Source organism: Meles meles, chromosome 12, assembly GCF_922984935.1.
Source record: "Meles meles chromosome 12, mMelMel3.1 paternal haplotype, whole genome shotgun sequence".
NCBI lineage: Eukaryota > Metazoa > Chordata > Mammalia > Carnivora > Mustelidae > Meles > Meles meles.
This window is the reverse complement of record NC_060077.1, coordinates 45,704,224-45,820,729: the sequence shown is the minus strand read 5'-3', so window position 1 is coordinate 45,820,729 and position 116,506 is coordinate 45,704,224. Positions and strand designations below refer to the sequence as shown.

Genomic DNA, 116,506 nt, shown 5'->3' with positions numbered 1-116,506 from the left:
TCGGAGCACAAAATGCAGTTTTATGCTTTTGATGTTTTTCTTATCTTTTCCAGGAGTGCTTATATTTAGGCTAACACTTAATTTTTTTCTTTGAGACTCAACTCAAAGAGAAGTTACCACTTCCTCCAGGCAGTCTTTCACTCATGAAGCATTCCTTTGTGATCCTCTGACATTTATAATATTTATATTTATATTGTATTGTTAATTATTTTTACCTTTTCTCCCTTTTATTAGATTCTAACTTCATAGAATCTTCCTAGAGCTTGTGCTTGTTCTGGGGCTTACTGAATGAATGTTAAACACATTAATTGAACTAGTGAAGGAGTTGGGATTTGGAGTAAGGATTAGTTTTTCATATTTTGGTTTTATTGGGAAAAAAGACAACTCTTGTGAGATTCTTATTTGAGTAGGTATGAAGTTTTCAGTGGCAAGCTATGTATATTGTTTTCTTACTTTTATGTTATTTCAAAAGTCAGATATTTCAATGAGGCCAATAGACTTTTTTTATTATATTGTAAAATATATGTAACCAAAAATGTACTGCTTAAACCATTTTTAAGTGTACATTTTTGGCGTTAAGTACATTCATATTGTTGTGCGACTGTCATCACCATCCACCTTCAGAGCTTTATGTTCCTACACTGAAATTCTGTACCCATTGAACAGTAACTCTCCATTTCCTCTTCCTTCCAGCCTCCTGGCAACCACCATCCTACTTTCTGTCTATGAATTTGACTACTGTTGATACCTCACATAAGGGAAATCATAATGTTTGACTTTTGGCATCTGGCTTACTTTGTTTAGCATAATGTCTCCAAGGTTCATCCATGTTGTATAATATGTATAAGAATTTCATTACTTTTTAAGGCTAAATAATATCCATTGTAGGTCTGTACCACATTTTGTTCATCTGTTTATCTGTTGATGGACACTTGGGTCACTCACATCTTTGATTCTTTTGGGAATAATGCACTATGAACAGGGATATACAGATAGCAGTTTGAGTCCCTCCTTCATGCTTTTGAGTATATACTTAGAAATGGAATTCCTGGATCATATGGTAAGTTTAATTTTTTGAGGAACCACCATACTTTTTTCTGCAGTGGCTGTACTGTTTTAGATTCCCATCAGGAATGTTCAAGGGTTCTAGTTTTTCTACATTCTCACCAGCACTTGGTATTTTCTTCTTTGTTGACTTCTTTTTTTAACAGCCATCCAAATGACTGAAGAAAGATTTCTGTATTTTTTAATTTTTAATTTTGAAATTTCTGCATCTTTTAATTTTTGGATTTTTTAAAAAGATTTTGTTTATTTATTTGACGCAGAGATCTCTAGTAGGTGGAGAGGCAGGCAGAGAGAGAGGAGGAAGCAGGCTCCCCACTGAGCAGAGAGCCTGATGCGGGGCTCAATCCCAAGACCCTGGGATCATGACTTGAACCGAAGGCAGAGGCTTTAACCCACTGAGCCACCCAGGCGCCCCTAATATTTGGATTCTTAATATTTGACCACCTCTTGCATAGGAACCACATCTTTCAATTCTCCCATGGAACCTTTCTTCTTAAAATTCAGAATCTGCATTCCTACACCTGTTTTAAATATGCTTTATTTTATTTATTTATTTTTTTAAATATGTCTTATTTTTATAAATGAAAAAAATAAATTATGGTTTTGTTTGCAGTTACTGTGAAATGGGGAAAGGAGAAATTTGAAGGTGTAGAATTGAACACTGATGAACCTCCAATGGTGTTCAAGGCTCAGCTTTTTGCACTCACTGGAGTCCAACCGGCCAGACAGAAAGTTATGGTGAAAGGAGGAACATTGAAGGTAAAATTTAGTCCAGATTTTCATTATATACTATTATATAATTAGTGGAAACAAGCACCAGAAAATGTAGCATTTGAGGTATATATATTTTTTAATTTGTTGAGAGTGTATAGTCTGTGAATTTAAAACTTTCTTATTCATGTTAGTGTAGAAAGGAACACTGTAGCCATTTCAAAACACTATATTATAGAAGCATCATTAAAATTTTTATTTTAAAATGCATTGTATCACTGAATACTCATAGGAGTCAGGGGAGTGGGGAATTTTCCATTTATCTCTGTTGTTTGGATTTTTTTTCCTGGTGAGGGTGTGTTAAAAATATTTTATTTTGTTTAGATTAATATAAAAATCTATACATCCTTAGTAGTTTTGTTATGGGGTGGAGAAAATTTTATCTCTTAAAAATATGGAACAATATGGTAGATTAAAAAAAGACTACAGAAGGTATTTTTGTACATGCATTCAAATGTTGAAATTCAGAATATTTCAACATCTTTACCAAAGCCTCACTTCTGGAATACTGGAAAACTGTTAATTTTCTTGGCCTGTTTCATATTCTACTCATTGAAAAAGAGCTCTTATCACTTAGGGAGTAATTGCTATGTAAAACCTGTTTGGAGGCAGGAGAAAATATTTCTTTTTTTTTTAAAGATTTTATTTATTTATTTGACAGAGAGAGATCACAAGTAGGCAGAGAGGCAGGCAGAGAGAGTGAGAGGGAAGCAGGCTCCCTTCAGAGCAGAGAGCCGGACGTGGGACTCGATCCCAGGACCCTGAGATCATGACCTGAGCCGAAGGCAGCGGCTTAAACCACTGAGCCACTCAGGCGCCCTGAGAAAATATTTCTGTTAAAAGAGAGAGCAAACATAATTTTTCCTTTAGTTTCCTTGGGATGGTCATACTGACTACAGTTAGGAGTCTAAGCTTCCTGGTGTCATTGGTGATGGGCCACAAAAACATGCAAATATTACTGTTTGTAAGACTATGGAAATATAGTTTTAAAAAAATAATACCCTCAAGAGTTAGGTGTGAAATGCCAAGAGCTATAGTTAACTTTAGAGATGTGGCTTGGTTGCCCCTGTCAGGTAGGCAGTGAAATTGATGTTGGTGAAGAAAACATTGTTTCCCCTCCAAGTTGCAGTATGAGCTTTTTAGTCATTAGTGGCTTGAGAACTGAATTTGTGATGAGCTGTATACTGGTGGTGTACTATGGAGAATTACAGAGAAATAGTAATTAAATGAAACTGACTACTAATAGTAATCGCTTATTGAATAATTATTCTGTGCCAGGCTCTTATTTTCTTTAATTCTCAACTCTGTATATTGTAAAAATGGGAATAAATGTATTTTATAATTTAATAAATGAGAAAATTTAGCATCAGAGAGATTTAAGTAACATATCGCAGGTTACCAGAAGAGCATGTGATTTACAAGCCAAGCAAATCTTTTTTTTTTATTTTCAGCTTTGTGTGACCTCCCATAAGGGAACTGAGGGAGCATGTATATAGTTATCATTCCTTATGATTAATAGAAATGGACTTTAAACTGAGAAGGATATTTAGAAAGTTACTGTTGCACTTTGAAGCATGATGCCCAAAGAAAAAATTGGTACTACCAAAGGGAAGCATACTGGGTGCCTGGCATTTTGTCTGAAAAAGAAGTTATGTGGAAATGAATTTATTCTGTGAAGGGAAAGAGTTTAGCTGAGGTATGTGGTAGGACAAGATGTCTGAGGGCCAGTCTTGGCATAAAAAAAATTGTTTTATTTGATTATATTGAAGTGAAAATATTACTTCATAGATGTGAAATTTAGGACTTGAAAAACATTTGTGGACACAGCAAATGTCATTAAGGGTAGTTTGCTTCGGTATTCCTGGTATAATTTTTTTTTTTTAAAGATTTTATTTATTTGACAGAGAGAGATCACAAGTAGGCAGAGGTAGGCACAGAGAGAGGAGGAAGCAGGCTCCCTGCTGAGCAGAGAGCCTGAGCGAGGCGGAGGAGCTCGATCTCAGGACCCTGGGATCATGACCTGAGCCGAAAGCAAAGGCTTTAACCCACTGAACCACCCAGGCGCTCCTCCTGGTATAATTTTTTTTTTTTTTCCTGGTATAATTTTTAATAGCACTTTCATTCTTAAGAATCTGCTTTGAAAAAAAAAAGAAAAAGAAAAAAAAGAATCTCCTGCTTTGGACAGTAAATTATATAATCATTGTAATTATATTTAGACCTTATTTCATAAGTTACTCTTAATTCCTGTCACATAAGCTAATTATTAGTTTTGCTGGGTGCATGCATGTAAGAAACATGGAGAAAAATTAATATCTATCATCAAGGTTTAGTACAGTCAGGTTTATTGTTTTTAGATAGTATCTTTTGTAGTTTAAGCAATTGTTTTTTTAAAATTATTAACAGATAATGTATTATTTGTTTCAGGGGTACAGGTCTGTGAGTCATCAGTCTTAACACAATTCACAGCACTCACCATAGCACATACCCTCCCCAGTGTCCATAACCCAGCCACCCTATGCCTCCCACCCTGCCACCCCCCAGCAACCCTCAGTTTGTTTTCTGAGGTGGAGTGTCGTAAGGTTTGTCTCCCTCCCTGGTCCCCTTTTATTTTCATTTTTTCTCTCCCTACCCCCCCACAGGACCCCAATGTAGTCAAAGCAATTGTAAGACTTACTGACTGTAACACTGCATTTAAAACAAAATACTTTTGATTATAGTAATTTTAAGTAAAAATTGCTTTTTTTAATAGGTAATTTTTAAAATAAATTTATTTTTTAAATAAGTAAAAATCTGCAAAAAAATTCTATTTTGGAGTAGCTTAAAATTCATTGATTTTTAGAATATGTTCAAATTATATAGGGGTGGCTAAATGTTTTTCATTTGTTTTTAAAACAGGATGATGACTGGGGAAACCTCAAAATAAAAAATGTAAGTATTATCCTAAGAGCATTTACTGTAATTCAGTTTCTTAATTATTATACACAAATGCATTGCAGATGCCTTTTTTCCATAGATATATCCAGTTGTTCCAGCACTATTTATTGAAAATACTCTCTTTTTCCCATTGACTTGTCATGGGAAAATCCATTGCAGATTAACTTTCGATTCCTCTTTCATTGATATATTTGATTATAACTTATTATTATTTTTTTTAAAGATTTTATTTATTTATTAGAGAGAGAGAGAGCAAGCACAGGTAGACAGAGTTGCAGGCAGAGGCAGAGGGTGAAGCAGGCTCCCTGCTGAGCCAGGAGCCCAATGTGGGACTCGATCCCAGGACGCTGGGATCATGACCTGAGCCGAAGGCAGCCGCTTAACCAACTGAGCCTCTCAGGCGTCCCTTGATTATAACTTATGCTAGTACATATGGTCTTAGTGATTAAAGCTTTTAAGAAGTCTTGAAGTGAGATAGTATAAGTTCTCCAACTACTGCAAGAATATTTTAGCTTTTTGCTTTTCCTTTTAATTTTAGAATAAGTCTGTCAGTTTTTACAAATGAACTCTTGGAATTTTAAGATCGTATTGGTTCTTTGTTCAGTTTGGGGAAAATGGCCATCTTAACAATATTTAGTATTATTTAGTATAAAATCCTTAAAATGATGTACTCTGTTGAGGTCTTTATATTCTCCTAAACTGAGTTTGTAGCTTCTTAGTGTAGGCTCTTCATGGTTTTTGTTAGATTCTTTGGACTTAAGGTTTCGTGGCTGTTAAATGATATTTTAAAAAAAAATTTGTTTTCCAGTATTCATGGGTAGGTTATAAAAACATAGTTTATTTTCATCCTGTGACCTTGCTAAATTCACTTAATAGTTTCATTAGTTATTTTCTAGATTCCAGTAGGGTTTTTTATGTACATGAGCATGTTATCTGCAAATAGAGGTATTTTTACTTCTTCCTTTCCAATCTTTATGACTTTTATTTCTTATTATTGCCTTATTTCCCTAGGCTAGGACTTCTTATTATACAGTGTTGAATAGAAAGTGGTGAGAATGGTCATCTTTGTCTTATCCTAACTTGTTCACTAGGACTTTTAAAATTATGAATGGCTGTCAAATTTTAAGTTTTAAAAAAGATCATACGATTTTCTTACTTTATTCTGATAATCTAGTTAATCTCATTGATTTTTTTATTCTTATTATATTTTTTTAAAGATTGTATTTATTTATTTGACAGACAGAGATCACAAGTAGGCAGAGAGGCAGGCAGAGAGAGAGGAAGGGAAGCAGGCTCCCTGCTGAGCAGAGAGCCCGATGCAGGGCTCCATCCCAGGACTCTGGGATCATGACCTGAGCCGAAGGCAGAGACTTTAACCCAGTGAACCACCCAGGCGCCTCTATTTTTAATTTTTTTAAGTTTGTCTATTTATTTATGTATTTGAGAGAGAGAGCGAGAGAGTGCTTGAACAGCGCGGAGGAGCAGAGCGGGAGGGAGAGGCAGACTCCCTACCTAGCAGGGAGCCAGATGTGGGGCTCTATCCCAGAACTTGAGATCATGGCCTGAGCAGAAGGCAGACGCTTAACTGACTGAGCTACTCAGGCACCCCTCATTGATTTTTAATTGTTAAATATTGCATTCCTGGGATGTGCAACCCTCAAATTTTTTTTTTTGCAGCCCTAATTGCACTCTTAAAAATTATTATTTTTAAACCCCAAAGAGTTTCATATATATTAGTTTATATCTATTGGCATTTACCATATTAGAAATTAAAACAAAAAGTCTATTTATTTAGAAATAACAATGACAAACCCATTACATGTTAATTTTGTATTTTTAAATGTTTCCCTAGAAATATTGTAAAAGGACTGGCAGTGCTCTATATTTTCGCACATCTCTTGAAAATCTGTCTTAATAGAAGATAATCGAATTCTCATAGTTGCTTTTATATTCAGTCTGCTGTGATAAGTTGTTTTAGTTGAGGTATGTATAATAAATCTGGCCTCACATAAATAGTTTCAAAAGGGAGGTATCTTTTCTGATAAAATTGTGAACATTCATCTTTCATAGTACACCCAAACTCAACATGTAATAGCTAATTATTGGTTAGTTTGTGGTAGAAACCACATCAGTAACTTTTTGTGCGTAGAAATCTACTTGGCTATAATTCAGAAGGCGCCAAGTATACAGTGACAGATAGAAAATTTGAATTTTCACTCGACAGCTCTAATTTTGTCATTGGCAACTTTATGTAGTCATTTGTTTTTCCTAAAGCAGCAAGCTCACATCATTTATTTGAGAAATATTGGCTAAATACTTGAGTATTAAAAACCCATAATTTGCAGTTTTAAGTAAAAATGATACTGAAAAAGTAACTAGTCTATTTGCAACTCATACATTTAACATAAGCTATCCTGAAGAAAATGATCATGTTTTGGTAAGATGTGTTATTTCTATTGATTATTTTCATATGTGTGTGTGTATGTAATTTATTTAGAGAAGGAGTGGGTAGGGACAGAAAAAGTGAGAGAGAGAATCTTAAGCAGGCTCTGTGCCTAGCAAGAGCCTGACACAGGTCTCCATCTCACAACCTTGACATCGTGACCTTAGCCAAAATTGAGTTGGACATCAAGCATTGGATGCTTAAGTAACTGAGCTACCCAGGTGCCCCATATATTTATATATATATTTTAAGATTTTATTTATTTGACAGAGAGCATAAGTAGGCAGAGCAGCAGGCAGAGGGAGAGGGAGAAGCAGGCTCTTCACTGAGTAGGGAGCCCGATGCCGGGCTCAATCCCAGGACCCTGGGATCATGATCTGAGCCGAAAAAAGATGCTTAACTGACTAAGCCACCCAGGTGCCCCTCCTCTGATATATTTTTAATAGACTTTATTTTGTAGAACAGTTTTAGGTTCACAGCAAAAACTGAGTGGAAGAAACAGAGCTTTCCCATATATCCTCTTCCCCACACAGGCAGAAGCCTCCTCCATTACCAACATCTCCTACCAGGATGGCACATTGGTTATAATTTTTTTTTTTTAAGATTTTGTCAGAGAGAGAGAGTGCAGGCACGTGTGTGAGCACACAAGCAGGGGGCGCAGCAGGCAGAGGGAGATGCAGGCTCCCTGCTGAGCAAGGAGCCCCATGTGGGACTTGATCCTGGGTCCCTGTTTCATGACCTGACCTATAGGCAGAAACTTAACCAACTGAGCCACCCAGGCATCCCACATTTGTTATAATTGATGAACTTAAATTGACACATCATTGTTGCCCAAAGTCCAGGGTTTACGTAAGGATTCACTGTTGATATTATACATTCTGTGGGTTTGGACAAATGTATAATGACATGTATTCACCATTATAGTGTCATATAGAGTAGTTTTATTGTCCCCAAAATTCTGTGTGCTCTGCCTGTTCATCCCTTCAACCCCCTGACAACGATTGATATTTTTACTGTCTCCGTTGTTTTGCCTTTTTCCAGAGTGTCATGTATTGGGAATCCTACAAGATGTGTCCTTTCTTTCACTTAGTAATATGTATTTAAATTTCCTCCATGTCTCTTCATGGCTTTGATAGAATAGTTCTTTTTAGTGCTGAATATAGTCCATTTTATGGATGTACCAGAGTTTTATTCACCTACTGAAGGAGATCTTGGTTGCCAGGAAAGTAAGTCTTTTTTGAATGGGAACTTCCCATTTCGTAACACAGAATATCACAAAGAAATGTATTCAAAGATCGAGATTTAATAAAATCAATAATCATTGTTACCAATTTATTTTATATCATTACTTTGATATGTGCTAAACTGTTAAAAATTTTTAGCCTCAAGTGATTTACCACCATTAGTGCAGATGTCAGCACAGTGAAAAAGGGACAGTAACATCGTAGTATTATGAAAATAGTTTTGATCTTGCTGGCCTTGTGAAAGAATTTCAGAGACCAGTAGGGGTTCACAAACACTTTGAGAACTGGGACAAACCCATTGAGTCATGGTTTATTTATCTCCCTTATACATTGCTGGATTTAATTTTCTCATTTAAAAAAAAAAGGTATTTGTATATATGTTCATGAGAGGTATTAATATTTTTATTTGGCAATGTATTGCCCTTTCTTTTCTAAATGAGTTTGTGTAAGATTGGCATTTCTGTAAATACTTGAAATAATTTACTAGTGAATTTTATCTGGACCTGGATTTTCTTTAAGAATTTGATTGATATTTAATTTCTTTAATAGATAAAGGGTATTTAGATTTTCTGTTTTTTTATGCCAGTTTTGGTGAATTTTCTCTTTGAGAAAATTTGTTTAAATATATTGAATTTATTGGCATGAAGTTGTTCATAATATCCAGACTGTTCATTAATTATTCTTTTATATCTGTTATCTTTATTTGTTGATGTTCCCCCCTTCCCATACCTGATAAGCCTTTGGTGTTTTGTTTTTGGTCAGTGTTGCTAAGGATTTATCAATTACTCTTTTCAATTGTTTACTTTGTTTACTTCATATATTATCCATTTTCCACTTTACTGATATTTACTCTACATTATTTTCTTTTTTTCTACCTTGGGTTTAAATTGCTTCATTTTCTTGCTTTTTAAGGTGTGTGCTTAAATCATTGATTTTTTTTTTTAATACCTTCTTTCCTTATGTAGACACTTAAAATTATTATTTTCTGTTTAATCACTTGTAGTTGTAGCCACAGCTTTTGATGTGCTATGTTTTTATTATGCAGTTAAATATTTTGTTATGTTGTGGGTGTTTTTTTGGTTTAGTTTTTTGCTCTTTTACCTGTAGATTGTTTGGAATTATGTTGTTTCATCTCCATTTATTTGGGCCTTTTTCTAATACATTTCTGTTACATATTTCTCATTTGGTTCTGTGTAGTCCCAGAACATACCAATGCTATTTTGGTCATCTGAGTTTATTGATCATTTTTAATGGACTGTATATGGCCCAGAAAGCCTAAAATGTTTGTTATGTGGTCCTTAATAGGAAAAATTTGCTGACTCTTGGTATAAGGGTGCTAAGATGATGACTTTGAGCCGCTCCTCTAGGATTTATATTACATATCTTTAATCATCCTCTGCCTTAAATAACAAATGACTTCAGGTATAGTATAAGATTCTTAAAATAGTATGCTTCCATTTCCCTGGTCCTTGGTGCTATTGTTGTCACACAGTTTACTTCCACATGTTAGAAATCTTATACTTCATTCCTATTTTTGCCTTAAATAGTCATTTATCATTTAAAGAGAGTAAAAATGTTTAAAACTCATTTACCATTTTTGGCATTCTTCCTTTGGATCCAAATATAAATTTCTATCAGATACCATTTTCTTCTGCTTCAAGAACTTACACATTTCTTACAGAGCATGTCTATGAATTTTCTCTGCTTTTGTTTTTCTGAAAAGCTCTTTATTTCGCCTTTATTTTTGAAAGACATATTTGATAGGTATAGATTTCAAGATTTACGTTTTTTCTTTGAATACATTAAAAATGTCTTCTGATCTGCATAGTTGTCATTCTTAATTCCTTTACATATAATATGTCTTGTTCCTCCTGATGCCTTTGAGATTGCTTTTCAGCAATTTAATTACATGTCTTGGAGAGGTTTGCTTATATTTATTCTGTTTGAGTTTCTTGGATTTGTGAGTTTATAGTTTTTATTAAATTTGGAAAAGTTTAAGCTATTTAAGTTTGTTTTCTGTGTGCCCTTCTCTCTCCTCTTTTTTGAGGCTACAATTCCATATGTTGGGTAGTTTTGCCCATTGTAAAATTTTGGTCCCTTTTATGTGTGTGCACGTATGTTCATCTGTTGATGGATATTTTTGTTTTTACTTTTAGACTGTTATGAACAGAACTGCTTGGGAACCTTCATTTTTGTAGATGCATATTTTCCTTTTTCTTGAGTAAATAACCTGTGAGTGAAATTGCTGGGTCTTATGGTTAAGTATGTGTTTAACTTTGTAAGAAACTGCCAGATACTTTCCAAAGTGATGGTGGTATCATTCTACATTCTTAGGAACAGTAAATGGTAGATCCAGTTGTTCTACCATCACAGCATTTGACTGTTGTCAGTTATTTTTCTTTAAGTCATTCTGGTGGGTGTGTAGTGATACTTCCTTGTGGTTTTAGTTTACATTTATATGATGACTGATGGTATTGAACGCTTTAAGCTTATTGGCACCTTTTATATCTTTTTGTGAAACGTCTGTTCAGATCTTTATGTATTTTTAAATGGGTTATTTTCTTACTTGCATATAAAGAATGCATACTGGGATCAAGTCTTTTGTGAGATATATCTGCTGTGATATTTTCTCTCAGTTTCTGATTTTTTCGATTTTATAAAAATGTTTTTTTGAGTAGAAATTTTAAATTTTGTTCAAGTACAACCTGTCAATTTCTTTCTTTTATGGTTTTGACTGTTTGTATCCCATCTAAGAAATCTTTGCCTGTGTCAAGGTCACAAGAGACTTCTGTTTTCTAAAACTTTTACAAGTTTTATCTTTTTATACTTAGGTGTATCATCTGTTTTGAGCAGACTCTTGTGTTTGTTGTTAAGTAGTGGTGAAGGTTTATTTTTTTCATATGAGTGTTCAGTTGTATGAGCACATGTTAAGTCTGTTTCTGGAGTCTGTTCTGCTGATTTGTATATGTACCTTTACACCAGTATCCACTCCCCACCGTCTTGGTTATTCAAGACTTGAAATCAAGTAGTAGGAGTCCAGATTGTTCTTCTTTTTCAAAATTTATTGGCTATTCTAAAGTCTTTGCATGTCCTTTGGACATTTTAGATTCAGTTTATTTTCCACAAGAGTCTTCTGGGATTTTGATTGGAATTACATTGATACTATATATCAAACTGGGATGTCTTTTTAAAAATTTTTTAAACATTTTTCTATTTTGAGAGAGAGCTTGTATGTGTGAGTGGCGGGGGAGGGGCAGTGGCATTGGGAGAGGGGGAGAGAGAATCTAAAGCAGGCTTCATGCCCAGCATGGAGCCTCATGTTGGGCTTGATCTCACAACCCTGAGATCGTGACCTGAGCCAAAATCAAGAGTCGGATGCTTAACTGACGGAGCCAGCTAGGACCCCCCAAATTGGGACATCTTGAATCTTCTGAAAAAAATTTCCCACAACAATGTTTTATATATTTTTTTCTTTTGTTTTAAAGATTTTATTTATTCATTTGAGAACAAAAGTATGTGCTTGAGTGGGGGGCAGAGGAAGAGAGAGAAGCAGACTCCCTGCCAAGCAGGGAGCCCAATGCAGGGCTTGATCCCAGGACCCTGGGATCATGACCTGAGCCAAAGGCAGACGTTTAACCTACTGAACCACCAAGGGGCCCTATTTTTTTTCTCTTTTCTTTTTTTAAAGATTTTTTTATTTGAGAGAGAGAATATGTACACACATGCATGCGCATCAGGGGAGGGGTAAAGGGAGAAAATCTTCAACAGACTTCTTGCTGAGCTTGGAGCCCCAAAAGGGGCTTGATCTCACGACCCATGAGATCATGACCTGAGCTGAAACCAAGAGTTGGTTGCTTAATTAGCTGAGCCACTCAGGCACCATTTTATTTTCAATACAGGATCGTACACCTGTTTTTTTAAATGTCATAAAGTATTTCATAGTATTTGATACTATCATAAATGGCATTTTTCAAATGTCATTTTCCAGTTATTTATTGCTAACATATACAAATAGAATTAATTATTGTATATTGATCTTGTATCCTGTGATTTTGCTGATTTTTACATATTAGTGTTTAGGATTATATAGGTAGCATACAATCATGTTGAAATAAGAATGGTTTTATTTTTTCCTTTTCAATCTGCATGCCTTTTATTTCTCTTTTTTTTTTCCCTTGCTTTACTGCACCGGTTAGGATATTCAGCACAATGTTGAGTAGAAGTGGTTGACATTGTACACATCATTGTTTTTTTTTTCCTGAATCTAGGAGAAAAATCTCCAGTTTTTGTTGGAGTTGTTTTATAGATGTTCATCATTAGTTTGAGGAAGTTCTCCTCTATTTGTAATTTGCTGAGAATTTTTATTCATGAATGGGAGTTGAATTTTTCAAATACTTTTTCCATATCTATTGCAAGGGTCATTTTTTTTTCCCATTTTATTTATTTTTTTTCAGCATAACAGTATTCATTGTTTTTGCACAACACCCAGTGCTCCATGCAAAGCGTGCCCTCCCTATTACCCACCTCCTGTTCCCCCAACCTCCCACCCCTGACCCTTCAAAACCCTCAGGTTGTTTTTCAGAGTCCATAGTCTCTTATGGTTCGCGCAAGGGTCATTTTTTTATCCTTTAATCTGTTAATGTGGTGAAATAAATACATCAACTCTTTTAAATAATAAACCAACCTTTCATTCTTGGGCTAAACCCCACTTAGTCATTATGTATTTTCCTTTTTATATATTGCTGGATTCTATTTGGTGGTATTTTGTAAAGGAATTTTGTGTTTCTAGTTGTGAGAATTACTGGTTTATAGTTTTCTTGATTTGTCTTTGTCTGCTTTTGCTGTCAGTGTAATCCTGGCCATATAAAATGGGTTAGGAGGCATTCCCACCTCTTTTGTTTTCTGAAAGAGATTTTCTTTAAATGGTTCATAGAATTCTCCATTGAAGCTTGGAGCTTTCTTTGTGGGAAGACTTTCAGTTAGGAATCTAATGTATTTAATAAATGTAGGACTCTTGATGTTATGTTTTCTTTGACATCTGTTTTGATAATAGTTAACATCTTTTAAGGAATCGGCCCATTTAATTTACAGCTTAAATTGTCAACTTGATTGGCATAATACATTCTTACTGTCCTTTAATTCTAGAGTCTCTAGTGATGTTTTCTCTCTCTTTTTTTCGCCCCCCTGGTATTGGCAAATTGTGGTTTCTCTCTAACTTTCTTCATTATCTACCCAGAGGTTTGTCAATTTCATGGATTTACCCCCCCAAGAGAATCAACTTTTGTTTGTTTATTTATTATTTTATTGATTTCACCTCTTTGCTTTATTTCCTTCTTTTACTTTGTATACTTTTTCTAGCTTCTTACAGTAGAAGCTTAATTTATTTTAAGCCCTTTTGTTTACTGTTTATATCTTTTGTCTAGTTTTCTATTGTTTGCTTTACTGATTTTTTTTTTTATGTGCTTCTATATAATGTAACCTTTTTACCGTTTTTCCTTTTAAATTTTGACTGGTAATGTTTTATAGAAGTTTTCAAGAACTATGTAGTAACATTAGTCCTTTCACCTTTTATGTCACTTTTAGAAAATATTCCAGCAAAGCAAGGTTTTTTTAATTCACTTACATGTTTTTGCAATTATTTGTCTTATGTATTTATTTATTTTAAAAGATTTATTTATTTTAAAGAGAAAGAGTGTGAGCGCGTGGGCGCAGGTTGGGGGAAGGGCTGAGGGAGGGAATCTTCAAGCAGACTCCTGTTTGAGTGTGGAGCCCATCCTTGTGGGGCTCAATACTCTCTACCCATGAGATCATGACCTGAGCTGAAACCAAGTGTCGGACGCTTAACCCACCGACCCACCTAGGCACCCTTTTTTTTATTTCTTAAGTCTTTTAATTGATTTTGGGTATGGCATACTGTGAGGTGGAGAGCTGATGATATTTTTTTTCTAAATTATCCAGTTTTTCTCAACATTCCTCATTGTATAATCTATTTTCTTCTTAAATGGCATTGTTTTAATCTTTATTTTTTAGAAATTTCTTAGCTGTTATTATGGGTATAAACTTGGTATATATGAATGAATCACTTTGTAAAGTTTCAAAAAAATTAAATTCATGTAATAATTTAGAATCACATCTTTACGGTAATTTTTCCTGTCTAGAAACTGTTAATGACGTTCAATTTATTATTTAGGTGTATTTTATATTCCTAAGTAAAGCTTTATAGTTTTCTTATTAAAATTTTATAGGTATATTCTTACGTTTACTGTTATTTACTGATACTCTTTCTTTTCTTTCTTTTTTTTTTTGTAAGATTTTATTTATTTGACAGAGAGAGACATAGCAAGAGTGAGCACATGAGCAGGGGGAGTGGGAGAGGGAGAAGCAGGCTTCCTGCTCTGCAGGGAGCCTGATGCGAGACTCGATCCCAGGACCCTGGGATCATGACCTGGGCTGAAGGCAGATGTGTAATGACTTAGCCTCCCAGGCACCCCATTTTCTTTCTTTTATATCATGTTTATAACAGACTATTTGCTAGTACATCCTTTAAATATTTGGTTTTCCTGAGGGTAATCTTTGGAAAAAGATTTTTTAGTGATGGTTTAGTATTCCTTCTGCTATCACAGAAAGTTTAAGTTAAAATCATGGGTGGTAGAATGAAGGATTTTGGATTTCAACATAGGTGCTCTCAGGACTCTGTTATCCTTATTAATTTTCTTTAAAAAAATTTTTTTTAAGGTTTTATTTTTAAGTAATCTCTGCACCCAACATGGGGTTCAGAGTTAAAACCCTAAGATCAAGAGTCACATGCTCTACTGACTAAGCCAGCCAGGTGCCCCAAACTTTTTAACTTTCTAATTTAATCCTCATGTGGAAATTTCTGTCTTCTCTTACTGTCTTCTTTTCTTCTTAAACCTCCATTTTTTGGCTCTTTTTTTTTTTTTTTTAAACCTCCCTACTCTTTTCTTTGTGTTATGTGTTTATATCTTCCATAGTAAGATTTTGTTAACATTTCAGGATTATATGATTTAGGGGACAGTGTCATCTTCATTGTTTTTCTGTTGTATGGAATGTTACATATGTGTTGAATGTAAATATTCCCTTATATATATCCTATATATAATATATATTCCCTTATATATATTCTATAATGTAGAATTATAAAATTGGATATTTTGAACTAATTTATGTGTTTGGTGTAATGTTTTCCAATAATGGAGGGTTTGGTGCTCTCAAAATAATTCCATTCAATTATAAGTAATTGTTAGTTACACAATAGACATTCACAAAAAGAATGCTAACTGCACTTTGTTATGGGGAGAAATGATTCCACTAAATGTTAATAATCATTTCGAGAATTCCCTCCCCTCCAGTATTTTAAACATTCTCAACTGTTTTTATGACAGTATTTATTTTTCCCTAGCTTCCTTGAAGTATAATTTATATGGATTAAAATTTTTATAAATTTTATAAAAATATTATAAAATTATAAAAAAATTTATAAAATTTTATAAAATTTTATTTTTAGTGTGCAGTTTGAATTTGGGTAGTTCTGTACAGTCATGTAACTACCACCACAATCAAGATACAGAAGTTTTATCATTCTGAAAAGTTTCTTTGTGCCCCTTTGAATATAAGCAGGGGGCCTTTGGCTTAAAGCAGCTACCTCAATACTTTTTTTTTTTAATTGTTGCTGATTTTTAGTATTGACAAGAGTTGTGTAACCTTCACCACAATCTAATTTTAAAACATTTCCATCACCCCAGAAAGAAATAGGTGTCTGTTTAAAGTCACTCCCTCTTCCACCTTTAGCCTTAGCAATCGCTAGTCTGCCTTGTGTCTGTAGATTTACCTTTTCTGGCAAATACAAGCGTACAATATGTTTTATTTTTCTGTGTCTGGCTTCTTTCATTGGACATAAGCATTATCAACTTCTGAGCATTTTTATGAAATGAAATTTTTTTTAAAACAGGGTATGACTCTACTAATGATGGGGTCAGCAGATGCTCTTCCTGAGGAACCCTCAGCTAAAACTGTCTTTGTAGAAGACATGACAGAAGAACAGTTAGCATCTGCGGTAAGATATACCACGTTTTGTATAAAAATGATTGCTACAGGTACTACGATGCGTTTCAGAAAGTAGCATCTAAACATTTTAAAGATTTGGGGCGCCTGGGTAGCTCAGTCGGTTAAGCGTCTGACTCTTGATTTCAGCTCAGGTCATGATATCAGGGTCGTGGAATCAAGCCCTATAATGGGCTCCACTTCTAAGAAGAGTCTGCTTGAGATTCTCTCCCTCTTCCTTTGCCCCTTCCCCTGCTCAAGTGCACACACTGTCTCTCTAAAATAAATAAATCTTTAAAAAAAATAAGTGTTTTGAAGATTTAATTGGTAATATCAAGATATATGTTCTTGTTTATTTTGAAGATTTTATTAGAGCACATGGGTGAGTTGGCGGGGAGAAGGGGAAAAGGAGAGAAAATCTCCAGCAGACTCCACACTGAACGTGGAGCCTGACCAAGATGTATGTTTTTAGAACTAAAAGGTTTTATTTTTGAAATTGGCTTGAGGAGTCCTGATATAATTGGATAATTCAGTGTAAAGTCAATTAATGTCTTTAATAAATAAGTGTTGGGCAGTGCTAACAGTGCTATTATTTTATGGGAAAAGAGGCTTTCAATATTTTTGAGAAGGGAATTAAAACAATGTCAGCATAATGCAAGTGAACATTTCTGTTAGGAGTATAAAACTTACTTTTGGGTAAAGTTGGAATATAAATTGGTATGAGTTGGTAAATTATACTTCAAAGTGTGAACTTTAGTGATTTTATATATGCTAAGTCATTTTATAAAAATATTTTAATCCTTGTCCTTTTCAGATGGAATTACCATGTGGATTGACAAACCTTGGTAACACTTGCTACATGAACGCTACAGTTCAATGTATTCGTTCTGTGCCTGAACTCAAAGATGCCCTTAAAAGGTAAGACAGAAGATAAATGTGAGTCTTTTTGGTGGGTAAGGCACACTCACATTTTGGTGAGTAGTGTTTTGTGTATAAATGTGTGTATAATTTTTTAACAACTTTACTGATACTCCTTTATTATACAGTTCATCCCTTTAAAGTATTCAGTTAAATGGTCTTTATTCAGCAGGTTGTACAACCATCACAACAGTCTAATTTTAGGATCTTTTCTCCCCCCCCACAAAAAAACCTTATATTCACAAGCAATCACTCATTTTACCATTCCCACCTCCAGCTTTAGGCAACCATTTCCCTACTTTCTGTCTTACAGATTTTCCTGTTCTGGACATTTCATATAAATGGAAACATACAATGGGTGACTTTTTGTGACTGGATTCTTTTACTTAGCATAATATTTTCTGGGTTTATTCATGTTGTAGTATGTATCAGTACTTCATTCTTTTTTATGTCTGAATTAATAGCCCATTATTAATGAACATACTGCATTTTGTTGATCAGTTCATCTGTTAACATTTGATTCATTTCTAGAAGTTTGTAGCTCCTTTGAGTAATGCTACCATGAACATTCAAGGACAAGTTTTTGTGCAGACCACTTTTTTTTCATTTCTTTTGGTTATGAGTGGCTTGCTTGGCCACATAGTAATTATGTTAAACAACATTTTGAGGAACTGTCAAACTGCTAGGCACCATTTTACCACCAGTGTAAGGGAGTTCCAATTTCTCCACCTCTATGCCAATATTGTTATTGTATGTCTTTGATTATAGTCATCCTAAGGGTAAAATCGTCTCTCATTTGTAGTTGTCATTTGCATTTACATCATGACTAGTGATGTTGAGCATCCTTTCATGTGCTATCTGGCATGTATATCTTTGGAGAGATGTCTGTTTAAATCCTTTGCCTGTGTTTTAAATGGTTCATCTTTTTATTATTCAGTTCTAAGTGTTCTTTATATATTCTGGATACAAGTCCTTTTTCAGATAGATAATTTATAAATTTTCATTTTGTGAGTTGTCTTCACTTTTTTTTTTTTAAAGATTTTATTTATTATTTATTTGACAGACAGAGATCACAAGTAGGCAGAGAGGCAGGCAGAGAGAGAGGAAGGGAAGCAGGCTCGCTGCTGAGCAGAGAGCCCGATGCGGGGCTCGATTCCAGGACCCTGGGATCGTGACCTGAACCAATGGCAGATGCTTTAACCAGTGAGCCACCCAGACGCCCCTTGTCTTCACTTTCTTGATGTTGTTTTGTAACACAAAAGTTTTTATTTTTGATTAATTTAATTTTTGTGTTTTGTGTGTGTTTATCTTACGTGTGAAACCATTGACTAATCCTAGGTCACAAATATTTACTTCTATTTTGTTAAGAATTTTAAGCTCTTAAATTTAGGTCTCTGATCCATTTTTATTCTGATCCATTTTCAGTTAATTTTTATGTATAGTGGGGAGTTGGTAATTGGTATTCCATCCCATTCTTTTGCAAATTGATACCTAGTTTTTCGAGTACCACTTGTTGAAGACTACTCTTTTTCCTGTGGAATTGCTCTAGCACCTTTAAAAATCATTTGCTCATAAGATGTATGTAATAAGATTTATTTCTGGACTCTCCATTCTAGTTTAGAAATAAATACATTGATTTGTATTGATTTGTCTTAATGCTAGTGAGTAATGATTTTACAAAGAAGTAAAACTTGGGGCACCTGGGTGGCTCAGTGGGTTAAGCCTCTGCCTTCGGCCCAGGTCATGATCTCAGGGCCCTGGGACTGAGCCCTGCATTGGGCTCTCTGCTCAGCAGGGAGCCTGCTTCCCTTCATCTCTCTGCTTGCCTCTCTGCCTACTTGTGATCTCTGTCTGTCAAATAAATAAATAAAATCTTCCAAAAAAAAAAGAAGTAAAACTTTGCTTTACTACCATATACAAAAGAAAAAAAGGGTAAACAATTATCCATGTTTTGAAAGCCTGTGAAATAGTCTATAAATGAGAATCACTTCTCAGTCTAAATATGTAACTTAAAAATATAGAACTGAATTCTGACTAAATTTATTGCAACTGTCTTGATATATACACTGTCACTTCTTAATGTAAGTTAGAGTGTAAACTGCAGTTTGGATTCTTAGCCAGCTTTGTGAATGATGGTTTTGTTTTTTTTTTTCCTTAGTGGCTTGGGAAATGCTTTGATAGAACTGAGCAGTAGAGAGGAGAGAGAAGGATTATGCAGAAACCTGAGAGTAACTGAAGGTTTTCTGAATTTCTCTGAAGTGAATAGTTGTCAAGTACTTATGAAATTGCCTAGATTGTAGCTTAAGTACTTATTAGGGTATAAGACACAGGACCTGTCTTCCAGGCACTTACGGTCTTAATTGAGAAAGGCCATCAGATTTGTTACTGTTTCAGAACTGCTTTGTTGGGAAATGCTGAAGTCAAAGTTATTTTTCCTCAGGGGTTTGTAGTTATTTCTCCACTATTTTCCTATGTGGCTAGTTACTGATAAAAGATAGAGTATCAGTCTTATTTCTTATTCTTTTCTGTTAATAACTTTTAGGGTTTTTCCTTTATTTTTGTTTTTCATAGTTTTCCGATAGGGTAGGTGTGAGATTTTCTTTTTTATCTTATTTAGTGCTGAGTGAACACCTTTTCTTTCTTTCTTTTCCTTTTTTTTTTTTTTTAAGATTTTATTTATTTATTTTAGAGAGGGGGAGAGGGAGAGAGAGAGTACGAATGGATCGGCAGGAAAGAGGGGCTGAGAGAGAAGCAGACTCTTTGCTCTTTGCGGAGCAGAGAGGCCAGTGTGGGACTCTGTCCCAGGACCCTGGGATTGTGACTTGAGCTGAAAGCAGACACTTAACCGGCTGAGCCACCTAGGTGCCCTGAGTGAGCCCTTTCATTCTGAGGACTCTTGTCCTAAACTTTGGACATTCTTGACTCTTACTTCTTGAGAGAAGCTTCTCTATTTTATATAGCTTCCCTGATATTCTGAATAGTAGAATTTCTGGATCTATTTTTCACATTTCTTTTTTTTTCTTCTGCACTTTTAATTTTTTTTATTTTTATGTGCTGTGTTCCAGGAGAGTGTGTCAGTTCTATTGTACATTTCACTGATTTGTGCATTAGCTTTGTTTCACAGCTTCTTATTTATCACAACCTTCTTTTCTTTAATCTCCTGTTCTTAATTTTGGATGATTCCTGCTTTTATTTCTCCGAGGCTCTGAAGTACTCTTCTTATCTCCCTCCCACCCAGCCAGTTTGGTCCTTTTGATTTTAACTGTTCTCTTGAGATGTAAGGATTGATCTCATATTTGTTTGAAGATTGTGTACTTAGGCAACCATGTCCCAATTGCAAATGATCTAATGAGCAGCTTGTTGGGCAGCTCCCTGCCCTAGAAGGTGGCTACTTGGGAGAGACTTGCCTTTTTTTCCAAGATTTCCTCTGTACTTTTTTCACCTGGGATACCTTCTAGCTTCTAATCCAAAGAGAACTCTTCCAAGTTTTGGAGTTATTTCTCTGAGTTTTGTATAATAAGCAGGGGAGATTTCATCCTGTTGATTCAGTGTTCTTGAAACCAGATGAAGTATTTTTTGAAGCTTAGATTTTACAAGAGGTTGGAAATTGTTGTACTTAACTAACTTAATATGAGAGGACATGGATGGGGTTGTATGTCTTTGGAAAAATGGCGCTAACTGATAAAATAGGAATGAAAGAAGAGAGGAAAATTTCCACAGAAGATGTTTTACAACTGGTGATGCTGAAGCTCATGCTTAAATACTTAAGGATTTTTATTTGGCAGGTTCTGGAGAGTGGGATATATGTTATAAAGGCTAGAAAGGAAATAGACTGGGTTAGCTGAAGAGGCAATGAGGGCCAGGAACCAGAGCTGCAGGTAAAATCTGATTTGGTTGATGCTGCCCAATAGTGGAACCTCATGATAATGTAGGAGTTCTGAATTTAGAACTTAAAGTGAAAAGTGTATAATATAAAAATTACCCTTAAATTCTGTGAGTTATGAAAAACTGTATCTCATGGCCATATTTTTATCTTACTAGAGATTGGCAAGGCACCTTTTTGAGAAGTACCACATAGTTTTTTCATTAGCAGTTACTAGGTTGTTATTTTACTTCCATTTTCAAATTTGTATAGGGATGATCTGTTCTTGATAGAACTTAACTATAAAATTGGTTGGACTCGGGGCGCCTGGATTAAGCCGCTGCCTTCGGCTCAGGTCATGATCTCAGGGTCCTGGGATTGAGCCCTGCATCGTGCTCTGCTCCGCAGGGAGCCTACTTCCTCCTCTCTCTCTGCCTGCCTCTCTGCCTACTTGTGATCTCTCTCTCTGTCAAATAAATAAATAAAATCTTTAAAAAAAAAAAAATTTGGTTGGACCCAACTTTTTTTTTTTTTTTTTTTTTTTGCGTCTTAAATGTACATGTCCTGTGTCTTTTAAGGTCAGCTTTTTAAATTTGTTTTCCTATGAATTTGTCCTTATGTCTTCAAGATATTTTAGCATAAGAGTTCTCTATTTTGGACCTGTATTTTCCCCCGTTTTCATTTCTTATTTGCTAGATATATAGAAATTTATACATATAAATTTACCATTGCCAGAGGTTTGTATATTTTATTTTTCACAGAAATCAGCTAGTAGGTTTATTCAGTCAGTTCTTTTCATTGTCTGACTCATCCTTTTTTTGTTTTGATTTATTTGTTTTCCTTAGGCTGTTTTATTGTAAGTTTTATGCTTAGGTCATTTATTTGTTCTTTTGTACTAATGAAGGTATTTAGTTTTGAGTGTTGGCCTCTATTCCCTATTCATTAGATGAGGCTGTTCAGATATGTATTTTTTAAAGACTGTAAAATCTCTTCCTTTTGACCCCCAATTTTTTAATTTAACAGACATTAACATAAAAAAAGAGTACAAACGAAGTATCCCAGAGTGAACACATCTGTGCAACCAATACAAACAGAACCCTATCAGCTTCTAAAAATCCCCTCACAACTCTCCCTTCCTGATTACTATTCCACCTTTCTGTTCAAAATTGTTAATACTAATGTGACTTTTAACCTCATAGATTAATTTTGCCTGTTTGGAACTCTTTGTGAACAGAAACATAGATTGTGTTCATTTGGGTCTAGCTCATTATTTTTGGGTTAGCTGTGTGTTTGTAGTTGTAGTTCATTCATATATATGCTGTATAGTATACTATATGCACATACTACCAAATAATTATCCATTCTTCTGTTGATGAATGTTTGGGTTGAGCTGATGTATGATTAATGTGACTATTTCACAGATGATAGGAGAGTCAAGGCATACTCTTTGTAGATGATGAAGTATTAGTAGACATTAAGTTGATGAATTTTTTCTATATCATCACTTACTTTTTATATATTGTTGACTTCATAAAGACTGGAAAAGGTACTTTTTTACGTATTTCTGTTACATCTCTCAGTACTCATGTCAGTTCTTCCTTTTACTTTCTAACAGTTATTCTTTGTAAAGTTTAATTGTTAATATTATTTGGTTTATTGGATGGTTTTATCTTACTTAGAAATTAAATGTTGGTGTAATGAGAGTTTTTTGTGGGGGAATGCTATTCAATCACTCATGATTTTCCATTCTCAGTTATTAAAAAATAATTATTAGTGTAGCCTTTGCCATAACTGTAGGAATAGTTACTTAGCAGTGTCACCCTGTAACTAGAACTGAAATCAGTAACAGCAGCAGTTGTGTCATTATATACTTCACTGATGTTTTGGGATACACTTGCTTTATTGGTACTTCAACTTCAAAAATGCCTTTTAGGTAGTTGTAAACTGAGTGGGAAACTATTAATGATTTTCCCTTTTTAAAAAGAACATATGTAATTTAGACATTATGAATTGTATATTAAAAATTTAAAAAAAAAACTTGAGTCACAGCAATTTCTGAAATATCTAAATAAACAAAAGAGAAAAACAGAACTTCTTAATTGGATATAATTTATTTTCTGTGACCTCTTTCATTCTACTTATATAGCACAGAGGTTTTTTTGTTTTTAAATGGAAATATTTACATATAGTAAACATGAAATATCTTGTGTTTGGTGTGATCAGTTTTGATAAATGCAAATTCTCTGTAACCCCTTTTATAAACTGTAGAACATTTCCCTCATCTCAGGATGTTTTTGTACTTGTATCTTTTCCCAGTCCTCATCCCCTCCACCACCCAGCTCTGCAAGCAGCTACTGACCTCTTACTAGTTTTGTGCATTCTGGAAGTTAAATGTACAGAGTTCACCATCATAGTCTTTGAAGTTTATCCATGTTATTGATGGTATGGATATTGATGGTATGATGGTATTGGTTGGTCCACATTATTGCCACTCGTGGTTGATTTCAGTCTTTTTCATTTTAGTCCCTCCAGTGGGTGTTTTCTTTTGTTTTGTTTTTTAAGGCTTTATTTATTTATTGGACAGAGGGACAGCAAGAAAAGGAACAAAAGCCAGGGGAGAGGGAGAAGCAGGCTTCCTGCTGCACAGGGAGCCCAATGAGGGGCTTGATCTCAGGACCATGGGATTATGACCTGAGCCAAAGGCAGATGCTTAACTGACTGAGCCACCCAGGTGCCCCTCCACTGGCTGTTTTAATCATAGTGAATAGGCAGTCATTCCCCTACCTCTCAAGTGTTTGATATTATCTGAATGATAATTTCTGATCCTGTGTCATAAGACATTGTATGAGTGAATACTATTGCTTATTTCCTTTGGATGGCCAGTCCTTTGTGCTGTTGTAAATTAAATGAGGATTATAAATTGAAAGTGAATTTAGAAGTCATTTAATAAAAACACTGCAGTATGTAGGTAGCCAATGGACTTGAAAATTAAGTGACTTATTTAAGGTTACATAACAAGTGAATGCTGAACGTAGGTGTATTAACTTTGATTTAATGTTTTTTGTTTTTTGTTTTTTTTAAAGATTTTATTTATTTATTTGACAGAGAGAGAGAGAGAGAGATCACAAGTAGGCAGAGAGGCAGGCAGAGAGAGAGAGAGGGAAGCAGGCTCCCTGCCGAGCAGAGAGCCCGATGCGGGACTCGATCCCAGGACCCTGAGATCATGACCTGAGCCGAAGGCAGCGGCTTAACCCACTGAGCCACCCAGGCGCCCTAATGTTTTTGACCTAAGGTTTTTTTCTTATTTCTGAAAGTGTATTTTATTTTCTTTGTAAGAATGGACATTAAGAGTGTACTTTTTTGTTTCACATTGTTTTCAGGAAATTTTTTTTTTTTTTAATAAGTTAGGAGAAAGAATTTCAAGTAGACTTCATTCATCTAAATTCCCTTTTTTCCTAGTGTTCCTTTTTTGCCCATATAATGGTTGTAGGAGTAAGACCAGAAGGGAAGAAGATAAAAGATGGGAACAACTCAGATTAAGTTGCAGTTGAGGATGTTATCATAAACTCTTAATTAATTTCTTCCCTTTTGAGTTTCAGAATGAATTGAATCCTATTTAATTCTGCCTTAATGTTCCCAGGTATGCAGGTGCCTTGAGAGCTTCAGGGGAAATGGCTTCAGCACAGTATATTACTGCAGGTCAGTATCTTAAATAAATGCCTTTCTGACAGGACAGTGTAGTATTCAAGAAATGTTACTTTTCACTCAGTTTGTTTAGTAGCTTTCAGTTTACAGGAGAGATTTTGTAGAACATCATCTCATTTAAAACGAGTACTTAGTGTTAAGCAACTTAAGGACCTATTTTATTATTTAGATTATAAACCAATGATGTCTGTTTTTTCTGAAAAATAGTCTGGATTTTTTGGATTAAAATTAATTTTGGCTTTAGATTCTACTAGTAAAATATATCTCTGGGGATATACAGAGAGAGATTTTATTATAGTTGATACAGTCATTATAAGAGAGCATCTTAGTGGGTGTTTGTGTAAGGAAATAGTATGAAGTATGAGGAGAAACAAATTCTTAAAGGATAGAAATAATTTATTTCTTCATTACATGAGACCATATATTTTGTCCCCATTTGTTTTGGGCTGGTTTTAAAAATGAATACTCTTAAATCTTTAGGTTAGGTTGGTGTAGGGTATTTTTATAACCATGCCTTTTTTGGGGTAGAGGGTAATAGCTTTATGGAGATAAAATTCACATCCCATTACAATTCACCCACTTAAGTGTGTAATTCAGTGTCTTTTAGTATATGCGGAGCTGTGCAGCCATTACCACAATTTTAGAATGTTTTTGTGGCCTTGAAAAGGAAACTGTAACATTTAGCACTCAATCTGTTTTCTCCTCACCACTCCCAGCTATATGCAACCATTACTCTACTTAGTCTCAGTATATTTACCTATTCTGAACTTTTGACATACATGGAATTAGATAGTATGTGGTCTTTTTTGACTGGCTTCTTTCACTTAGAATGTTTTTAAGGTTCATTGACATTTTAGTATGTAGTAGTACTTTTTTTCCTTTTAATTGCTGAATAAGATTCCATTGTAGGGATCTATCACATTCCATTTGTCCTTTCATCCCTGATAGACATTTGGGTGGTTTCCACTTTTTGACTATTACAAGTATTGCTGAAAATTTTTACAAACTTTTCTATGGACATAATGTTTTTATTTCTCTTGGGTGTGTATCTGGGAGTGGAATTGCTGGGTCATATGGTAACTATATTTAACTTTTTGAGGAACTGCCAGGCTGTTTTCCAAAGCAGTTGGCATCATTTTATATTTCTCCCGTGAATGAGGGTTCCAATTTCTCTTAATAATACTCGGTATTGTCTGTCTTTGATTATAGCCAGCCTAGGGGTGTGAAGTGGTATCTCATTGTGGTCAGCTGTTCATTTGTAATACTATAAACAGTAGGTTTCTTTGTGTCATTTGGAGTTAGAGATTTTCCTTTGACCTTTTTTCCCCTGAAAGTAGATTTATTTGTTGAAATGAGATTTTTAATGAGAAAAATATGATCACTTATATCTAGTTTTCTTGATTGCTTGTGTATCTGAGAGTAACTCAGAATGGCAGCAACTTCTCCAGTATCCTGTGAGTCTTGTAGTGAAGGGATGAAAGATACTGTTCTTCATTTTTAAATTTTATTCTGTGCTAAATTTAAAATTAGCACAAAGAACAGTTCCAGAATTCACCAATTACAAACTTTTTTTCACAGCTGGTTCATGATTCTCTGTAACAGTGTTCTTTTTTTCTGAACCATTTGAGAGTAAGGTACAGACATCCTGTCTTACTCCTGAATACTTTAGTATGTATTTCCCAAGAATAAGGACATTCATAACCATAAGACAATCACCATTTTTCAAAGTCTAGGAGTTTAACATGGATAAAGTACTCTAAAATACAAATGACTTAAATTTTGTCAGTTGACCCAATATTGCCCGTTATAAAATTGTTTTTCTGTTTTGCTTTGGGATCCAATTTAGGATGACATATTGATTGCATTTAGTTGTCATGTCCAACTAGTCTCTTAATGTACAGTGAGTACATTTTTGACTTTTTAATTTCAAACTAATGAAGTACTTTGAGATGCTGTTTATGGTATACATTAAATCTTAAATCATCCCAGGAAACTGGGATCATGACCAGAGCCATTGGAAGATGCTTAACTGAGCCACCAAGGAGTACCCCCAGAATATTTTAAACACCATGTTTAGTTGTCTTAGTTGTCTTATTTGGGAACATTTTATTAAACACTGACTTTGTGCTGAGATACAGTATTTCTGGGTCTTCCGTTTGTATAATAATGGTAGGTAACATTTCACATATTAATAAAACAAGTCAGGAGAGGCTAAACTAGAATTTTGCTGTACTTGAAGTAAAAGCAAGGTGTGATAGCTAGGAAGTCAGCAGAGGAAAAGTATTCTCAACTCCAGAGCAGGGCTGTGACTGACCATGAGATTTATAAGGTGAGAGAGGATGGTGGAGGAAAGATTTTGAAGAAGGCAAATTAATTTTGGTTTTCAGCTATCAATAGAGTCATGAGGTATGTTTAACAGATTTTAAAATTTAGGAGTTGAGTAGGTGGTTAAGTACAGGCTTAAAAGGAGGTAGGTTGAGAGTGGTGACCTGATGGCCTGATAATGGCGTAGTACCAGAACAGTAACATTAGCCTGTTGATCTCTAGACAGAGGTTATGTGTTTGCTCTAGTGAATGAATATGCCCTGCTTTGTTTGGGAAGACAAAGCCTGGCAAGGAGAGAGAGACTGAGGGGTAGGACTCAGAAGTTGTTTATAGTTAGTCATTACATTATAAAGTCTGGTCAGTTCTTCAAGATTTAAAAACAATTTTTTTTTAAAAAAGATTTTATATATTTATTTGACAGAGAGGGAGAAACAGCGAGAGAGGGAACACAAGCAGGGGGAGTAAGAGAGGGAGAAGCAGGCTTCCTGCGGAGCAGGGAGCCCGATGTGGTGCTGGATCCCAGGACCCTGGGATTGTGACCTGAGCCAAAGGCAGATGTTTAACGATTGAGCCACCGAGGTGTGCCCAAACAAATCTTTTTCTTATTGTGAATTTGACAACTACAAAAGTAGTAGATATACTTAAAAATATTACTCAGCAGTTTTTGTTTATATTAATCTAGAATTAATATACATATTACATATGTCATCATTTTATTAAAGCAGTGTTTGCTTTGTTTTTAAGCCCTTAGAGATTTGTTTGATTCCATGGATAAAACTTCTTCTAGTATTCCGCCTATTATTCTACTGCAGTTTTTGCACATGGCTTTTCCACAGTTTGCAGAGAAAGGTGAACAAGGCCAATATCTTCAACAGGTAAACAGGGCAAGGTTCTGTGGTTTCATTTTGTAAATGTAAAACTTAGGTGTTGTACACTTACTGTGTTTATTTGTATTTCCAAACACGCTCCAATTTTCAAGTCCTCTGTGGTTCACATCATCCTCATTTCTTGGCTGAGGTGGTCTGTTAACTATTACCTTGCTTCTGTTTTTGTCCTTCTGCAGTGCTTCTCCACACAGTCTCCAGAGTCTAAAATGTAAATAGGGTTATCTTGGTCCCTTGTTTGTTACCTCCTAATGATTTTCTGTCCTAGTCCTGAATAATCGAGGTCCTGTGTCCCTGTCTGAGCTCTCCTGTGCCACTCTCTCCCTTGCTTACTTCTTTTGACTCTGAAACACTCTGGCTTCCTACTTACTTTTAAAACCCTCCAGTATCATCTTTATGCAGGGTCTTTGCTCTTGTTTCTTTGGCTCTCAGATAGTGCATTGTTTGCTTCCTCACCTCACTCATGGCTCAAATGTCAAGGCATCACAGACGTTTCCTTGACTCGCCTATTGAAATAGTACACTTCTTTCCCTTCATCACTTTCTGTTTCCATATTGCTTTTTTTATTGTTATTTTTATTATTTTTTTCATACTGCTTTTTTAAATTCATACTCTTCTCATTAGGTGAATTTGTTATATTTTGTTTATGTCCCCTTTGAGAACGTTTTCTGTTTTGGTTACTTCTGTTTATTCCTGTGTCTAAAACAGTAGTTAGCATAAGGAAGAGCTCAGTAAACATCTCTTGAATAAATGAATATTTTAGAATTCCTCATTGTTCTGAAGATCGTATAATAATCTAGTTTGACTTAATATTTTTAAATAAAAAAACAGCTTTCTTCCCCTTCCCTAAGGAACCAGTAATTCTTTTGGAAGGATTTTGTAGATAAAACATTATCAACAGCCAGGATTATTTACTTTGTCATTTTTTAAATTACAGGATGCTAATGAATGTTGGATACAAATGATGCGAGTATTGCAACAGAAATTGGAAGCCATAGAGGATGATTCTGTTAAAGAGGTAATTGACATGTTTGTGATTATAGATTTTCATTATACCTTGATAATTATACCCCCCCCACACCAAAAGCTTGAAATAAATTTATCCTAATAGACATGTATTTGAATACTTTGGATGCTCAGCCTGTAGTTAGAATTTGAAAGCTTGCATTTGACACTTGAATGCATTGTATTATTTATTAAACTTAATTGATATTACTGAGCATCTGTAGTCTTTTGGTAGTGTTTTTTGAACAGTAGAAGGATTTTCCAGAAAGTGATTACATTTTTAAAAGCCTAAACATGTATTTACTAAACTGGATTATGTGGGAAAAATATACATTAGTACCTATATAAAGAAAAATTAGAATTTTTATTTCATTTTAATTTTTGCAGACAGATTCTTCATCTGCATCAGCAGTGACACCTTCTAAAAAGAAAAGCTTAATTGATCAGTTCTTCGGAGTTGAATTTGAAACTACGTATCCTTATGAGCCAAGATTTGTAGAGATGTACTCTAACTTACTAGAAGTGAATTGGTATCAGTAGCCTTGTTGACTCATTGGAGTGGTGGGTAGGGTATATAGATAAATTCTTCAGAGGCTTTTATGCCTAAAAGATATAATGAAACTTAGGAATTTGGAAAAATACGCCATCAGAGTAATCCTTAAGTTAGATAAATGTACACTTTAGGGATATTATTTTTTCCTAAGAATATCTTTAGCAGAGTCAGCCTCATTAATTCACTTCATAGGGAATTAATTTTTAATTATATGAAACAGAGTTTATCAGCCAGATTATATATATAAGATTGAACCAATTCATAGAACATGAATTCAGGGAAGGACTATTTTCTAGGTCATGGGTGGAAACTTAGATTTTTTTTTATATATGTTTGTGTTAAAACCATTTTAAGATTGTGTAAGTACCAACTTACATTTGTTTAGTTTATCCTTTTATTACTTTTATTATTCATTACTCATATTGTTAGGTGCATGAAGCACTTTAAAATATGTTGAAACAAATGTGGGAAAACAAAATGTTTAAAATACCAATGGATAATGCTATTTTTTAAATTTCAGTATAATGACTATACAGTGTTACATTAGTTTCAGATGTACGATATAGTGATGCAACAGTTCTATACATTACTCAGTGCTCATTACAATAAGTGTACTCTTAATCCCTATCACCTGTTAAATCCAGACCCTTACCCACCTCCTTTATTTTTGAGAGTGAAATAATAGTATTTCTTACTCTGACTTACTTCACTTTTATTATACACCTTTGATCCATCTATGTTGTTGTAAATAGCAAGATTTCATTCTTTTTTGTGACTGAATAATAGTCCATTGTAGATGCCTCCCACATCATCTTTATCCATTCATCTATTGATGGATAGTTGGGTTGCTTCCATAATTTGGCTATGGTAAATAACACTGCAATAAACATAAAGGTGCATATGTCTTTTCAAAGTAGTGTTTTTGTATTCTTTGTACAAATACCTAGTAGTGGAATTATTGGATCAAATGGCAGTTCTATTTTTAATTTTTTGAGGGGGTTCTATTTTTTTTTCTTTTAAGATTTTATTTATTTATTTGACAGATCACAAGTAGGCAGAGAGGCAGGCAGAGAGAGAGGAGGAAGCAGGCTCCCTGCTGAGCAGTGAGCCTGATGCGGGGCTCGATCCCAGGACCCCGGGATCATGACCTGAGCTGAAGACAGAGGCCTTAACCCATTGAGGCACCCAGGTGCCCCAAGGCTTCTATTTTTAATTACTGAGGAAACTCCATACTGTTTTCCATAGTGGCTGCACCAGTTTGCATTCCCACCCACAGATGTGTATGAGAGTTCCTTTTCCTCGCCAACACTTGATCCCCCCCTAGCCCCCAGAGGGGAGAGAGAGAGGTGGGGTAGGGAGAGGGAGAATCTTAAGTAGGCTCCATGTCCAGTGCAGAGCCTGACGTTGGGGTCAATCTCACAACTCCAAGATATGACCTAAGCTGAAGTCAAGAGTCGGATATTTACAACTAGCCATGCAGGGACCCCAGCACTTGTTTTTCATGTTTTTGATTTTAGCTATTCTGATAAAGTGTGAGGTGACATTGTGGTTTTGATTTTCATTTCCCTGATGATGAGTGACATTGAACATCTCTTCATGTGTTGGCATTCTCTGGGTCTTTGGAGAAATGTCTATTCTCTTTATATCTTCTGCCCATTTTTAAATTGAATTATTATAATTTTCGTGTTGTATAAGTATATATTTTGGGTACTCACCCTTTATCAGATATCATTTGCAAATATTGATGCTATTAATTGTAATAGCAAGAGGATAATTTATTATGTTCAACATATAATTTATTATATTATAGCAGATTGATTACCTGTTGGGATATTCCTTATCTTATTTCTCAAAGCATGAAATGTACAGAATCTGAAGAAGAAGAGGTCACTAAAGGAAAGGAAAATCAGCTTCAGCTTAGCTGTTTTATCAATCAAGAAGTCAAGTATCTTTTTACAGGACTTAAATTGGTAAGATCAGTTACAGTTGATCCTCATTATAAATGGATTCTGTATTTACAGATGCACTTACTTGCTAAAATGTATTTGTAACTCTCAACATCAGTACTTTGGTGCTTTCATGGTCATTTGTAGACCTGCTCTGACTAGCAAAAAATTTGAGTTGCCAGACAGTCTCACCTGAACTCCAAAAAGGTGATGCTTTGCTTTCTTGTTTCAGTTCATACTGTTAACAAGTGTCCTTTTACAGTAATTTTAGTACCTACATTTTTTTTTCAATTTTGTGCTTTTTACTGGTGATGTGCTATTTAAAATAGGCTTTCAACCATATCGCTGAAGTGTTGTCTAGTGTTCTAAGCCCAAGAAGGCTCTGTGTGAATGTTTATTTAGATAAGCCGTAAGGAGAAAATGTTGGATAAGCTTCATTTAGGGATGAGTTATAGTATAGTTGGCTGTGAGGACCATGAATTGTCATTAAATCACACATAACACAAGGTTGTGTATTGTTAGGTCAAACAAAAGCATTGCAGGAGGTCTCTGAGGGTATTTAATGAGGGTTTATTAGTAATGATGAGGTATAAACTGGGATCATACTGTGTAAATCAGGCCACATAGGCCCTCTGTCTTGTACCAGTATTGCAGTTGAGGCCCTGGAATGTAAGTGACTTAATTGCTTTGTGGCAGAGCTGGGTCTAGGACTTGTTTCTCTGATTCTCTAGTTAGCACTCTTTCCCCATTTTCATACTATAGAATGCACTCTAATGAGCAGATTGATAAAATATAAAAGTTTGGCTTGTGAATTTAGTACTTTGATATGGTTTGGGAAATATGTACATGTTTTGAAGGATAGGCAATGAATTGGGGCAGGGATTGCATTGATAAACAAGATAATTTGTCATTAGGGAGTTCCATCTACAGTTCGGGGTAAGATCAGTTAGGGGAGTGGTTGGTAAATGCAGACGCAAGAGACAAACAGAAAGTAATATTCTCTGTCCTGTGATACTGAGGGGGACTGTAGTGAGGCATACTTTTAAGAGAAGTTCATTTTAAAAGCTTAATAATAGCTAATCACTAAGACTATAACTATATATAACTATATAGACTATATAACTAAGACTATAACTATATATAACTATAACTATATATATGTATACATATATATATGTATACATATATATAGTTATATACATATATATAGTTATATATATGTATACATATATATAGTTATATATACATAACTATAGCAGGTTATAATGTGCAAGTTTCAGGACGTCAAAACAAGAAGCATAAGTGTAATTGGAGAGTATAGAATGGAATGTTTTGGCAGGGGCTCTCCAGGATGATACTTTTCTTCATAATTTTATAAAATCCCAGAAAAAAACTAGATATACTTGGAACTTCTAGATGATAGTGGATTGGTGATAATATGTGTAGCTTACTTGATAAATAACATCACACCAGATACATGTTCTTGAGAATCATGTATTTATGAGATGTTGTGTTATCTTTCCCACTGTTTAGATGCATTATCATCATTGTTTCCAATTATTCTAGAGTGATTTGACTCCATATTTCTTCACCTTTTTGTTGCCAGACTTGATTAAATGTTAAAAAGGAACACAGTGATTATTTTTGTAATGAGATTAGTAATTTAAAAAAATTAATTATTTATACAAGTAATGTGCTTACAGTGAACATTAACAGTAAATTTTAAACTCTAATTTCTTGTGTATTAATGTTCTTACAAAGCAGAGCACATTAGTAGTGCTTTTTTTAAAATTAGAAATAGTAGCTTATGTCTTTTGAATATAGAATATATGACAAATGGTTGTCCATGTTTTTTTACGTGTACCTAACTTATGTAGTTCTAACAACAGCACTATGATATAGGTATTATCATCATTTCCATATGATGTCCAGAGGGGATAACTGTCTCGCTGAGTGTTACACAGGCTGTAAAACATGGAAAGGCAGACACGATGGTTAAGATATGTATAGTGGCTAAAGTCTTTTCCACATTTGTTAGATTAACAGGTTTTCTATGTGACTTTTCTCAGTTGAGAATAATTGCTTCTAGAAAGCATAAAACATAAGGAATAAAGAACAGGGGTTTCCTACCTTCTCATAATTGTCCTTCTGTATGAGTATTCTGATAATCTGTATATAGGCAGAAGCCATAAAAGCTTTTTTATGTTATATAAAATACATTGTAAACTCAGAATCTGAGCAACATTAGGGTTACAATTTAAAACTTCAAACATTATTTACATTCTGAGGAGTTCACACCAGTATAAATTGATACCTTTTTTTTTTTTTTTAAGATTTTATTTTATCTGACAGGGAGAGAGAGAGAGATCACAATTAGGTAGAGAGGCAGGCAGAGAGAGAGAGGGGAAGCATGCTCTCCGCCGAGCAGAGAGCCGGATGTGGGGCTGGATCCCAGGACCCTGAGATCATGACCTAAGCTGAAGGCAGAGGCTTAACCCACTGAGCCACCCAGGTGCCCCAAATTGATACCTTTTAAGAACTGACTCATATCTAAAAATTTTCCTACATAGTCTTCATTGAAATTATTTTTCAGTGGTATGAATCCATCAATGTATGTTGTCTATTGAGGAATACTAATTTTTAAAAGAACTGTAAGTGTGCTTCTACGGGTACCTTGCTGGCATGTGACTCTTGATCATTGAGGTCATCAGTTCAAGCCCCACTTTGGGTGTAGAGCTTACTTTAGGGAAAAAAGTGTGATTCTATATTACAGAAAAATATTCTTTAAAACTAAAAATGTTTGGTCTCCCGTTATGTTCTTTTTTTAGCGACTTCAGGAAGAAATCACTAAACAGTCTCCAACATTGCAAAGAAATGCTTTATATATCAAATCTGTAAGTTGTGCATTCCTTTTGAATTAAATCCATCTGGATGAAAAATTTCCAATAAATTTTACCCAGTCTTTGTTTTTGCCAAACCAAGGCATTAAAAACTTGTGTTGTATTTGCATGTGATAGGATTTCTTGCATTTTTTTCCCTCAGTCTAAGATCAGCCGACTACCTGCTTACTTGACTATTCAGATGGTTCGATTTTTTTATAAAGAGAAGGAATCTGTGAATGCTAAAGTTCTTAAGGTTAGTAATGAACTTCAGTATAATAAAACATTGTAATTCTTTGACAGCAATCCCTAATTCACAATAGATTTCTTTCTTCCTTTAGGGAGAAACTTTCTCTGAAATATTCTAAGTATGGAAGTTACTAACATTAGACAAGTGGTTCTTTTTTTTTCTTTTCTTTTCTTTTTTTTTTTTTTTTTTTAAGATTTTATTTATTTGTTAGAGAGTGAGCTCACACAAGCAGGGAGAGCAGGAGGCAGAGAGAGAAACAGACTCCCCACTGAGCGGTGAGCCCGATGCTGGACTTGATCCCAGGACCCTGGGATCATGACTTGAGCTGAAGACAGATGAGTAACTGATTAACCCACCCAGGCGCCCCATCCTTTTTATTTTTAAACACATACATGCCTTTCACCACCAGCGCACCCCTAGCGTTTGATTAGGTAGGGCCTGAGGTCCTAAAAATTGTTCAAAAGATTCCCAATTAATTCTCATGGATGCCCTCCACTCCCCAGAAATACTGCTCTTGACCAGATCCTCAACTCCACAGATTACTGACCCAGCAGGTTTGGAGGATGGGAGTGTGGGGAAGAAGGCATGCTGCATTCTCTAGTGCAATAATTGTAGTTTCTTGAGTAAGAGCCAACCTTATGATGTAATTGTTTTGTAGAACTGTAGCTCTGCTACATATCCACACTCCATGATCCCTGGGAGAGGTAAATGTAATTCTAACCTCCTGAGCTAAAATTCATAATACAATTTCAGATATACTTACTATTATATGATAAGGTTAAGTGTATTTAGAATGTTTAATACTGTTAACTTTATGTATTTTTTATAAAGATTTTATTTATTTGTTTGACAGAGATCACAAGTAGGCAGAGAGGCAGGCAGAGACAGAGAGAGGGTAAGCAGGCTCCCCGCTGAGCAGAGAGCCTGATGTGGGGCTCAATCCCAGAACCCTAGGATCATGACCTGAGCCGAAAGCAGAGGCTTTAACTCACTGGGCCACCCAGGCACACCAACTTTATGTATTAATACCAGTTATTGAACCGTATCACTTATTTCTGTGTATAGGTGTATTTCACATTACAAAAAGTCATTAAGTGACCCCATTTGTAAATTCATTCCATTTTTAGTTGTAGGTATCCATTATTTTCACAGAGGCTGATGTGCTGTATTTCTGAAATGCTTCTTTTGTCATGTATGTTTTGGTAACTCTTCTGTGGTCAGAGTCATGGGTTTAATTGGAAAAAAAGCTAAACAATTTTTTTAATCTTAAAAAGTTAGGACCAGGGGTGCCTGGTTAGCTCAGTCAGTAGAGCACGTGACTCTTGATCTTAGGGTTGTAAATTCAAGCCCCACACTAGGCATGGCGCTTATTTTTTAAAAAAATTGTCACCTGATTTTGAAAATAGGCACTATGATGTTTTCAGCTGCATAGATTTCCAAATGATTTTTTAATAAATTTTATTTTCAACTTCATTTGAATTATGAAAGTACTACTGTAAAAGCATGAAGATATTTTAAATAACTACTTTTTATAAGGGTGTTGACACATATTTTTTCTTTTTGTATATAGGATGTAAAATTTCCTCTTATGTTGGATGTGTATGAACTGTGTACCCCAGAACTTCAGGAGAAAATGGTCTCTTTTCGATCAAAATTCAAGGATCTAGAAGATAAAAAAGTGAATCAGCAGCCAAAGACAGTAGGTTCTTTTTGCTGATTTTCTCATCTTAATAGTTTAGTCCTTAATTAATATTCGGCAGTTACCTTGTTAATGTCAGTAATTTGTTAATCTCTTAGTAAAAATGGATGAACCTGTAGTTTACTTAGCACATACACAAAGTTTTAGGTGTATTTTAGTGTAAGAAAAAGGACTCTAGTTATGGTAAATAGGCCCCTTATGGTAGAGTAAGCCTAATATTTTCTTTTCTCTTGTAATCTGTAACCTGTATTCCTTTTATATGTATCTCCTCAGAGCATTTCACATAAAATCTTGCCTAGAATTTTCAGTGTATTTTACTGTTTTCCTTGTAAGTCATGGAGTTACCTCTATTTTTAGATGGAATTAGTGGCGTAGAATATTGGCTCATCTATGCCTATAGTTAAATAAGTGTATCTTTTAATTTTTATTTAAATTCAGGTTAGTTAACATAGAATGCAGTATTGGTTTCAGGAGTAGAATTCAGTGATTCATCACTTGTATATAACACCCAGTGGTCATCATAACAAGTGCTCTTCTTAATGCCCATCATCATCTAGTCCATCTCCCACCTGCTTCCCTCCATCAACCCTCACTTTGTTCTGTATGGTTAAGAGTCTTTTATGGTTTGTTTCTCTCTTTTTTTCCCCTCCCTCCCCCTCTGTTTATCCATTTTGTTTCTTAAATTCCACATGAGTGAAATCATAATGGTGTTTGTCTTTTTCTGATTGACTCATTTCACTTAGTGTAATACACACTAGCTCCATTCACATCATTGCAAATGGAAGGATGTCCTTTTTTTGATGGTTGAGTAATATTCATGTGTGCGTGCGCACGTGTGTGTGTGTGTGTTTGTGTGTGTGTGTACATATCTTTATCCAGCAGACATTTGGGCTCTTTCCATAGTTTGACTGTTGTTGGTAATGCTGCCATCAACATCAGGATGTATGTACCCCTTCGAATCGAATCTGTCTTTTTGTATTCTTTGGGTAAATACCTAATTGTGCAATTACTGGATTGTAGGGTATTTCTATTTTTAACTTTTTAAGGAACTTCCATACTGTTTTCCAGAGTGGCTTCCCACCAGCAGTGCAAGACGGGTTCCCTTTTCTCTGCATCCTCACCAACAACTGTTCTTTTGTGTTGTTAATTTTAGCCATTCTGACAGGTGTGATAAATTGTATCTTTTAATAAGTGCTGCTTGTATGCCTGCCTGTAACTGCTAAAATCACAACCTTAGGAAACTTTAATAAGTTGTATTACTTTAGGGTACAGCTGAACTGTGTCGGATTCCCCCCCCCCAACGGTGAAAAAGATCTTTCTGGAAACTAGAAATATTTCCAGTGTGATATTATATATATTTATATTCTACTGCAGTTGCTGTGTGTGTGTGTTAAATGCTTTTTTTTTTTAAATTTTTTTTTCCATTTTATTTTTTTCAGCGTAACAGTATTCATTGTTTTTTTTTTTTAAAGTTATGTTTTTTTGTTGTTTTTGTTTTTTGTTTTAAATTTTTATTTATTTGACAGAGAGAGAGAGAGATCACAAGGAGGCAGAACAGCAGGCAGGGAGAGAGGAGGAAGGCTCCCCGCTGAGCAGAGAGCCCGATGTGGGGCTCGATCCCAGGACCCTGAGACCATGACCTGAGCCGAAGGCAGAGGCTTAACCCACTGAGCCACCCAGGCGCCCCTGTATTCATTGTTTTTGCACAACACCCAGTGCTCCATGCAAAACGTGCCCTCCCTTGTTAAATGCTTTTTAAAAAAACATTAAACTTTGAGATAATTGTGGAATCACATGCATTTATAAGAAATAATATGAAGGGGGTGCCTGGGTGGCTCAGTTAGTTAAGTGACCGCCCTCAGCTCAGGTCATGATCCCAGGGTCCTGCCATTGAGCCCTGCATTGGGCTCCCTGCTCAGCTCCCTGCTTCTTCTTCCTCTGCCTGCCACTCCCCCTTCTTGTGCGCATGTTTTCTATCTCTGTCAAATAAATAAATATTTAAAAAGAAGAAAAAAGTAGAGATCCAGATACCTTTTACCAAGTTTACCCTATGGTAGTAATATCTTGCAAAACAATAATACAGTATCATGATTTGGATATTAACTTTGATGCAGTCTAGATACAGTACATTCCCATACCTGCAAAGATTCCACATACCGCCCTTTGTAGCCAAACCCACTTTCCTTTGGCCCCTGCCACCTCCTCAATTCCTAGCAACTGCTAATCTGTTCTCCATTTCTGTAGTTTCGTTATTTTAAGATACGAAATGGGATATCTGTATATCTATATCTCCATTATATATATATAATATATATATCCATATTCTATATATATTATATATATATAACACTATATAAATGAAATCATATAGTATGTAACCTTTTGGGGTTTTTTCCTCAGCATACATAATTCTCAGGAAATTAGCCCAGGTCATTTTGTATAGCAGCAGGTCCTTTTTTGTTGCTGAAGAGTATTCCATGGTATGCATATACCATATCTTGCTTAATCGTTCAGCTGTTGAAGGAGAGCTGGATTCTTTTCTAGTTTCATTTATTTTGCATAAAGCTACTATAATTATTCATGTACCATTTTTTAAAAAGATTATTTATTTATTTGAGAGCATGAGCAGGGGTAGGGGCAGAGAGGGAGAAGCAAACTCGGAGCTGAGCAGGAAGCCCGATGCGGGGCTCAATCCCAGGACCCTGGGATCATGACCTGAGCCAAAGGCAGACACTTAATCGACATAGCCACTCAGGCACCCCTCATGTACCAGGTTTAGTGTAAACATAACCTTTCATTTCTCTGGGAATAGATACCCAGTAGTATAATTGCTAGATAGCATGGTAGTTGTACATTTAATTTTTAAAGAAAGTGTCAAAGATTTTCCATAGGGACTATACCATTTTAGATGCTCATTAGCAATATATGACTGATCCACTTTGTGCATTCTTGCTAGAATTTGGTGGTGACAGTATTCTTTATTTTAGCCATTTGGTTAGGTTTGCAGTGATATATCATTGTGGTTTTTAATTTGCTTTTTCCTAATGGCTGATGATGTTCAATGGTCTTCATGTGTTTATTTGCCATCTGTGTATCCTCTTTGGTGAAATATTTCTTCATATTCTATTTTTTTCTATTTTTCACTCTTGAATTTTGAGAGTTCTTTATATTATAAATACTAATCCTTTGTCAGATACATGGCTTTCATATATTTTCTCCTTGCCTTTGTCTTCATCTTTTCATCTTCTTAAGGGTCTTTTGCAGAGGAAAAGTTTTTCATTTTTAGGTAATCCAGTGTATTGCTTTCTTTGGTTTTTCTTGCTTTTGGTGTCATATCTAAGAAACCATTGCCTAGTAAAAGGCAAAGGTGTATATGTGTTTTTCTTTTAAGTGTTTTATAGTTTTAGTTCTTCCCATTTGGGTTTTTGTTTCATTCTGGGTTAATTTTTGTATGTGGGGTGAGGTGCGTATCCACATTCATTTCATTGCATGTGAGTAGCCTGTTCTTTCCCCACTGAATGGTCTTGGGGCCCTTGTAAAAAGAATCAGTTGACTATAGATACATATATTGCTGGAATCTCAGTTTTATTCCACAGGTCTTTGTGTCTTTCCTTATGCCAGTGCCATAGTCTTGATGACTGTAATTTTGTAGTAAGGATGCAGCAAAGTCTGAGACTTTTAGCTTTTCTTCTTTTCAAGATTGTTTTGGCTTTATGAATCTCTTGTATTTCTATAATTTTAGGATCAGCATGTCTGTTACTTCAAAAAAAAAGCAGTTGGAATTTTGATGGGCTTGCATTGAATCTGTAGATCAATTTGGGAAGGATTCCTATTTTAACAGCATTAAGTCTAGGCAGTCCATGAATTTGATATGTCTTTGTATTTATTTGCATGTTCATTAATTTTTTTCAACATGTCTTATAGTTTATAGTCTATAAATCTTGTACTTTGGCTAACTTTATTAAGTATTTTATTCTTTTTTGATGTTTGAGTAAGTGGCATTGCTTTCTTAATTTCATTTTGGGATTATTTGTAATTGATTATTGTATATTGATCTTGTATCCTCTCCTTTGCTGACTTGGTTTATTGTTTCTTTTTTACCTCTTTTATTTTTTGAAAGAGAGGGTGTAGAATTAGTGTTAATTCTTTTTTTAAAAGATTTGGTAGAACATTCGTGAAAAAGTCAGCCTGGAGATTCTTTTCCCCAGACTTTTTTTTTTTTTTTAAGATTTTATTTATTTATTTATTTGACAGAGATCACAAGTAGGTAGAGAGGCAGGCGGTGGGGGGCGGGGTGTCACTGAGCAGAGATCCCGATGTGGGGCTCCATCCCAGGACCCTGGGATCATGACCCGAGCGGAAGGCAGAGGCTTTATCCCCCTGAGCAGGTGCCCCTCCCAGACATTTTTAAATTAAATAGTTGCCTTCCTTTGTAGTTATGGGCTATTCAAATGATCTGTTTTGTATTAGGTTTGTTTTGGTACTTTGTTTTCTTGGAATTGATCCATTTTATCTAGCTTGTCAATTTTGTGTTGTAGAGTTGTTCCATTTATTTATTTATTTATTTATTAAAAGATTTTATTTATTCATTAGAGATCACAAGTAGGCAGAGAAGCAGGCAGAGAGAAGAGGAAGCAGGCTCCCTGCTGAGCAGAGAGCACGATGTGAGGCTCCATCCCAGGACCCTGGGATCATGACCTGAGCCGAAGGCAGAGGCTTTAACCCACTGAGCCACCCAGGCACCCTATTTATTTATTTTTGATGTCTACAGGGTCTGTAATGATATCTGTCCTCTGTTTCATTCCTGATACCAGTAATTTTTCTTTTTTCTTTTTCCTTTGTCAGTCTTGTTAGAGGATTGTCAGTTTTATGATCTTTTCAAAGAACTGGCTAAATGGATTTGTCTCTGTTTTTCTGTAATATTAATGATTTCTACTCTTCTTCTGCTTGTTTGGGTTTTATTTTGTTTTCCTTTTTCTAGGCTCTTAGATTGTGAGAGCTTAGGTTTTTTACTTCAGACTTTCCCCAGTGTATTCATTTAGTGCTATAAAGTTTGTCTCAGCAGTGCTTTCACTCTGTCCTACAAATTATTACATTGTATTTGCATTTTCATTCTGTTCCTTGTATTTTTTTTTTTTTTTTTTTAGGATTTTACTGATTTATTACAGAGAGCACAAGAACAAGAGAGAGCATGAGCAGGGGCTGGGATGGGGCTGATGTAGAGGAAGAAGCAGACTTCCTGGGTCAGGGAGCCCTATGTGGGGCATGGGTGGGGACCTGAGCTGAAGGCAGATGCTTACCCAGCTGAGCCACCCAGGCACCTCTCTGCTCCTTGTATTTTCAAAAAATCTCCCTTGAGACTTCTCTTCAACCTTGGATTATTCATAAGTGTCTGGTTTAGTTTCCAAATATTTGGAAATTTATCTGTTATCTTGCTGTGACTGCTTCTAGTTTGATTTCATTGTGAGAGAAAGCACTTGTGTGATTTAAATTCCTTTAAATTTGTTCAAGTTTGCTTTATGGCTTAGGGTGTGTTCTATCTTGGTATATGTTTCATGGGTACTTGGGGGGAAAAATTGTATTCTACTGTTGTTGAATGGAATGAATTTTCTATAGATGTTGATTAGATCTTGCATGTTCTATAATGATGCTGTTTTTCTGCCTAGTTGTTCTATTAGTTTTTGTGAGATGAGTGAGGAAGCTAAAATTGTGACTTTTATGTGTTTCTCCATTCAGTTCTGTCAGCTTTTGCTTTGCATGTTTTGTAGTTCTGTTATTTGGTGCGTACCTCTTTAAGATTGCTAAGTATTCTTGGTGGAGTGACCTTTTTAAATTATGCAATGTCCCTCTCTGTCCTTGGTAATTTTCTTTATTCTGAAGTTCACTTTTCTGATATTACTATTGTCAGTGCTACTTTGTTTCTGTTAATGTTTGCATGATGTCTTTCTGTATTCTTTTACTTTAAATTTGCCTATATTACTGTATTTGAAGGGTTTCTCATAGCATAGAGTTGGTCATGCTTTTTAATATACTGTTATATCTTTTATTGGTATATTTAGACCATTTACATTTAATATAACTTGATTTGTTAGTTAAATCTCTTATATTTTGCTTTCTCTTCTGTTTTTCACTTCTCCCTATTGCCTTGTAGGTTTACTTGAACATAAAATAGAAATCTAATTTGACTTACCTTCGATTTTTTTTTTTAAATATTTTTCTCTGTATACCTTTTTCTATGGTTGCCCTAGGTGTGAAATTTTAAGAGAAAAAGGAATGGTTTTATTCGTTGACTTAATTGGCATTTTGTTGTTGTAGGAGCCTTTAACTTGTCACTCCAGCTCTCTTTAATCTACTTGTATTGTGTTCATCACCAATATAGTTTTTAATAACATTGTGCCCATATGCCTAGATAAGCTTAATATTTTTATATTATACTGAACTGGGTTGAGGCAGGGAATTCCCACCAAAAATCGTTGTCTAAAATAGTAAATCCTGTCTCTTTCAATACTCAGTTCATTTGAGCAGGTGGCCATGTCTTAGTAGGTTTAACATTTTTTGCAGTAATTTGACTTTTGTTTCATTGCAGTACCTTTTTTTTTTTTTTTTAAATCCTGTGTGTTTTGTGATAGTATTTTGGTAAAAATGTAGAGTTGGGTTTTCCTTTCTTACCCTAGAGAGCTATTTATCTGTACCGCTATATTCACTGGTAAGCTATAGGTTTAGCAGCTCATAGTTTGTCCTAGAATCAGAGGGTCTGTTCCTGTGCATACAAGATTGTATATTGTTGGGCGCCTGGGTGGCTCAGTGGGTTAAGCCGCTGCCTTCAGCTTAGGTCATGATCCCAGGGTCCTGGGATCGAGCCCCGCATCGGGCTCTCTACTCCGTGGGGAGCCTGCTTCCTCTTCTCTCTCTGCCTGCCTCTCTGCCTACTTGTGATCTCTGTCTGTCAAATAAATTAATTAAAAAAAAAAGATTGTACGATTTCATTTCTTTTGATGGCTGCATAGTATTCCATTGTGTATATATACCACATCTTCTTTATCCATTCATCTGTTGATGGACATCTAGGTTCTTTCCATAGTCTGGCTATTGTAGACATTGCTGCTATAAACATTCGGGTACACGTGCCCCTTCGGATCACTATGTTTGTATCTTTAGGGTAAATACCCAGTAGTGCAATTGCTGGGTCATAGGGTAGTTCTATTTTCAACACTTTGAGGAACCTCCATGCTGTTTTCCAGAGTGGTTGGACCAGCTTGCATTCCCACCAACAGTGGAGGAGGGTTCCCCTTTCTCCACATCCTCTCTTATGCTTAGTGAAATAAGTCAGTCGGAGAAAGACAACTATCATATGATCTCCCTGATATGAGGACATGGAGAAGCAACATGGGGGGGTAGGGGGATAGGAGAAGAATAAATGAAACAAGATGGGATTGGGAGGGAGACAAACCATAAATGACTCTTAATCTCACAAAACAAACTGGGGGTTGCTGGGGGGAGGTGGGATTGGGAGAGGGGGAGCGGGCTATGGACATTGGGGAGGGGAGGCGAACCATAAGAGACTATGGACTCTGAAAAAGAACCTGAGGGTTTTGAAGGGTCAGGGGTGGGAGGTTGGGGGAACAGGTGGTGGGTAATGGGGAGGGCACGTTTTGCATGGAGCACTGGGTGTTGTGCAAAAAGAATGAATACTGTTACGCTGAAAAAATAAATAAAATGGAAAAAAAAAAAAAACACCAAAAAAAAAAAAAAAAAAGATTGTATATTGTTTAAGTGTAGCTCCTTTGGGTTTATAGTTTTAACTATAGTTATATCGTTTTAGTAATTTTGTAAGATAGTGTTTTGCATTGTAGCCAGTTAATATTTGTGGAAATGAATATTTATTGAGAATTCAAATTTTATTTCCAGTGTCATGATTTAAAATTAAATTTTTTTCCCCTCAGAGTGACAAAAAGAGTAGTCCCCAGAAAGAAGTTAAATATGAGCCTTTTTCTTTTGCTGATGGTAAGTGGAAAAAAAATCATTTCAGTTGAGTTGCTCTATGTGTGTGTATTTGTGTGTTTAAGATTACTGTCTTGACAAACTTACCTACTTTTTTTGATATCATGCTTTTTTTAAAAAGAAAGATTTCTTAAAATATAATACCTTAAATTAGACATGCAGTAAAAATCAGTCTTTATAGTTCTGTGAATACCATACTTCTTAAAATATCTTCCATAAATCCTTAACTTTGAACTGTAGTATCTTACTGAATTCTAATAATGGGCTAACCTTCAGACTTCTTGCTTGCTACCTAGCTGGAGAAAGCACTTCTCTTCATTGTCTAATATTGTGGGATTTACATCTTTCTTTAGACATTGGCTCCAATAATTGTGGATACTATGACTTACAAGCAGTGTTAACACATCAGGGAAGGTCTAGCTCTTCTGGCCATTATGTATCATGGGTGAAAAGGAAGCAAGGTAAGGATTCTGCTTTTTGTTTCTGGTTTGGTTTTTTTTCCCCAACTGTTAATTATTTTAGCAGTTTAGTACAAATTTTATAGCACAGTGGTTTTCAAACTTTTTAGTATCAAAACCTCTTTACATTCTTAATTGTTGAGGTCCACAAAGAGCTTTTGTTTGAGGATTCTCTTTAATATTTACTATAATAGAAATTAAAATTCAGAAATTAACTCATTGGAAACTGGCAGTAAGAAACCCATTACATACCACATAAGTAACAAAGATAACAGTATTTTCCAAAAACAAAAAAAAACAGCAAGAAATAGTATTGATTTGTTTTTGTAGGCCTGCTTTGTCTGGCATATTAGGAGACAGCTGGATCCTCCTGTTTCTGCATTTAGTCTCTTGCTTTATCACACATCCTGTTTCTTCTGGAAAATTCCAAAGCACACTTGAAAGAATGAGGGGATAAAGGCAAATAATGCTTTAGTGGTGATAAAATTGTGACCTTCATGGTACCCCTGAAATGGTTTTGAAAACCTGAGTGGCATCTGGATCACACTTTGAAAACTATTAGTATGGCAGATGGAATACTGCTGTGCATAATAAAATTAGTACCTTTTTTGGAATGGAACTGAGAAAACCATGTAATAAAATATTAATTTCATTTTTTTCTCTTGCTCTTTAGATGAATGGATTAAGTTTGATGATGATAAGGTCAGCATCGTGACACCAGAGGATATCTTACGGCTTTCTGGTGGTGGAGACTGGCACATAGCATATGTTTTACTCTATGGGCCTCGCAGAGTTGAAATAATGGAAGAGGAAAGTGAACAGTAATCTTCATTTTAGCTGTTTATGTTTAGGTGTGAAATAAATGTTATTTGTTGATCATTTCTATAATCCAGAGCTGTAGAGGAAGATATTTAGGTGGTGGTAGGTGTTTCCTCTCTCATGTGGAACAAAAGAGGGTGAAGCAGACCACTCTGGATCAACCTAAAAAAAATTACAGAAAAAAGAAAATTGTCTTTGGGACTGTGTTGCCCTGTACAAAGGTTGCAGGAAGACATTTAAAAAAAGCTTATTTCTTGCATTAATCTTTAAAAATTCTGATTTGAAATGCCTTTCAGCCATTACCTTCTGTGACAAACTTTTTCCCCTGCCTTTTCAGCCCAGGATTCAGCAATCAGATGTTTATTGCACACCTATTATTCTTTTTTGTTGTTGTTGTTCTTGCATGGTTCAAACCACCAGTGATTCATAGCTGCCCATCCTTTGCCTTATCTAACAAAAATTTTGCCAGGAAGGTGGAAAGGAAGTAAGTGTTGCTCTCATTGTGTTACTCAGTGCTGCTGCCCACATCCCATGGAAACATGGGTACAATCAAGTATTTGTCCAGCCTGACTGTTGCTGGCTTTTCATGACTTTAAAATAAATTGTGATCAGTAATAGTACATTTGATTATACATTCATTATTGTGTCTCTCTGATGTACTATGGTTTGTATATTTAACTTTGCAATGGTTTTGTAGTAATCAACCTTAAAAAACATTGACAAGCTCTGGTTGTTTATTTTTAGAAAATGAGGATATTTAATAAAAAAAAAAAAAAGAGGGACTAACAGCTTCTGACCTCAAGTCTTTTGTCTGAGTGTTGGAGCTTGGCTTGTTTAGGTATATTTAATAGCAAGCAGTTGCTGCACGTGGTTAGTTTTACTCTGCTGTTAAGCATCCATTTAAAAATGTTCTCTTCTGCCTTCTCACCTTATGTTGTTTAAAAGAAATATAAAGTTGTAAAATTAATGGAGTTCTTTGGATGCTGATTGCAACGATGTTTATTGGTCTCTTTTCTTTGGCTCAGTTGATGTCTTTACTCTCGTCTGGTCCCCAAATCTTAATGTCTTATCTCAGAATTGAATAACAGCAATGATTTTTAAAGTGATGGGTGAACATGCCAATAGTAAGTGATGTTTCAGTGTGGTAGGTTTCTTACATTTTAATACATTCTAATTAATTAGTTCCTCACCTTTGTTTCAAGGGCCTTGATTGCTAGACAGAGGATAGGAAATTAGCTATTTGTCTCTGATTTTGAGTGAGGTATATAAAATGAAGTTTGGGGATTATCATGAAATCTTATGCTTATACTTATGCTGTCTTCATGCTCTGCAGAGCATAGCACTGGTAACTATTAGATTCCTAGAGAATAGAGGCCATTTTCCTCTCAACTTTGAACAATGTGATAATATCTAAGAATGCTAGGGGATAAAATAAGGATTTCGGGGAAACTTACGTGTATGTTGCTTCTTCAGCTAAATGGTAGTTTTGGTAATCATTACTCCCTTTGCATTGTGGAGAGTGCAGATTAGAATGGGGAGGAGGAGACCCTAAGAAGTGTAATGATTCCTAGATATTGTTATGATGCTTGTGACTCTGCATTTCTTATTCAGTCTTACTTGGTCTGAACAATTCTGAGGACATAAATTTAGCAATTAGAGTTCTAGTTTCTGATTTGCAGGATGCTGTAGTTGGTAGATAGATGAGTAGGTTTAGAATAAAGTATATGCCTTGAATGGAATTAAAATTTTAAAATTGTAATTCCTTATAAAAATTGATTTCATTTTATTTGATCCAAATAAGCATTATTCCAAAGACTTTTTTTTTTAAGAAATTGGACCTATACTGTGTTTTAAATTTTATACCTTTAAATAAGGCTGTTTTAGAGTTCCGCCTTGCATAGAAGTTCTTGAGAAGGGAAAGTGGTTGAGAAAATGTCTTGATTCCTGAGTGTGCCTTCTGTGCTGTGCCATGAGCACTGAGGCCCTTCTGCTATTAGAGCTGTGGTGTATCACTGTTGGACTAGCCAGTGAGGTTACGCCCAAACGAGAACATTTATGGTATAATATCCACTTAGTAGGCTTTCAGGATACAAAACAATAATGCCCTCATGTTAGAGCCCTACAAGGTAATTACACTTAAGTGGGAACAAGAAAAGTAGATGGTACTGTTTCCAGCCATTATTACATAGTGCTTTGCTGTTTATAGATTGCTTTCACCTACATCTCAAACTTCACATCAGTCCCGGGAGTATGCATCCCTATTTTAAGGACTTAGGATTTTTTAGACTTCACCCTATTTCTTCTAAAGTTGGGGGCTGGCAAACATTTTCTGTAGTGGGTGGGGTGGATGGTAAATATTTCCAGTTTTGCAGACCATATCTTTGACATAACTAACTTCCGCTGTTGTAGCGTAAAAGGAGCTGTACTTAAGTCAGCAGAGTTGTGTGCTGATAAAATTTTACTTGTAAAAGTAAGTGGGAAATGGGCTATTGTTTGCTGATCCTCTGCTTTAAAGCATAAATAAGACTAGAGCAGTCATATGGTTTCAGAAAGTCATTCTGGGATTTCCAGAAGAACAAGTTAAATTTTGTAACTGGGCATGTAGGAAACACAGTTGGCATGGTGTATCTTAGGAAACACCATGCTCCCTAAAGATTGCTTAGTGACTTCATTATATTTTAACAAGAATATGTGACTTTGAAGTCACTTTATTTAGTCCACTTTTCCAGCCTATTCCCTTCTCCTGAAACCCTGAGATCAGTTATCAAGAGCCAATACACATTCTGTTATTCTTGGAGCGCCAGGCAACTGTACAACAACTGTTATAAAAATGTTTATTGTTTACCAAAACCATTGGACCTCTTATCAAATGCTGCTTGGTAACAAAATCTTATCACAGTTTTAATAAAAAAAAAAAGAAAGAAAGAAGCTAACTATTTGTCTCATTGTCATTAGTTAGACTTTCTGCAAGGTCACTTAATCCAGACTTATTCAGTGCATTCATCAGATTCTCAGGTGTTGCATGTACTCCCTCCTGATCTTGCCAGGCAACCAGTAGCTGCTTAGCTCTCATCTTCATGTCTTCGCTATCACACTCAATTTGTCTAATTTCTGAGTCTTTCATTTCCAAGTAGGGAGCCAGGATCTTCCATTGCTCGCCCAGTTTACTGGCAAACGCCTCTATTTGTTCCCCTGTTACAGGTTTGTCTCGTCGAACATCAGGGCCTAGGAAACACAGGAGATGTGAATTATGTACAAAGTGTGAGGACATGTACAGTTCAAAATATACAACAGACCTGGGAAGATACAAGGCTACTGAAATATTAATCACCTTTCATAAGCTTTCCTTTCTATATTTTCCATGGGGTAAATATTGTTCTTACAGACATGATCACTAGGTAGCAATACTTTAAAAATGGAAGCTGTTGCCTTTTAATTTGAAGGCCTCCCCTGAAAAGCAGCTAATTGCCCCCCTCCATTAACAGGTGAGTTGCCTTCAAATGTAAATACTTCCCTTCCCATCACTTCTAAATTTTATTGCATAAAGTGTAATATTTTAGAGGTTGTCAAGCAATGTTTAAAATTCCTCACTATAAGAAACAGCTGAGATAAATCGTAGAAGTTGAGAAGTAGATCAAATAACGTACCTCTCAACAAAGAACCCCAATCTTTTCCAATTTTGTAAAATAGCCAAGAAAATTCAATTCTTACTTTCATTTTCCTTCAGTAAAGCATCATTATCTTCCTCATCTTCATCCTCACCTGTTTTTATTTCTTCAGAAGGAGGCTAAAATGAGGAAGAAGACAGTTTAAAAGAAAGCCAACTTGTAAAATAACTGGGGATACTACTGGTTTAGACATGAGTCGCTGAGATTACACATACAGGGCCCAGAACTTTAACCTTGAGCATGTTACATGTGAACATCTGGTAAGGATCACGAATGTGGGATGGTGTTAACCTGGAGAAGGAGTGGATGGGAAAGACTCCTCTTCCCCCACACCTGGGAAAAAGGGAGCCACTAAGGATATGGTAAGATGAAAGATGATTTGCAAACATCTGGTGTACAGTAACAATGGACTAGAGAAAACTAGGGAAGCAACCAGATCCTTAAAAATTATTGAGAAATTCTGCAGGATAGTTTTACCATATTGTAGTAATACAATGAGAAAATTGTATTGGAAAAGAGAACAGAGTAGAAAGGTCAAGGTGCCTATTGCTACCTGTAATAGATCCTGTTTGATAAAGATAACACATTGGCAGACAGGAGAAATTCATGTCTGAGTTTACAGGTGAGATAACTGTTTAACCAAAATACTGTGAGCTTTAAAATTAAACTACATGCTTTATAAAAAATGTATCAATTTATGTACTTCCTATAAATGTACACCAAAACGCATTTTTCCTTATTCTTAAATATGAAGGTTTGTAGGTGATTTTTTTTCCATATGATGAACTGTAAATTCAGCTTCTTAGCGATAGTACTTTTAAGTAAGATAACAACTAAAGACTATGAAAATGCTGATGGGTATTACTTACTGGTAATTCCTTTGCTAGCTTTATTACCATGTTTTCGAGATACTCTGGCAAACTTTTAAATTGCTGGTTGGTTGGCTGGAAGAAGTGAGGGCTTCTCCGTGCTAATAGTCTCAGGGCTCTCCAACCATAATTTGAATTGTTCACAGCCCTAGGAAAAGAAATGTCAGTCTTGTAATTTATGTTTTTTTTTAATTTCTATATGCCTTCCAGTTAGAATATAGAATGTCACACAGTAAATTAGGTTAAGTAGCTGAAGGCACCATTCTCTTTATTCTGATCTTACTCCTAAAGAACCTCTAAGGGTGCAGTACACTTACAAATGAGCACTAGAAATCAGAATCTGATGAGGCAGGTTCTTATGCAGCAAACACATCTGGAAAGTTTATATACATTTTACTTAATTTAAAGAGCTGGTTTGTGTATAGTAATGAGGTTCTGTGTGCAGGACAGTAATCATCTACCTCTTGGAAAAAAATTAATAGGTTTACTATATTCAGTGAGTTGATATACTGGCAATGCCACCTGCAGGTGTGAATTTCAGAGTATTTTATAAGTTCAACATTGACTTTTGACCATATTCAATATGTCATTTTTCGTTTATATAAACATCTCATTTTAATTTGCTTAATACCAAACTCAATGAATAAAAATGGTTCCAAAACAAAAAGGGGGAAACATTAGGAATAGCCACCTCAGTGAGCAGTGATGGCAGAGTCCACGAACTGTTCCCTAATGAAGCACAGCAGCAGGTGCTGCACAGGGAGAATGGAAACCTCACAAATGCTAAAAATAATGTTCTAGAACCAGCCACGCTGCAGAAGAATCCAGAGCACAAACTGTGAAGATCCCCCTAAGTTCTTAAGGGTAGCAACCTGGTTTATTTAGTCCTCTCTTACAAATGAGCCTCTAATTTTAACAAGTGCTAAACTTGCAAAACTACTCTTACACTGTGGTCTGGCCAACTTAATGTCATGGTATAAGGTTTTGCCTGATCAGTTAACCAGCCTATCTCTCTGACAACTTTCCATTTAAGCAGTTTCAGTCTTTTAAGCATTTTCAAAATTCCCCACCAGTTGTACATACAAACTTTCTTACTCTCCAGGAATCCATAACACTCAGGTTCTGAAACCAAGGTTCGTGGAGAACTATCTAACCTTCATTCACTCAACAACACTCAGACCTTATGGGTACCCTGAACACTTGAGACACTATAATCTTGCAGTTAGTTAGAAGCAGGGCCTAGAGGCCAGAGTGATTTCCTGGCTCTGACATTTATTAGATGAGAACTTCAATACATGATTCACTCTCTGCCTCACTTTGTTTAACTGTAAAATGGAAACGAGCAGTTTATACCATAGAGGTAAATATGGTAAGTGCTCAGGGAGTCCCTGACATTGAATGTGTAAATGTACTGGCAAGTACCACTGCTATTGATAAACACAAGGTTTAAGAATTTCACACAGTGGTAAGGAGGAGCTTCTGGGCCAGGAAAAACTGCCCTTAGGCAGTATCTCAGAGGAGAGATGAAGTGAGCCCATACCACAGGAATAGCCTGGGGAGAAGTTTCAAGTAAACATAATAGCAAATGCCAAGGTCCTGAAGTGGAACGACCTTTTTGAGTTGAGGAACAGAAACCTGGCTGGTGTAGCGAGAGCAGAGAGAAAATGAACAAAGGAAATGTGGTTGAAAGTTGGCAGCAGCCAGACTGAGGTCTTTTAGGCTCCAGTAAGGAGTTTGGGTTTCATCCAGGCAGTCACTGAAACAGTTTAAGCAGGAGATCAGACTTTTTGAGTTTAAAGATCAAATTCTCATGCTGGAGAACTGACCAGACCATCCTTCATTAAGAGATCATAGTAACTAACTCGTAACTAGTCACAAGGTCGTACTACTCACAACACTCTACTTACTGTGTGCTAACTACATGTCCTGTGTGGTTCAAAGTGAATCATCTTATTTAATCCTCAGAATAACCCCATGAAATGGGTATTACTACGTAGCAATGAGAAAACAAGCAGAAAGGGGTTACAGTCGCCCTAGCAGTCTAGCCAGTGAGTGACAAAAGTGTCTTGGATTGGACCCCAGGCAATCTGACAAAGCCCTTGCCGTTAAAATATGACACCACAATGCCTATTTAAAACCACGGGGCTGGGGAACCTGGGTGGTTCAGTCAGTTAAGCATCTGCCTTTGGCTAAGGTCATGATTCCAGCTCAGCAGGGAGTCTGCTTCTCTCTCTCTGCTTGTGCTCATTCTCTCAAATAAATAAAATCTTTAAAAAAAAAAAAAAAAAAAAAAGAAATAGCCATGGGGCTGGGGTACATGGGTAGCTCAGTTAGTTGAGTACCCAGCTGCTGGTGTCTGTTCAGGTGTCATGATCTCAGGGTTGTGAGATCAAGCCCCACGTAGGGCTCCACCCTCACCATGGAGTCTGCTTGAGAGTCTCTCCCTTTGCCCCTCACCTTGCTTATAAATAAAATCTTAAAAAATCTTAAAAATCTTAAAAAAAAATCTTTAAAAACAGGGCTGTGTGGTGTTGCCTAGATCAGATGAAAAACCTGAGACTGAGCCCTAAGGTAAGTTACTCCAAAATCTGGGAGTTAGGCAGAGTGGATGAGGAGCCAGCTGAGACACAGGCAGGAGTGTAGTTTAATGGGTGTCAAGAGAATACATTATGGAAGGAGAGAAAAGTGGGAAACGCTGGGAGGTTAGAAAAAAGATGCTATGACCTTGACACCGCTACTTCAGTGGAGGGACAGGGAGACTACCCAGTGGCAGAGAGCTGACAAGGGAATGGGAGGTGAGGAAATGAAGGCAATAGTTATCAACATGTCTCAGGAGGCACTGATTTGAAGGGGAAAAGAGGATCATTAGAGTGAAGGTGGAAGCCCAAGGGGATTGTTATTAATTTTCAAAACAAGTGTGATTCTGTCATGCTGGTCAGTTGGCATGGCCACTGAAATCAGGAATGTGTACCTACATGAACCTGGTACATAAATTCACCCAAGAGGAAAAGTACTAACCTATCAATGGTCTCCCTTGATTAGTGTTCTAATGTACATACAATTCCTAAAAAAATATTGTAGAATGTTAGCTCATAATAAATACTACTTACTTGTATTCATTTTCAACCATGTTCTCAGGGTCTGCCTGTTCAATGGCTTCTTCAAAAAATTCCTCCAAAGTTGGCATGTATTCCCTGAGTGTTAAAAAAAAATAACTAGTGAGGATCATATGTGTTTGTTCTTAATAATAAATACTCCTAAAATAGTGGCAATGAAAGATTCTAATATTACCCACACTTGAGTTAGTTACATTACTTAGGAACTCCGATTTTTAAGAAGGTAAATGACTCAAAATGGAACTTCTCAAAGAGGACAATAGTCAGTGCAGTCCTGCATCATGTCATATACTACACTCCATGTAATGTCTCACTAACAGTCACTGGGCTCTATCCTGTAATATTACTTGGTCACAGGGGCAGCTGGGGCTTTCACAGCATTTGAATTTCCCCAGCAAGGAGGAAAATGTCACATCCAGTGTCCGTATTCAAGGACTTTTTTTCTTTAAGCCAGAATTAATAAAACCTACACTAACACCCAGAACACACTGAGATTTATTTAACTGTGAGCTTATTTTAAGTCATTCCCATGATAGTGTGGTTGGTTTTTAATTGCATCTTTTCGGAATTTGGTTTTAGAAAAAAGATTTTGATAGTCAAGCAAATAAATAAGATCCAAGGGTCTGATTATAAGACATCTTTGACTAAAAACTAGAAAAATGGGCTCTGTAAGGAAAACTCAAGCACCCAGTCTTAGAAGTTTCATTACAATAACACACTCTCTAACTGGTAAACATTAAGAGGGCTGGAAGGTTTCCCTGGAGTTTACCGCCACTCTTTTATGTATCACACTAGACAAAGCAAGGTGACACTAAAATCCCAACCAGACTATCATTGATCAGTGTTTGGAACCATTTATTAGTTAAATTACTTATACAATTGATCCTTGAACATCACTGAGTTTGAAATGTTGGGTCCACTTATTTGTGGATTTTAAAAAAACACAGTACTCTAAATGTATTTTTTCTTCCTTATTGTTTTAGTGTTTTTTTCTCTCTGGCTTCCCTTACCGTAAGAATACAGTATATAATACATATAACATACAAAATGTATTCATATTTTGTGTATCACTATATCACCTGTATATGTTATGAGTAAGGCTTCCAATCAGCAGTAGGCTACTGAAGTTTTGGGGGAATCAAAAGTTACTTATGCATTTTTTACTGTGTGGGGGTTGGCACTCTAGCCCCTGTTCGAGGGTCAACTATACCACGAGCAATCAAGACTAAGAACTAACCTCCCAGGCACTGCCATATATATGTATGTGTTTTACAAATACAAATATATAAAAATAACTACAAATATATATATACAATTAACATATAAACAAATAAAAATATATACAAATCAAAAAATCTACCAGTATTTATGTAGTGTTTTATAAACACTACAAATACAACTCCCCTCTCTGTTCTCGTTATCTTTCCCCAGAGGTGGCCACACTTCAGAATCTGATATTTATCACTTAGTTTTGTTTTTTTTTTAACTTGAGTGTATACTGTTTTGAAGCTTTTCAAACTTTTTTTTTTAAAGATTTTATTTATTTATTTGACAGAGAGAGATCACAAGTAGAGAGGCAGGCAGAGAGAGAGAGAGGGAAGCAGGCTCGCTGCTGAGCAGAGAGCCCGATGCGGGACTTGATTCCAGGACCCTGAGATCATGACCCGAGCCGAAGGCAGCAGCTCAACCCACTGAGCCACCCAGGCGCCCCGCTTTTCAAACTTCTAACCCTGATTTTTCTGAAGTATGTCTATCTGATGCAATAGTCCTCAACCTCATTCTGATGCCCGATGTAAAGCAGTCCCCTACACAAGCATGTCACACATTATCCATTCTCCCTTTGATATTTAGGTGGTTCCCCCATTTTTGCTATGACATTGCTAAATGAACATTCTGGTACCAGTTTCATTTGTGCAGGTGAACTAGTTTCTTTTGACACTATGGTCTTCAAACTTCCCCTACAACCCACAGTAAGGAATTAACTTGATATTACAACCCAAAACACACACAGAAATGCGAGTATGTGTATCATAATATGTAAGTAAAACTAATGTTTCACAAAAATGTAATTTCTGTTTCACTAAAAAAAATGCCAGTAGCAACTAATAAACTGACTTCACAAATCAGCAATTCTCAACCTGTAGTTTTAAAAGAACTACTTTAAGATCAACCAGCCCAGGAGTGGAATTGTCAGGATGTAGGGTATGCACATAACTTTAATTTCTAGTTACTGCCAAACTGTTTTCCAAAATGGCAGTACCAATTTAGGCTCCCGCCAGCATCAATGGCAAATGATTTTTTTTTTTTTTTTTTTTTAGAATTTATTTATTTTTTTGGCAGAGAGAGATCCCAAGTATGCAGAGAGGCAGGCAGAGAGAGGGGGAAGCAGGCTCCCCGCCGAGCAGAGAGCCCGATGTGGGGTTCAATCCCAGGATCCCAGGATTATGACCTGAGCCAAAGGCAGACACTTTACCGACTGAGCCATCTAGGCGCCCCATATGATTTCTTTGATTCTGGTGTTACTTACAAGTATCTGAAAGCTTTTAAAATACGTTTTGTTACTCACGTATAATTTAAATGCATTTCTGGGAGTGCCTAGGTGGCTCAGTTAAGCGTCTGCCTTCGGCTCACGTCATGATCCCAGGGTCCTGGATTGAGCCCTGCATCGGGCTCCCTGCTCAGTGGGAAGCCTGCTTCTCCCTCTCCCACTCCCCCTGCTTGTGTTCTCTCTCTTGCTGTCTGTCAAATAAATAAAATCATAAAAAAAAAAATGCATTTCTGTTTTCTGTAAGACTGAAGTCTGTTAATCATCTTGTTAAATCCTAAGTTTTTTTGAGCAAACTTACTAAATACTGAAAGTACTGAGTGTCAAAATTCTAGTAAAACATTTTGCAGAAGTGTCAAAATGAAGTGTCAGGATGATGGATTGGTTAATTTCTCATTCTATCAGTTTCTTGAAACTATTTTTTAGAAACAAGGCTTAGAATATCTATTTCTGATGCATTTTTTTCTTATATCTTTCTGCATTGATTGTATTTTTAATAATGCTTTCTGCCTTTAAGACTCTTCTGTCTGATATCAATATAATTATTCTTCCTGTATCACTTTTTTGTTTCAGCCTTTCCATATCCTTAAGGTGTTTCTTATAAATAACATATAGATGGGCTTTTAAAATAGAATACCAACTTCTATCTTTGAACTAGAAAGTCCCATTTCCCTTTATTGTTGTACCTGAATTTCTTTGAACTATACTGTTTTATGCCTAAGTTCCATCACTTGTTTCTTATGTGCATTTTTTTCCTTGCCTATTTTTATTTGATTGCTTGAGTTTTCTTACTTCCTTTGGTCTCATCTGAAAGCTATATATTCTATTTCTTTTACATACTTAGCAAGCATGCTTAATAGAAGTTGAGTTATTATCTCTATCTTCATATGTAACATTAATTCTGATCATTCCTTGTATCATGTTACTTTTATCAAATATTTAGTTCCACCTTTTAAAATAATCCTCAACTAGGAATTATTACTTCCTTTATACAGCAAGTTCTTGATGAGATTTATTCATATTCATGTTTACCAATGTCTTTGAACAGCAATGCTTCTTGCAATTTACTCAGTGTTTTCCTGGGTCAATTTCTTTGACAGCTTTTTTATTAAGAACTATTGATAACAAATTCTTATGGTTTTAATTTGAAAGTAACTTTATGTCTCAATCACTCCTGATTGATCCACTGTTTAACTTGTTATAGAAATCTGGGTTGATACTTTAACACTGTGAAGCTGTCATTCCAATTTTCTGGTTTCTTTTATTCTTAAAGTCAGCTGTCAGTCTAATTTTGCTTTTTTACAGGTAGTCTGGTTTTTCTCTCTGGTGACTTTACAACAAAGTGTAGAGATAATGGATTTATTCTGTTTATCCTGCTTAAAACCTGTATTTCTTGAACCCAAGAATTTATGCACATTTTCAGTTCTGAAGAATTCTCAGTCATTATCTTGTTACTGTCTCTCACTTTATTTCCTCATTCTGTGGTTCTTGATCGCACTCTTTCATATTTCTTAACTCTTGATCCCTTTTACTGTCTTCCTGGTGATTTCTTATTCATTAATTCCTATTTCCACCTGTGTCTAGTCTAATATCCTATTAAATCTTAAAATTTCAAAGACTATTATTTTTTTTATTGCTAGAATTTTTTTTTTTCAAATTTATTTGCTCCTGAGAGTGTCCTGTTCCTTTTTAAATTTCAATTCCTTCTTTTATATCTTTAACTATCTTAAACATACTTATTTTAAGCTGTATTTACTGGATGGTTTCATTATCTGAAGTGATTGTCTAACTTCTGTTGTTTGTTTTGTTTGTTCTACTTGCTGATTCTTTCTCATGGTACACTGTTTTCTTGAATGTTTTAAGTTCAGATGCTTCAGTATCTTCAGACTTTTATCTGTAGGATCCTTGTGTGGCTTAGGTTGAAGGTATGACCTCCAGAAAGCTTTGTAACATTAGACTGAGACATCTGAATTCACCCCCTCAGCTAGGGCGTTCCTTTACAGGGCCAGCAGTATCAATTCAAACTGGAGGACTGCATGACAGCAGACCTGTGGTTATTGTTTCTCCAGGTGGACTGTTTTTCTTTTCACCCACACCCCAGTTAGAAATGGACACGCTTTTTTCCTGGCCCAGTGAGCAGTCCCTCCTCCCCAGTCTGCTCTTCTTTTACGTTTAGTGCAGTGCTGCAAGGGCCTCAGCTTTATTCAAAGGAAACTCAGTAACAACTGTGTGCAGGCCGAAGGCCCTACCTTCTGTCCTTCATGGCTCTTAAAACCCAAGCTCCCTGGCTCCCCAAAGTGGGATGCATCTGCAAACTTTCCAGCTAGAAACACCCATATTGGCTCATACTTTGGTTCCCTAACCCTCTTCTTTTGTGAATTTGTATTTTCCTGTGATTTCTAAAAGTATTTTATCCACACTTCTAGGTGTTTCATCGTGGGAAGCCATACTCTGCTATGCCAAAATCAACCATAACAAATTAATTTCATTCACTTAACATTTGAGAAAAGCAGTACCTCATGTGAAACATTTTAAACTTGCCTTGTCTCTGATTTGCAAGCTTCCATATTATCAGGACAGAGATTCCAAAGCCTTGTTAACTCCTCACTACAAAACAGACACACAAATACACATAAATACATTTTTGATGGACATCATCCTCATATGCCTTAAGGTTGCAAAAATACTTAAACAGTGAATTTTTAGGGGGTGACAGAATGAGTTTTAATTTTCTTCATTAATTTTTGGTATTTGGCAAGTTTTCTACATATGCTTGTATTTAATGATAACAATCATTTGTTTTTTCTAAAAATATTCAAGCAGAATATAAAGCAATGAATAATCAACTGGAAGGTAACAGACATTGAAGGGTCATGGTACCTTGCAGCAACTGGAAGTGAGCTGGATCAGTCTAATAGCAATTATACTGTCTGTGACATGGAAAAAATAGAACAGTCTAGAGCCATGGATTTGGGAAGCAGGAGGCAAAATGGAAGCTTATCTACGTCAATCCATGTAAAGGGCCCTTGAGATTGAGAGTGTGTGGTCTGTTTTAGTCATCTATGTATGTACCAAACACACAAAAAATATGAAAAACACGAAAACTGGGGAGGTCTTACACTAACATCTTAAAAAAAAAAAAAGAATACCCATCCTACATATGGAGACAGGTAAACCTACTTTCCCATCAGAATCTTTTTGTTGGGTCCTTTCCCTAGGAAGTCCTCTGGTGCTGTTCTCTTGCGAGCTACTCTTGTTGGCTTGGTGTCTGATGTTCTGTGGTGAATAAAACACACTGGAATTACAATTGTGCTATATGGATAGCACACATAAAAAGTGTTTAATGTAAAAGAAAATTCAATTATTGTTTTCTTCCTATAAAAACATAAACATTTTCTATTATTATAGAACACTCATCAAAAGACAAAAATGCCACATCCAGGGACAAATTACAAGAAGTGGATATATACCATTTTTTCCCAATAATAATAGATTAATCTGTTCTGGAAACTTAATGAGAAGAAATCTGAGGTGAAAGATTCAACTAGAAGTTAAAACAATTGTATTCTTACAGAGTTAAACCTATACTTTTTAATATGAAATACATATATACATCTGTACACGATGTAAAATAATCACGTCAAACTGTATTTTGAAATGTCTGTCTTCTCATAGTGCTTGAGATGAGTATATATTTACCTTTCTTTCACAAAACTTGGGCAGCCTTCATTTTTCCATGAGTTCCAGTTTTCTTCAGTATTTAATATATGCTGGGAAAAACACAAATTAATTTGTGTAATGAAGGCCTTTGAAATTCTATTTGGTGCTAAGAAGACTATGTAAATATAAACACATACCTCTACCATCTTTGAAAATCTTTCTCCATCGGGGGGGTTTTCAGATAGTAGCTGTGATTAGAAAGAATATACTAAGCTTTCAACAACTTTCTGCATCATAGGAGTGGTTTGTAGGCAGAGGACCAAGAAGTGTTTGTGGTCTTGTACCTGAGCTTAACTTTATCCTTATTTTCCTATTTGGGGCTGAAACAAAGAAAATTCTAAATTTCCATTTTGTTCAATCATGGGTTTGTTGCATGTTGAACTTACTTGATACACTGATTTTGTAGTATCTTCAATCCAGAGTGATTGCTCATCAGTTAAAACATAGTTTGAACTAGGGAACAAAGCAACAAAAGCAGGCTTGAGTTACAGCAATGTATATTCAATGTTAAGGCTTATATACGGTCTTATAAAAACCCAAGGCATATAATAGGTAAGTTAACCAAAGTGTCAAATAGTGTCAAAAATTACCAAGATAAGAACAATCACAAATGAAAGGATTGTAAGAGAAAATTCTTGCATTTCATTTAAGATGGTGAGAATTTAAGACACAAAGGTATATGAAGGAGGATGACAATCAGTCTGATTAACTATGAACAGAGCAATGAGTGTTTCCTAAAATAAGAAATTTAATGTGGAACGAAAACCTCAGAGAGAATAACAAACATATTCTTCTCCATGTTGTACATTCAGATACATTGTTCCAAAAGGCAATCAAAATACAAGAATAGAAAACCTTAGAGAAAGCTGAAGGCAGACCCAAAGTGTAATGGGTGCCATTACTCCAGCTTTCACTAGCACCGAATGCTTTATAGCCAGGCAGTAAACAGTGACGGACTACTGTGCCAGGATGAGCACTTTAGACGCGTTACTCATTTAATTCTCGGAATGAGGATGTATGCTTATTAAACAGAGACTATACAGATGAAGCTTGAATTCAAACCTAGGTCTGGCTACAAAGTCCCTCATCCTCCTGCCCTGCTATATTGAAACTCAACAACAGAAGGATAAGAAATAACATTTTGAGTACTTGCTATGTGTCATCTTAAAATCACAAGTCTGAAAGCTGAACTGCACCCAGTGTGTCATGAAAGTGGGACTCAAAGCTAGCAGGTCGTAGAGGCAGGTTTTTCACGCAACTAAAAATGCAACATTGCTTTGCAAACTTAAAAATGCCATCAAGTAATGATGAACTCGACTTCAGTTACAGGTAGGTTAAGAGGCAGTGGTCTGGGGGCGCCTGGGTGGCTCAGTGGGTTAAAGCCTCTGCCTTCGGCTCAGGTCATGGTCCCAGGGTTCTGGGATTGAGCCCCACATCGGGCTCTCTGCTCTGCGGACAGCCTGCTTCCTCCTCTCTCTCTCTGCCTGCCTCTCTGCCTACTTGTGATCTGTCTGTCGAATTAAAAAAAAAAAAAAAAAAAAATCTTAAAAAAAAAGAGGCAGTGGTCTGCGCTGCAGGTGGAGGTACTCAGGAAACCGAGGAGGTGATTACGGTTTCTAAAACCCCAAAGAAACTGGAACTCCTCTGTTCTTCAAAGATTTACTTCACTTTTTTGAGTTCTAATGTCCTAGACCATTTCACACCTCGTGAAAGAAATATTACAGGCTTAGTCTTCCAGTCAGGTTTGGAGATGCCTGAGTGAGGTGAGAGGTAAATGGTGGATGTCTGGAACAGAGATGCTCCCACACAGCTGAGGACCCCAGCAACCTCGGTGCTCAGTAGGACTGCCACTGACAGCAGATCTAGTCAACATCTTTCTCTGAAACAACTATCCTAACATCCAGAATCTCCAAGAAAAGCCTCTGACTATCCAGAGTTGCTGCAAAAGGAAGGTTTCACGCATTAAATGTGTCTGATACATAAGAAAAATATATCAGTATGTGAGTCCTCTTTTAGAGAGGGCTGTTTAGAAATCATTTACTACCCACCCATATGAACTTACCTTTTGAATTTGACCTGCCCCTTGAGATACTGGAATAAAATGAGATATTGCAACAGGATGTGTCGACGAAAGTTACTGTCACTCAGTTGTAAATCCATCAACTAGTTGAAAAACAGGCACACAAACACAAAACATTAAATTCAAGTTTTGCGTAAATGTATAGGTTATGCTATTGTAGAAATGAAAGATTTTAATTTAAAAAAAAATTTGCTGAGGCCTCATTGACTATGAGGCATTACTGCACAAGCCCTAAGACAGAGGAACAAAGGCTTCAGAGTTTTTAGGCATTTTATGCCATGAGATATTTATGTTGGTAGATAGCACGATTACATCTGTGGTCCCGAAGTCATGATAAAGCAGAGCAGAAACAGACATAGGTCAAAGCATGGCTGCCACTTGCTCATATATAAAGAAACAATGGCTAGAGAGCGGTCCATATACAGATAACACCAAGGGATGCTCATTTTTGTAGCCCTACGAAGTGCGTGCAACAGAGCTGGTGCTTGGTAGTAAACAAGGAAATTTTCACTTGTAAGTGAAAAATCATCTGTGAATTAAGTGGGCTATTTCCTTATATTTTAGAGAAAACCGTATCATATTTGTATTATCACAGACTCGGCATCAGAAAGGACTTGAAGGTCCCTTATGAGAAAGTTGTTCAACAAGCCTGCCCCAGGTAATCAATAAGAATGGCTTCCAGCATGAAGGCAGTCAGGCTGATTGTGTCCCTAGAGCACTGAGGAACGCTGAAGTCTATTATCCACAAAGGTGCCTTGCTTTGGCCTTCCTGAGTTAGAGCAACAATGGAAAGTTGCCTTATTTTAAATGAATGACTAACCCGTAAGACACCTGAAAGCCCTAGGAATGGAATCCAGTTGAAGGTCCTAAGTTCCTTTGGTTATGCTTCCATTACCCAACATTCACTAGCCACTCCCACCTTTTTCCCCCACATTTCATTCATTATTTTTTTTTCAGTGTTCCAAAATTCATTATTTATGCACCACACCCAGTGCTCCCTACAATACGTGCCCTCCATAATACCCACCACCAGGTTCACCCATCCCCCGACACCCCTCCCTTCCAAAACCCTCAGTTTGTTTCTTAGAGTCCAGTCTCTCATGGTTTGTCTCCCCCTCCAATTTCCCCCAACTCACTTCTCCTCTCCATCTCCCAATGTCCTCTGTGTTATTCCTTATGCTCTACAAGTAAGTGAAACCATATGATAGACTCTCTCTGCTTGACTTTCACCTTTTTAAATATCACTGGCCTTCTAGTCTGGTGTGCCTCCCCTTTAGAGATTGACTCTTTGATTTTGTTATTTATCAGATTAACTACCTCATACCTCATCCCAATCTGAATGGCACAACTCCCTGACTTCCTTTCCAGCAACTCCTGGGTGACTTCATCATCCCCACCCAGGCTCTCAAGTTACTTGACAGTTCCATGGATAGGCATGGCCTCTACTGTGGTCCTACTGCCATGGCCAAAAGCTCAAGCACAGCTGCCCCAGCTCTGAAACCTTGAACTCACAATCCTTTCACTACAGCCTCCTATTCTTAGAGTCTCCTACTCAGCTATCCCAAGACCTGACTGAGACCTTCAGTCCCCGAACCCTCTATGTCCACCTGTCAGTCCCATTCTGTTTTTACTGTAACCCTATTTTGGTTGAGATAAGGGATCAGCAAACTTCTCTTGGTACATATTTTAGGCTAGGTGAGCCAAGGGGGCATATTATAAGATTACACAGGAACTTTTATAAACATTTTAAATGAAAAAAAAAAAAAAAAAAAAAAAAAACGAAACAAGCAGTCAGATTTGGCCTGTGGCTGCAGGTGGCTGAGCCCTGGTCCTGCCTTTTTGGTTTATCTCTTCAACTACTTTGTCGCCAACGTCCTCAACACCTTTGTGCCACACTTCTGTCACATCTACGGTGCAAAATGGCAACCCCAGATCAGACTAAGTTACTCACCCTCTATTAACATTAAGACCTCCCATGCAGGATGCAGGTGGAGCTGCCTGAAAGAAAATACAAACCACACAGCTCTGCAGATGGGAGCACAGCTGTGCTCTTGCCTCCACTTTAAAACTGGTCTCTAATCAGCGATCTTTCTTTACTCTCCAAGGCTGCTATTCTCTCCCCTTCTCCACAACAAATCCTTTCGACTCATCACAAGCATTACTTCACCACCCCCTCACTCTCAGTACATTAACTACCCACACCTTCAATGAGAAAAATATATTAAACTGGAAGCTTTAGCTTCACGCACATCGGGACATCCCAATCTCCCTAAATTAACTGAGTCTCAAAGAGATCTCTCAAAGAGATCCTCAGCTCTCCCCATCCTCATTGAACAGCCAAACTTCCTCAAAGAATTGGCTACATTCACTGTTTCAATTCACCCCTCCACTTGCCATAATCTGTGGCTTCCTAGTTCACCAATTCACTGACAGTGTTTTGGCCAAGATCACCAATGACTTATTGTTAGATTCAGTGAGCACCCCTTCCTTGACCCTCTACCCTGGCCCCATGAACTTTCCCCTCCCGCCCCCCCACAAGTCCTCATCCTACTCTATATGCTTGGCTTCCATGAGGACATACTTTCCCAGTTTTCCTCCAATCTCACTGGCTACTCTTCAACCTTCTTCCTCTTCCCTAACTATCCCCTCCCTTAAATTTAATTGGTTTTCTTCAGGACTCAGTATGTTTTCTTTTCTTTTCAGTCTATATTTTTCCTTGAATTACCACATATAAGCTGGTAACTACACTATATAGCAAATCTACACTCTCAACCTAGACTGTGTTCCTAATCTCCACATCTGTATACTTAAAGAAGCTACTATTTATCTCCATTTGAATATTCAACTGACACTGGTTCAGATTTTATGTTCAAAGGAAAACACAGCAATTTTCCCCACAAAGCCTGCTCTTCTCCACTGTTGGCTAATTCAGTAAGGCTCCACACCATCCATTTGCCTAGGCAACTCTAGGAAGACCGTCGGGTAAAAAAAAAACTATGAAGCACAGGAGCAAATCTCTAGTTGGGAGTATGCAAGAAGAAACAAACAGGAGGTACCAAGGCTCTGAGCCCAGTAAGAGACTGGCCTGTTCGAAGACCTTAAGTAGTTCAATCAGGAGTGAGGACAGACAAGCCGCCTGGCTTGAAGAAATGAGCTGGAGTAGCTAGGTGCTCTGTATGAACTCTTCATCTATCTCAGGCTTTAAAAGTCCCCCACATTTATTTCTGTTGGAAGGTATTTTTTGATCGGAACAAAGGACTGAAAACAGGAGTCAAGAAGACACTGAATCAGGGGCGCCTGGGTGGCTCAGTGGATTAAAGCCTCTGCCTTCGGCTCAGGTCATGATTCCAGGGTCCTGGGATCGAGCCCCGCATTGGGCTCTCTGCTCAGCAGGGAGCCTGCTTCCTCCTCTCTCTCTGCCTGCCTCTCTGCCTAGTTGTGATTTCTCTCTGTCAAATAAATAAAATATTAAAAAAAAAAAAAAAAAGACACTGAATCAGAGGTGGGAGGGGACCAGTGTGATCATTCAAGCTAATTCCTTCAGATTATGCTTCTGAAAACCAGGACCTCTGCAAGATTACACAGCTAGTTAGTGACAGAGCTGAGACAAACTGACACACTCAACTGTACTCTTTCTTCCATAATGTGTATTTTCTAAGTTCTACTTTTCTTTAGCTATTTTAAAACCTACACCAGTTACATCATGGGTCAAATATTTCTTTGTTGTCTTTGTTTCTTGAACAAAGGGCCTTTTATTGTCCTTAGGTTTACTGCACATCTCAGCTCAGGCCTCAGCATTCCTGATTATTACTCTAAACCTAAATATGGATCATGGTATTCTTAGTTGTCTTTCTATGCCTTTCTGTCAATAAACTGTATATGTAAATAATATTCCTGGTAAAATTAAAGTATGAAATTTTTCATTCTTATCACTTTACAGAAAGTAAAATCTGTACTAGAAAAAATACTAAGAGCATTCTCATTAAAATATTACTGACTTGTCATTAACACATTAGCTGTATCAAATTATTGAATTTTTGAATTATGAAAAATTTTAAATTTCAAAAAAGTACAGGTAAGTTATGTAATGTTCATGTCCCCCTATCCAGTAATGTATCAAATCCTAACATTTTCCCTTGTTCCATGTTTGTTAAACAAAGAGTTATTACTGAAACTGGTGAAGCCTCCTCAGTAACTTCCCTTTTCTGCTCCCATTCTTTCCCTCTACTGTGGTAAATGCTACCGTGCATTTGGTGTTTATGATTGTCATGAACATTTATACTATTACTACATAAGTAGTATCTATAAATAATATACTGAGATATTTTGCATGTGTTCAAACTCTATCTGATACATATTATTCTGCAATAAGCTATTTTCACATGACATTATGTTTGAAATTTATACAACTTAATACATGTAGCACTAGTGCAGGGGTTGGCAAATTCCTGCGAAGGGCCAGTTAGTAAATTATTTTAGGCTCTGTGGGTCCTACAGTCTCCATCACAACTACTGCCTTCTGCTGTGCCCGTGCAGAAGCAGCCACTGACAACACGCGGATAAACAGACAGCCGCTGTGGGCTCCACTAAAACTCACTTATAGAAACAGGTGGGAAGGGGTGCCTGGGTGGCTCGGTGGGTTGAGTCTCTGCCTTTGGCTCAGGTCATGATCTCAGGGTCCTGGGATCGAGCCCCGCTTCGGGCCCCCTGCTCAGCAGGGAGCCTGCTCTCCCCCCCGCCCCCGCCTGCCTGTGATCTCTCTTTCTGTCAAATAAATAAATAAAATCTTTCAAAAAATAAGCAAACAAACAAAAAAACCAAACAGGTGGGAAGCCAGATTTGCCAACCCCTGCTCCAGTGAATCCACTCTCAGTGCTCTGTAGCTTATACTGAAATGACTAGGTCCACCACTATTGCGTTAAACAGAAATATGGTTAGGAGACATCCATGCCTTGTTCTTGAGTTTACTAGGAATATTTCTTAAAGTTTGATCATTATGTATGATACTTGCCACAGAGTTTTTATTAATCCCCTTAAGCTAGGAATATCCCCTTCCACTTCTGATTTGTTTTTGTACTGAACATTAGATTTTACTGTAAGAATTTCTTGGCATATGAGATATCATATAGTTTTAAAATATTTAAGCCTTAAGGCTGTTAATTTGGTATTAATCTTTCTGATGTAAACTTATATTTATCCTGGGATAAATCCTATTTAGCCTATACTTAAGCATAATAACTACTTTTGATTTATTGAGTTGAATTTTTTTCATCTCTATTTGTGAGACTGATATATACATATACCTCTTTCCTGTTCTATCCTTACTGGGATTTTATTTAAAAGTTACATCCATCTCAAATTAAGGACCTGGTTGCTTTTCTTCTTCTAACCTCTGAAAATTTTCTCTTACATCTATTTCTCGAAGAGCTGATAGTATGTGAGTAAAAAAATCAGCCTGATGTCATTCAAAAGGTATCATTTTTTGACTACAATTTCTCTAATAATTACTTGTTTATTCAAGTTTTCTATTTCTTTCTGAGTCTATTTGGTGATTAAATTTTTCTACAGAGTTACTATTTCTTTAGATTTAAAAAGGTATCAGCAGAAGTTGTTCAGAATATATTCTTACATATATTCACTATTTCTATGTTTTCAATTATGCCCATTTTTGTTATTTATTCATCTTATTGTTTACTGGTACCTTTTCAATTTTTTTTTCTTTCAGGCATGCTCTATAAAATTTTTATAAAAATTGTTTCTATATAAATTTTCTTTAAAAAGAAACAGCTTTTGGTTTTACTGAAGTCCTGTATTTTCCTTGCTCTACTTCATCAATTTGTACAATTATTACTTACTTCTACTTTCTTAAGATTCTGTACCTAGCTTCTTGAATGGTATTCTCAATTCATCTGTCATTCTTAAATTTTTCATTAATGTAGTTAAAGGTGTAATTTTCTCTTTACTTCTCACTGTATTTGTAACCCACACATCTGACATTATAATACAGTTTTGCTACACAATGTCTTTACAGCAAATTTAGAGCTTCCATTTTTGATTTTCTTTTTAATTCCTGGGGAAAGCTTTTCAACTTGGTAAGTTACCTCCTTTAAGCCATCCTTTTTTTTTTTTTTTTTTTAATTTATTTATTTGACAGACAGAAATCACAACTAGGCAGAGAGGCAGGCAGAAAGAGAGAGGAGGAAGCAGGCTCCCTGTCGAGCAGAGCCCGATGTGGGGCTTGATCCCAGGACCCTGGGATCATGACCTGCACTGAAGGCAGAGGCTTTAACCCACTGAGCCACCCAGGCACCCCCCATCCTTTTTATAGTTCTAATTTACTGCACTGTGGTCAGAGAATGTGCTCTGCATGATATAGAATCTTTCAAATTTGCTAAGATTTCCTGTATGGCCTAGTACACAGTCGAATTTTGTGAATGTTCCATATGTATTAAAACAAAATAATTATCTCTATTTCTTGTGTACAGGTTTCCATATATACTACAATAAGCTTATTACTTTTATTGTTCAAATCTATCATACACTTCTTAATACTGGTCTGCTTTATCCATCAGTAAATCAAGATTATTTTTGTTGTTCAAATCTTCCATATACTTACTAATCTTTAGTCTGCTCATCCCATCAGTTTTGATTAAGGCACTTGAAAATAACTCATTAAAATTTATGATCTGCCAACTTCTCATAATTTTACAAGTTTTTTCTTTTGTCTTTTAAATAGAAACATCACTTTTATTGACAAGTTAGAGCCACAACAGACAGCTTCCAGAACAGAAATAATACAGTCCTAAGACAACGGAGTGTAAAATCATAGAGAAAGGCTAATACTCTTCATCCTCATCTCCCTCAGCACTATCCTCTCCAACCTCCTCACAATCCCTCTCAAGAGCAGTCATGTCCTCAAGGGCCTCAGAAAACTCTCCTTCCTCCATGCCCTCCCCCACATACCAGTGAACAAAGGCACGCTTGGCATCCCTCAGGTCAACCTCACGGACCAGGCGAGCCCAGGCCTCAGCAATGGCTGCGGTGTTGCTCAGCACGCACACAGCTCGCTGTACTTTAGCCAGGTCTCCACTGAGCACCACAGTGGGAGACGGCTTTTTTTCTTAATAGATTTTGAATGCATAGGAGTTAACGACATCTTCTTGGTGACTCATTAATGTAGTATCCTTTATCCTACTTAAGCTTTGTGCCTTAAATTCTATCTTATTTGGTATTTATGTAGCTGTTTTGTTGTTGTTAATTCTAGCTTCATGTGTCTCTTTCCATCCTAACATTTCAACCTTTTTGAACAGTTTTAAGGCATATAACCTACATGGACATAAAATTACAACATCCTCCTATATCCCATTTGTTAAATTTCTCCTGTGTTCTTTTCCACATAAGCTACTTAGGTCTATTTTTCTTCGTTCCTTTTTTTTTTTTCCCCTCTAAAGATTTTATTCATTCACTTGACAGACAGAGATCACAAGTAGGCAGAGAGGCAGGCAGAGAGATAAGAGGAAGCAGGCTCCCCAGGACCCTGAGATCACGACCCCAGCCGAAGGCAGAGGCTTCAACCCACTGAGCCACCCAGGCGCCCCTGTTTTTCTTCATTCATAATGCAGCCCTTTGGAATTAAAAGCTTAGCTATGTATTGCACATGAACTAGGAAGGGTACAATTCTAAGACACAAAACTCTTCAAAAGGAAACTGCTGCTCCCTGGAAGACAAATAAACCAATGACAACTGAGTACATGGGAAGCTGAAAGCATCTGTATAGATATGAATCTATGTTTTACTCTTGAGCCCTTAGTGAAATAGGTTTCTACATGCCTTTTTTGAGCAGAGAGAATGTTTCCTTTCCTTGGTAAATAAGTGTCCTGTATAATCTCTAGTTTGCCTAATAACTTCTGATAAAAAACTATCAATTTTAATAATTTCTTCTGTTGACTACTGGGCTCATTTTTTTTCATTTTTGTGAAAGCCCACTGAATTATGGGTCAGGAAGTAGGAATCAGGCAGCAGTCTTTCTGATGCCTAAGTAGTATGGCTGTAGGAGTTGCAGATTTTGCAAAAAAGTAATGAGTGTATTAGTATGAGGCATGAAACTCAAGTCAACTGCATGTCTTGAGAGATTTCTAGGAAAGTAAAAAATCTCTCAAGTATACTAGAGTCCTTCTTAAATTGTTTAAAGACACCACTAAGTTCCTTTTTTTTTTTTTTTTTTTTGAGAGCACACACACGTGATGGGGGTGGTTGTGGCGGTAAGTGCGGAGGGACAGAGGGAGAGACAGAGACTCTTAAGCAGACTCCCAACTGATCAGGGAGTCTGACCCAGGGCTCAATCTCAGGACCCTGAGATAATAATCTGAGCCAAAATCAAGAGTTGGGATGCTTGGGTGCCTGGCTGGCTCAGAGGGTTAAGCCTCTGCCTTCGGCTCAGGTCATGATTTCAGGGTCCTGGAATTGAGCCCCGCCTCGGGCTCTCTCTGCCTGCCTCTCTGCCCACCTGTATTCTCTGTCTGTTAAATAAATAATTAAAATCTTAAAAAAAAAATAAATAAAAAGAGTTGGGACGCTTACCCAACTGAGTCATCCAGGTGCCCCAGCATCACTAAGTTCTTAAATTTCTGGGAGAGCTGTGAAAAACTCTTTTTGGACAATTAAGAAAGAAAGAAGGGCGCCTGGGTGGCTCAGTGGGTTAAAGCCTCTGCCTTCGGCTCAGGTCATGATCCCAGGGTCCTGGGATCGAGCCCCACATTGGGCTCTCTGCTCCGCAGGGAGCCTGCTTCCTCCTCTCTCTCTGCCTGCTTCTCTGCCTAGTTGTGATTTCTGTCAGATAAATAAAATATTTTAAAAAAAAAAAAAAAGAAAGAAAGAAAGAAGCCAAAACTCTAAATGCTTTGACTATATCCATTTTCTCCCCAAACTGGGAGAAATATAGGTTCTAGAGTTATTACTTTAAAAAAGTGCCATTATGGGCGCCTGGGTAGCTCAGTGGGTTAAGCCGCTGCCTTCGGCTCAGGTCATGATCTCAGGGTCCTGGGATCGAGTCCCGCATCGGGCTCTCTGCTCAGCGGCGAGCCTGCTTCCCTCTCTCTCTCTCTGCCTGCCTCTCTGTCTGCTTGTGATCTCTGTCAAATAAATAAATAAAATCTTTAAAAAAAAAAAAAGTGCCATTATTTAAACTTTTAATTTTCACAAATGTTGGATATTGAATTAGGGTTTAGCAGACTTAACTGTAAAGTAGTTTTCTACCTGGAATAGGTTCATATATCTTATTCAACTGAATTATCAGACATCTGGTTTCTGAGGAGAAAAAGAATATATAACCTATTACATAAAAACTAATAGACTTAAATAGTACTCCTATTTACTAATAATTTTTTTAAAACTTTCCTTCAGAAAAAAATAAGTTAAAAAAAAAGAAGAATCTAATTTTAGTTTAAGGATCTTAGTGTCCCAGCTGAGTTACAGGATAAAGTACGTCCATTGCAAAGCAGAGATATTACCTGTCAGCTCTTTTGTTTTAGTTAAAAAGGTTACTTACAGCTATGGTTATAAATTAAAACCTTCTGTACTCATACTTTTAAGGAGATTTAGAGGACTTAATATCCCTCAGTAAAATAAATACCAAAAATTTACATTTTAAATCTCTTTCTCCTAATACATCCAATTAATGTAAAATACAAATTATTTATTTTAGTAAATGCAAGACTTCTTTTTGGCCTCCAAAAGCCTAAATTAACTGGAATTTCCTAACCAATACAGGTTATGTTGTTACCTCTACAAAGATTTAGGATTACTTAAACAAACACAGGTGAACTAAATCAAGTTCTGATTAAACAGCCAATGTCTCTCTCTCTCTATATTTAAACCTCAGACAATACTGCAAATTATGTGACTCTACTGAATACTCCTATGCTATTTGGTAAAGTTTCAATAATCTGTAGTTTCCTTAAGAAACTTCTAAAGACATTAAAATTCAGATATGGAAAGAAATAAAAAGTACCTAACCACTATATCATTCCTATGTGTGCATTTTTTAAAAGATTTTATTTATTTATTTAACAGACAGAGATCACAAGTAGGCAGAAAGGTAGGCAGGGTGGGGGAGCAGGTTCCCTGCTGAGCAGAAAGCCCGATGTGGGGCTCAATCCCAGGACCCTGAGATCATGACCTGAGCAGAAGGCAGAGGCTTAACCCACTGAGCCACCCAATTCCTATGTATTTTCAACCTAAGTCTCTCTCACTATATATAAACACATTTACCCTTCAGAACACTCACATTAGGATGATGAAATCAGTGTGTACTTTTAAAGTACTTGATAAAATTATTTTAAAGACTAGTTTTAAAACATTAATACTGTCATTAAACATACTGTTTGATATATTAAAACATAAATATTAATGTATATTTAAAGTTTAAAAACACTTAGAGGAGGGAACTTGATTAACTCAGACAAAATTACGTTCCTGGGATTCAGTCCATTCTCAAGGGTAGGAAAATGTTCTTTGCCTTCCATACATTCTGTCAGGTGGCAATAATCACTGCCCTCATCAAAGCACATTTTCTCTTTAAAGAACTGTTTACATTTATGAATATACTATTTTATGCTTTTGTGTAAATCTTGACCACATAAAATGAGATGAGAGCTCTCATTTCTAAAGGAGCAAAGATTTTAATGTTATTAATAATTAACAGAAATGATTATTAGTTTCTATTACTCTGGATAATGACACAGAAAGGTTAGGCCATTTCTCATTCTATCTTTGCTCTTATCTTTACCTTATCAATTAACCAGTCTCCTGGGCAACTCTTTTAGACTTTGTCCTTCTTCAGAATCAGGCTCCAAATCCATGGCCTATGGGTACCTTTTGTACCATTTCTGCAGTCTTTCCTAGATCGCTGCTTGGCAGCACCAGAGATTAAACTTTTTTATCTTGCTTGCATAACCATGGCTAGAATCACAAACAGAGGGGATTCTAAAAACAATAGAGTGATGAGTATGCTCTAAATTTTCCAATATGCTCAATGATATTTAAAGAGCTACCCTATTTGTCAGGCCCACAAAGTACAAAGTGTCACAATTAACAGGGAGGCTCATGCCTCCCACTTTGAGGACCACTTCAGACAGATTTTATTCACATAAAAAAAGTTAATCATATTGAAAACTCTTAGTCTTGGGGCGCCTGGGTGGCTCAGTGGGTTAAAGCCTCTGCCTTTGGCTCAGGTCATGATCCCGGGTCCTGGGATCGAGCCCCGCATCGGGCTCTCTGCTCAGCGGGGAGCCTGCTTTCCCCTCTCTGTCTGCCTGCCTCTCTGCCTACTTGTGATCTGTCAAATAAATAAATAAAATCTTTAAAAAAATGTTATTGTGTTCCTTTCTACAACAAAACAAAACCTCAGTCTTAAGCATTTATCTTTTCAGATGGGTGGGTGTATACCCATATGCTAAAACTCACGTAAGTGCCAGCGAAACACTTCAAACTGCAAAATTTGTAAAGCTCTAAAGATTCATCAATGCCTTCACTGCCCATAGCAGAGATAGGCAAACAACCAAATAAAACTCTGAAAAATAAAGTAACCCAAAAGTCTATACATAATTCAACTGACAAGTCCAGACACATTATCTATAGCTTATACAACAGTGAGATCTATAATCTGCTCTCTCTCAAGAAATACTAATGATAGGCCAATAAAGTTTCCATTTACTTTCCACTTTTCAGTGACCACACAAGGTCCAACATTAATGGGCCTTATGTTCAATTTTATCAAAGCCCAAATCAAGTCTGTCAAACCATTTCAATCACAGCTGTGAGAAGTCCTATCAGCTGACTCAGATGGGCAGTGTCAAGATGTAAAGTTCAATGACTGATTTACATTAAGGTTCACTAGTAGAAAATATCAATCAGTAAAAAATATCACTCCAGTCCTGCTAACAGCTGCTGAGTCCTTATATGATTTTTAAAATAAGACCTTCTTCCATCTTAGAACCAAAAGAAAATGTTAGCCCCTGCCTATTTAACAGCTTTTGCTATTAACTGTTTTGTCTCAAGGCACAGGGACCAACAATCTAGTTTCTCTTTAAATTTCAGACCATGATAATGACCTACAAGAACCTCACAACAAAGTCCTGGAATATGCGGGAGGGCTGGCTCTATCTCTGGCCTGCAGACAAAAAAAACTCAAACCATGTTCCAGAGCTGTCCAAAAAACCTCCCAGACCAGTTTAAAGGGAGGCTCCCATGAAACGACTAATGAGACAAAATTATAGGATACAGATGAGCCTGTCTATTCCTAACTAAGCTGTAATATGTGTCATAAAGGAATATACCTATCTTCGCCTTCACTGCGAAGATTTCAACCTCAGATACTTCTCAAATGGATACAGAAAGTATAAAACATTTAAGGCAGAACAACTTTCTACCAGGAATTTTCTTTTTTTAAATGACTAAAAGTCTTTACTTGAGAGTTCTGCACGCAATGCAGAGTTTGGGCAGGCTGTTAATTTTCTTTTCCCCGTGAACAAGAATGCCCACACTAAGATCAATATTGCGGGACTGGTGGCTACTCTGGTAACTGCTGGCTGCCAAGTATTCCACCTCATCTTTTCCATTTGGACAGAGTCTCAACTCTCCAGGGAACAAGAGTTAGTACTGTGAAGAACTGGGCAATCCTGATGTCTACACCTAGTTACTAGTAGTACTCTTTGCTATGAGAACTCAGATTCCAGAATATATTCCTTTTAATATTATGTTAACTATCGTGTTAATATCATGGTACGTAAATACTTTAAAATGTTGGTTCTGCTTTTACATGCTACATAGTGCTGAAGGAGGGATCTCTACAATACCAGTGACTTTCACGTAGGTTTAATAAATTAGATAATTAAAGGTGAAATTCTCCCTTAAAAATTTCTGACTAATGACTCTGGACTAATCTGAAGGAACAGGTACTTCTCCACCAAAAAACCAAAAAGAAACAAAAGCCCCAAATTCCTCAGCACTACATTCAGTGAATGCTATTGAATTATTTTACTATGCTAATAAGAAAACTGTAGTTAGAACTTAGTGTTCGCAATCATACCCAAGGCAAAAAGTAGCCCTTGAAAATTACAATACCACTTGGTTTCCAGAAGAAATATCCCACTTTGAGAAAGAAGGTATGATAAGTTACAAAAACACCTATTTTATTTGTAGAACCCGCACCTACCTGTGGTTACCATATAAATGGCCTGTCTATATCTACATACAATATCTGTGCACTGATATTGATTCTCCTTCCCTAAGGAAAAGTATGATCACATTCATGTAAGCAAAACACAATGCTTCTGGGTAATAACATTCCCATTAGATGTGTGAGTGTATCAAATAGGTTTAAATGTATCAAATGGGTTTAAAACATCGTGTAAAGTATTACAGAGATGTGGAAGGCTTCTTTCAGAGAAGAGTAAAATTTACAATATGGTGCATACTTTTAATGCTATAGGTAATACACTACACATATTTTCATTTTGATACTGAATAGTAAACACTGCAAGTACACTGTAAAAATAGGAAGAATGTACAAGAAGGGTTCTTATACAGATCTAAGTTTAGGATAAAATTGTTAAGAAGTAGTAAAGAAGAAAACTGAAGATACAAAACATTACATACTTCACATTCTCTTTGTTACAATTCTCTGTGCCTTTTCTCTTTTCCATATTATAAAGCATGAAGCGTCTCAAAGCTGCTTTTACCCCTCATGGTATTAAGTAATAGAATTCCAGAGCTTAACCCTGGAAAGCTCATGCTCTCCTAACTGCTGGTAAAAGAAAGCTCACAAAGAATCAATAAAGAAACTACTCAGAGAGCCAGTTCTGAGAAAGTGGTACATAGAAACCAGTACAAAGACATAGAATTAATACTCCAGTGTAGAAATTTCTTTGAAAGCTGTATATTCTTGTTGTTTTCTATTGTTAAAATGTCCTTAGAAATGTTATTTATTCAAAGAACTTTTAACAACATCCAGAGTTTTGAAACAGTTGTCATATCCTGAAAAATGTAACTTGCAACTCCTAAAAGTATACAGAAATTTTACTGGTTTTATTTTGGAAGTTTTTTGCCCCAGTTATTATTTAAATAGACTTCTAAGCTTTCTGAAGTGTGTCTTTAGGAAGGTTCTTTGTTAAAGCTAGAAGAGCTTCGGGATTTTCTTCCCCTTTTCTAAATAGGGTAAAGTAAAAATTTTGAATTCTTTATTCAAGCAAGAATTTTTATACATTTCTGTTAACAAATATGGCCAGAGTTAAAAAAAATCCATTCTGATAAATCATCTGTCTTAAATCTGTTTATACTTCCCATTACTGATATAGTTGGATTTACTTCTACCCACTTTTTTGTATTATTTTCTCCCTTCCTGCCATCAGTTGGGTTTACAGAATTGTCTATATTCCTTCCTGTGCCCCCTTTAGCTTTTTGCTGTTTAGGAGCCACAAGTTGTTTTCCTTTGGTTTTTAAGGTTTTCTCTTTATCCCTGAAATTATAGCATGATGTACTGAAGGATGGATTTAACTTTCTTTATCCTGCTGGTAGTTGTAGCATACTTTTAATCTGAGAACTTGGTTATTACCTTTAATTCTTTTCAATATAGTTTCCCTACCATTCCCTCTATTTTGTTCTTTAAAAATCCTATTGGATATTTGCTGCAATTTCTCAATTGACCATGCCTTGCTCTTAACTGCTCCTTCCAAATTAACAAACTTGTCCCACCTCTCCCCACCCCACACCCCATATCTGGACGTTCTGGGTGAACTTCTTATCATTATCTTCCAGTCACTAGTTCTCTTTTCCTCTATGCCCAATCTATAGTTTAATTCTGTATGTTCTGCTTTGGTTTAGATGATCACATTTTTCATTTTTAAGTCTCTTAATTAGTTGTCATAGTCAATCATTCTATTTCATTTCTGCCTGTTTGTTTCACAATTTTTTACTCTTCTCAGTGGATGCTATATCATTAATTATCTCTTTGAATGATTTTAAAGTTTTTAAAAGTCATGGCCAAGCCATGTATCTGAAATAAATACATGTATATCCCAATAATTGATTTGGTTGGTGATCTTTCCTAGTATTGAATTTCTTTATGAATTTTGAAATTGCAATGTATCAGAGTTCTGAATGAGAGGCTTTTGTTTTGTTTACTTCTCCTTCTTTCTCCCTGTGTACATCCTTTCTTGTCAGTAGTTTTGCATTTGCTTCCACCAGGACCTCTGGAGTCAAGTTCGGAAGAGGCCTTATGATGAATTTCTGGAGCCAACTATTTCATTAGTATATTGCAGATATCATACATCCAGTAAAGAGCAAAACAACACAAAGCTGGACCCACAGCTTCCTATGAATCCACAGCCCTGGGCAGAAAGATTGGTAACATCTTTTCTTAACTTCTTTTCAAAGGTAAGTGAAGCTCCCCCCCAAGATCTTGGCTTCAAGCAGTGAGTCTGGCTCTGGTCGCTAGACCCACATGAAAGACACCTGATGTCTTTCTCTTGTAGATAAACTCTTGGGTGTCACCTCCTGCTTGGGATGAGGCCAGCAGGCCTGAGACTTCAGTTTCACTTACTACTTGGTGTTTCTGGTCCATTAAGATACTTTTCTTATTTCTGGAAGGCCAGCTTTGTCTTTTGGTTTTCTCCTTTCATATTTTACCTGTCATTTCTATGTGTTCGGAGCTAAGGGAGTTAAGTCAAAACATACACTTCATGTGTCATCTTGACTGGAAAATTTACATAATCCCTTAGCACTGTATCTGAACAAAATTTACTGTAGGGAATGTTTACACCCCTTATTTGTTCTTAAATGACTAATTATAAAATATTGTTTTCATAAATGCAAATTAAATCCTAACTTGAGGTTCAAAATATATACACCTGAAAATTAAACTGCAAAATAAGCCTAAAAACAGACAATGCAGAACAACTTCTTTCACCTCTGAAATCAAATTACTCTTACTTATGCAAGGAATTCACAGGACTCTCAAACTAATACTTACCAGCTTTTACCAAAAATAAACATTTCTATGAAACTTAACTTAAAAAGAATATCAGCTAAATAGAAAAAAAAAAAGACCATTACTTATTATGCTTAGCAAAAAAGAGAAATTTATACCTTTTCACTTGTTAAAAATTTTGCAAAATATACATGTTCTCCTCCTGTTTTTAATTCTTCCATCTTTTTCCTGGAGGCCTGAGTATCATCTAATTTATAACTCTTAAAAACAGCTAGAACTTCTTCAGAATACTGCAAAGTAAAAATACCAATTAGTTTGATTTGGCATTACTGCTCAATAATTTTTTTAGTGCTTTTTCTATATCAAAATACTTACAATTTACTAATTATAATCATGTATGCACACTGTAAAGCACATTAAATGAGAAAAACTATGATGGCAAATGGGATTAAAACTACTTGGTATGAAGAGTTCATGTATTGTCTAAACAAGAATAAACTCTCTACCAAAGAAATGTAATTTCTTATGTAGTTTGTTTAAGGGGCAAACAGAGAAAGTAATGCTTTGAAAGTATACAGAAACTTAAAAGTGAAATTAGATGTTTAACCGGTTGTGGAAAATGCTCAAGCATTTCTTGGGCTAAACACTGTGACCAAATAAAACAATGATGTCAAATCCTATCCAGATGGGGGAATAATCCCACATGATTTCTCGCTCACCATTTAATCTGAATACATACCATGCTACTTTTAGGAGCTACCTATTTACCTTGGATTTTGATTACAACCAAAAAGGACAACTGATATTTAAGTAGCCAAACAAAAGAAATAAAGAGAATTCTTACAAAACAAGAATTACCCATTGTTTTCTGATAATAAGTATGTTAGGCTTGTTAACATTTTTTCCCTTTTTTTTTTTTAAGATTTTATTTTTAAGGAATCTCTACACCCCAAGTGTGACCTGAACTTACGACCTGAACTTACAACCCTAAAATCAAGAGTAGCATGCTCTACTGAGCCTGCAAGGTAACCCACAGGCCTGTTAACCTTCAAAATGAAACCACCAAAGGTTCCTGGGTGCCACAGTTGGTTAAGTGTTTGGCTCTTTGTTTTAGCTCTGGTCGTGATCTCAAGGTCCTTATATCAAGTCCCACATCAGGCTCTGTGCTCAGGGTGGAGTCTGCTTGAGGTTCTTTCTCTTCTCCCTTAGCCTCTCCTGTTCATGTTCTCTAAAATAAATAATTACTCAAAATAAAATTAAACTGTTATTTCACCAGAAAAAAAAAGGGGGGGGTTTATTTGGGAATAGCTAAGAACTAATCTGGGACAAGCAAGCCCCAGGTTTGAGAGAACAAAGAGGAATGCTCTTTTATAGCGAAAAAGAGGAATCAGTAGGGGCTGTTATAAACTACAAGTCCATTGGACTAAACTGGGAGTTCCAAGTATAGTGGCTTCTCATTGGCTGAGCTGTGACTGCCTCTCATTGTCTGGACTGTTGCTGGGAGAGGAAGAAATCTTCCTTCCTTCTGTTGGGATAGTAAAGTACTCTGACTGGCAAGGTCCATCTCTTCCAGTTGGCTCCGCAAATGACAACTAGTGCAGAATGTGAGAGTCCCTCTACTGGCTACCTGATTCCATTTTAAATGAGGTTTCCTTCTATAAATTTTCACAGGCTATATGGCTGATATGGTCCCAGTCACACTACTCAAGCCTGCTGTTACAGCACACAAACAGCTGCACGTATTAGCATGGCTGTGGTGCTCGCTTCGGCAGCACATATACTAAAATAGCATGGCTGTGTGCCAATATCTCTGTCTAGGAAAACAGGCAGGAGCCTGGATTTGGCCTATAGCCATTAGTTTGCAACCCCTGTTCTAGCAGGATACTTGAAATAATTTTGTGCAAAGTTAAGACAATATATTTGACAAAAATTCATCAGTTCATGTTGATAATACTATGTAGAAACAAACAAAAAACCCAAGTCTGTAATTATGAGCTTTTAAATCCCTAAGTCATTTACAAACTACTCCACAAAAATCAGTTTAACAATATGAAATAGGCATAAAAATGTAAGAGATAAAATTATATAATAAAAAGTACGCTGGATAAGAGTCAAGTTTTGCCTCTGCCATTAACTGTAGAATATAGGGTTTTGGGTAGTCTATGACTGAACTCACCTTAAGAAAAGTTTTCCATGAAATCTTCTCATAGCATTGCACAGGGTTCCTGAAGTAATCCTGAAGTGACCAGAATTTTCGATACAGGTTGTAATCAATCGGAATGGAGCTAATAAAATAAATGTTATGTTAAATAAATCACTTAACTTCTTTTAGAAATAATCTAAGTGCTCCTAACTTTAGATCATACACCCCTCGAAGAAGCCGACGAAACCTATAGCTCCTTTCCCCAGAGAAGTGCACTTAAACAAATTTTTAGAAACAATTTCAGGGGATTCATAGACCCTAACAGACCCACTTTATCTATAGTGGTAGAACTCCTGAACTGTGCCCCAATACATGGTTATTCAGAACTAAAGACTATCTTTCTCAACCTTTCTTGCCAACTAGGTGTGGCCCCGTGGTTAAGTTCTGACTAGTTGGGAGTAAAAGTCATATGTGCAAATTTTGAGCCGTGTTTTATCATTTTCCTTTTTCCCTTTCTGCTGGCCAGAATGCAGATATGATGAGTCACATGGACTATAGACAAAAAAAAGCAAACACCAAGAAAAGGTGGGACAAGAAGTTAGGAGGAACATGGGTCCCTAGACAATCTCCCAGCTCTGAAATGCCTGTCTCCAGACTTTTCCATAAGAAAGATATCAACTTCCACATTGTTTAAGCTAATGTCACCTTGAACCTAAGCTAAAAGCCATAGCATGAGACAAATATGTAAAATACATAACAACTGTATAAACTTATATTTTTATATATATATAAAAATAAATTGCCTCCTGTTTAGTGTCTTTATTACAGCATTACTAATTCAATTTGCAATTTCACTGTACAAATCTGCAGTATCAATACATTCTTTTAAATTTTTAAATTTACCAAAATCGTTATACTATGTTTTAACTTTAAGAGTTAAAATATTTTAGACTTTTTTACCCAAGAGATTTTTGTTTTTGACAAAATTTGTGTCACTCCAAGCAGTCATTATCAAAAATGCTTTAGGTATTGACTATCTCATATCCTCAAATATCCACAAAAATTTTCAACATCACCTTTGTAAAATTAATTTTACTTGTAAATAAAATTGTGTACTATCTTCTATTCTTTCTAAATAAACTTAATAAACTGAATCTATGGGTTACAGTTAGCATTTTTTTCTAAGCATCACGGCCATACAAGTGTTCCAAGAAAGACTGTAATTTTATGTGGGAAACAGGAAGGGGGTTTAGTGATCCACACAGTACTATGATATTAAGGGTCTTAACTTCTCTATTCTGGTCAATAATAGGAAACACGTAATCTTTCACTCTTCATCTTTGAGATGGGTATATTTAAAATTACTTTAACAACTATGGATTATCATGGGCCATATCATAACGCATTTTAAAAGATTATAGTAAATTAAACAAGTATAATTTTTGTCATGTACTTTTTAAGCTTTCTTGGATGGGAGTGTAAAATTTAAAAGACTGAAAAATGCCTTACTTTATATATATATGTAAAGGAAGGTTAGAGTAGAAAAGTAAAAAATAATTTGCTAGTGTAAAAAATCAGTTTTCTACAAAAATGTCTTAAAAGGCATTCGTTAAGAAGGACAAAGGGAAAAGTAGTTTAGTATAACATATGGAAGCACATCTGATGAAGATTCTCACCATGACTCTAATTCACATATGGTTAAGATTACAAACTACTAGTTGGTATCATAAAATGCCTGCTTAAAGAATTTTATTAAATTTATATTAATTGGCATATCAATTAAAAAAACCCACACAGTAATAGATCACTTATCTTACATTCACACTTCTGACAACTGTTAACTGTCTGGAACTAAGCTGTGAACTTGGCAATAATTTAAAAAGTCCTTGGTCTGCAAGGAAATAGTAGTCATAGATTGCATGCACTTCATTTTACACAACAGGCTTGAAGTTATGCTTAGGTACTTACCCAGATTACAATCGCTTTGAATTATGTATAAAGGTAAATAATTAAGCAAGCTAGCTAATTTAATAAAAGAACGCTAACTTTGCTAGACCAATTACTAGTATTTGAAACATGTGGATCTTCCTTCAAATCGATAACGAAGAGTACTGACAACTTTTAATTGACCAAAATCCAGTTCCTGCCAGAACTTTTATCAAGAACGAACAGTATTTGAAAGAATCTAATGGGTATGTTAACTTTCACTCTTCCTACACTCTTTCCCAGTAACAACTCTGAAAACAAGAAAATAATGATCTGAACATCAACTGACATAAACTATTTTCTATAACTGAAGTGATTTTATTGATTTATAACAATAAGGTTGTAAGTTTGGGTTTTCTACAGATCAAGTTTAAAAAAAAAAAAAAAGCCACACACACCAAAAAACCAAAGCCACAAAAGGAACATTTTCCAAAATGTTCAACTGAATTGGAAAAAGAAAAAGTCACATATAAAATATTTTACATATTTTACATATAAAAAAATCACATATAAAATGATTTACACCCATGAAATAATACTATAACTATAATCAAAAAAATAAAACTAGTTATAGTTTTATTAAGTGTTCCATACACTTAATAAAGAATGTTTTTGAAACAAAACTGCTTCTGAAGATTTTATATAGTTTTATACATATAGTTATATGCACACACATAAAATGTTAATCAGTTACCACATATAAGAATATAATAAATACCTCTTGAATTGTAGTATAAGGAAAGTTGGCCTGTTAAGAAATTGGACACTACCGCTAATCAGAGAATGAGAATTATGTAACCATTGTATGGTCCACTACTGTTCTTGGTTGCCAGAAAACTCACATTTTAATTTAATGCTTGATACTAACAATAATCTAAGGTGTTAATTATCATCTCCTACTTGTAAACGCTTCTGATCTCTCTCCTTTTATTTTTAGTTGGCCTAGTATTTATTTGAGTTGCCTCATAGAAGAAATTTGAAAGTAGTATTAATATATGACTACCAGGAAACTTTTATAGTTGAGACACTAACATTTTTAAAAAATCCTCTCCTCTGAAAGTTCCAATCCATGCTGTGCCTCCACGGCTATTCCTTCATATCTAAACATCTTGAAAGAGTTGTCTACACTCAATGTCAACACTTCTTTACCCTCCTTCAATGTTTGGACTCACTGCAATGTGCCTTCTAACTTCACCATTCCACAGATACATTTGGATTCTGTATTTATCCACTCAAGGCAAATGTGACTACTTATTGTATATGCAAACCATAACAAATTAAGGTGAAAGTTATTGGCTAAAAATAAAATGTTTTATAACTATTTTAGCCAAGATGTTCTGCAACTTGACATATTTTGTTAGATGTTCAATTAGCGATTTTAGAGATTATATTAGAATTTTTTTTAATACAAAATTTTTTACTGGTATATTTGAGTCAAATCTGAAATGGGCCTCATACCATAGATACATGGGTAATATGTTCTTTGTAAATTACAGTGTCTAAAATACTCTGATGATACAGTTGGTCACACTGCTTTGTCACAAAGTAATTTCCCAATCTCTTCCTCCATTCAAAAAATAGTGAAGGGGATTAAAGGTAAAACTTGCAGTTTTAAAATAAGTAAGTCACTCGAATGTAAAGTATAGCATAGGGAATACAGTCAACAAAACAACAATATTGTAATTGTATGGTTGACAGATGGTAGCTAGACTTATCTTGTGATTACTTCCTAATGTGTATAAATGTTGAATCACTATGTATATGTATATAGTATAAGTATATACTTATACTAATATAATACTGTATGTCAACTTCATTTCAATAAAAAAAGAAAAAAAAAAAAAAGAAAATATAATGATTGTGACAGACTGAGAGGCAGCTGAGTGTTAAATCCTGTTTAAGTGATTTTTCCGCCACTGGGACCAGCCTATAAACAATCAATGGGGCTGACATATCTATAAAGGCTTCGGCAGAGTCTAACTAGACAAAACTGCATTGGGCAGTTTGTCTTTGGTGGCTCTTTTTTACATTTCAGGTGACCTGTTATGTTGGAGCTTAGTCCTTTATGTTGCTCAGGTGAGACCCCAAAAGCATACTCTATCCATAATGTACATGAACAAATAGGTCTTCAAAAAAAAAAAAAAACAAAAACAAACCCAAAACACAGAACTATAGCTAGTAATAACAGCAACTGAATAAATACTGTTCTAGTGCTTTCCATATTTCATTATATATAACATCAACAACTATGGTAACAATAAGGGTAACTATGTTGTACCTTAACAGACCATGTCCAAGCAGCATCTCATTTAATAATCTCAACAAGCAAGTAGGTGGCATTACTACATTTTAAAGACCCTGAAACTGAGTTTCAGGGAAGTTAGGTAACTTGCTTAAGGTTACACAACTAGGATTGGAATTCAGTCTGGAGGCACACTATTCTCAAAGTTTCTTTGGAGATGTGTGTTTGAATCTGAAACCTGGAATGCCAGGAATACATCTCCCTGTGCAGATATTGGAAACTCTTCTCGATCCTCCAGAAATTCAATTGCAACTGATGATAACTTTTGTTACCTCAGACACCTGGAAGTAAAAATTTTCCTTCATATCTCCCTTTTTCTCTTCCTCATTGCTTCTAATCAGCATTAGGAAGAAATTATTTGGAAGGAAAGCACAGAGTTAGCACATGAGATAGGAAACAAGAGATGGGAGTGGGAAGGGGAGAAGACGGAAAGACTAATTCCTTCCACTTTATTAAAAAGTCAGCCCATTATCCACAGGCACTAAGTCCATCCATCAAGTTAAATGGAAGGAAAAAGGGGAGGAGTATTTAGGTTGCCTATGGTTGGCTTTCCAAACATTAGGAATATGCAAACAGTAGACCATGTAAACAATGAACTGTGAGCATATAATTTAGAAACCAATTAACAGAGCATATTAATGATTTAGGATTTATAACTTTAAGTAATACACATAAAAAATACAAATAAATCTGCAAGCATGATTACTTCCTCTTTGTGTATATCCTGACACTAGTACTTGATAAGTTTTTAAGTATTAGTTTTGTAAATCATGAAATCTGAACTTCTAAAACTCACCAAGTTGTTGGAGCTTCATCATCTCCCATCTCACCTTCTTCTACATCCATTCCTTCTTCTCTATCCTCAGTGTGCTAAAATTTTAAAAAATATACAGTCTGTCACAAAGCAGTTGTCAGCCAGAAGACATGCTGCAATAACATCATTCACACATTGCTAGACAAGCACTGTTAGAGAAATCTAGTTGCACTTCTGTCTAGACAGTTAATCTTTAAGGCAATGGCAATTCTATGTGACAAGGATCTGAGAACTCAAGAGCAGTACGACGACGATGATATAAGATAGTCATGAAGATATAGCAGAAAGTTTTAAATCAATATTTCTTCAAACATGGTCTGTAGATCCTCTATGGGAATAAAGGGTCTATGGCAAAATACATTTTAGAAATATATATGATGATCTTTTAGACAGAAGTATGTTATATACTTATATATAGTATATTAAGAACTCTGAAGAATTGCAGTAAATAACTCAAAGTATACCTAAGTAGTTTTGTCCCCAACTTTAATTGGACCATAAAAATTCTCCCCAACCCCACAGAGAACTCTTATTATTGGGGAACACTTCAGGATATGCTGAGTGGCTAGCTCTACAGTGAGAAATTCAAAATAGCAAGTTTATATAAAATAGTCCAAGAAGCACCAAAAGATACATCAAAGTAAAAGACAACATTTAAAAAATTTTTTAAAAATTAACATATAATGTATTATTTCCTTCAGGGGTACAGATCTGTGAATCATCAGTCTTACACACTTCACAGCACTCACCATAGCACATACCCCCGACAATATCCATAACCCAGCCACCCTATCCCAACCCCTCCACCCCCCAGCAAACCTCAGTTTGTTTCCCGAGATTAAGAGTCCCTTATGGTAGGGGCGCCTGGGTGGCTCGGTGGATTAAGCCGCTGCCTTTGGCTCAGGTCATGATCTCAGGGTCCTGGGATCGAGCACCGCATCGGGCTCTCTGCTCCGCAGGGAGCCTGCTTCCTCCTCTCTCTCTGCCTGCCTCTCTGCCTACTTGTGATCTCTCTCTCTCTGTCAAATAAATAAATAAAATCTTAAAAAAAAAAAAAAAAAAAAGAATGAATTAATTGGGCGCCTGGGTGGTTCAGTGGGTTAAACCGCTGCCTTCGGCTCAGGTCATGATCTCAGGATCCTGGGATCGAGTCCCGCATCAGGCTCTCCGCTCAGCAGCGAGCCTGCTTCCCTCTCTCTCTCTGCCTGCCTCTCTGCCTACTTGTGATCTCTGTCTGTCAAATAAATAAATAAAATCTTTAAAAAAAAAAAAAAAAAAAAAGAGTCCCTTATGGTATGTCTCCCTCCTGATTCCATCTTGTTTCATTTTTTTTCCCTCCCTGGCCCCTACGACCCCCCCCGCCTCTAAAATTTTAAAAAATCTTAAGTCAACATCATTTCCAAATTGATAATCATTACATTTTAAGGAACAAATGACGTAAAATAATCTAATTTACTATGAGATATTAGCTAGATCTAATTAATAATTTTTCAAACTTCATAACTTGTTCCTAAGTGCAGAACAAGTGCTAAATGTCCAGAAATTTGCCAACTATGGACTGTCTTTTGGATATATCATAATCTTTAAAAATAAAGTTGAGGGGGCGCCTGGGTGGCTCAGTGGATTAAGCCGCTGCCTTCGGCTCAGGTCATGATCTCAGGGTCCTGGGATCGAGCCCTGCATCAGGCTCTCTGCTCCACGGGGAGCCTGCTTCCTCCTCTCTCTCTGCCTGCCTCTCTGCCTACTTGTGATCTCTCTCTCTGTCAAATAAATAAATAAAATCTTTAAAAAAAAAAAAAATAAAAAAAAAATAAAAATAAAGTTGATTATAGCTGATGTCCTTTTAAAAATCAGTGGGCAAATATGGATTATTTAACAAATGGTTCTGAGTTAACTGGCTCACTGTTTGGAAAAAATAAAATCATAACACAACCTATTCCATATACCAACATTCATGCTGGATTAAAGATTTATTTAAAAAATAAATCACAAAAGCATCAAAAGAAAACAACAATAACTTATTCTTCTGTAGTGGAAGCCGTTAGCATGACACAAGACCAGAAACAACTAAACAAAAGACCAACAAACATTAAATTATATCCAAACTTAAAAGTTCTATACAACAAAGGCACCATAAATAAAGTTATAAGAAAAACTATAAACTGAGAAAAAAAGTCAACAAAATGGTAGGCAATAAATTAATAATATTCAATATGAGCTTCTACACACCAATAAGAAAAAGACATTTCAAAAGTAAAATGGGCAAATGGCATGAATAAGTAATCCTCTTCCTCACTGTTTCTAATTGGCACAGAAAAATAAATTCCAATAAATATATAGTAGGTCCCTCAACTTCACTAATAACCAAGGAAATGTAAGTTAAAACAAACATTTACTTTTCAACTGTGTATCAATTAAGCAAAGATTTTTAAAAATTGGTAATTTCCAGGATGAGGCTGTGGGAAAATGGACAGATATTCTCCAAGTGCCACTGGTGATGATATAAATGGGTACAACCTTTTTGAGAAGTAACTGGTCAACAGCTAATAAAATCTGATATATGCATACATTTGACACAACAATTTCATTTACTGGAATTTATCCTAAGGCAACATCTGCATAATTTAGCAATGCTATATACAGTAACTATTCATTGTAATGCTGTTAACCAGTTTTCACTATTAGAAATTATCTAAATGCCCATTGACAGGACTACGATAAATTTCCACTTAGAAGACAATATAAACTATTAAACACTAAGATCTAAATGAACTGATACAGAAATGCATCCATTTTATAATGTTAAAAGGGGCGCCTTGGTGGCTCAGTGGGTTAAAGCCTCTCCCTTCAGCTCAGGTCATGATCCCAGGGTCCTGGGATTGAGCCCCGCATTGGGTTCTCTGCTCAGCAGGAAGCCTGCTTCCCTTCCTCTCTCTCTCTCTCTCTCTCTGCCTGCTTCTCTGCCTACTTGTGATCTCTGTCAAATAAATAAATAAAACAAAACAAAACAAAAATCTTTAATGTTAAAAGAAGAAAGTTGATTCCAGAACAATATGTATTGTATGACTTCAGTTTTAGAATAAAACTATATACACAGTAAGTCCTATAAAGATAGATATGCTAAGAGTGGTTATTTTTGGGGCCTTGGATTATAGGATAGTTGTACTTTCTATTTTAAATACTTCTGTTTTGTCTGCATTTTCTACACAGAATACACATTATTTCTATAAATTAGAAATAAAGGTTTTCAAAATTTTTGGTGACTTAGAATACCCATTCACAGGAGTTATCTTAGAACATACTTATAAATATGATTAGATTTTATAAGTTTTTATTTATAAGGTAAGATTTCTTATCAGCCTCACCTTCTGACCCAGGGTGCTTTCCTGCTCATTGGTATTGAAAACAGTAACATTTTCCAGATTAAATTGACTTTGCAAGTTAAGACCTATTAGAGAGAAGAGAAGATTTTCAAAGCAATTCCACCAAACAACTAAAGACTGTAACTTTGTTGTCATATAACCAAAACATATAAAATGATAAATCCATAATTAAACAAAAGATCAAGTCAGAAATAACACCACACTTGATTTCCAAATCCTTTCTAAGAAAATATCCCAAAATGCCAACCTAGCTTATGTTAGGGTGGTAGGATTAATTACAAACAACTTTTTTTCCTTCATTTTCCAAATTTTCTGAAATAGGTTGTGTTATTTTTATAATTTAGAAATTAAATTTAAAAACAACATTTATTAAAGGATATATATTGTTTAAAGCTACCCTTAGCAAAATATTATTAGTTTTTCAACCAGTCAATAAGAGAAAGAAAAAAATGGTTTCTCTCTGTCTTGCTAAATTAGTAATGCTGTACACTGAGAGGTCTAAAATGTTCTTTAAAAAAATGATGAGGGGCGCCTGGGTGGCTCAGTGGGTTAAGCCGCTGCCTTAGGCTCAGGTCATGATCTCCGGGTCCTGGGATCGAGTCCCGCATCAGGCTCTCTGCTCAGCAGGGAGCCTGCTTCCCTCTCTCTCTCTCTCTGCCTGCCTCTCTACTTGTGATCTCTCTCTGTCAAATAAAAAAAAAATGAAAAAAAAAAAAATGATGAGATCTACAAATAAAGAGGATTAAGAGCACACTTATCTTGATGAGCAATGAGTAATAGAATTCCTGAATCATTATATCATACATCTGAAACTAACAAAACACTGTATGTTAATTATACTTCAATTTAAAAAAATAGAAAAGAAAAACAAAGCTATAAATAATATACATTTGAAATTTTAGATAATATTCACAAATTTCCAGAGGGAAAAAAGTTACCAAAACTGTCTCAAGAAAAAAAGGAAAGGCTGAATAGTTCCAAATCTGTTACATAAATCAAACCCATAGCCACAAAACTTTATTGTGGCTTTCTTACTCATAAATTCTACCAAACATTCACGAGAAATACACAATTACTCCAACTTGTCCAGAAAAGAAGAAAAATGTGAAAATTTTCAATTCATTTTATGAAAGTAGTTTAATCCGCTACAAAAAATCTAACAAGATTATAGGAAAGGAAATTTACAGGCCACTCTCCTTCCTGAACTAAATTCACATATCCCTAAAAAAATTAACATTCTAAATCCAGCCACATTTTATAAGGAGGGCATATCACAACCAAATTTAGATTATGCAATGTAAAAAAAAAAAAAAAAAGCTGAGAATTGAAATCTTGTTCTTATTCTTCTATCTTCTGTAACTTCTAGGAAAGAAACTACAAATTAGTACTTAGGAGGGGGCACATTTAGTTTCACAAAACACAGCCTTCATTTATCACAGATTTAAATGGCAACTAGGTGTCTGGCACTGTTCTAGGCACAGAGATCACAGAAGTAAAAAACACAAATACACTGAAAATGCCAGATGGAAGAGATCTGAAATCAGGTGGTGATAATGGGTGACTGCAGTGGCAGGTTTAGATTAGATGCTGAAAGAGAGGCTTCCTGAGGAAGTAAAATTGAGACCGACAACAAGAGTCAGTACTAGGGGGGCGCCTGGGTGGCTCAGTGGGTTAAAGCCTCTGCCTTTGGCTCTGGTCGTGATCCCAGGGTCCTGGGATTGAGCCCCATATCAGGCTCTATGCTAGGCAGGGAGCCTGCTTCCTTCTCTCTCTGCCTGCGTCTCTGCCTACTTGTGATTTCTGTCAAATAAATAAATAAAATCTTAAAAAACAAAAAAGTCAGTACTGTGACACTAAAGAACAAAAAGGTTTACAGAGGGAAGAGTTAGAGTCAACACCCTAAGGTTCTACTGACCCTGGGATTTTGAAGGCCTAAAGAAGGTGAGATGCCAATTCAATAGGGAAAGAATGGTTTTTTAAACAAATGATGCTGGGACAACTGGGTGTTAACACACAAAAGAATGAAACTGGACTCCCACCTCAAACCATACACAAAAATTAACTCAAAATGGACCACAGAGCTAAATCTCTTATAAGAAAACACAAGAATAAATCTTTTAGACCTTAGGTTAGGCAATGATTTCTTAGATATGACACTAGAGCACAAGCAACAAAGGAAGAGACAGATATATCAAACTTCATCAAAATATAAAACTTCTCTGCTGCAAACAATACTATCAATAAAGTGAAAGGAAATCCACAGAATGGGAGAATATATCCACAAATTACATATCTGATAAGAGTGTACTACCTATAATAGAAAGAGAACTCATACAACTGATTAAGAAAAAGACAATCCAATTTTAAAATGGAAAATTAAATAGCCATTTCTTTAAGGAAGACATACAAATGACCAGTAAGCACATGAAAAGATGCTTAACATCTCTAGTCATTAGGAAAATGCCAATCAAAACCACAAGATACCACGTCCTATCTACTAAGATGGCTATAATAAAAAAATTAAGACAACAGTAAGTGTTAACAAGGATGTGGAGAAATTGGAATCATATGCATTGATGACAGGATTGTAAAATGGTGCAGCTTCTTTGCAAAACAGTTTGGTAGTTCATCAAGAATTTAAATAGAGTTACCATATGACTTACCAATTTCACTCTAGGTATATGCCAAAGAGAAATGAAAATATATGTCCAAATAAAATCTTATAAACAAAAGTTCACAGCAGCATTATTCATAATCGGCAAAAAGGCAGAAACCACCCAAATGTCCATCAACGGAATGGATAAACAAAATGTGACAATATCCATATTGAGAATATTTAAAAAAAAATGAAATCCTGATACATGCTGTAACACAGATAAATCTTGAAAACGTATGCCAAGTTAAAAAAGCCAGTCAAGGGGTGCCTGGTGGGTCAGTGGGTTAAGGCCTCTGCCTTTGGCTCAGGTCCTGATCCCAGGGTTGTGGAATCGAGCCCCATGTCGGGCTCTATGCTCAGCGGGAAGCCTGCTTCTTCCGCTCCCTGCCTGCCTCTCTGCCTACTTGTGATCTCTGTCTGACAAATAAATAAATAAAATCTTAAAAAAAAAGTCAGTCAATAAAAGACCACATATTTCATTATTCCATTTTTTAAATGTCCAGAATCTATAGAGAACAAGCAAATTAGTGGCTGTTTAGGGCCTGAGGAGAGGGTAAGAATGATGAGTGGGGAGTGACAGTTACTAGGTACAGGGTAGGAAAAAAAAAATGAGACTGTAGTCATTGTTGTACAACTCTGTCAATACGCTAAAAAAACAATGAATTGCACACTTTAAATGGTGAATTGTATATGTGGACTCACATGTTGAAAGCTTTTAAAAAAACAAAAAAGGTGAGTTTCCAGTAACAAAAGGCCAAATTAGCTAATTAATTCAGATCAACCTTACTAAAACAACTAAAAACTTGCATAAATTACATTAGTTCCATAAAAATTCACAGGGTATAAACCATGTTCACATCCTGTTCAAGGCAATGAAGTAAAAAAATGCTGTTTGTTTGTTTGTTTTTTAAAACGGTAAAGAGCTAACAAGAAAGGAATATGTGGCAAACATCCAGAAGGCAGTAAGATAAGCAATGCATCATGAATACTTAAAGCCACTTCTGTCTTGCGTACATCTGCCAAACAGAGAAGAATCAGTTGTAAAACTGAGCTATCCTTTTTGTAACTTCCCGAAGCTAGAATTTTAAAAACAAATCTGGGCCCAAAAAGGGTAGGGAATCTAATAAATCCCACCCCAACCATCTTCAATGCTAGGAACCTGTAGGGTTATAAGTCTCAGGTTAAAATAAACCAAACCATAGTTCAGTGCCAAGTCTTCTCAATGTTTGAAGGACTGGTGATAGCCTCCTTCTAAAGGTGCCTGGCAGAAGCAATGAGAACTCTATCTGGAGAAAAGTATCCATCCAAGACTAAAAGTATCTATACCGAGACTAATCCCTCAATATTTTCTCAAATGTAACATCCAACACTCACCAGATACTCAAACAGATAAGACATCCTGAGGAACAATAGAAACAAACCCACAAAGACTGAAGGTACTAGAATGATCAGATACATAACAACGCTTATCCTGGTTAAAAAACCAAAGAACAAGATTGAAAATATGAGTGGGGAATAAGAAACTAGAAAGTGACACAGCACACTTAAAGAAGACCTTCAACAAGTGAAAAATAAAAATAAAATACAATGAAAACAACAAAAACTAGAATTAAAAATTCATTTAGCAGCTGATCATCCATAGCTTAAGAAAGAGATAGTGAACTGAAAAACCATTCTGAAGAAACTATTCAGAGGTGACAACTAGAGATAAATAGATGAAAATATAGAAAAAATAAGAGAGGATATGGGACAAGGTGTAGTAATGTTTACTGGAATTCCAGAAAGAAAAGAAAAGAAAGAGGCATACACAATATTTGACAAAATAATGGCTAAAATTTTTACAAACTGGATGAGACACTAATCCACAGATTTAAGATCCCACAAATCCCAAACATGATAAAGAAATCCACAGTAAGATACATCATAGTACAAATGGGAAAAAAATCCAAAGAACCCAAAACCAAGAAAAAAAATCTTAAGAGCAAAGAGAGAAAAAAAAAATCTAGATTATCTTCCAAGAGGTTACACTGATATTTGTCTTGTCTACAGAACAAGGGAAGACAGAAGGCAGGGTTATCTCACACACCATGAAATCCTCTATCTAGTGCCAACCTACAATCTTTTATGTATTGAAATCACTCTTCGAGAATAAAGATTTTCAGACAAAACATAGACCTGCACTAAAGAAAAGTCTAAGGGGGAGATTTTCCACAACTAGAAGGTAAGAAATACAAGCAGAAAATACCTTAGTAATCTAAATTAGTCTTGATCACATTAAATAAGTAGGAAAGGAAAAAAAGAACACAGATCTAATGTGACAAAAAAGGAAACATATAGAAACCACTGCCAGCATATACTGTGGGTGTCACTACATGCACGCGCTGTTGTAAGCTATTCATGTATCTTAATTCATTTAGTCCTCACAACATATGAAGTAGGTGGTATATTAGCCAGATATTAAGGGAAGGAAGACTAAATGAAAGAGGTATTAAAATCTGGCATATGTGAACAGAATGTGGAGAGCTCTGGAGAACTGGTTATATTCCATTTCTGGAGTTTGACAGTGGTTACATAAGGATTTGATTCAGAATAATTATAGTATACATTTATTTTATGCATTTTTCTATATGAATGCTATATTTCACAATAAAAAATGTTAAAAGAAAGGAAATAAGTGTGCCTAAATAGTGACTGTGAGGGAGAAAATGGAAGCAGAAAAATCAGCGTATATTATAAAATGAAATAGAGACTTGACAATTCATATCTACATATGTGTGATTCAACTACACATTTTTATTATTAATAAGCTTGGAACCTGAAAAGAATCAACTGTTAAATTACTATGCTATACATCTGAAACTAATACGTGTCATCTATACTTCAAAAAAAAAAAAAAAAAAAATCAATGACTTTAAGGGTTACCTGTATTGTATCATCACATATAACCACACATCATTATATCATCAGAGCAGCTTCTAATCCATTAAAAACTGAAAAAGATTTTCCTTCAAAGCATTAATTAATGTATAAAAGCTTACCTGATTTCTCAGATAAAGGGAAAAGCCTGGCCAAAAAGAGTTGAATTCGTCCACAGAAGACTGTATTCTGGGATTTTGATAATCTTCTCAGGAGGTCTAACAATATATGGAAATGAAGGTTATAGGAAATCATTCTATGTTTATTATAACTATACCCAGATTTGTTAGTCTGTCAAGAGTATTTTCCTAAAGTAGTCATCAAAATTGGGAGTACAAACTATTGTTTCAAAAAAGCATTAAAAAAATCAGGAATTAAAAAAAAAATCAGGAATAAAATGAATTTAGCATGGGCAAGATAAACTTTACTGAATTTTTTTTTTGGTTTTAAGTTTACACCCACAATAGGAACAGTTTTTTTGTTTTTTTTTTAAGATTTATTTATTCGACAGAGAGAGAGATCACAAGAAGGCAGAGAGAGAAGGGGAAACAGGCTCCCTGCTGAGCAGAGAGCCTGACCTGGGGCTCGATCCCAGGAGCCTAAGACCATGACCTGAGCTGACCGTAACTGAGCCGAAGGCAGAGGCTCAACCCACTGAGCCACCCAGGCGCCCCAGGAACAGTTTAATTTAAAGGGAATGAGCAGTTGTAATAAATCAGTCTGTTATTTAAAAATGAAGATACTAATCTATTTTTAAAATTTTATCACTTGTGTTTAATTCAACCACCTGTTGTTTTTTTTTTTAACACATAAACAATGAATTTTGGAACACACACACACAAAAAAAAATTAAATTAAATTTTAAAAAAAGAAAAAAAACATTTGTTTTAAAAAACAATCATTTACAACTGAATTACTTACCATTGCACATACGTAGTAAATAGTTTTTCCCAGCAGAATAGAATGTGTTCTGAAATTAAGACAGAAAATACTATTACTATTCAGAAGTTTTTGAACTCTTCAATAAGTCACAGCAAGTACAATATTAAATACTGACATACACTGAGTCTACTATGCCACTTTCACTATTTTCCCCACAAAGAGCATTTTCAATTAAATATATTTTAATGTATATAACAAAACACGATACTAAATAACTGTTTTAAACACGGGAAAGTGTGCATTTTCAAATTAATTGTTCTACTCAGTCAAATTTTGCACTTCAACTTTTTCTACACCATGACTCTTACTTGGCCCCTCAAGACAGCAATAGAATTCCCTTAGAAGGACAAATTTTTGGCAGTCAGCAATACTAAAATATAAGCAAAAAAAAAAAATCTATCTTCTGAACTCTGGATCTACAGAAAGATGTTAGCAGAAAAAGAAACGAAGGCACTTACTGATTTCCAAGTAGCAACATTTTTTTCCACAAAAGTGAATATTGTGTCACACTGATCCAAAGGAAGACAATCCAAAACATCTCCCAACAATACAAAAGGTGTAGAGGCGGTACAAATACCTTCAAGTGGAGCACAAGTCAATTTAAAAGTTTAAAAAAAACTGTACAGTAAAATAGCCCATGCAAAATAATTCTGAAGAATATCTTAATAGTACACTTAGTCACTCCTAACAAATTTTTAAGAGACAAGAAATGGAAGCAACCTAAAAGTCCCTAAGTGGGACATACTTAGGTAAATTTTGGTATGTGCACTCAATAATAATGATGATGATAATTCCTGATAACACTTCTAGAGCATTTACTATATGTCAGGCACACTAAGTGCTTTACGTATACTAACACATTTAATCCTTATAACCTTATGAGGCAGATAATATCACCTCCAGTTTACAGAATGGGAAATCTGAGACACAGAGAAGTTAAATAACTTGCCCAAGGCCATAGAGCCAGTAAGTGGTAGAGCTGGGATACGAACCCAGGCAGTCTGGCTCCACAGTCTGTTTTCTTCACCACTAAGCTATTCAAAAGAATATAATGCAGCCAATTAAAAACGATGGTTATGACGACTATAATAACTTGGAAAATGCTTATGATATAATGTTAAGTGAAAAAGGCAGGATTCAAAACTGTACGTATATTATGGTTACAACAATAAAGGTTTTTAAGAAGACTAGAGAAACTAAAAACATATACCAAAATGAATGGTAGTTTTTTAAAGTAGAGGAATTATGAATAATATCTTCCCTTTGCTCATTTCTAAATGTTCCATAATGTTGCTAAATATCTTTGTGATTTACCTTCAAAAAAGATAATAAAAAAATCCGATACTGATTTTAACTAAAAAACATTTAAAATAAAAGCACTGTTTCAGGGGAAAGAATGGTATAGTAAAAAGTTGTTATTTCAAAAGTCATTAACTAAAGCAATAAATTAAAACATTTTTTAAAGAAAAGTTCATTTGGACTAGCTAAACATATTTTCATCTCCCTGCTTATTCTATTTAAAGGTAACACTAACACTTCATTAAGTGTTTAAGAAAAGTAGCCTTTTAAGCGTGGTATGCAAAGAAAATATTTGGGGAGCACTATAAGCCCCAAACACTGCAGTTAATATAGTATGTTCAAAAAAGGGAAGTAATATATCCAGCCCCACTCTGCACTGGTATGATCACATCTGGAATGTGATGTGAGGGAAATTGCCAAGAACCAGTGGGTGGCATAAAGAAGCAGATTGCAACTCAGTTTAAGGGAAACCTGACAAGATTATCTAATAGAAATCAAAACAGTAAGCCCCATCAATTGGCATAGATGCTAGATGACCACCTGCCATGGACATTACAGAGGGGAGAAGGAAAACCAGAGATGAGAGCAGACAACTGCTGAACTCCCTCACCACTGAAGGTTCTGAGATACTATATGCCCTTTGACCTAATGTCTGCTTTGAGAGGTATACTCCTGCCTGTAGCTGCAGCATAGTTTGACATAAATAAACTTATGTTTAATTATATAAATTAATAAAATTAGCTAGATTCCACTCCCAAGATTCTGATTCAGTAAAACTAAGCTCAGGCTTTGCAATCTCATTTAAAAATAGAGATTCATGGATGACTCTGATGAACTGGACTATAGTGTGATTCCCCCAGCATTTTCACAACCTGTGTGCGCCCCAGCCTCTGCACATCCTCTTTGCTTCACCTTAACCTTGTCCACAGATACTCTCTTCAGTTCCCAAGCACCTCGCTATGTTGATACTTCCATGGTTTTGTATACAATGCTTTTTTCTGTCTATTCAGTCTTCTTCCTCTCTATCACATGGAAAATTCCTGCTCCATCTTTCAAAGCACACAGTAAATATCAGTATATCTAAAAAAACTCCTGATACCTTTCAACAAGCCACTCCATCTACACTTCTGAAAAGCACAGTATAAATAAATTACAGCATTTATCATATCTTGTTTATTTTTAGGTAGACAACGAGCTTTCTGAGGGCAGGCGTTTTTGTACTTTTTAACCAGGAGAGTGTCTGACACTAAACAGAAGCTCAATAAATATCTGCTGAGTTGAATTCAACAAAACATATTTATGGATAATTTGAAAACATGTCACATAAAGAATACAATAATAATCTCTCTCCAGAAGGACTTTTTCCCATCCAATTAAAAGGAAAAAGCATCTAGGCTTTTATCAAAAATCCTTATCTTTCTCAAATAAACGTTCTAAAAATAGACTTTGTACAAATTCAAGAGTTAAAAATACTACCAGTCTACAAGAGTAACACATTAAGGTAATCAATGAACTAAGCAGACTGCTGTTTCACAGAAACTGGGCAAGGAACAATCCACTGCAGCACCCATTCAAGTATGCTGAATGAATGAACATCTTGAATAAAAGTTAAATGTGTGAAGTTAGAATTTATGAATTATGCTTAAGTTCACAGAATGGCTTGCTGCTACACCAGCAAACCATTTTTACCTTGAATGGTTTAGTTTCTGTAGGAATAGGTATCAAAATAATAAATATGTAAGCAACGCTTTGCACTTCACTGCTTCTTTCTGCAAATACTTAATGAGCTCCTATCATGTGTTAGGCACTGTGTACTTCCTATATGCCTTTTTTATTCTTGAAATTATCTTTCACTGCCACTGCAACCACTTTAAGAGTCCCCTAACTAGTATTTCTGCCAGCAGTCTCTCCCAATCTAACTCTTCCTCCATAGCTCCCTGTTAGCATGGTATACAAAGCCCTTCACAAATGACCCTAAGCTACTTCCCTGTGTCCTTCATCACCACAGTCATCATCCTCTCACCCTTCTGCTCCATCCAACTCTTCAGCCAGACTGAACTTGCCTTTACATAGCTATGTATTTCCTTCTCTTTCTGCCCAACAAATCCATCAACCCTCATATCCCAGCTCTTGTTACAGCTTTCCTTCTAAGACTTCCTGATTCCTTTAGAGTTTAGAAACTTCAACCACACTTCACAGTAATCACACCTCAGTAAAAAATTTACACATCCATTTCCTCCATTAGCCACTAAGCTCTTTGTAGGCAGGGATATGTTTTCTTTACCATTGAATCTTTTAGTCCTACCTCAGTACCAGGCACATAGTAGATGCTCAAATAATATTTACTGAATGAATGAAACAACTGGAGAACAAAGAAAGTGCCAAAATGTGTGCAGTATGCTAGAGACGAGGAAGTGTGAGCTAATTTCATTGGGACAACTTCCTGGCAAAGGTGATAGGCAGAACTTGAAAAATGAACAAAATCAAATAGATGGAGAGGTATAGGGAGAATAAGTTCTAAATAAAGTATGTCACGTCCATGATTACTTTAGAAAAACAACACTGTACTTACCTTCAGTTACTCCCCCAATAGCAAGAGAAATAATAGCTAAAACGTTTTCACATGATGAGTGATTTATCTACCAACAGAGGAAAAAACAATTTGATTTAGAGGCCAGAATCAAGACTAGTTTGGTAACAATAAAAACACATCCGCTGACATTAAAGCATAAGAAATAGAAGATAAACATATTTCTTATAGAAAACAAAATTACTTTCTAAGATGAAAATACAAAAAATGACTAATAGTAATAGAATCATTGTTAAAATAGATCCAGTAAATAGTAAGGGTGATTATAAATAAAAGGTGATTTACTTAAAATCCAATGGTCTTAGGAAGACGGTTACATTAGCATGATGATGGCTACAAGCTAATCAAGTACAGAAGTGCTGAGGCCATATTAATCAAAGGCACAGGGCAAAGGCAGGGGCAGGGGAATTAATTGTACTGGGGCATCAATATGTCTAAGTAAAGGTTTGAATAGAAGTGAGGAACTACTTAGATTCTATAACATTATAGAAACTAGCATTTTTTGAGTGTTCATTATGTGTTGTTTCATACGACCTTGAAGGAATGTTATATTCTCTCTTACAAAGGAAACTGAGGCTCAGAAAAGCAAAGTAACTTGCCCAAGGCCTTACAACATGTAAGTGACTAGGTCTGAAGAGGAGGACAAAAACAAGTTTTGATACAGAACTGTTCAAAAGAAAGGAACTGTATTTGGCCATTAAAAAAGGATCTAGCTTCTTGGGACACAACCTTCACTTAACCAAGAATAAAGTGCTGAAAGTTTTCCTTTCCTTTCGGTGCCCCTCTAATGGTAAACAAATTCAGAATTTTCATGATTAGGTTAAATTTTTCTGCTCAAGTTGGATAGACTCTGGTTATTTTTGTATGCTAATTGATGAGGCTACCTCAGGAAAATGAGGACATGGAATCCCAGCTCCCTTGATGAACATCCTTGGACTAGACCTTTGATGCTACCAAAGAATGTGCCACTGTTTATAGAGCAATGTGAGAGCAATGTGAAATACAGTTCTAGCTCAGGAAAATCTCGTAACAACTTTTCTTATATTCACTTGGAGAGAGCTCATTCATTAAACCAAACCCTTAATTATACTTGTGCTGTCAAAATCTTAACTATTACATAATTCCTAGGCTATGAGCAAATCAGCTTTCACAAAGTAGCAAGCTCACTGTAGAAAAAATAATCTTGTATAAATATCCACTCTGAGGATAAAAGCAATTTAAAAAATAACACTGATTAATTTGGCAACAAAATTTTAACAGTAAAGAAAAACATACTTACAATTTCTTCTTCAAGAACACCTCTGAAAGCTTGGTCAAGGGTACATTTTTTTTCATTTTCACTATTAAAAACAAAAGACACCTGCATTTTTCAAACAGCTTAAGGTAAAGTATAAAGATCTGGGCAAGTGTATTTTACGGATATCAATGCCTTACCTGCCAGGTAATTGGCTGAAGGTACTCAACAATGGCTTTATATTTTTGTTGTTTAGGGCCTCTCTGGTAGACTTCTAGAAAAATAAAAATAGCATGTAAGTGGAAAGATTTTTGCTCATTATTTACTGAAAAACATCACTAATCAACAGTATGTCTAACTGGAAACACTTATACTTGGGAAAAAACCACCTATCATTCTGTCGGTAATTCTTATTCAAATGTCATTTAATGATACACACTCTAATCACTTTAAACTTGATGAGAGCTTGCCAACTAGACTTTCTCATTCCAGGCTTTCCCTCCTACCATTTCTTTAAATATCACATTCATGAGCGTATTCTGCCTTTTTTTTTTTTTTTTTAATTTTCTAAATGCTCTTATTTATAAGCTTTGGTTTTAAAATGTCATAGTTCCCTCTCAAGGTCCTTGATGTTATCTCCCTCAGTCTACCCAACCTTATTTCCCACTACCACCTAACACAGTCTCCACGAAGGTCTACCTACTTTTTTCATTATCTATCAAGTATTCACTCACTGTTCTTCCCACCTGCTCGTGAAAATTCTATCCATTCTTCAAGACCCATTGCAAGCCCTCCCTTCTCTAGTTTGATCAACCCAGTTCCTGACACATGGTCAACAAGGAATACTTGCTAATTGTCTTAGTCATAACTGAAAGCCAAAACAATAAAAAGAGGGTTTGGCCTCGTAGGTAGAGCATGTTACTCTTGACACTGGGGTTGTAACTTCAAACCCCCAGGTGTAGGGATTATTTAAAAATAAAACCTTAAAAAATAAATATGAAAGACAAAAATACTGCAAAGTAATTCATTCTGCAAAAATTCACATACACTAGGAAAGTCATCTCATCACCCCCATGAGTTTGATTTACACTGGAAATGTCTATTCCTGACTCTGCCAAGAGTAGACTGTGTAATCTTGGGCATATCTCCTTACCTCTTTGTGCTTCAGTTTCCTCTTAAATAAGGGGGCTATGGTAGATGCTTATTACTAACAGCAGCAGTGGCATTACCTGGAAACTTATGAGAAATGCAGCTTTCAAGCTCCATTCCAGACCTACTAAACCAGACTCTCCAAGTGATTCCATTGCACACTGAACCTTAAGAGCCACTGCACTAGCTAATCTCAAATCCCCTCGGGGACTAATATAATACTGGATATTTCTAGTAGTTACTCTTAGCAGAATTTCAGAGCACCAGGGATTACAGCAAAATACACAGAAAGAAAACGACTCTGAAGGCATAAAGAAAATATAACCTGGTTAACAAACCAACCAACCAACCCTCATCGTATGGAATTAAAAAATAACCTGCACACAAGAAAACTTTTTATTCTGGCGTTACTAGAACTAGGTAAGCACCATTAAATATTTGAGTAGTCGAATCATGACTCGAAATATTGGTGCAAATTCTGAAAAGAAATACAGGCAACCAACTCAGAACAGGGTTCTTCATGCTCGATGGGCAACATAAAAAGAATGCTGGGCCTGAAGTCAGAAACACCAGCGAGGTACATCACCTTACTGGGGGGGGGGGGGGGGGTGTATGTGGTCTCAAGTTCTATCTCATCCACCAGGGTTAACAGAACTTTGCCTACTTCACTGTGCTATTCTGAGTTAAATAAGCTAACATGAAAACGCTGTGCAAGGCGTTTCCCCAAATGCTCAAACTACTCTTCCTCATTGTGTAAGAATAAAATGACAGCCGGCAACAATTCCCAAGCTGGTCTGTTTGCCTCTTCCTACTCAGGAGCTCCTTGTTAACGTCTTAGGAGTGAGATATGGGGGGTTAAAGGGTGGTGAGTAAGAGGCCGGAACCACCACCTGGCCGATTTAGAGGCGGAGCAGGAGCCAATTCTCTGGGCTAAAACCACAGGCGCCCTGACCCTTAAGCAATTTTGGAGACACCTGTCCGGCTAAGCGAGCACTGCAGAACATTGTTCGACCGCACCGGAGGTAGTCTGCGGATGAGTCCTCCACGCCGGTCACAAAGGCGCCCAGAACGCCGGGTTCAGAGACCTGCGAGCAGAAGGACGGCGGCAGACAGCACAGGACGCACGGAAGAGGCAAGTAATGCGTCTTTCCCACCTCCCAGCCCCCGACGGGGCCGGGAGCCTACACCGCGGCGTACACACCTCAGTTCCCGCTTTACCCCAGGGCAAAATTCGGGTATTTTCTGGGAAAGGAGGAAAAAGATAGAGCCGGGTTAGGGCCCCACCCGCCCACTGTGCACTCACAGTAAACCGCGTCCGCGCTTCGGGCAAACTGAAAAGCGGCGGCGTCGGAGACATCTTCTCGGCTGCGCGTGCCCGCCACCGCGCTGCGGCGCCCGCGGATGACGTCAAGCGAGAGCAACGAGATTGTGTCTCCGTGAGCGGCTAGAGCGGCCTGTGAGCCAAGGGGGTGGGCCCGCTGTGGCCTGTGAGCCAAGGGGGTGGGAACTACTGTGGGGAGAGTTCAGCCGCCGTTAGGAAGGCTGAGTCAACCACACCGTATTCAGTCCGGATTCGTGGAGAACCTTTGGGGTGACGGCATATGGGCGTCCTCGCCCTGTAAGCTCGGTGCTGCCTGGCGGGGAATAGGCCGGGACGCGCACCTGCAGTGATTTTCCTGATTGGGGAAGCTGGGTGAATGACGGCTAGTAAGGCTTACTGAGTCGCTCGGGAAGGTAACCGCCGCCTGGGAATCCGGGGCAGGTGGTTTATCAGGGAGTGCCCCAGGCTGGGGAAGTGATGGCCGTGCCCGTGATCTCCCGCAGTCATTCTCCCCCAGCGAGTGGTCTTAGCTACTGCCTTGCTGAGCAGTTAGTTAATGGACCGTGTAGCTCATTGGGCTCTGTAGATTAGGAGCAGTTCCCTCCTCTGTGAAATAGAAATAATGCCTGTTTCACAGGACTGTCGAAAAGCGCAAATGAAATACTGAGAACAAATGTGGCTTCGGTGGGAATATGAGTATCAGTGTCAGTATCTTGGTATCCATTAACTTTGTCGCACATAGAGGACTCGACTGAAAGAGAAAGACCGAAGAGGAATGCAGTGCTCGGTGGTTTTTGTTATTGTTGTTTTGTTTTGTTTTCTTTTTTTTTAAGATTATTTATTTATTTATTTATTTGACAAAGCGAGAGAGAGACCACAGGTAGGCAGAGAGAGAGGGAGAAGCAGGCTCCCCGCCAAACAGAGACCCTGTTGTGGGGCTCGATCCCAGGACCCCGAGATCATGACCTGAGCCGAAGGCAGAGGCTTAACCCACTGAGCCACCCAGGCGCCCCCCACCTTTTTTTTAAATGGGTGGCACTGTGTCCAGGGTAGAGGCACCGGTTGCAAAATCCTTTCTCCTTGGCAACTTTCTCCCTTGTCTCCTCACTGGAAAGGCCTGCCCAATGAAAAGCCAAGCGGCAGTTAACTTTCTCCGTTGGAATTACGCTGTGGGGAAAGCAACACTGACTTAAACGCTCTTACTCCCTTCCATGTGTACCTTCTCCCTTCACTGACGTGGAACAAGAATACAGGAAGCTTAACCAAAAGATAACTTTGCATAGTCTTGCCCTTAAGTGGGAATTGTGAACAATGGTGGCTACCTGAAACATTACAGTCTTCTTTAGAATCAACAGAATGATTCAAGTTTGTATGACTTAAATTCCAAATTGGCTGAAAAACCTGGTGTTAACTGATTTAATAGGTAGATGATGTAATAGGATTATTATTATATTACAGATGATTATTAACTATCTGGATCACAACTAAGACCTGAAAGGTAAATTAGTCTTTTTTCACAAGAATTCAAACAGAAGAAGAGCTGGAGTTTCTTCAATCATTCATCAAAGCCCAGTGACCTAGGATTCTATTTGCTTATTCAACAAACATCTGTTAGGCACTTTGTACACAGTGGATAGTATTTGTTGAATGAATAACAAATATTTGAACAAATAATGGAATGAACAGAGCACTATAGCTTAATTCTTTTTTGAGGAACTCCAGTTGACCCAAAAGAAATAACTAAGATTATTATCATGACTAATTTAGATAATAGCTCCTTTAAGTGATCAAAAGAGAGAGTCAATACCATATGTAGTGGTCAAGGAGGCTTTGCAGAGAAGATAGACTGGATGAACTGAACCTTGAAGGATTCCAATAGATGTAAGAGGGAGTAGCAAAGAATGAATAGGAGAAACCTTCCCAATGGAAGGAATGGTATGAGCAGCAGTGTGGAAGAGAGAAGGTAAAGTGAAAGATAGGCATTCATTTTGACTATAATATTGGGATCTGCATGGAAAGAGGGCTGAAGAGTCCAGCTGGAACTCAATTGTATTAATGTTTGAGGCCAAAGAATGTTATGGGGTTAAAAATGGCTTTTATGGGGCACCCGATTGGCTCAGTGGGTTAAGGCCTCTGCCTTTTGCTCGGCGGAGAGCCTGCTTCCCCCTCCCCCCTGCCTGCCTTTCTGCCTACTTGTGATCTCTCTGTCAAATAAATAAAATCTTTTTTAAAAAATGGCTTTTATAGGGGGTGCCTGGATGGCTCAGTTGATTAAGTGTCTGCCTTTGGCTCAGGTCATGATTCCAGGGTCCTGGAATTGAGCCCTGCATCGGGCTTCCTGGTCTGCAGGGAGCCTACTTCTCCCTCTCTCTCTGCCTACTGCTCCCTATGCTTGTGCTCTGTCAGATAAGTAAAAATCTTTTTTAAAAACAGATTTTACAGCAAGTTATTACTGACAGTAACTTTTGGAGTGGAGAGAAATGAACAAGTTTTGCTGCTAATGAGTGAAGCAACACCAGATGAAAGAGTATGGGAAAAAAGTAATCATCAGGTGACAATGGGGACTTATTGTTTAATGGGTACAGATTTTAGCTTGGGATGATGACAAAGTTCTAGAGATGGATAGTCATAGTGATTACACAACAACCTGAATTACTTAATGCCACTGAATTGTACACTTAAAAATGATTAAAATACTAAATTTTATGTATATCGTACCACAATGAAAATTTAAAAAGAAAACCTGTTTTTAAAAATGTACCATTAAAAAAAATGCACCATTATGGCACTAGATAGCTTAAAAAGAGGCAAAAACATCAAAAACATTGGTATGATCTTGAAAATTCAGAATAAAGTTATATTCAATAAGGCCGAGAAGTAGAGAATGCATTTTTGAAAGGGATGCATCAAAAACCACTATAGTAAAAATATTTTAGCATTTAGATCATATAAATAAATGTTCTATAATTCCAAATGCACTTGACTGTATTACCTCATTTGATCCTCTATATGATATTTTGAGGTGGGTAATACCATTATCCTACAATTATTTCATCCATGAGGAAGCAAACTTAAGGGTTCTTGATAGAGTTGGTCAGCAAAATAAGACCACCCAGGAGTTTTGATTCCAAATTTCATGCTCATTACACTATATTACATTGTCACAGATAATGCTCAAGTGTTAGTATCTCCTTATGACACATTCTTGTGGTATTTCTACTCTTTATAACCATATTCCATGTAGTTATATAATAGGAAAGAGGTTCCTCTGTTGTAGCTCACATGGCTAGAGAAAGCTAATTTGGGAATTGGGCCTAGCTTTATTCCCAGAGCCTGTATTCTTCTCAAGTCTTAACTCTTGAATCCTTACCAAGCCACAGGCCTAATTATTGTCCCATAAATTATTTCCTTATAGTCCACTAAGGCTGAGGATCATATTGCCATAAAAAAACATTATGAGTTTTCAAAAGTATGTAATAACACTCAAAGGGCAGACATCCAGTGGCACATAACAACCTCACTTATAGTTAATGAGCACCTGTTTCTCTTAGCGAGGTAAGGTGAAACAGGGACTGCCTCCCTTAGCAAATACCCTCCAATGAGAATTGTAGGCTTGGTAGTTTAGGTAAGTTCAAAGCATTCACATCACCATTCCCCTTCTTTTCTTTGGTGTACTTTCACTGGGATTCAATTTACTGTTGGAATGATGACAGAAAAGGACCAAAGAGATAGCTTTTGTTCTCTTTATCCTCTAGTCTGGGCCCAAGGGAATGCTCACCAGCTATTCACATTAGGATGTTGGATTGCCGTTTTCGCTGGTTCATGTTCTGGACCGTAGCCATCTTTCCTTTTCTCTTTGTAACTTGAGTGGAGGAAAAGCTGAGCAAAAAGAATGAGATTCCTGCATATAGAGAGGAGTGAAACTGTGAAGAATAAAAATGGAAGAGGGATAGCACTTCGTACATAGTTGGGACTTAATTTTTGTGGAAAAAGGAATTATATGGAAACCATATGTGGCTACTGTATTTTTTAATAGGGTGTTGGCAGTTTTCAAGCATTTTATATTTTTAATATTGTATTAGTCATTCAATACATATTTATTGTGTGCCTATTATCCACCAGGCACAAATATAATATTATTGATTATATATGTAGTATTTTATTAAATTGCAAGTACTGTAAATGTCATAATCTAGTGTAGATTATAAAATCCTGTATGGTAAGCTTGGTTGAACCACACAGATGAGCATAATTAAAGGTGAGAATAGAAGTCACAGAAATGGATGAATGGGTGACTTCCTTGCCGGGTAAGCCTACCTTCCCTCGAGGGTTAGGCAGAGATTTTGCATGAAATAGTATGATTGCTTGACTCCTTCCCCTTTCTTTCCTGATTCTCTCTCTCCCTCCCTTACTGGATTCTCCCAACAACAGCTAAATGATTTGCCCACAAATTCTCACCTCAGGGTGTCCTTCTGAAGGTTCTGACTGTGGTAGTTTGGGTCTACCAAGAAGCAGACACCAGCACAGGATTAGTGTGCAAGCATTTGTTATGAAGGGAGCAGGAGCAGGCAGAAAAGCCTCTGGACCACAACGTGAGACTGATACCTGTGGAAGGAAAGAGGGAAGGAGGGAGGCATAGGTAGAAAGTTTCTGCGTGAAGTGCAGCTCCAAGAAAGGTCTGACTTTGCCAATGAGGAGTCCTCACATCAAACTTCTTGTCAGAAGAGTCTTGCAGTTTTCTGGAATGAGCCTGAACAAGGACCTCTGCCATGCTCAGTCATTGACTAGAAGCAGCCCTCGAAAGTCTGGCCTCCATGCCAGTGTGGTGGATCCAGACGTTAGCAGCGAGACCTGTCAGTCATGTGTGCTCCCTACAGCAAAAAGATCTGAGTGGAATATTTTCAGGGCCACAACAGTATCCTAGGGTATCATATAATCATGTTTTATTCGTTCACTTTTGGAAAATATTTTCATTTGTTTATTCTCAACAAATAAATATGAACAAGGCACTGTGAACAAAACAGAAGAGTTATTGCCCTCATGGAGCTGTGATTCTGCGGGAGAGCAGATTTTTTTAAAAAAAAGTGAATAAAAATGTAACAATATCATTGTGTGATAAATGCCACACAGGAAATTATAGCATCTACTGAGTGTGGTTGTGTGCTCCAATTCTAAGTGCTTTGCATCTGTGAACTCCCTCAATTTTCCCAGCAAACTTAGGAGGTTTACTCTTTATTATTCCCCGTCTATAGGTGAAGAGCTTGAACAGCGCTGAAGTAACTTAGCCCATGGTCACTCAGAACCAAAGGAGTGTGAGACTCAGGCAGACAGTGCTTGAGCAGTATATAAATAGAGTTGTCAAAAAAGCTTCTCTGAGGGAGTCATATGAAAGCCAAAACTTAAAGGATGGAAAGGCCTCAGTTGTATTTCTGAGAGTGGGACTTGGAGGGGGAAGGTAAGAAAGAACATCCCAGGTAGAAGGAGCAGTGTGCGCAATGGCTCGTGTTAGGAAGGAGGTTAGCATATTTGAAAGCCAAAAGGCGGCATCGTGGGAGCAGGATGGAAAGCAGTGGACAACGAGGTTGGAGACATAGACAGGGCCAGATTGTTCAGACCTTGTATTTCACTGGAGTTTCATTCTCCTCTATGGTATACTCTAGCCTTCTGGAATCTCATTGAACACACAAAAGTTTGTTTTGAAAGTTCTCTGTTGTTTGCATTAATTGTTTCAGAGAGTCCTTTGCTTTCTTTGAGCACATTGCTTTCACTCTGTGGAGCATCTGATTTCATGTTACTGGTGATTTTTCATTGTGGATTCATGTTTGTAAATGAAAGTCAAGATGGCTCAGTTCTAAGAACTATTGCAGGGGCTGTTCAGCCCCTACGTTTCCCATTCCTGACTTCCCATTCCTACCCCCCTTCACCCCATTCTTTTAACAGACAAAACAGTGGTGGGCGTATGATGGCTTAGCTAGCAGCAACTCTTTAAAATTTTTCTTCTGTGTCTGGAAAATATGTCTGTCATTAGAGTTTTATAAACAACAGGGAAACCTACTCTGGTTAGTTTTTCGTAAAGTAATTTTTTGGAAGGGTATCCAGATGTTAATACAACAAAGGCTAGAGAGGAAGCTTGGCCAGGCCTTAATGGAAGCAAGACATACCATCAGTCTTGGGGCACCTGGGTGGCTCAGTTGGTTAAGCATCTGCCTTCAGCTTTGGTTGTGATCTTGGGTCCGGGGATTAAGCCCTACCCCAAGTTGGGCTCCCTGGCTGGGGGGCGGGGGCAATGATGCTGCTTCTCCCTCTCCCTCTGCCCTTCCTTTCTGCTACTGCTTGCTCTCTCTCTCTCAAAGAAATAAAATCTCAAAAAAATATATACTGTCAGTCTTAAGATGCCACTACTAATGCCATCTTCCATGGTTTGGCTCTGTTCCCGGTTTCTGTGGTCAGTAGACACTTGCCGTCATGTCACTGAACACTCACCACCACACCATTGCCACTGCAGCTGTCCTGCATCACCTCTAGTCCTCTAACTTTACACCTCTTCCTCTATGTCTGAGATCATGGCTGGGAGTATCTGAGGGGCTCAGCTCTTCTGTTCATGTTCTAGCTTCCAGAGAAGAGGAAAAGTGAAACCTGGCCCTCCCTGCTTTCAGCTTCAGTAGTGAGCCCCATTTGGGATTTCCCTTCAATTGGAAAGGGTCTTTGGATGCCAGACTGCCAGTGGGATGATATCCATTGGCCCTTCTGGCTGTCCAGTACAATTTCTGTCACCTCAGGGGCTGTGGTGAATTTTGAGCTAATGTTGCCATCTTCCTTATCACTTGGCTTGAGCCCATCTGCCGAGAGAGCAAATGAGGCCAACACACAGAAACAGTGCTGAGAGCCAGGCTATAAGAAATGAAAAGATGAGGAGAAAGATGTTAGTTGGGAAGGAGAGATGCAGTGAGGAGAGAGGATGGGAAAGTGTTGGGAAAGGATTAATTGCAGAAGAGTCGGAGCGCTGCTCTTTTTCATGGCAGATGACTGCTTCAGTACCATCGTCACACAAATAATTCCCTTTTATAATAGTTTAAGGCTGTTGGGGGTTGTATTTCTTTTATTTGCTGTCTAGAGACTGAATTAATGCAGGAGCTGAGGTAGTTCTCATCTACAACAGTTATTGTTTAGTTTTCTTTTTATTTCTCAATCCCACAAAGAGGAGGCAGGGCCACCCCTCGGATGTTGTGAATAGGGTGCATTGACTCTCAAAGATCCAGTGCACTGGAGATTATGATCTAGCAGATATGTGCCTTACTTGCCTCCCACGAGGTACAAGTGAAGTCTGTATTTGGATTTTTGCCTCAGAGCGGTGGTAGATCTTTTTTCTGGTTGCACAAGCAAGTACTAGGCATGTCTCCTCTTAGGTAAGGCATGACCCGAATGGCTGTAGACATGAACATGAGCCTATCATTACATGAGCAGGAAGTGATCTCATAAATAGGAATCCGCTTCTGTGTTATTGGTGATGCTAAGACTTCAGTTTATCTGAAGAGAGCCTGGGAAGTTTGGGAGAGGGGTGGAAAAAGAGTGTTTTGGTTCAGCTTAACCCCCAAAGTAAGCCAACTCCTGTCCATATAAATTATTTGGAATGTGATCCAGGGAAGCAGTTGAAGTTGGGAGAATCAAATAGAGGAGGAAAAGGCCATCACAAAGCTACCTTAAGGTATCAGTCACTGCTGTAGGTGAATGGAGGTCCACAGCGCTAGACTCTTTGGAGAAGCTGTATATAAAGTGCCTCCAAATTGCCTGCCCAAAGAAATGGGAGGAAGGCATTTATGCACTGACTTTGATTCTCTAGCCATCAAAGGCTGACTTACAGGCCATTGCTGTTGTGTATGCAGGAGCATATAGAGTGTTCCGACAGAGGTTCTTGAAATAGTGCTATATTGGAGAAACCTTGAGGCAGAAAAAGATGTATGATGCAGCCGAGGTGAATCACTGTGTGGAGCTGGCTGTCAGCAGTGACAAGAGTAAAAAGCAGGTCCAAGAGATAGGAGGCAGGACTAAGGATGTCAATATAAGGGAGAAAATGTGCTGAATTCTTAATCATACATAAGGGGAGCCAAAATAAAACTATTTAGTTGGGTCTTAGCCAAGTTAAAAAATACATTAAATTATATAGATTTTAAAAACATAAATGATAACCCTTAGTAGAATCTAAGATAATATGTATACCCCCAGAACACTGGAGAAGATAATAAGAAAAAAAATAAGTTCAAATTAACAAGAGAAGACTGGAAAACTACAAAATCTCATTCCTTCCCTTCCCTTCTCCTCCCCTCTCTCTCCTCTTCCTCCCTCTCCCCCTCTCCTGCTCCACCCCAAATGCTCGTGTGTGTGTGTGTGTGTGTGTGTGTGTGTGTGTGTTTTAGATGGAGAAAGAGAATGAGCATATGTTTAAGTATATACACGTGTATATCTAGTAAATTAAAAATTATGATGGTAGAGAGAAAAACAGATGTACATAAAAGGAGGGATGGATCGAGCCTGAAATTTATACAGTTTGGTCTTTAAGAAGAATAACACAAAATTACAAATTTTGTAATTACAAAATTACAAATACAAAATTAGATATGAAGTGAATATTTACTTGGAATGAGGGGGAAAAATGACAATCCATTACAGACGTCACAAAATCATTAAATTCAAAGTAACATTAACTACCTAATAATCCCTCCATAATGCTTTCTCCTACATTTTTGAGGCAATAAATCTGACAACTTTTTAAATTTTGGAAATTTTTTGTGAAACATAAGTTATCAAAACTGACAAAGAAATAAGACATATAAATAGTGCTATTTCTGTTAAAGAAATTGAATGTGTAATGAAAACATTTCTGGAGAGCAAACTCCAGGTCTAGAGGGCTCCACTGGTAAATTTTATTATACAAGAAGTAATTTTACACCAAGATCTTTTAGAGAATGAACCACAAATAGACATTTACCAACTTGTTTTATGAGCCTAGCATAATTTTGATTTCACAGTTTTAGAAGTACATTGTAAGAAAATAAAATTACAGACTAATGTCCCTTATGAACTTAGATACAAAAGTCCCAAAAGAAAAAACTCAAATCCAGCAATATATCAAAAGGTGAGTGAGTACATCATTAGCAAGTCAGGAATGTAAGTTTCGTTTAATATTATTATTAATATATTTCATATTTATATTTCATAAATATTTGAAATATATATATTTGGTTTAATATTTGAAATATATCACCATGTTATCAGAATAAAGGAGAAACACAAAACAAACTGAGGGCTGCTGGGGAGAGGGGGGTAGGGAGAGGGTGGTTGGGTTATGGACATTGGGGAGGGTGTGTGCTGTGGTGAGTGCTGTGAAATGTGTAAACCTGGCAATTCACAGACCTGTACCCCTGGGGCTAATAAAACATTATATGTTAATAAAAAAATAAAAAATTTTAAAAAAATAATAAAGGAGAAAAAATATAAGCATCTCAATAGATACAGGAAAAATGATAAAACTCAACATCCATTCGTAATTTTTTTAAAAATCCACAAACTAGAAATAAAAAGAAAATGTTTGGGGAACCTGGGTGGCTCAGTGGGTTAAAGCCTCTGCCTTTGGCTCAGGTCATGATCTCAGAGTCCTGGGATCGAGCCCTGCATTGGGCTCTCTGCTCTGGTGGGGCGCCTGCTTCCCCCCTCTCTCTGCCTGCCTCTCTGCCTACTTGTGATCTCTCTCTTTCTCTGTCAAATAAATAAATAAAATATTTAAAAAATGTTCAATCTGATAAAAGGTGTTTTAAAAAATCTTCAGCTAACATAATAATAGTAAAATGTGGAAATCTTTACCCCTAAAATCTGGAAGATAATGATGTTCACAATCATCACTCTTATTCAACATTATAGTGAAGGTCCTAGACAGTGTATTAACACAAGAAAAAAAACCAAAAGACAAGAATTCAAAAGGAAGAAATACAGGTGTCTTTATCTGCAAATGACATGATTTCTTTTATGTAGGAAATTTAAAAGTATAAAAAACTATTAAAATGAATATTAGCATTAATAAGTGAGTTTAGCAAGATTACAGGATATAGGATCAATCTAGTTTTCTTTCTTTGTAGTATTCTCAAAAGTTTGGAAAATAAAGTTTAAAATAAATACCATTTTTAATAGCATAAACCCCATTAAATACCTAGGAATGAATTTAATAAAAAATGTAAAATTTTTAAAACATTGCTGAGATAAAGAAGACATGAATAAATGAAAAGACAAATGATGTGGATGGATTTGAAGATTCAGTACTGAAAATGTATCAATTCTTTCCAAAATGGTCTTCCAAATTGATCAATTTGACCAGTTGATGAATTGGTTCAGTAAAATCTTAATAAAAAATCTCAGCAAATATTTTGTAGAAATTGGTAAGCAGATTTTAACATTTACAAAGACATCCAAAGGATTTAAAGTAGCTAAGATAATCTTGAAGAAGAACAAAGAGGAATTACATGACCAGATTTGGAGATTTTCTATAAAACTATTGTAATGATGTCAATAAACTAATAAGGATAAAAAAGTAGACCAGAGAAACAGAAGGGACTCGAAAAATAGACTCAGACAGTTGGCCACTTGATTTTTGACAAAGGTGTAAATGGAATTGGAAATGGAAGATTTTTAAGATTTTATTTGTTTGAGAGAGTGCGAGTGGGAGAAGGAGCAGAAGGAGAGGGAAAGAATCTCAGGCGGACTCCCTGCCAAGCATGTGGACCAAGGTAGGGCCGATCCCAGGATCCTGAGATCATGACTTGAGCCAAAACCAAGAGTCAGATGCTTAACAGACTGAGCCACCCAGTGCCCTGGAAAAGGAGGACCTTTGAATGACTTTGAAATGAAGTGAAATAGAGAATAGAAAAACAATAGGGGGAAAAAAAACAATGAAACTAAGAGTTTGGTTTTTTAAGAGATAAAATTGACAAACCCTTAGCTAGACTAAAAAAAGACTCAACATCAAATTAATGAAAGAGAAGACGTTGCAATCGATGTCATAGAAATAAAAAGGATCATGAGACTATAATGAGCAATTAGACACCACCAAGCCCGATAACCTATAAGAAATGAGTGAATTACTAGAAACATGAAACTTACCAAGAATGAATCATGAAGAAATAAAATCTAATCAGACCTGTAACTAGTAAGGAGATTAAATCCATAATCAAAAAACCTCCCAGTGAGTGAAAGTCCAGGACCAGATGGTTTTACTGGTGAATTTTACCAAACATTTAAAGAATTAATGCCAATCCTCAAATTCTTCCAAATAATTGAAGAGGAGGAAACACTTCCAAATGAGACCAACATTACCTTGATACCAAAACCAGAGAAAGATCCACAAGAAAGAAAACTACAGGTCAATATCCTTAATGAAGATAGATGCAAAAATCCGCCATAAAATACAAACCAAATTCAATAGCACTAAAAGGATTATACATCACGACCAAGTGGAATTTACTCCTGGGATGCAAGGATAGTTCAATACATGCAAATGAATAAATGTAATAAATACACCACCTTAATGGAATGAAGGATAACAACCACATGATAATTTCAATAGATGCAGAAAAAACACTTGACAGTCAAAAATTCAATATCCTTTCATGATAAAAACTCTCAATAAATTAGGTATGGAAGGAATTTACCTCAATCTAATAAAGGTCGTATATGAAAAGCCCACAGCTATCATACCTAATGGTGAAAAGATGACAGGTCTTCCTCTAAGTTCAGGGACAAGGCAAAGATGCTGGCTTGGTCACAAGCTCCTCTGTAGCTTGCCAGTTGTAATCTGAAACTGACCCCCACACAAGGAGGGCAGAAAAGACTGAAGAAATAGGCAGGCCACTCCAGATTGGTAGGTGGCAGGTTTAATAGGCAGGGGAACTTACATATGAAGTTTGACTTAGATGGCAGCAAGAAGAGTAGATTTCCATACTTGACCACCAGATCTTAAAATTTATATAAAGGCCTCAACTGGGTTCATTCACATATATCATCCAGATAGTCTTTTTAAAAAAATAATTAAAAAAAATTTTTATAAACATATAATGTATTATTAACCCCAGGGGTACAGGTTTGTGAATCACCAGGTTTATACATTTCATAGCCTCACCATAGCACATACCCTCCCCAATGTCCATAACCCCACCACTCTCTCCCTCCCCTCCCCCCCGGCAACCTTCAGTTTATTTTGTGAGATTAAGAGTCTCTTATGGTTTGTTTCCCTCCCGATCCCATCTTGGTTCATTTTTTTCCTTCCCTACCCCCCCAAGTCTCCCACTCTGCCTCTCAAATTCCTCATAGCAGGGAGATCATATGATAATTGTCTTTCTCTGGTTGACTTATTTCACTCAACATAACACCCTCTATTTCCATCCATGTCATTGCAAATGGCAAGAGTTAATTTCTTTTGATGGCTGCATAATATTCAATGGTATATACATACCACCTCTTCTTTATCCATTCATCTGTTGATGGACATCTAGGTTCTTTCCATAGTTTGGCTATTGTGGACATTGCTGCTGTAAACATTTGGGTGCACATGGCCCTTTGGATCACTACTTTTGTGTCTTTAAGGTAAATACCCAGTAGTGTGATTGCTGGGTCATAGGGTAGCTCTATTTTCAACTTTTTGAGGAACCTCCATGCTGTTTTACAGAGTGTCTGCACCAGCTTGCATTCCCACCAACAGTGTAGGAGGGTTCCCCTTTCTCCATATCCTCTCCAACTTCTTTCATTTCCTGACTTGTTAATTTTAGTCATTCTGGCTGTGTGAGGTGGTATCTCATTGTGGTTTTGATTTGTATTTCCCTGATGATGAGTGATGTGGAGCATTTCTTCATGTGTCTGTTGGCCATCTGGATGTCTTCTTTGCAGAAATATCTGTTCTTGTCCTCTGCCCATTTCTTGATTGGGTTATTTGTTCTTTGGGTGTTGAGTTTGATAAGTTCTTTATAGATTTTGGATACTAGCCCTTTATCTGATATGTCATTTGCAAATATCTTCTCCCATTCTGTCAGTTGTCTTTTGGTATTGTTGACTGTTTCCTTTGCTGTGCAAAAGCTTTTGATCTTGATGAAGTCCCAATAGTTCATTTTTGCCCTTCCTTCCTTTGCCTTTGGCAATGTTTCTAGGAAGAAGTTTCTATGACTGAGGTAGAAGAGCTTGCTGCCTGTGTTCTCCTCAAGGATTTTGATGGATTCCTGTTTCACATTGAGGTGTTTCATCCATTTTGAGTCTATGTTTGTGTGTGGTGTAAGGAAATGGGCCAGTTTCATTTTTCTGCATGTGGCTGTCCAATTTTCCCAACACCATTTGTTGAAGAGACTGTCTTTTTTCCACTGGACTTTTCCTGCTATGTCGAAGATTAGTTGGCCATAGAGTTGAGGGTCCACTTTTGGGCTCTCTATTCTGTTCCATTGATCTATGTGTTTGTTTTTGTGCCAGTATCATATTGTCTTGATGATTACAGCTTTGTAATAGAGTTTGAAGTCTGGAATTGTGATTCTACCAACTTTGACTTTCTTTTTCAACATTCCTCTGGCTATTCTGGAGTCTTTTCTGGTTTCATAATTTTAGAATTATTTGTTCCATTTCTTTGAAAAATATGGATGGTATTTTGATAAGGATTGCATTAAATATGTAGATTGCTTTAGGTAGCATAGACATTTTCACAATATTTGTTCTTCCAATCCATGAGCATGGAATGTTTTTCCATTTCTTTGTGTCTTCCTCAATTTCTTTCATGAGTACATTATAGTTTTCTGAGTACAGATTCTTTGCCTCTTTGGTTAAGTTTATTCCTAGGTATATTATGATTTGGGGGGCAATTGTAAATGGGATTGACTCCTTAATTTCTCTTCTTCTGTCTTGCTCTTGGTGTATAGAAATGCAACTAATTTCTGTGCATTGATTT

General features: G+C 36.5%; 2 protein-coding genes across 4 annotated transcripts; one reads left to right on the top strand and one right to left on the bottom strand.

Moving 5' to 3' along the window:
* The first annotated feature begins 1,662 nt into the window (after nucleotides 1-1,662).
* USP14 (ubiquitin specific peptidase 14) lies at nucleotides 1,663-46,608 on the top strand. Of its 2 annotated transcripts, XM_046024536.1 has the most exons (15): nucleotides 1,663-1,824; nucleotides 4,732-4,764; nucleotides 16,427-16,531; nucleotides 17,333-17,436; nucleotides 24,939-24,997; nucleotides 28,073-28,203; nucleotides 29,150-29,230; nucleotides 29,605-29,690; nucleotides 31,626-31,740; nucleotides 34,545-34,610; nucleotides 34,759-34,851; nucleotides 36,416-36,544; nucleotides 44,488-44,548; nucleotides 44,899-45,006; nucleotides 45,677-46,608. In XM_046024536.1, exons 1-15 carry the CDS (start codon nucleotides 1,663-1,665, stop codon nucleotides 45,826-45,828), a joined length of 1,485 nt encoding a protein of 494 aa, XP_045880492.1. In that variant the 3' UTR covers nucleotides 45,829-46,608. The 2 variants fall into 2 exon arrangements, with proteins under 2 accessions (XP_045880492.1, XP_045880493.1); XM_046024537.1 differs by lacking the exon at nucleotides 16,427-16,531.
* A 2,034-nt stretch (nucleotides 46,609-48,642) lies between these two features.
* On the bottom strand, nucleotides 48,643-102,613 carry THOC1 (THO complex 1). 2 transcript variants are annotated; one of them, XM_046024534.1, is made up of 21 exons: nucleotides 102,523-102,613; nucleotides 100,271-100,344; nucleotides 100,116-100,176; nucleotides 98,819-98,885; nucleotides 95,406-95,524; nucleotides 94,927-94,975; nucleotides 94,128-94,223; nucleotides 88,416-88,498; nucleotides 85,033-85,106; nucleotides 79,982-80,090; nucleotides 77,964-78,095; nucleotides 61,803-61,903; nucleotides 60,127-60,193; nucleotides 59,878-59,928; nucleotides 59,720-59,790; nucleotides 59,201-59,296; nucleotides 58,562-58,627; nucleotides 53,470-53,553; nucleotides 50,360-50,507; nucleotides 49,534-49,609; nucleotides 48,643-49,047 (listed from the first exon to the last, which is right to left on the bottom strand). In XM_046024534.1, exons 1-21 carry the CDS (start codon nucleotides 102,574-102,576, stop codon nucleotides 48,752-48,754), a joined length of 1,974 nt encoding a protein of 657 aa, XP_045880490.1. In that variant the 5' UTR covers nucleotides 102,577-102,613; the 3' UTR covers nucleotides 48,643-48,751. The 2 variants fall into 2 exon arrangements, with proteins under 2 accessions (XP_045880490.1, XP_045880491.1); XM_046024535.1 differs by having other exon boundaries at nucleotides 100,271-100,341; nucleotides 102,523-102,609.
* Nucleotides 102,614-116,506: the final 13,893 nt, after the last annotated feature.

Bases quoted from the DNA above. Each gene is read 5' to 3' on its own strand.
- USP14 (XM_046024536.1), top strand. From the start codon at position 1,663: ATGGTTTTGTTTGCAGTTACTGTGAAATGGGGAAAGGAGAAATTTGAA. The intron at 16,532-17,332 runs GTAAGATATACC...TGTCCTTTTCAG, and splicing joins AAGAACAGTTAGCATCTGCG to ATGGAATTACCATGTGGATT. The intron at 36,545-44,487 runs GTAGGTTCTTTT...TTTTCCCCTCAG, and splicing joins TGAATCAGCAGCCAAAGACA to AGTGACAAAAAGAGTAGTCC.
- THOC1 (XM_046024534.1), bottom strand. From the start codon at position 102,576: ATGTCTCCGACGCCGCCGCTTTTCAGTTTGCCCGAAGCGCGGACGCGG. The intron at 100,345-102,522 runs GTGAGTGCACAG...TTATTTTTCTAG, and splicing joins AAGCGCGGACGCGGTTTACT to AAGTCTACCAGAGAGGCCCT. The intron at 98,886-100,115 runs GTAAGTATGTTT...CTCTGTTGGTAG, and splicing joins GTGTTCTTGAAGAAGAAATT to ATAAATCACTCATCATGTGA.